This window comes from Cetorhinus maximus, unplaced genomic scaffold, assembly GCF_964194155.1.
Source record: "Cetorhinus maximus unplaced genomic scaffold, sCetMax3.hap1.1 HAP1_SCAFFOLD_350, whole genome shotgun sequence".
Classification (NCBI taxonomy): domain Eukaryota; kingdom Metazoa; phylum Chordata; class Chondrichthyes; order Lamniformes; family Cetorhinidae; genus Cetorhinus; species Cetorhinus maximus.
The window spans coordinates 272,833-417,011 of record NW_027596297.1 but is presented as its reverse complement, the minus strand read 5'-3'; the positions used below and the strand labels follow the sequence as shown (position 1 = coordinate 417,011).

General features: G+C 44.3%; 1 protein-coding gene and 1 long non-coding RNA gene across 3 annotated transcripts; both read right to left on the bottom strand.

Moving 5' to 3' along the window:
• Positions 1-36,376: 36,376 nt before the first annotated feature.
• On the bottom strand, positions 36,377-100,555 carry LOC144673355 (uncharacterized). Of its 2 annotated transcripts, none has more exons than XR_013574291.1 (3): positions 100,354-100,555; positions 66,351-66,466; positions 36,377-36,711 (listed from the first exon to the last, which is right to left on the bottom strand). It is a non-coding gene; the product is annotated as an uncharacterized LOC144673355 (long non-coding RNA). The 2 variants fall into 2 exon arrangements; XR_013574292.1 differs by lacking the exon at positions 100,354-100,555 and adding an exon at positions 69,731-69,856.
• Positions 100,556-115,002: 14,447 nt separating this feature from the next.
• Positions 115,003-118,567, bottom strand: LOC144673350 (E3 ubiquitin-protein ligase TRIM39-like). The gene is made up of 2 exons (XM_078535244.1): positions 118,546-118,567; positions 115,003-115,544 (listed from the first exon to the last, which is right to left on the bottom strand). Exons 1-2 carry the CDS (start codon positions 118,565-118,567, stop codon positions 115,003-115,005), a joined length of 564 nt encoding a protein of 187 aa, XP_078391370.1.
• Positions 118,568-144,179: the final 25,612 nt, after the last annotated feature.

The following is a 144,179-nucleotide window of genomic DNA, read 5'->3' as shown; positions in this document are numbered from 1 at the left end:
TGGAGTGTTAAAATGGCAAGCGACAGGGAGGTTTGGGTCTTTCTTGCGGACAGACCGCAGGTGTTCTGCAATGCGGTCGCCCAGTTTGCTTTTGGTCTCTCCAATGTAGAGGAGACCGCATTGGGAGCAACGAATGTAGTAGACTAAGTTAGGGGAAATGCAAGTGAAATGCTGCTTCACTTGAAAGGAGTGTTTGGGCCCTTGGACGGTGAGGAGAGAGGAAGTGAAGGGGCAGGTGTTGCATCTTCTGCGTGGGCATGGGGAGGTGCCATAGGTGGGGGTTGAGGAGTAGGGGGTGATGGAGGAGTGGACCAGGGTGTCCCGGAGGGAACGATCCCTACGGAATGCCGCCAGGAGGGGTGAAGGGAAGGTGTGTTTGGTCGTGGCATCATGCTGGAGTTGGCAGAAATGGCGGAGGATGATCCTTTGAATGCGGAGGCTGGTGAGGTGATAAGTGAGGACAAGGGGGACCCTATCATGTTTCTGGGAGGGAGGAGAAGGCGTGAGAGCGGATGCGCGGGAGATGGGCCGGACACGGTTGAGGGCCCTGTCAACGACCGTGAGTGGAAAACCTCGGTTAAGGAAGAAGGAGGACATGTCAGAGGAACTGTTTTTGAAGGTAGCGTCATCAGAACAAATGCGACGGAGGCGAAGGAACTGAGAGAATGGGATGGAGTCCCTACAGGAAGCGGGGTGTGAGGAGCTGTAGTCGAGGTGGCTGTGGGAGTCGGTAGGCTTGTAATGGATATTAGTGGACAGTCTATCATCAGAAATTGAGACAGACAGGTCAAGGAAGGGAAGGGAAGTGTCAGAGATGGACCATGTGAAAATGATGGAGGGGTGGAGATTGGAAGAAAAATTAATAAATTTTTCCAGGTCCCGACGAGAGCATGAATCAGCACCGAAGTAATCATCGATGTACCGGAGAAAGAGTTGTGGGAGGGGGCCGGAGTAGGACTGGAACAAGGAATGTTCCACATACCCCAGAAAGAGACAGGCATAGCTGGGGCCCATGCGGGTACCCATAGCCACACCTTTTATTTGGAGGAAGTGAGAGGAGTTAAAGGAGAAATTGTTCAGTGGAGAACAAGTTCAGCCAGACGGAGGAGGGTAGTGGTGGATGGGGATTGTTCGGGCCTCTGTTCAAGGAAGAAGCTAAGGGCCCTCAGACCATCCTGGTGGGGGATGGAGGTGTAGAGGGATTGGACATCCATGGTGAAGAGGAAGCGGTTGGGGCCAGGGAACTGGAAATTGTTGATATGACGTAAGGTGTCAGAGGAATCACGGATGTAGGTGGGAAGGGACTGGACAAGGGGAGAGAGAAGGGAGTGAAGATAACGAGAAATGAGTTACGTGGGGCAGGAACAGGCTGACACGACTGGTCTGCCGGGACAGTTCTGTTTGTGGATTTTGGGTAGGAGGTAGAAGCGGGCCGTCCGAGGTTGGGCGACTATCAGGTTGGAAGCTGTGGGAGGAAGATCTCCAGAGGAGATGAGGTCAGTGACAGTCCTGGAAACAATGGCTTGACGTTCAGTGGTGGGGTCATGGTCCAGGGAGAGGTAGGAGGAAGTGTGTGCGAGTTGACGCTCAGCCTCCGCGAGGTAGAGGTCTGTGCACCAGACAACAACAGCACCACCCTTGATGACAATGTTGGGGTTGGACCTGAGAGAACGGAGTGCAGTAAGTTCAGAGAGAGACAGATTAGAATGGGTGAGAGGAGCAGAGAAATTGAGACGGCTAATGTCACGCTGACAGTTCTCAATGAAAAGATCAAGAGAAGGTAAGAATCCAGAGGGAGGGGTCCAGGTGGAGGGAGAATATTGGAGGTGGGTAAAAGGATCCGTTGAACAGGGAGAGGACTCCTGCCCAAAGAAGTGAGCACAGAGACGAAGACGGCGGAAGAAGAGTTCAGCATCGTGCCGAGCCCGAAATTCATTGAGATGAGGGCGTAAGGGTATGAAACTAAGTCCTTTGCTGACGACTGAACGTTCAGCATCGGAGAGGGGAAGGTCAGCAGGTATAGTGAATACGCGGCTGCGGCTGGGATTAGAAGATGGGGTGGGGACGGAGGGACAAGCAGGGGTGGAGGGTCCCAGATGGGTGTTGGTGTCGATGAGTTGTTGGAGCTTGCGTTCCTTAGCACTTGAGAGAAAGAGAAAAAGTTTCCTGTTGAGGCGTAGGATGAGGCGAAGAATAAAATGAAACTGGGGGCACGCGCAGCTTTGAAAAAGGGTGCGGCGGTGCTGCTGGAGGGAGAGGTCGAGTGTGTTCATATGGCGGCGCATGGCACTGAGTGTGGATCTCAGAATGCGATGGGAACAGCACTCCGAGAAACATTTTATGTCCCGAAGATACCTGTAATCCTGGGTGGGTTCGAAACAAGAGGGATAGAATTTCAGTTGAAATCCACGTGGGGTAAGTCGGAGACAGAGGCAGTCACTGAGAATGGAAATATAGCTGTGAAAGCGGGTTTTAGTAAACACCTTGTCAAACACCAGGAAAGAAATGAAAAGCAATGAAGGTGAACAAGGCAGAAGAGACAGGCGGAAATCCTGTCGGAGAACAGAGCAATACTTCTTCAAGTAAGGCATTTCTTGAAGAGCAGTGGCAGTCAATTAAACACAGAGATAAAAACAAAAAACTTGTTATTATTCACCCTGTGGAAGCGCGGACGCCATGGTAACGGATTTGGTGAGTGAGCTGGAGAGTCGCTTCTTTCCCATGAACCTGCTGAGCAGCGAAGACTGGGGTAAGGAGGAGGCAGGGTCGGGGAAATGGAGGGGATGGGGGGGAGGGGGGAGCAGTGGGTGGGGAGGAGGGTGGGTTTAGGGGGTTTGGAGGGGGAGGGGGAAGACGGGCGAGGTGGAGGGGGGACGGCGGAGGGATGGGGGTGTGAGGGGGAGTAAGGAGTTTGTGATAGTCTATTACAACACCTTGAGCTTTGTAATGGATTTTTACAACGGGGAAAGCTCCTATATTGTATTTGCAATCACATGTTCTACTGACCCAGCGAGTGAGGCCTATAGTCCGAGCTTGTGGGGACATCATGTCTGCCAGCCAGATGGTACAGTTTTAATGTGTAATCCATCGAAAGGTAATATACAGAAGTACATTCCTGCCAAGTGTCAGTTTTTTGTAATGGGTGCAATAAATAGCACCAATTTTTAAATTAACAAACCATAGCCAAGTCTTCAACTGACTGGGCCCTATGGTCTGGAATGTTCTAACTACACCTCAGTTGATGCTGGTGTTTATGTTTCACTCGCATCTCCTCCCATCTTTTCTGATCTAAATCTCTCATTGGAAACATCTATTCCTTCTCCCTCATCTGCTTGTCTAGTTCCCTTTAAATACTGTTCACTCCCTGTGGTAGCGAGTTCCATATTCTCACCACTCTCTTGGTAAAGAAGATCCTTCTGAATTCCCTATTAGATTTCTTGGTGACTGTGTTATATGGATGGCCGCTCGTTATTCTCTTCCCCACAAGAGTCGGGGGGAGTGGTGGTGGTGGGTGCTAAAAGCTTGCATCATTTTCAAGATCTCTATTAGGTCCCACCTTGGCCTCCTTTTCCCAAGAGAAAAGAGACCCAGCCTATCAGCCCTTTCCTGATGTGTATATCCAGGTGTTTCTGCTTATCATCCTTGTAAATCTTCTCTGCACCCTCTCCAGTGCCTCTATATTCTTCCTATAATCTGTTTTATAATATATACTGTATGCGCTACTCAGTGTGGTCTAACCAAGGTTTGATACAGCTTTAGTGTAACTTCACAATTCTATTCCTCTAGAAATAAAACCTGGTGCTTGGTTTGCTTTTTAACAAGCTTGCTGACCTATGATGTAGCTTTTGGTGATTATTGTTGTACTCCAGGATCCTTTTGTTTCTCTACTCCACCGATACTTGCACCTTCCAAGGTGCCCTATTCTTCCTGCACAATGTACTGCCTCACATTTTCCTGTGTTCAACTTTATTTTCTGATTATTTACTCATGCAGCACGTTTATTAATGTTCTCTTGTAATTTAGTGCAGTTCTCCTCAGTATTGACTATTCCCCATTTCCACTAATTTGGTGTCATCTGCGGATTTAGAAATTGTGGATCTTTGATTCCAAATCGTTAATGTAAATTGTGAATTGTGTTGATCCTTGTGGAACACCACTTCCTACCTGTTGCCACACCTGAATAATTCCCCTTTACTCTCATTCTCTGCTTTCATTCTTGAAGCCAGCTGGTGATTCATTCTGCAACTTGTCCCTTGACTCCCCATTCTCTGTTATTAGCCAATTTGTGGCATCTTATCGAAGGTGTTCTTAAAATCCAGGTAAATTGCATCTGTACATTCCCATTGTCCCTGTTGCCCACTCAAAAAAATCAAGAAGGTTGGTCGAGCAAGATTTTCCTGTTTGAAATCCATTTCTAGGTTTTCTTCTATCCTCTTCTTTATTAAAGTCTTCATTATTTTTCCTACCACTGATGTTAAGCTGACTGGTTTATAATACCCTGGACAAGTTCTGTCCCCTTTCGGAAATGTAGGGATTACATTAATTATCCATTGTCTGGTGCTATATCTTTATCAAATGAGTTATTAAATGTGAGTAGTAATGCCTCAGCTATCTCTCCCCAAGCCTTTTCAAACATATGAATGTAACCCATCTGTATCAGGGATTTTATCCTGAGTTTGTTTACTTTACTCCACCATCCTCAATTTTTATTTTAAATGCAATTACCTCACTACTCATTTCCATTCAATGTCCTGTCTACCTGTTCTATCTCCCTCCTAGATACCAGATCCAAATAATTATTTCATAATTCTGCCATCTCTCTCTGCAGTGCCGCTGAATCTTGGCCTCGATTATGACTCTTGAGTCTCTGGTGTGGGCCTTGAACCCACAAACCATAAGATATGGGAGCAGAAATTAGGCCATTTGGCCCATCGTGTCTGCTCCGCCATTCAATCATGGCTGATAAGTTTCTCAACCCCATTCTCCCACCTTCTCCCCGTAACCTTTGATCCCCTTACCAATCAAGAACCTATCTATCTCGGTCTTAAATGCACTCAATGATCTGGTCTTCACAGCCTTCTGTGGCAACGAATTCCATAGATTCACCACTCTCTGACCAAAGAAGTTTCTTCTCATCTCTGTTCTAAAAGGCCTTCCCTTTACTCTGAGGCTGTGCCCTCGGGCCCTAGCCTCTCCTACGGAAGAAAACATCTTCCCCACATCCACTCTATCCAGGCCTTTCAGTATTCTGTAAATTTCAATCAGATCCCCCCTCGTCCTTCTAAACTCCATCGAGTATAGACCCAGAGTACTCAAACGTTCCTCATACGTTAAGTCTTTCATTCCTGGGATAATTCTCGTGAACCTCCTCTGGACCCTCTCCAGGGCCAGTACATCCTTCCCGAGATACGGGGCCCAAAATTGCTCTCAATATTCTAAATGTGGTCTGACCAGAGCCTTCTAAAGCCTCAGCAGCACATCCCTGCTTTTATATTCTAGTCCTCGTGAAATAAATGCCAACATTGCATTTGCCTTCCTAACTACTGACTCAACCTGCAAGTTCACCTTAAGAGAATCCTAGACTAGGACTCCCAAGTCCGTTTGCACTCCAGATTTCTGAATTCTCTCCCCATTGAGAAAATAGCCTATGCCTCTATTCTTCCTACCAAAGTGCATGACCTCACACTTCACCACGTTGTATTCCATCTGCCATTTCTTTGCCCATTCTCCTAACCTGTCTGAATCCTTCTGCAGCCTCCCTGACTCCTCAAAACCACCTGTCCCTCCACCTATCTTTGTATCATCTGCAAACTTAGCTAGAATGCCCACAGTTCCTTCATCTTGATCATTAATGTATAAAGTGAAAAGTTGTGGTCCCAACACTGACCCTTGTGGAACTCCACTAGTCACCGGCTGCCATCCTGAGAAGGAGCCCCTTATCCCCACTCTCTGCCTCCTGCCAGACAGTCAATCTTCTATTGATGCGAGTACCTTGCCTCTAACACCATGAGCTCTTATCTCACTGAGCAGCCTCCTGTGCGGCACCTTGTCAAAGGCCTTCTGGAAGTCCAAGTAGATAACATCCATTGGCTCTCCTTTGCCTAACCTGCTCGTTACCTCAAAGAATTCTAACAGATTTGTCAGGCATGACCTCCCCTTGATGAAACCATGCTGACTTTGCCCTATTTTACCTTGCACTTCCAATTATTCTGAAATCTCATCCTTAATAATGGATACTAAAATCTTACCAACGACCGAGGTCAGGCTAGTCGGCCTATAATTTCCCATCTTTTGCCTCACTCCCTTCTTAAGCAGGGGGGGTTACATTAGCGATTTTCCAGTCCTCTGGGACCCTCCCTGACTCCAGTGATTCCTGAAAGATCACCACTAACGCCTCCTATACCTCTTCAGCTATCTCCTTCAGAACTCTGGAGTGTAATCCATCTGGTTTAGGTGATTTACCCACCTTCAGAATTTCAGTTTTCCTAGCACCTTCTCCTTGGTAATGGCCACCATACTCACCTCTGCCCCCCCCGACTCTCTTGAATTTTGGGGATGTTACTCGTGTCTTCCTCCGTGAAGACTGACGCAAAGTACCTATTCAGTTCCTCCGCCATTTCTTTGTTCCCTATTATAACTTCTCCAGCGTCATTTTCCAGTGGCCCAATGTTCACTTTTGCCTCTCTCTTACCTTTTACATATCTGAAAAAACTCTTGCAATCTTCTTTTATATTACTGACAAGTTTACCCACATATTTAATCTTCTCCCTCCTTATTTCTTTTTTAGTTGTCCTCTGTTGGTCTTTGTAGGCTTCCCACTGCTCTTCACCGCATTGTATGCTTTCTCTTTAGCTTCTATGCTGTTCCTGACTTCCATTGTCAGCCATGGTTGCCTCGTCCTCCCTTTAGTATGCTTCTTATTCCTAGGGATGAATTTTTGCTGTGTCTCCCAAATTACTCCCAGAAACTCCTGCCATTGATGTTCCACTGTCTTTCCTGCTAGGCTCATCTCCCAGTCAATTTTGGTTAGCTCCTCCCTCATGCCAGTTATTCAACTGTAATACCGTTGCATCTGATTCCAGCTTTTTCCTCTCAAATTGCAAGGTAAATTCTATCATATTATGGTCACTTCCTCCTAAGGGTTCCTTCACCTTAAGCTCCCTTATCAAATCTGCCTCATTACACATCACTAAATCTAGAATTGCCTGTTCCCTAGTGGGCTCCACCACAAGCTGCTCCAAGAAGCCATCTCGTAGACATTCCACAAATTCCGTGTCTTGGGATCCACTACCAACCTGATTTTCCCAGTCTACCTGCATATTGAAATCCCCCATAATCATTGTAACCTTGCCTTTCTTACACGCCTTTTCTATCTCCTGGTGTATCTTGTGCCCCACATCCTGACTACTGTTCGGAGTCCTGTACATAACTCCCATTATGGTTTTTTAACCTTTGCGGTTCCTCAACTCTACCCACACAGATTCTACATCATCTGACCCTACGTCGTTTCTTGCTGTCGATTTAATTTCATTTCTTACTAACAAAGCAACCCCACCCCCTCTGCCAACCTGCCTATCTTTTCGATAGGATGTAAACCCTTGGATATTTAGCTCCCTGTTCTGATCCCCCTGCAGCCACATCTCCGCGATGCCCACCATATCATACCTGCCAATTTCAATCTGCGCCACAAGCTCATTTACCTTATTTTGTATACTGTGTGCATTCAGATACAACACCTTCAGTCCTGTATTTCCCGTTCTCCTTCTCATTGTCGTCCTTTATCTGATGTGCTTGAAGTTAGATTCATAGCCCTTTCCAAACAGTCTGTCCTATTTTGTGTTCTGGAGACTTTAATAGCCTCTCCTGGGCTCTCCTTCCTTTTCAGTTTTTTCATAATTTTCCATGAAGTTGAATCCACCCCCCCACATGCTAACCTGCTGCTTTGTTTCCCATTAGTCATACTTCTTGGAGTTTTACCCTCCCCCCCCCCCCCCCACTTTCTAGTTTAAAGTCCTGTTGACCACCCTATTTACCCTTTTCGCTAGAACATTTGTCCCAGATCGGTTCAGGTGGAGACCGTCCCAACGGTACAGATCCCTCCTGTTCCAATACTGATGCCAGTGCCCCGTGCAATGGAACCCCTCTTTCCCGCACCACTCCTTTAGCCGCGTGCTTACTTCCCTTATTCTCGCGTCCCTACGCCAATTTGCACGTGGCTCGGGTAGTAATCCGGAAGTTATAACCCATGAGGACCTGTTCTTTAATTTAGTTCCTAGTTCCTGATAATCCCCAAACTGGTCCTCTTTCCTTGTCCTACCTATGTTATTTGTCCCGACGTGGACCACAACAACTGGATCCTCTCCCTCCCTCTCCAATATCCTATCAAGCCGGTCGGAGATGTCCCTCACCCTGGCACCGGGCGGGCAACATACCATGCGGTACTCTCGACCCTGCTTACAAAGGATGCTATCAATTCCCCTACAACTACCACTTGTCTTTTTGCTCCCCCCTCTTGAATGGCCTCCTGTGCCACGGTGCCGTGGTCAGTTAGCTCATCCTCCCGACAGACCTGTTCCTCATCCACACAGGGAACATGTACCCTTTTTTTGAAAAATATACTTTATTCATAAAATATCTGGAAGAACATTCCAAAACATTTCAAAATCACCATCACAAAAGTACAATCAGATTCAACTTTTACACATGAATCATAGGTGCATCAATACAATCAATGAATATTACAATCCTTTCAATATGGTCAATGCAGACAATCAGACAATGGTATTGGAGTTTTCAATATACATCATGTTGCACTCTGAGGTGCTTCAATACAATTAGTATTCACTGCATACATTCATTTTGAGCTGTCTAGCCTGAGGGGCTCTCAACAGTTCCCAGCCCCTCGGTGCACTGTGACAGAAAGGTCTTAGACAGCGACCTTTCCCCATTGCGCCTTTGCGGCGCCTGCCCCAAGCTTTAGTGCGTCCCTCAGCACGTAGTCCTAGACCATGGAATGTGCCAGTCTGCAACACTCGGTCGGGACAACTCTTTGCGCTGGAAGACCAACAAGTTTTGGGCAGACCAAAAAGCGTCTTTCACTGAGTTGATGATCCTCCAGCTGCAGCTGATGTTTGTCTCGGTGTGGGTCCCTGGGAACAGCCCGTAGAGCCCAGAGTCCTGTGCACAGAACTGCTTGGGATGAACCTCGTCAGAAACCACTGCATCTCTCTCCAGACCTTCTTTGCAAAGGCACAATCCACAAGAAGGTGAACAACGGCCTCATCCCCACCACAGCCACCTCGAGGGCAACGTGCGGAGGGGGTGAGACTCCTGGCGTGTTGGAAGGATCTGACGGGGAGTGCCTTTCTCATCACCAGCCAAGCTACATCTTGGTGCTTGTTGGAAAGATCTGGTGATGAGGCATTCTGCAAATGACTTTGACAGTCTGCTCGGGGAACCATCCCACAGGGTCCACCCTCCTTTTCCCGCAGGGCCTCTAAGACGTTACGTGCCGACCACTGCCATAATGGACTTCTGGTCAAAGGTGTTTCTCTGCATAAGTTTTTCCAAGAGGGACAGGTGGTACGGCATGGTCCAACTACTTGGAGTGTTCCGCGGCAGCGTGGCCAGACCCATCCTTCGCAACACTGGGTTCAGGTAGAACCTCAGCACGTCGTTACACTTGGTGTTTGCATACCGAGTGTCTACGCGCAGCTTGATGCAGCCGCACACAAAGGTGGCCATCATTATGAGGGTGGTGTTGGGCACGTTTTTGCCCCATTTATCTAGAGGCTTGTACATCGCGTCCCTGCGAACACGATCCATTTTCGACCTCCAGACAATGCGGAAGATGGCTCAGGTGAACGCCATCACGCAGGACTCTGGAATGGGCCAGACCTGCGCCATGTACAGCAACAGCGAGAGTGCCTCACACCTGATGACCAGCTCTAGTTGGTTTTGTTTTTTGTAATTGTGATAATGCTGTCAGTTTGACTTGCTTAAAACTCCCACCATGTTGCAATAACCTAAATTCTTTCCACGATTATATAACACTGACAAACTAGACTTGGTTTATGCAGTCTGTAAATATTGTCCAGAATGTCACACTCAAGTGGGTGCTACAATACAATCAGAGGGACGGAAGCTCATGTGTTTATGGGATTTTATTTTACATTAAAATGGGAATGTGCTTTGAGACTGTTTAACATGTAAATGATGTGTCACTGCTGTGATTTGAGAGTTTGCTTTGAACGTGATGTGTGAACTGATCTGGTATATATGTCACTAACAGATAATGTTTAGCCACATGACAAGCAGTTGCTGCATTAGAATGTTAAAGGGAGTTATCATTAGACCAGTTATCATTTATCTCTTGGTTTTCTGGCCTGTTTCAACACTGTCCACATAAGTGAAATAGTCCTTAAATCACTAGTTGGTCATTAGCTGTTTTATTAAAAGCACCATTAAAACATTTTATTCATGTCTGTTTTATTTGCAAAAGGCCCCAGTGCCTGAATCCTTCTAGCCCCCATTCCAAATTCATCTGGATTATTTTAAGAGCCTCCGGCTGGCATAAATGAAGTGATAGTTGCCTGGAAATTGCACTGAAGTTTACTATGGCACGTCTGCCATTGCCAACTTGGGTAGTGTCCTGAGATAGGCATTGGGAATACCAGCCTGCTTCGGGTGGGAAGGAATGCAAGGTCATTAAATTAGAAGGCACAGAAAGTGGTCAATTGGACTTTTGTGTCTGCAGAGGTGCTTTGATAGAGCTTTGATATTGTCTTACACCCGCCACCACCACCCCCCTCCCACACACACCAGAGCCCTGCAATGTTCTCTTTTTAAGTGAAGTATTCATCCAATTCCATTTTGAAAGTTGTATTGAGTTTATTTCCACCACACTGGCAGGCAGCACATTCCAGATCATAGCTGCCTGTGTGATAACGAACCCTCTTAATCCCACTCTGCTGCTTTTTCCAACAACCTTATATCTGTATGGTCTGGTTGCTTATCCCTCTGTGACTGGAAACCGTTCCTGCTTAGAAGCAGGATCACTGTTTTCATGGTATGTCTCATTGACATGAACTTAGGTACATGGGACCTAATTTCAAAATTTGCAGATGACATAAAGCTTGGAAGTATTGTGAACGGTGAGGAGAATAGTGATGGACATCGAGACACATTGGTGGAATGGACAGATATATAGCAAGTCAAATTTAATGCAGGGAAATGGGAGGCGATACATTTTGGCAGGAAAATTGGAGAGGCAATATAAACAAAAGGGTACAATACGACAGTGCAAGAACAAAGGGACTTGGGGTTACATGTGCACTAACCGTTGAAGGTGGCAGGGCTTGTTAAGGAAACATACGGGATCTTAGTCATAAATAAAGGTACAAATGTAAGGAAGTTCTGGGGAATCTATATGAAACACCGCTTTGATTTCCAATAGTGTGCAGCATTCCTTACTCTGGTGCTACCTGTCTCTCATAATTATTTATATTCCTTGTTTATTTCATTTCTAATGTTGCTTTCTGTTCTCCATTCCCTTGTCAAGTTAGTTTAAACCCTCTGTTATAGTAAAACCAAATCACACCACAATGGTATTTGTTCTGTCCCTGTTCAGGTGCAACCCATCCAGCTTCAATAGGCCCCGCCTTCTCCAGAACTAGCCCTAGTGTCCAAAGAATCTAAAACCCTCCTTCCTGAACCATCTCTCTAGCCGTGCATTGATCTAACCTATCTTCCTATTTTTCATACTGACTAGCACGTGACACTGGGACTAATGTGGAGATTATAACCTTTGAGGTCCTGTTTGCTAATTTACTTTCTATTCCCCTAAAGTCTATTTGGAGGACCTACCTCATATGTATTTTCAGTTTTTATTATGCAGGAGAAAAATATCTGCCAGTGTTTTGGGACCAGATTGGAGATACAAGCACAAAGGTGTCAGGAATTGAAGTATTAAAGTGGGACCAATGCAAAACACTGGGAAAGTTGGAAATACTCATTAGTTGAGGTAGATGTCCTTTCACCAGGACTTAATGTGGGCACTGTTAATGTCCACGTGAAAGGGCTTAGGAACGTTTTTACGACGGTTGAGGTGTTATGTAAATATGGGTTGTTGTTGGTGTTGGGATTTAGTTGTTCATCTGAACTTAAAAAACCAAACAGTCATGCTGGGGAGAGGATGTTCATCAGCTGCACGAGGAAGGGAATGCACACAGTAATCTCACTTATTTATACACCAGTACAGTCACAATGCAGGGAGACTGTTCAGGTACTTCACATGTGGTCGGATTCATTCGGTTTTCCCAGCTGTTAACGTCCGAGTTAAGTTCAAATGATTTCGTGCACGTTCAGTACATTCTTACTGAAGAGGGACTATTTAATTGTCTGCCCTGGGAAGAAATTCACTCGTTCGCCCCATCAACTGACACACTCGTGAGTTTAATTGTGACTGCAGGGATTGGATTTTACTCTTATTGCCCCTGCGTTGGGGACTTTTAATTCTTCATAAATTCCCACTCCCCTTCTTTCCCCGGGGTAATGGAGGGTCCATGAACATGGATTGCTGTATAATTTGTTTCCTAATTTTATCCGGTTCCAACCTCTACACCATCACAGCAACTTAGCGAGATAACCGCTTGTCTGTCTCAACAGCATCCGGTGAGCAGCGGAGATCAGGAGCGATCGAACCGTCGGATGGACGGGGAGGGTCCGCAACAATTTCGGTGGCCGTAAATACAGTCTAACGACCTGCAGTCCCAGCATTTGCAACTGCGGCTCTTCCAGAAAGAGGCGCGGGTTAACTGTCGCCATCCTGGTAAAGGAGGAGAAGTGTTCAGTCCGCCCCCATCTCGGTGCAGGAACACTGAATGGGCTTCAGGTCCCAGTTCCCAACTGCTCTCGGAGCCAGGGGGAGAAGCTGATTGGCCCATTGGGATCACGTTTGAATGGCGGAGCATGATAGAGGGGCCGAGTGGCCTACTTCTGCTCCGGATTCGCATGTTCGTCCACTGAGGCGGGTCTACGAGTTTGACCTTCAGGGCGCAGCAGGCGCATGCGCGACTGTCCTGGGCCAAGAGGAGAGGATGTTGTGAATTTCTACCCTGGGCTGACAGTGATGGATTTTGGAAGCTCATTTTACAGAGGGTTAGAAGGGGAGGGATTTACACACAGCAGAAAGTGATGAATTCATTGATTTCATTCTCACTCTGCACACAGGGCCTGGAGAACTGAACCCAGCCAGAGTAGAGGGGTGAAGACAACTGGGACTGGTGGGAAGAAATGGTGGAAATGGTGCGATGGGTTTGGATTCAGCACAGGGCGGAGGGATAATGTGTGGGACGGTGATTTACAGCTTTAGGTGAACAAGAGAGGAAAATATGTTCCATAGGAACGAGAATTATCTGTTCTGAATTTCCACCCTGCACTGAGAGCTTTTGCAAACTCCTTTTACAGGGTATTCGAAGGGGCTGGGAAAAGCAGATAGAAAGCTCAAACCAAATATCATACCTAGATCTGACAAGTCGGTTGATTCAGCAAGGCCTAAATATTATTGATATTTGAAGGTTGAAGGAGAAGTGTTTGTTGTTTGTGAGGGAAAATATTTCACACTTTAGTCTGATTGACCCACATACACACAGGAATGAACATGTTTCACTGCACTGACTGTGGAAAGCACTTTCACTAGTTAACTACCTTGAAAAAACCAGCACACCTTTCACAGTGGGGAGAAACCATACGCGTGTTCTGAGTGGCCGAGGCTTTAACTGATCATCCAACCTGGAGAGACACAAGGACACCCACACCATGGAGAAACTGTGGAAATGTGGGGACTGTGGGAAGGTATTCAATTACCCAATGGAGCTGGAAACTCAACAACGCATTCACACTAAGGAGAGGCCTTCTCACTCTGCTCCAATTGCGGGAAGGGTTTTTAAAAAAGGCATGATGTGATGAGGCACCAACGCACTCGTACTGGGGAGAGGCCATTCATCTGCTGTGCATGTGGGAAGGGATTCATCCACCCTCACTGACCACCAACCTGTTCACCCTGATAAGAAACCTTTTAAATGTTCTGACTGTGAAAATAACTTTAAATGCAAAATGGAACTGCTGACAACCTACACACTCACACTAGAGAGAGGCCATTCACCTGCTCTCGGTGTAGGATGAGATTCACTTTTTCATCTAACCTGAAAAGGCACCACCTAGTTCACAAGTGACAGCAAGTTTCAGATTTGGCCGTTATTACTGCTGTTACTTACATCCAGGACTGGACCATGTCCATTCTGGTGAATGGAGTTTGTCTTGGCTGATGTTAATAACCATTGTAAATTGGACAATGGTTTGATATTCTGTGGAAATGCAAAAAACAAAAACAAAACAGCTTTCCTTCAAGTACAGTGTCTAGTCCTTGATATCTCAGTGATAGGACAAGGTGATTGAGAACTTATGAAGTACGTGGAATCCATCTTCAAATTCAGTTCCTGTATCAGAAACTGTATTAAAACAGGAACTGGAAGTAATATGTCGCCGGGAATGAGATAGAGTAGGAACTAGAGCGATGGCTACAAAAAAAAATCAGGACTGGGGATTAAAAACTGCAGGGTATAGTATATTTAGAAAAGATAGTGAATGGAAAAGAGGATGTGAAGTGGTTGTACTTACTCAATATAACAACATTATGTTGTTATATCATCCAGCAGTAAGATAGAAATAGAATAATGTGGATAGGGATAAAAGGTGATAAAGGATCAATCAAACTCATAGGTGTAGCCTACAGGCTAAATAATATGGAAGGGAGCTGGAGGATGTACCATGCAGACAAATTGGAGAATTCAGTAAAAAAATGAAAAATAACCATGGGGGCTTTCAACTACCCTGACATTAATTGGACAGAAGAGACAAGTAAAGGCCATAATGGTGTGGAGTTCCCACAATGTGCACAGGTGTCCTTTCTAATCCAATGTAAAACTCCCAACAAGGGACCATTCACTATTGGATCAAGGAATGGGGAATGAAACAGTGGGTAAGAGAAGTAAAATTCAGGGAACATCAAAGGAATAGTGACCATAACATAATGTACTTTAAGTTAATAATGGAGAGGGACAAAGCATAAGAACGTTTTGGGTAAAAAATTGAAGTAAGGCCAATCTTGAGGGCAACAGAAAATAAGTTTTGAAAAATAAAATGGACACCGACATTGGCTAAGAATGGTGTAGAACAACATTGGGAATCTGAAACTGGACGGACCACCTGACATCGACCTAGGCACCGGAAACGACAACAGCAATTGCAGCCCTGTTTACCCTGCGAAGTCTCCCTAACTAACATCTGGGGGCTAGTGCCAAATTTGGGAGAAGTGTCTCACAGGCTAGACAAGCAACAGCCTGACATAGTCTTCCTCACGGAATCATAACTTACAGATAAAGTACCAGACTCCACCATCATCAGCCCTGGGTATGTCCTGTCCCACTGGCAGGAGAGAGCCAGCAGAGGTGGTGGCACTGTGGCATAGAATCGGGAGGGTGTTGCCCTGGGAGTTCTCAACATTGACTCCGGACCCCTTGAAGTCTCATGCAATCAGGTCAAACATGGGCAAGGAAACCTCCTGCTGATTACCATGTACCACCCTCCCATAGATGATGAATCAGTTCTCCTCCATGTTGAACATCACTTGGAGGAAGCACTGAGGCTGGCAAGGCCGCAGAATGTACTCTGGGTAGGGGACTTTAATGTTCATCACCAAGAAAGGCTGAGTAGTACCACTACTGGCCGAGCTGGCTGAGTCCTAAATGACATAGCTTCTAGACTGGGTCTGCGGCAGGTGGTGAGGGAAGTAACAAGAGGGAAAAACATACTTCACCTCATCCTCACCAACCTGCCTGCCATGGGTGCATCTAACCATGACAATGTCGGTAGGAGTGGTCTCCGCACAGTCATTGTGGAGACGAAGTCCCGCCTTCACATTGACGATACCCTCCGTTGTGTTGTGTGGCACTACCACCGTGCTAAATGGGATAGTTTAGGCTGTAACTAGCAACACAAGACTGGGCATCCATGAAGAGCTGTGGGCCATCAGCAGCAGCAGAATTGGAAAACACAATCTGAAACCTCATGGCCTGGCAAACCCCCCATTCTACCATTACCTTCAAGCCAGGGGATCCACCCTGCTTCAATGAAGGGTGTAGAAGGGCATGCTGGGAGCAGCACCATACACACCTAAAAAAAAATGAGGTGTCAACCTGGTGAAACTTTAACACAGGACTACTTGCATGCCAAACAGCGTAAGCAGCAAGTGATAGACAGCTAAGCGACCCCACAACCAATGGATCAGGTCTAAGCTCTGCAGTCCCGCCATATCCAGTCATGAATGGTGGTGGACAATTAAACAACTTACCGGAGGAGGAGGCTCCACAAAAATCCCCATCCTCAATGATGGAGGATTCAGCACTTCAGTGTAAAAGATAAGGCTGAAGGATTTGCTCCAATCTTCAAGAAATGCCGAGTGGATGATCCATCTCGGCCTCCTCTGGAGATCGCCAGCATCACAGATGTCAATCTTGAGCCAATTCAATTCACTCCACGTGATATCAAGAAACGGCTGAAGGCACTGGATACTACAAAAACTGTGGGCCCTGACAATATTCCAGCAATAGTACTGAAGACTTGTGATCCAGAACTTGCCACACTCCTAGCCATGCTGATCCATGCCAAGTACAACACTGGCATTTATCTGGCTATGTGGAAAATTGCCCAGGTATGTTCTGTACACAGAAAGCAGGATAAATTCAATCCGGCCAATTATCGGCTCGTCAGTCTACTATTGATCATTAGTAAAATAATGGAGGAGGACATCAACAGTGCTATCAAGCGGCAATTGCTTGGCAATAACCTGCTCACTGATGCTCAGTCTGGGTTCTGGCAGGGCCACTCAGCTCCTGCCCTCATTACAGCCTTGGTTCAAAGATGGAAAAAAGAGCTGAAATCCCGAGGTCAGTTCAAGAGTGACTTCCCTTGATATCAAGGCTGCATTTGACCGAGTGTGGCATCAAGGAGCCCGAGCAAAACTGGAGTCAATGCAAATCCGGGGATAATGTCTCAGCTGGTGGCAGACATACCTAGCACAAAGGAAGATGGTTGTTTTTTTCATTCATTCGTGGGATGGGGGCGTCGCTGGCTAGACCAGTATTTATTACCCATCCCTAATTGCCCTTGTTCAGAGGGTATTTAAGAGCCAACCACACTGCTGTGGGTCTGGAGTCACATGTTGGCCAGAGCAGGCAAGGACAGCAGATTTCCTCCCTTTAAGGACATTAGTTTGGTTGCTTTACGCCAGTCATTTCATCCCTAGGACATCAGTGCAGGCGTTCCTCAGGGTAGTCTCCTAGGCCCAAGCGGCTTAAGGATGTGATTGCACTGGAGGGGGTAAAGAGGGAATTCACCAGGATGTTGCCTGGGATGAAACATTTAAGTTAGGAAGAGGAGTTGGATAGACTTGGGCAGTTTTCGTTGAAGCAGAGAAGACTGAAGGGCGACCTGATCGAGGTGTACAAGATTATGAGGGGAATGGACAGGGTGGATAGGGAGCAGCTGTTCCCCTTAGTTGAAGGAACAGTCACGAGGGGCCACAAGTCCAAGGTGAGGGGCAGGGACTTTAGGGGGGATGTGAGGAAAAACTTTTTTACCCAGAGGGTGGTGACGGTCTGGAATTCACTGCCTGGGGGGGTGTTGGAAGTGGGTTGCCTCACATCCATTAAAAAGCACATGGATAAGCACTTGGCACGTCATAACATTCAAGGCTATGGGCCAAGTGCTGGTAAATGGGATTAGGTAGGTAGGTGAGGTGTTTCTCACATGTTGGTGCAGACTCGATGGGCCGAAGGGCCTCTTGTGCACTGTGTGATTCTGTGATTCTATGATCCTGTGATCTTCAGCTGCTTCATCAATGACCTTCCTTCCATCATAAGGTCAGAAGTGGGAATGTTCCCTGAATATTGCACAATATTCAGCACAATTGGCCACTCCACAGATACTGAAGCAGTCCATGTCCAATTGCAGCAAGACCTGGACATCTAGGCTTAGGCTGACAAGTGGCAAGTAACACTCACACCACACAAGTGAGAGACAATGACCATCTCCAACACGAGAGAATCCAACCTTCAAGAGAATCGTCCTTTTAAGTTGAATGACATTACCATCACTGAAATCCCCACTATCAACATCCTGGGAGTTGCCATTGACCAGAAACTGAACTGGACTAGCCATATAAACACGCTGGCTACAAGAGCAGGCCAGGGTCTAGGAATCCTGCGAAGAGTAACTCACTTCCTGACTACCCAAAGCCTGTCCACCATCTACAAGGCTCAAATTAGGAGTGTGATGGAACACTCCCCACTTGCCTGGATGAGTTCAGCTCCCACAACACTGAAGAAGCTTGACACCATCCAGGACAAAGCAGGGCGTCACATCCACAAACATTCACTCCACCACCTACGCACAGTGACAGCAGCGTGTACCATCTACAAGATGCACTGCCAGAATTCACCAAGGCTCCTTCGTCAGCACCTTCCAAATCCAAAACTACTACGATCTAGAAGGACGGGGGCAGCAGATAGATGGGAAAACCACCACCTGGAAGTTCCCCTCCAAGTCATGCAACATCTAGACTAGAAAATATATCCCCGCCCCGCTCCTTCACTGTCACTGGCTCAAAATTCTGGAACTCCCTTCCTAACAGCACAGTGGGTGCATCTTTTTTTTATTCATTCATTCACGGGATGTGGGGTTCGCTGCCTCGGCCAGCATTTATTGCCCATCCCTAATTGCCCTTGAGAAGATGGTGGTGAGCTATTTCTTGATCCGCTGCAGTCCACGCAGTGTAGGTACACCCACAGTGCTTTTAGGGAGGGAGTTCCAGGATTTTGACCCAGAGACAGTGAAGGAAGAGCAACGTATTACCAAGTCAGAATGGCGAGCAACTTGGAGGAGAATGTCCAGGTAGGGGCGTTCTGGTCTATTGGCTGCCCTTGTCCTTCTAGATGGTAATGGTCTAAGTTGCTGTCTAAGGGTCTCTGGTGAATTCCTGCAGTGCATCTTGTAGATAGTACACACTGCTGCGGCTGCCCGTCTGTGGTGGAGAGAGTTAATGTTTGTGGATGTGGTGCCAACCAAGCGGGCTGCTTTGTCCTGGAGTGTGTCAAGCTTCTTGAGTGTTGTGGGAGCTGCACTCATCCAGGCAAGTGGGGATTGTTCCATTACACTCCGGACTTGAGCCTTGTGGATGGAGGACAAGCTTTGGGGAGTCAAGGGGTGAGTTACTTGTCGCAGGATTCCAAGCCTCTGATCTGCTCTTGTCGCCACAGTATTTATATGGCTAGTCCAGTTCAGTTTCTGGTCAATGATAACCCCCAGGATGTTAATAGTGGGGATTCAGTGATGGTAATCTGGTTGAACATCAGGGGGTGTTAGTTGGATTCTCTTTTATTGGAAATGATCTTTGCCTGGCACTTTTATGCACAAATGTTACTTGTTATTCGTCAGCCCAAGTCTGGATATTGTCCAGGTCTTGCTGCATTTGGGCATGGACTGATTAAATATCTGAGGAGTCACGAATGGTGCTCAACATTGTGCAATCAACAGCGAACATCCCCACTTCTGACCTTATGATGGAAGGAAGGTCATTGATGAAGCAGCTGAAGATGGTTGGGCCGAGGACACTACCCTGAGGAACTCCTGCAGGGATGTCCTGGAGCTGAGATGACTGACTTCCATCAGCCACAACTATCTTCCTTTGTGCTAGGTATGACTCCAACCAGCAGAAAACCGTGAATCCCATTGACTTCAGTTTTACGAGGGCTTCTTGATGCCGCACTCGGTCAAATGCTGCCGTGATGTCAAGGGCATTAACTCTCACCTCACCTACACCACATGGACTGCAGCAGTTCAAGAAGGCAGTTCACCACCACCCTCTCAAGATCATCTAGGGTGGGCAATAAATGCTGGCCCATTCAGCGAAGCCCACATCCCGTGAATGATTTTTTAAAAAACTTCCCACATCCCCCTTTGTCATTTTTAAAGACGGGCCATGTTAAGGGAGTAGCCCTGGTGTCTTAGGATCGATTAATAATTGAGTTACAAAGCAAACATATTCCTATCCTGCAGGCCTCTCAACCACTATTTGGCTGGCATTTTGCAGTATGAAGGAGTCGCACATACCTGTAAGGTGGAAGAGGCCGTGTCTCGCTGCCCTATTAAAGCTGCACAACTGTTAGACTCCACTGGCGTTTATGTGGATGGCTCCCGGTTTTATGAACAAGGACAGTATCAGATTGAAGGTGCATCATGGATTCCACAGGATGGCTGGAATACCGTTATTATATTCCCAGCACAACATGAAGCCCAGAGAAACGACCTTATTGCTGTGATCACAGCCCTTCAAACTATTATTGACATGATCACCATCTATTCCGACAGTTTCTTTGGAGGGGCGAGGGAGGGGGGGGGGGGGGGGGGGTGAGAGGGGAGCAGGGCATGGGAGGCTGATGGGGAAGGGCGGGGGGCGGGCTGATGGGGGAGGGTGGGGGGTCTGGTGGGGGAGGGCCTGGGTGGCTTAGATGAGGAGGGCGGGGAGGGGGGCGGCTGGTGGAGGAGGGGGCACTCGTAAAATCAGCTTAAGTCGGCAAGCACTTGACAAGCATCTAGTGGCTGAAGCAACGTTTGAAATAACAAAAAAGTATCAAGTTTAGCCTATGATTCTGAGATTTAATTTAAACCCCCTATTTTTTAAGTGTTGCTTCCATTGTCTTGTTGAATAACAGGGCTTGGCTGCAGAGGTGCTGATTCATCTCAAACACGGTCATCTAGCGCCACCTTCCGCCTGTGAAACAGCATTACAGGCAAAAAGGTCACCGGGTCTCTGAAGTTCACAGCTCTTTCCAACCAATAAGTTTCTCTCCACAATTGCGTTTCCATTTGTTTCTTCTGCCCTCCTACTTTATTCCCCCAGCCCCAATCTTGCTGATCTTTCAGTCCCAGTTCCCATGCAGGGTTCATACCTTGAATGTTAACCTGGATTCTCTCCCCAACCTGCATTCTCTCCCCACAAAGGAACACCTTGGTCACTTTCTATTCTAAAGATCACATCCGATGGAATGTTCTGTTCATTACCATCCCCTCGGCTTTGCTATCTTTCTTATACGCCCTTTTGAACTCGTTTCTATCAGGTTCTCTATTTAATTTCTTATTTCCCTCTGGTATTATTTCATTTGCCCGGCCTCGTTGTCTCTCTCTGTTACATCCCTCTGTTTTACGTGTTGTATCCTGCAGTATCTTCCACTCCCCTCTCCTTAAAGCCCACGCCTGGAGCTTATTTTAGCCATTGCCTTTTTAAGGACCCATTGAATTACAAATGTCCTTTCTTAATTCTCTTGAGGTAAGCACAGCCTAGTCCACTTCTAGGTCGCACTGGTTGAATACAGAACCAAAGTCTAGGAAAGAGATACTGCACAGGGAATTTGAGGAGCTATGCACCTAATGAAAAACCAACACGCCAAAGATAATAATTTCTGAATTATTACCTGAGCCACATGAAAATTAACATAGGGTAAATCAGATTAGATAGATGAAAGCGTGGCTCAAAGACTTGTGTGGGGGAAGAGGGTTCTGGTTCGTGGGGTACTGGCACCTATACTGGGTAATAGTGGGGGCTGTACCGCAGGTACGGACTTCACCTGAATTGTGCTGGGGCCAGTGTTCTAGCGAGTCACATAACTGGGGAAGTAGAAAGGGCTTTAACCTAAATCGTGGGGGAAGACACCATGTTGGGAAGACTGAGTAAATGACACTGCAATAGAGCAAGGTAGCAGTAAAGGTAATCATAATCAGAGCATGGCAGGAACAGACAGTGATTGCAAACCTAAGAGTGCACCAGAAAATCGGGCCAGAGTATACAAAAACAATAAATTAAAAAAATAAGTGCTCTGCATCTGAATACCTGTAGCATTCCAAATAAAACAGACGAATTGTCAGCTGACATAGAAATTCATTTGTTTGACCTGATAACCATTACAGAGACGTGGCTGCAAGGAAACCAAAGTTGGGACTTGAATATCCAAGGGTACGTGACGTTCAAGAAGGACATAAAGCTGAGAAAAGGTGTGGGGGTCACTCTGTTAATTAAATAGGACATTAGTACTGTAGTGAGAGATGACCTTATTTCTAAAGATCAAGATGTAGAATCAGTTTGGGTGGAACTAAGCGACAGCAAAGGGCTGACAACATTGTGGGAGCTGTTTATAGGCCATAAAATAGCAGTGGTAATTTAAATCACAGTATAAATCAGGAAATTAGAGGTACATGCAACAAGGCTAATACATTGATAATGGGGGATTTCAATATACATATAGACTAGGAAAACCTAATGTTGTGGAGGACAAATTCTTGGAATGTATGCAAGATAGTTTTCTGGAGCAATATGTTGAGGAAAGAACTGGAGAACGGGTTATTTTAGATCAAATATTGTGCAATGAAAAATGGCTAATTAATATTTTTTTAATAAAGGACGCTTTAGGAAAGAGTGACCATAACATGATAGTAATGTAGTTCACTCAGACTCTAGGGCCTTAAATCTAAGCAAAGAAATCTATGAAGGTATGAGGGGCAAATTATTTATGTTGGATTGGGAAACTACATTAAAAGGCACGATGTTGACAGGCAATGACTTACGTTTAAAGAGCTAATACATAGTTTACAACAAAAACACATTCCTTTAGTGCACAGAACCCAGCAAGGAAATTGGACCTACCGTGGCTAATTAAAAAAATCAGGGATCGAATTAGATCAAAAGGTATAAAGTGGCCAAAAATGAGGATTGGGAGCATTTTAGAATTCTGCAAAGGAGGACTAAGAAACAGATTAAGAAGGGGAAATTAGAATGAGAATAGACTAGCGGAAAACATAAAAATGGACAGTAAAAGCTTCAATAGGTATGTAAAAAGGAAAAGATTAGCAAAAGCAAATGTTGCTCCATTACAAGCGGAGTCATGAGAATTTATAGTGGCAAATAAGGAAATGGAAGAAAAGCTAAATACTTCATGTTTGTCTTTGTGGAGGAAAATACTAAAAACCTGCCAGAAATAAGGAGACTCAAGGGACTCGTGTAAAGGATGAACTGAAAGATATTAAGACATTAACAATAGTGAATAAATAGCATGAGAGAAATTAATTGGATGTAAAGTACATAAATCCCCTGGACCTGGCGATCCACATCCTGAAGTGTTGAAACAGGTGGCTGTAGAGATAATAGATGCATTCTAAATTCTATTGGCTCTGGGATGGTTCCTGCAGATTGGAAGGTGGCAAATGTAACCCCCATATTTAAGAAAGGAGGGATAAAGAAAACCGGGAACTACAGGCCTGTTAGCCTAACATCAGTTGTAAGCAAAATGCTACAATTTATAATAAAGGATGTGACAACGGAAGACTTAGGAAATAATGGTAGGTTTGGGCAGAATCAAGATGGATTTACGAAAGAGACAACGTGTTTAAGAAACCTGTTAGGATTTTTTGCAGATGTAACTTGCAGAATAGATAAGGGGAAGCCGGTGGGTTTGACACATTTGAATTTTCAGAAAGCTTTCAATATGGTCCTGCATCAGGGGTTAGTAAACAAAATTAGAGCATATGGGATTGGGACAGGGGTTCACAGGGCAGGGGAGGAGAGGAGGTGCTGGAGTATGTTGGATGGGATATGGTAATATGCTGGGATGGATTGAAAATTCTACTGGACAGAAATCAGAGAGTAGGAATTAATGGGTCATTTTCAGGTTGACAGGCTGTGACTAGTGAGGTGTCGCAAGAATCAGCACTTGGGCCCCAGCTATTCACAATCTGTATCAATAATTTGGATGTGGGGATTAAATGTGATGTTCCCAAGTTTAGAGATGGCACACAACTAAGTGTGATTTGTGAGGAGGATGCAAAGATGCTTCAAGGGGATTTGGAAAGATTAAGTGAGAGGGCAAAAATTTTGAAAATGGAATACAAGATGGAGGAACGTGAGGTCATTTATTTTGGTAGGGAAATAAAAATACAGAGTACTTCTTAAATGGTAAGAGACTGGGAAGTGTTGTAGTTCAAAGCGGGCTTTGGTGTCCTTGTTCATGGTTCACTGAAAGCTGACATGCAGGTAGAGCAAGGAAGGCAAATGGTATGTTGGCCTTTATTACAATAACATTTAAGTACAGGAGTAAATATGTCTTACTACAATTATATACAGCCTTGGTGAGAGAGCACCTGGAGTATTGTATGCAGTTTTAGTCTCCTTACCTAAGAAAGAATATGCTTGCCAGAGAGGGAGTGCAGCGTAGGTTCACCAGGCTGATTCCTGGGATGGCAGGATTGTCGTATGAAGAGAGATTGGATCGACTAGGTCTGTATGCACTGGAGTTTAGAAGAATGAGAGGAGATCTCATTAAAACATAAAGAATCCTATCAGGGATGGACAGACTGGATGCAGGGATGATGTTTCATCTGGCTGTGGGGTCTAGAATAAAGGGTCACAATCTCAGGATACAGGGCAGGTCATTTAGAACTGAGAGAAGGAGAAACTTCTTCAATCTGAGGGTGGTGAACCTCTGACAACCCCTGAAATTCTCTACCACAGAAGCTGTGGAGATCAAGTCACTGAATACATTTAAGAAGGAAAGAGATTTCTGGACTCCAAAGGCATCGAGGAGTACGGAGAGAGCCCGAGAGTGTGGTGTTGAGGTAGAGGATCAGCGGTGATCATATTGAATGGTGGAACAGGCTCGAAGGGCTGAATGGCCTACTCCTGCTCCTATCATCTATGTTTCTATATTTACTCTTGCTTCTGTTTCTTATGATCTAAGGTTATGTGACCTATCCAGAGGCCATATAGACTTACAATCCATTTTTATTCAATTAATCTTTAAAACAGTTTTCTAAAAATCGACAATATCTTAACTACACACAAATACACTTGTGTCTGATCCCCAATAATTGTTGATTTTCTTGAGAGTTTATTTCATTTTACAGGAGTTCCTGAAGCAGTTGCCTCAACTTTGTTCCACTCATCTCAGCTTGTCCAACCACATTCAAAGATTTGCATAAGTAGTAGGCGATTTATGAACGATTTTTCCTACCTTTCTTGCTTCTGACCTGTGAGCTGCATTTAATGCTCCCACGCCAACAAATTTGAGACAGGGATCATGTTAAATCCAGCGGGCGGTTTGCCCGCCGCCCAGCTGCCTGCTCCTTCTCCACCGCGTTGAACTCGCCGTTGCCCACCGGTTGGCCAACCAGGGCCATCAGTTAGGCAATTAATTAGCCGCCTGGGTCAATCGGAATCCGACCCACCCCAAGTTGTCCTCTCCCCCCAAACCAAATAGCTTTTCAAACCCGCGCCTTCTCCGCCTCATGTTGCCGACCCCCAAACACTTCCGATGGATCCATCGAAGCTCGGCTGCTCATTGCCTGAGTGCAATATGGCAGAAACCAGCCACCCGCTGGGGCTGCCGCTACATCGACAACTGCAGCCTAATAATTGTCGGCAACCCTCTGGCTGTCAAATGATCGCCGGGCCGCGGGACTTGGCCTTGGCGGGCTTCTCCACCACGAGTTTTTCGCGGGTTGGGGGTGGGGTTGGAGGAAGCACGCCCAGAGTAATTCAGCCTGGAATAGTGACAGACTTCAAGCATACATAGACAGACTGGTGGAATGGACGGGGAAAATGCAGATGAAATTTAAAGCTGAGGAATATGAAGTGATGCATTTTTAAGGAGGCAGTTCGATGAAAGCCAATACAAAATAAAGGATATCATTTTAAAGCCGACGCAGGAGCAGAGGGGCCTGGGGCAGATGTGCACCAAGCACTTATGGTGGCAGGGTAGGTAGAGAAAGCCGTTAATAACACGTGGGACCCTGGGCATTATAACTAGGGGAATAGAGCACAACAGCAAGAAAGTTGTAGCAAACTTTTACAAAATGTTGTTCGGTCCCATATCTCTGTTCATAGAGTCAGACTAACATGTACATTTTTGCACACATCTCAAATGCTCTGTAATATATACAAATTGCAAAACCATTGTGATAGCGCGAGAAAGTTTTCCTCATGGATTTGGCACGCCTGGCAAACGCAATGTGCCATGTCATAACATAAGAAAATAAGAACATCTGAACTAGGGGCAGGAGTAGATAATTCAGCCCCTTGAGCCTGCCCCGCCATTCAATACTATCATGTCTGATTTAATTTCGGCCTCAACTCCAGTTTTCCGCCCTCTTCCCATAAACTTTTAACCCATTACTAATTAAAAATCTGCTGATCTCCTCCATAAGCTTATTCAGCGTCCTGGCATCCACTGCACTCTGAGGTAGTGAATTCCAGAGATTCACGAACCTTTGAGAAAAGTAATTCCTCCTCACCTCGGATTTAAATCTACCACCCCTTAGCCTAAAACTGTGGTCTCTCGTTCTAGAATGCCCCACAAGGGGAAACATCCACTCCACGTCTACTTTGTCTATTCCCTTTAGCGTCTTATATGCCTCAATTACATCTCTCATCCTTCTTAACTCTAGCGATTATAGGCCTAAACTGCTCAAGCTCTCCTCATAATACAAGCCCCACATCTCTGGAATCAATCTAGCAAACCTTGTCTGAACCACCTCCAGTGCAACTACATCCTTCCTCAAGTAAGGGGGCCAAAACTGTACACAGTACTCCAGGTGTGGTCTCACCAATGCCTTGTACAACAACACGTTCCTCTTTGTATACTTCATCCCTTTCACAATAAATGCCAAAATTCCATTTGCCTTCCTTATTGCCTGCTCTACCTGCATACTAGCTTTCAATGATTCATGCACGAGGACAACCAGATCCCTCTGCACTGAAGCATTATGAAGTTTCTCTCCATTTGAATAATAAGTCACCTTTTTATTCTTCCGACCAAAGTGGATAACCTCACACTTATCCACGTTAAACTTCATCTGACAAATTTTTGCCCATCACCGTACTTGTTCATAATCATTTGTAAATTTCTTATTTCTTCACTGCAACTTACTTTCCCGCCTATTTTAGTTTCATCTGCAAATTTAGCTAGAGTACCTCCTATCCCTGTATCCAAGTAATTAAAATAGATTGTAAGTAGTTGGAGCCCAAGGGCCGAACCATGTGGCACCCCATAAGTTACAGCTTGCCATCCAGAAAAAGACCCATTTATCCCAACTCTATGATTTCTGTTGATTAGGCAATCCTTGATCCAAGCTAATATATTACTCCTAACTCCATGTGATCTTATCCCGTGTATTAATCTTTTGTGCAGCAACTTATCAAAGGCCTTCTGGAAGTCCAGGTACACTACATCTACATGATTGCCATTATCCACTTTGCTTGTCACATCTTCAAAGAACTCGGAAAATTTGTCAAACACGATTTACTCTTCATAAAACCATGTTGACCCTGATGGATTTGATTTTGACTTTCCAAATGCTCTATTGCTACTTCCTTAATAACGGATTCCAATAATCTCCCAACAACAGACGTTAAACTAACTGGTATATAGTTTCCTACTTTCTGCCCGCATCCTCACCCCACCACCCCCTCCTCTGTGTGCCCTCCCCCCCACCGCCCCCTGCTTTTTGAATAAGGGCGTTATATTAGCATTTTTCCAATCCACTGGAACATTTTCAGAATCCAGGGAATTTCGGAATATTATAGCCAATGCATCCACTATCTCCGCTGCCACTTCCTTTAACACCCTGGGATGTAGGCCATCAGGTCCTGGGGACTTGTCACCCTTTAATCCCAATAGTTTGCTCCGTACCTTTTCTCTGGTGATGGTGATTGTTCTAAGTTCCTCCTTCTCTATACCCTCTGCACTACCTGATGCTATTGGGATGGTACTCGTGTCATCCACTGTGAACACTGAGGCAAAATATTGATCAAGCGTCTCTGCCATTTCTGCGTTCCCCACTATTAACTCCCCAGTCTCTCCAAGGGACCACCATTCATTTTCGCTACTCTCTTTCCTTTTATATAATTGGAGAAACTTTTGCTATGAGCGTTTACATTTTGCGATAGTTTTCTTTCATAATTTACCTTTGCTTATTTTATTATTTTTTTAGTAACCCTTTGTTGATCTTTAAAAGTTTCCCAATCTTCCAGCCTGCCACTGACCTTTGCAATTTGGTATGCCTTAGTGTTTGCCTTTATATTATCTTTAACTTTCTTGCTTAGCCATGGATGCTTTTTCCCTCTTTTACCATCTTTCTTCCTGTTTGAAATATACTTTACTTTGGAGGAATTGAATATCTGCTTAAATATCTGCCACTGTTCATCAACTGTCCTATCTTGTAGTCTTCCTGCCCAGTCCACTTGGGCCAAATCGGCCCTCATGCCTATGTAGTTACATTTGTTTCACTCCAGAGCACTAGTGTGGGACTCATGTTTCTCGCTCTCAAACTGAACTTGAAAGTCTATCATGCTATTATCACTCTTCCCTAGAGGATCCTTTGCTATGAGATCATTAATTAATCCCATCTCCTTGCACAAAACCAAATCCAGAATAGCCTGCTCCCTGGCTGGTAGCACAACATATTGCTGCAAGAAACAATCTTTAGTACACTCTATGAACTCTCCCTCGAGTCTACCCTTGCCAATTTGATTAATCCAGTCTATATGCATATTAAAATCATCCATGATTATTGCCGTGCCTTTCTTACATGGTCCCAGTATTTCCTGGTTTATTCTGAGTCCTACTGCTGAACTTACTGTTTGGGGACCGATAGACTACTCCCACCAGGAACTTATTTCCCTTGCTTTTTCTTATTTCTACCCAGACTGACTCTACGTCTTGCTCTCCAGTGCCTATATCATTCCTTACTATAGCACTGATCTCTTCCTTTACTATCAAAGCTACGCCACCTCCTTTTCTTTCCTGCATATCCTTCCAAAACACTGAGTATCCTTGGATATTCAACTCCCAAACCTGTTCTCCCTGTAAACACGTCTCAGTAATCTCCATCAAATCATAACTCTTTATCTCTATTTGCGCCGTTAACTCATTAGTTTTATTCTGAATGTTACACACATTCAGGTACAAAGCCTTTAAGTTTGCCCTATTGTTAATTTTCCCCATTCTTACATGATTCTTTGCTTCAATATGGCGTTCACACTCTGTCCCTTCCTTTCACTTTTTTGCAACAATCAGCCTCGTCACTAACCTGCACTCTTACCCTCCCCTTAAACTTTGATTTTTTTTATATTTCCATGCGACTGAACCCTGCCCCCCACTATTTAGTTTAAAGCCCTATCTACAACCCTAGTTTTGCCATTCGCCAGGACACTGGTCCCAGCATGATTCAAGTGGAGCCCGTCTGAACTGAATAGCTCCCTCTTTCCCCAGTACTGGTGTCAATGTCCCCTGAATTCGAACCCATTTCTCCCACATCAATCTTTGAGCCATGCATTTACCTCTTGAATCTTACTATCCCGGTTCCAATATCCTCGTGGCACAGGAAATAATCCGGTGATTATTACCTTTTTGGTTCTGCTTCTTAAATTAGCCCCTAGCTGGTCGTATTCCCTCAGCAGGACCTCTTTCCTCGTCCTACCTATTTCGTCTGTACCTATGTGGACCTCGACAACTGGATAATTCACCTCCCACTCCAGGTTTCTCTGAGATATCCTTAACCCTGGCGCCAGGTAGGCAACACCACCTTTGGGACTCTCTATCCTATCTACAGAGAACAGTAGCTATTCCCCTGGCTATACCATCCCCAATTACAGCTACATTTCCCTTTTCTCTCCCCACTTGAATGGCTCCCTGCACCACGGTGCTAAAGTGAGTTTGCTCATCCTCCCTGCAGTCCCCGCTCTGGTCCACACAGGGAGCAAGAATCTTGAACCTGTTGGATAAAGGCAAGGGCTGAGGCTCCTGCAGTGCTACTTCATGGATCCCTCTACCTGCCTCACTCATAGTCACACCTTCCTGTCCCTGACCCCGACCGAATTTAAGGTAATTAACCTAAGGGGTGTGACTGCCTCCTGAAACACAGCGTCGAGGTAACTGCACCCCCCTCCCTGATGTGTCGCAGTGTCAAAAGCCCAGATCCGAGCTCATCAACTCTGAGCCGGAGTTCCTCAAGCAAACATTTGCTACAGTTGTGGTCACTAGGAACCACAATGGTGTCCACCAGCTGCTATATCATGCAGCTGCAACACATCGCCTGGCCTGCATCTCTATTTTATTTAATTACTTTTTAAATTTGTTTTTTTAATTTCCTACTGGTCTTTAGTTTATCAATCTTTAAAACATTTATCTCATTTACCTTTAAACTAAAAGCAAAATAGAATAAAGATTCAAAATACACTTTTTAAAATCAACTGGGAGGTGCTCTGTCGACTAAGTTGAAGCTCAAGTGTTAGGCTTCCGATCCTCGGCCCCAGTAGTCACCTTTCATCTGAAATCAACTTAGAATTGGCAGTTAGGTAAACTAGCAGTTACTTACCAACCAATGAAGTTAAGGTTTTCCTGTGATGTCACTCTTTTTTTTCACTCGGCGATGGTGACTGTAAAGGACATCTCCCCAGACTGCTTCACGGTGCCAAAGGCTGCAGAGGACACTCTCCCCAGACTGCTTCATGGCGACAGTGACTGCAGAGGACACTCTCCCAAAACTGTTTCATGGCGACGGTGACTGCAGAAGACATTCTTCTAAGGCTGCTTCACTTGGCAACGGTGACTGCGAAGACACTCTCCCCAGACTGCTTCATGACGACGGTGACTGCAGAGGACACTCTCCCAAAACTGTTTCATGGCGACAGTGACTGCAGAAGACACTCTTCCCAGTCTGCTTCACATGGCGACGGTGACTGCAGAAGACACTATTCCCAAGCTGCTTCCCGGCGATGGTGACTGCAGAAGACACTTTTCCCAGACGGCTTCACTTGGGGACTCTGACTGCGGGGGACACTCTCCCCAGGCTGCTTCCGGCGACGGTGACTGCAGAGGACACTCTTCCCAGATTTTAACGTTAAATAGCAAAAGTGGCAGTTAAGATATTGCCACCATGTAATCCCAGGAATTGTATACAAGTGCAAATATATTGTTTTATTTTTGTATGAACCGCGGAGTCTGCCTCGTAGGTGTTGGAACAGGAGCAAGGTGGGGGTAGTAGCAGAGGCAGGGCATTTATCTAATTAGATTAAAAGAACAGCAGAAATTAAAGAACAAAAAGCAGAGGCAGCTGCGTTGATTTGGAAACGTAGATTAGATGCCTAAATTAGAATGTGACGAGGATTAAGAGATGACGGGTGTCCTGGTTTAAAACAGAATGAAGAGGGCACCTCTCGTGAGACTCATTAGGCTAACAAGGAAAATTACTTCGGATTGTGTGGTCACAATTCTATGATTACAAGACGAATTCACTTCTAACTAGTCGATAGAACAAAGATCTGTTGCATAGAACTACAGGCGTTCCCTCCTCAGCCTTTCTGCCTCTAAACTCAGCTACAGAATTCCACAGCATTCTGTGTTTCCCAGGTGGAGAGTTTGTTCTTTTACTCCAAATGTGTTTACATTTCTGTCTGAAGGGACTTCGGGCCCCTGACACAAAATTTGGCAGTCTTATGAACAGTGGCTTTAAAAGGACATAGGCAGGCTGCTGGAATGATGCCATATGGCCGATGCAATTTAAAGTGGGGAAGTGTGAAGTGATACATTTTGGTAGGAAGATCGAAAGGAGGCAGTAAAAAATAACGGATACAGTTGTTAAGGGGGTTTCAGGAGCAAAGCAACCTGGGACAGATGTGCACAATGTGCTTAAGGTACGCCCGAAGCCCTTTCAGGCAGAAATGTAAACACATTTGTTTTCCAAAGACCGCGAACAAATGCGTCTTTAACAACGTCACTGCTCGGCTATCGGAATCTGCCTTTTGGGATTCCTTTGCTATCTTCTATGACTTTCCAATCAGCCGCCTTACACCTCAGCTACCTTTCACAGCCCTTATCCCATTTTCAGGCTTCTCCCAGTGTCTTCACTAGTATCTGTGTTTCCGTCTTTGTTCTATGCAACTGTATCCTATGCCCAGTTGCGTAGAGGGAGGGGGATGGGAGAGGAGACGAGTGGATGGGGAAGAGGGGGAGGAGGAAGAAGAAGGAGAATGGGGAGAAGGAGCGGCATGAAGGAGGAGCAAGGAGGGAAGAGGAGTATGGTGGGTAAGGAGGAGAGGAATAAGGAGGAGAGGGTGAAGCAAGGGAATAGGGACGGGGTGGTGGAGGTGGAGGTTGGAAGAGGAGGAGGTGGACGACGCGGAGGGGAATGAGGAGGCGGAAGATGGGCGGTTGGGCAGAAGATAGGATGAGGGTGAGGAGGATGAGAACGAACCATTGGGACCGGGAAGGGGATGGTGGTTAGCAGGGATGGGGAAAGGAGGGGGATGGGGTAGAGAGGGGATGGCGGATGCTTTTTGATTATGCTACAGAAAGGTTTGATGAGGCTGTCAGCAAAACGGAAACCTTTTGAATAAAAGGGGAAGTTGCAACATGGATATCAAATAGGTTGAATGACAGAAAACAGAACAATGGTAAACTGTTGTTTTTCAGGCCAGGGGAAGGTATCTAGTTGGATTCCCCAGGTGTCAGTGTCAGCACCACTGCTTTTCTTAATCTTTATTAATTACCCAGATTTGCGTGTACAGGGCACAATTTCAAAATCTGCAGATGACACAAGATTTGGATGTATTGGGGACAGTGACTTTAAGAGGGCATAGACAGGCTGCTGGAATGGTGCCATGTGGCTGATGAAATTTAAAGTGGGGAAGTGTGAAGTTGGTTGGAAGATCGAGGAGAGGCAATAAAAAATAACGGATACAGTTCTAAACCGGGGTTCATGAGCAAAGAAATCTGGGACAGATGTACACAATGTGCTTAGGGTGGCAGGATAACGATGGCAGCCGTTAATAACGCATATGCGATCCTAAGCTTTTTAAATAGGGAGCATAGAGTACTAAAGCAAGAAGTTATAACAAACTTCTGCAAAACGCTTATCGGCCTCAAATGGGGCATTGCCTCCAATTTTGGGCACTACACTTTAGAAAGGATGTGAACGTCTTCGAGAGGATACAGAAAAGATTTACCAGAATAGGTTACAGATTAGAGACTTCAGTTGCAGGAAGAAGCTGGGTCCACCCCATACACAGTGCAGTGACATGTGACATACATTCTCCACCCTGGTGCGGAGGTCTTCTTCTCGTTTCCTCCTTTAACTGGAAAATCCGCAATATGCCAGTTCAGAATACCAGACACGAATACAAGATAGTAAATATTATTCATATTCATTAGTTAAAAAACAACGAAAGGAGAGCATGCAATGTGCCTGACTCATGGCTTAAATTATAATTATCAAATAAACATAACTATTTTTGGCACAATTGGCACAGGAAAGGTTCATTAGATTGGTTCCTGGGATGAGGGGATCGAACTCTGATGAGTGGTTGAATAAATTTGGCCAAGGCTCTCTGGGGTTTGGAAGAATGAAAGGTTATCTCACTGAAACATGCAAGGTTCTAATGCAACTGATTTGGTCTTGACAGGGGAGCACTGAGAAGTTGTTTTCCCTGACAGGCTAACGTAGAACATGGGGGCACGTCTCAGGATAATGGTCCATCATTTAGGACCGAGATGAGGAGAAATTCCTACACGAGAGGTTTGTGAATCTTTGCAATTCGCTATCCCAGACGGTAGCGGATGTTTCACGATTGAATATGTTTCAGGCCGAAATAGATTTTCGGCCTCTTAAAGGGATGTGGAGAATGGGCGGGAAAGTGGACTTGAGGAAGAGGATCAGGAATGATCATATTGAACGGTGGAGCAGGTTCAAGGGACCATATCGTCTATTCTTGTTTTCTTATGATTCTATGGCCTACTCTCGTCAATTTATTCGTAAGAAACATTGACCTCAATTGTTCAGCCTGTCAGAGTGGCTCCTCCCTGCCTCAATGGAAAATTAATGAAGAAGGATATAGACAACCGATTTGGTCAAGTCACTTTACGTGGGAATATAGAAAGAAATTCCAACATGAAATCTGCACACTTCGACGAGAAAGGAATAAGCCATAGATCTGAAGCGTGTGAAACACGAAGAGGGTGTTTGGAAATAAAATATTTGGAAATAAAATTTAAAAACTCAGAAAGTAATGGTTGAATAATGTCAGGATTGTGTTTCTAAACTTTTCGGAGAAATAAGGGCCAGAACATCTCCATTTCTGAAATGTAAGTGGTTAACCAGCACAGTATATTCTCACCAAAATGATGGATTGTGGTGTCGAGCACTAAATGGATGGATGACTGCGTGTCGTTTATCACAGTGAGGCCGCAGACATTTTAAACCATGTTCCTCATTTCCATATAACGCAGGCAAGAAAGCAACGCTTCTAGGCATCTCCAATAAGTTGGCCAGATCAGACACAGAATCGGTGGAGAGTCAGAATCAATGATTGATCGACCACAGGAGGCATCATACTGCCCATCAAACTGACAGTTGGAATTGGCTTCGGAATCGGTCTCCTCTACATTGGAGAGGCCAAACGCAAACTGGGCGACCGTTTTGCGGAACACCTGCGGTCTGTCCGCAAGAAAGACCCAAACCTCCCTGTCGCTTGCCATTTTAACGCTCCACCCTGTTCTCTTGCCCACATGTCTGTCCTTGGCTTGCTGCATTGTTCCAGTGAATCCCAACGCAAACTGGAGGAACAGCACCTCATCTTCCGACTAGGCACTTTACAGCCTTCCGGGCTGAATATTGAATTCAACAACTTTAGATCTTAAACTCCCCCTCCCCACATCCCCACCCCGTTTCTTCCACCCCCCCCCAACCCTCCGCTTTTTTGTTTTCAATAATTTATATAGATTCTTCTTTCCCCACCTATTTCCATTATTTTTAAATCTAAACTAAAACCTTGTTAGTCTTTCCACCCCACCCCCACTAGAGCTGTACTTTGAATATCCTGTCTTCCATTCTTAATTAGCACTTTTCTCAGACAAATATCACCACCTTCAACACCTCTTTGACCCTTTTGTCTGTGACATCTGTTGATTATCTGCTCACCTCCACAATCACCACACCCTCAATGTCTCTCTCAGCACCCCACCTCCCCCCCCCACCCCCCCCCCCCCCCCCACCTTAAACCAGTTTATATTTCTCCCTTCTTCTAACTATGCTTCAGTTCTGCCGAAGGGCCATGAAGGCTCGAAACGTTAACTGATTTCTTCTCCGCCGATGCTGCCAGACCTGCTGAGTTTTTCCAGGTAATTCTGTTTTTGTGTTGGAATTGGCTTGTTGGGTCTGCTCTTTCGAGCCCGATCAAAACAATATAAAAACTTTCTCTTGTCTTCTGAGCAGAATCCAATGGATCTGTGAAGAACAGTTTATTTTGCCGCACAACTTGCCCGCACTCCGTTCATTTCTACCTAAAAATTGCAATTAGAGTCCTCTGTTGATTCAGGGACTCCAGTTTGAGATTGAGGTTTACACCTACCCACCTCAGCCTTGCCCAAACAAATGAGAATTCCTGTTATCCATCTCAGAAGCCCACCCAAGGCTTTGATGGCTGAAGCACAAGCATGAAATTCAGTGTTATTTCGTGGCGACTATCACATCGTATACACCAAGTGGGGCACTTAAAGGGGGTCCAACAGGCTAGGCACAGTTGCTGTAAGGAACCAGAATCTTGAGCAACATAAAAAAGCTTAGTTTATGTTCCTGGGCTTTACTCAAGCATCAGATTGCTTTGTTAACAAAAAACGAGGCCTACTTCTATTCCCTAGTTCAATAAAAGCGATTGGCAGCATTGATTCACCTGAAGCACAGTGATGTCCCACGCTGTGGAGCAACATTTCAGGCAGGAAGGTCACCAGGTTCCTACCGTTCACAGCTCATTCCACCCAGTAAGTTCCTCTCTACAATTGAGCTTCTATTTGTTTCTTCTCTCCCCCTCCTTCTTTCCCCCAGCCCTACAGAGATCCTCTCTGATCTTTCAGTTCACAGTTTCCAGACAGGGTTTATACCCAGAATGTTAACCTGGCTTCTCTCTCCACCTGCGACTGAGACGGACACCCATCAGTTTGCAGCTGGCAGGAGGCAGGGAGACGGTGCGACGTTATAGGATGGACCCGTTAGTGACCTTTAATCCCGCAGATTGTCAAAGGTACGGAGTTTTTCCCGACTGAAGATGGGAAAGATTCTCTCAGTGAAACTGTGTGTGAAAGTGTTGAGATGGGACATGTTGTTCGCATTGTCCACCCTCATAGTCCAGGTAAACTCCGATCTTCCAGGATTTGGCACTTGCAACGAGGGAGGTCCGTGAAGAGGAAAATCCTTTTCCAGGAATCAGCCCCACTGTCCAGTATCCGGTTTTCGGTGTCGGGCTGATTTCCCCTTTTCTCTCCAGCGATTGTCAGGCGACTCCCAGACCCCAATCAATCATGTTCCCCATTTTCACCTCCCAGTAATGTCTCCCTGATATGAATCCCTCTGATCCCAGTACAAAGTTCCAGTAATCAAACCTCTCCGGGGTGTCAGGGAGCCGCTGCCATTTGTCTCCGAGTCTCACCCTGGTCCGGTCCTCAGACAGGATGAGCCAGGGATTCGCTGTGTTCGGATCCAGAGTCAAAGAGGCCGGAGCTGGGGGAAAGTTAAAATAACAGAGTCAGTGATTATCTGTGTATTTTTGTGAACATATTCCCCGTTGAAGAGCGCATTCGAATTGTATTCCTGGAATCGGCTGCCATACGAGGGTTTAAGTCGCGGTACTGAGATAATATGAGAATCACTGGCAGCAGGTTGGGCTATCGCGGGGTTGGGACGGTAGAGTAGAGATTAGATCACTCAGCGGGCGGGGGTGGGGTCACGGGGATTGGGAGGAGAGAGGGGCTGGGATGGTGCGTGGAGACTTTGCACAGTGAGCCGAAATGTATGCAGGGGAAAGGAGAGTGCGTAAGGAGTGAGAGGGAGAGTAGCTGGCGAGAGTGGGAAAGAATGCTGCGTGTTGGAGTCAGAAGGAGAGGGTGGAGAGAATCGGGAGAGGGCTAGCGCAATGTAAAATGAGCCACTGATTTATTATCCATTTTGTGTTTCCAATCAGGCTAATTTCATCCTACAATCTTTCTCTGGAGGCCTGATCCTCAAACCACGAATCAGCGTTATCGCAGTGAAGAGAGGCGGAAGGCACCAATATAAAAAAGAGAAGGGCAGCATGGCAAAAAAAGAAGAAACAATGAGCGGTATTGCAGCGGAAAAGGAGAGAGATCAAAAAAGAAAACAAGGGAAACTAAATTTAAAAACTTCAGCAGAGGAAATGGGAAAGACAGGAAAAGCCATGACCCGGAGACAATGTCACAGACACTGTTAGCCTGATCACAACCAGCAGTTCGATTCCAGATTGAACAGAACAGCAAGGGTCTGGTTTAGTCTGAGACAGTAGACAAGGAGGGGTTGGAGATAATGGCGAAGGTACAGAAATGGAGATAATTTCCAAAGAGGAGTGCTGATAGGGCATCAACATTTAATTGTAAGGGCTTTCATAGCTGACAAAACACTGCTGGTTTAGGATTCAAGGGAGGTAGTGCAGCGGTAGAACTGGGTGTCATTGGTCTACGCCTGACAACTGACCCGAGGCCTGTGGATCAGTTTAACAAGTGGCAGCATGTGGATCATAAGAGAAGATCGTGAGAAGAGAAAGCATGGTTGGAAACAGACTGGCGTTTATCGAACGGGCAATGGTAGAAGCAAATAAAACCAGTCCCACTGAGTAGGATAATTGAGGAGAGACATTGGAGAAGTATGGTGGTGTTGACCGTATTAATATTTGTAGGGAGGATCAGGGAGATGAGGAGAGAGTATGTATTATTCTCGCCTAATGGAGCATGTCATCCGTGGCACTTATTAGGGCTATTTGGAATACTGTGTCCAGTTCTAGGTGCCATACTTGAGAAAGGATATGAAGGCATTGGACAGAGTACAGAGGAGATTCACAAGATTGATTCCAGGGATAAACAACTGTAGCTATGAGGATAGATTGGAGAGGTTGGATCTGTTTTCCTTGGGAAAATGAAGACTGACAGGAGACTTGATAGATGTGTTCAAGATCCCGAGGGGTTAGGACAGGGTAAACAGTGAGAAACTGTTCCCACTGAAGAGAGCATCAAGAATTCGAGGTCACAGATCCAAAATAATTGGCAAAAGGAGTAAAAGTGATGTGAGAAATTTTCTTTCTTCACCCAGAGTGTCGTTGGCGTCTGGAACGAACTTCCTGAGAGGATGGTGGAAGCAGGTTCAATCGAGGTATTCAAAAGAGATTGTTATCTGAAAAGAGTTTGGGAGATAAGGCAGGTGAGTGGGACTAGGTAGAATGCTCTTTCAGAGAGCCAGTGCAGACTCAATGGGCCGAGTGGCCTCCTTCTGCACTGGAAAGATACTGTGCTTCTGTGATTTTTGAGGCTGCTGCGGGGACGAAAATCTAACTGATGTGGTTCAAACAAGCAGTTTCTGGAAAATGGGCACAAACTTCAGAAGTGTTCGCCTGCGGAAGAAGAGTCGAAGGTAAATTGAAGGGGCAGCAGTTTAGTGGGAAGGGGGTATCAGTGGACTAGGTGGCGGGTCCAGTGGAAAATAAATTTCACTAAAAAAAGGAGCAAATACGGAGATCACACTTAAACCCCAAAGGCAACTGGAAATCAGCTCAGAAGAAGTTTAATTACTGCCTTGAACCCAATGTAGTAGCAGTATAAAGCTCAACGCCAGCAGCGCGGTGACGTGCCTTATAGAAATTCAGGTTGGAACAAGTTAGCTTAATCTAAAGAGATTAAGTGGAAGTGCAGAGTCACCGCAGCCAGGGAATAATAGAGCTAACATTAGAAATAGGAGGGGATGCAAAACCGCTGCAATCGTATTTGCCGATTGTTCTCTGATACGGACATTCTGCCCTCTTGAAAACAATGGAAATGAATATCGGGCGAAGCGTAGAACAGGATAGCATTGATTTACAATCTGTTTTCGATCCTGTCCGTGTCCTGTTTTTCCCCCAGTGTATTTCTCAGCAAAACAGCACAGTCCTAATGCCCGTAGAATCCAGAGTTTAGGAGATGTAATGGGAGCACGATTCCAACCCTTGAAAAGAGCAGTGGTAAAACGCAGGATAAAAAGCGTCAAAGATAGGCAATGAGCACTGCTCAAGTGGCTTTACCTTGTAGCGTACAGCTGTAAATTTAGCTAAACTCTACTCTATTAGGGGCAGGGACCTTAAACAATGTAGTAGAGGAGATTGGCGGTCCGTTGTGCTTTGACCGGCATCTTGACTTCTAAGTGATTATCAGGTATAGGCATTATATATGGAATAAAACAGCAGGGGATTGAAGATAAAAATAAAAATAAAAAATTGAACCGAATTTTATCCAGTCGGACTATTGATCTGCGATGAAGATCTGAATTGAAACAGTGAATTAAATAACTCAAATCAGATCAGAGGAAGTAGGTGAGAGACTTGGTCGAAGTGAGTGATGACCAATAGTTACTTGACGAGCAACACCATGAAATCATATTATCTGGTCATTATGAGACGATTGGTCCTGGGCGTTTGCTTTACACAAAATGTTGTTGCGTTTCCTACATTGAAACAGAATTTGAAAACAATCATTCTCCGTGAAGCGGTTTGACATGTCATGCCGTGAAAAGCGCTATGTTTTTGTTCTCTTTTCTAACAATTTGTCCAGGAGGTGCATGAATTGTCCTGCCTGCTGCTGGTCGCTCCTCGCATTTCCACACCCGCATTCCACTGCATTGACATCCCGCTTCACACGCCCCCTCCCTCTTCCCATCCCCACCAGCTCCACTGTAAAGAGCTTCTACTGACTTGCATCCAGGGACAAGTTGTCAGGTTTCCTGCCTCCCACCTCCCATCTCCCCCCTCATGGATCATCGAACACACTTGCACATTTCAAATCCGTGAACAACTCGTCACCAATATTTTACTGAAGCCCAACCCTGAAAATGGTTTGGGCCACTGATCATATTAACGGGACAAGCAGTGGGGGCACTGGCTCACTGCCTGCCCGACCAAATAAATTACTCCACCTCGTTCACTGCCGGCGGCCTTTCCACCCTCACTTTTCTAAGTTTGACATTATCGCTGCATTAACCCTTTTACATTTATCGATGGTTATTTTCTCTCTGTAATTTCGGATCTTAAATAATTCAACTGAAATCACCCAGGTTTCCTCTTAACTAACGCAAAGCCCACAGAGTTTAGCGATGGTTTAATCTGGACTCTGGGAATCGGTTTGCACCCTCCTCATTTGGATTTAGAAATCAGCAAAAAGAAATGTAAAAAAACTTACCGGTGTTTATAGAGTCTATCATTTCTCTCCACGCTCCACTGTAAAGGGCCTTTGAACTTTCCGATAGGCAGGGCAGCATCTGTTGCTGAGAGTAAGTGAGCCTCATCGCTAATCCTATCAATATTAAACAGCTGAAGTTAGAAAGTGACCATAATCATTTTCTGAGTTATATTATCCATCTGTACAAAACATGTCCTACTTTCTTTTCCGAAAAGTTTCACCCTGAAAGAAATCAAACACAAAGAGAGAAGAAGTTGCAGGGAGAATGAGTAAACTGACAACAAAACTTTAGCACAGAGGGGCATTCAAGTGGTGGAAGGAAACATGGATACAGTATTAGTAGGGGACAATGTATTTATGGGGATAGCTTTGTTTTGTGCAGCCGCGAGCGTGAGCTCCGAAGGTTATGTTATATTCCCGATACCAAGGTTAAGGACATTTCCTCGGAGCTGCAGAGATACTTAAAGTGAGCATTGAAATAGGATGTTAGTGCAAATGTATTCGTGGCTGGAGAGAAAGTGTAGGAGGGAGGGATTCAGATTCGTGGGGCATTGGTGCTGGTTCTGAAGGAGGTGGGATCTGTACAAACCAGATGGTTTGCACCTCAACGGGGCTGGGACCAATTTCCTTTCTGGGAGTTTTGCTGGTGCTGTTGGGGAGGGTTTACACTAGTTTGGCAGGGGCGTGGGAACCTGAGGGTAGACTCAGATGGGCAAAAATCAGAATTGGTAATGGAAGACAGAAAATCAGTGATTCTAGAAAACAGATGAAACAAGGGTATAAAATAAAATGAGAGAGTTTGGCAGTGCTCAGGGGTATATGCTTCAATGCAAAGAGAATAACAAATAAAGTAGATGAGCTGCGGGCATAGATAGAAATGTGGCAGTATGATATCACAGCTATTACATAACACAGCTTAAAAGGGCCAGGGATGGCAGCTCAACATTCCTGGTAACAGGGCTTTCAGACGAGGTAGAGAGGATGACAAAAAAAGGAAGGGGTGTGGCAATTTTGGTGGTAATGATCATGATTCAATTAGTTTTAACTGAATTATAGAAAAGAACAATGATAAAACTTGAGTTAAAGATCTTAAACTGGGGCAAGGGCAAACTTATTAAGCTGAGGGTCGATTTAGGAAAAGTGGACTGGAAACAGCTACTGAAGGTAAATCTGTGTCAGAGCAGCGGGAGGCATTCAAAGGGGAGATTCAACAGGTTCATAGTAAACTTGTTCCCACAAAGAAAAAACGTGGATGGCCTAATCTAGAGCCCACTGGATATCAAGAAGCTTACGGAGAAAGATAAGGCAGAAAAGGAAAGCTTATGTCAGACACCAAAACCTAATTGCCACAGAAAGCCGGGAGGATAGAAAGGGGAGTGGTGAAATAAAAAAGGAAATTAGGAAAGCTAACTGAGCATGAAAGAATATTAGCAAGCAAAATCAAGAATTCAAGGATGTTTTATTGATACATTAAAAGTAAGAGGACAGCTAAGGAAAGAGTAGAGCCCATATAAGATCAAAAAAGGTGACCTGTGTGTGGAGGCGGAGGATTTGGGTATGGTTCTCATTGAATACTTTGCGTTTGTCTTCTCAAAAGAGGGGATCAATGCAGACATTGTAGTTAAGGAGGAGGAGTGTGAAGTGTTGGATGTGATAAACATCGGGAGAGAGGAAGCATTAAGGAGATTATCATCCTTGAAAGTGGATAAATGACCAGAGCCGTTTGAAATTTTCCCCATGGCTGTTAATAAAAGCCAGGAAGGAAACTGTCGAAGGTCGGACCATCATTTTCTAATCCTCACTGGATACAGGTGTAGTGCCAGGAGATTGAGGTATATTAATCATGTAGCTTTGTTTAAAAAGGGAGCGATGGATAGACCGACTAATTCAATCCAGTCAGTCTGAGCTCGGCAGCGGGCAAATTCTTGGAATCAGTCCTGAGGGACAGAATAAACTGAATGGCGGAGCAGGCTCGAAGGGCTGAATGGCCTAATCATTGTCTTACTTTTTATGTATGCACGTAATGCGTAGTGATCTTATATGGACACATAGGATAACGAGGGGGCTCGACAGGGTCGATGCTGAGGGGATGTTCTCCTTCGTGGGGGAGTCTAGAACTATGGGACACAGGTTGAAAATAAGACGTCTCCCATTAAAGGCGGAGGTGAGGAGGAATTCCTTCTCAGGGAGGGTCATTGACACTTGGAATTAGTTTTCCCAGAGAGCCTTGAAGGCGGGGTCGTTGATTACATTAAAGGCCTGGGTGAGAACCATTTTTGATAGGCAAGGGAGTTAAGGGTTATGATGGACAGGTAGGAAAGTGGAGTTAAAGCATCAATTAGATCTGCCATGATATTATCGAATGGCGGAGCAGTTTCGAGGGGCCGAATGGCCTTTTCCTCCTCCAATGTCTTGCATTCTTAAAAGTGTGAAGTTAGACTACGCTAAAGGGATTTCCGTAGCAGAGAGACATGGAGATCATATACATAAATCCTTAAGGCAATCGGCAAAACTGAAGAATGAGGAAATTTCTTTTTTAACAATGACTGGAATGGAACGAGCAACAGGAAATAGTGCCTGCAGTAATTTTCTAAAGAGGATTGGATGTGCCTTTGATGAGGAAAAAATGTAAAAAATGTAAAACGTGATCTGAGTTCGGAGAGAAAATGAAACTTACGCAACAAGGAATACATTTACAAACGAAGCGTCAAAACATGACAACGCACGCCAGAGAGGTTACAAATATTCATGGGGTTTTGCAGACAGCGTGGAAGACGCTTAGTTCGGCAACAGCAGCAGTACCGCCCCGAATAGGCAAATAAATCGGTTTGCTTCTAATTTTCACCAAATGCTAGATTTATTTCTAAATTATCATCAGTTATTTTGTGACTGTGTCATTGAAATGACCCTCACCTTCAGAAATATCAACTCGTCTTTTTGCTCCATCTGTTTCTGAAAGTTTGAGAGCTTCTCCTCAATAGAATTTAAATTCTCTTGAATCTCTCGAAAGTTTTTCTCCATTGTTTCTAGAATCCTTTCCTCTTCTTTCCTGAGATCTCTGAGTAAACGCTGCTCTTTCTCAGTGAGAATCTGGTGCATTTCAGTGAACTCGGATGTGATGTGGGTCTGTAGACTGCTCGACTGTTCCTACCAAATGAAATGTGAAACATAATTAATGTCCCGCGATAAAGGGAACAAAACTAACCGAGATCCCAAAAAATCAGCACAGGGAGTCCTTAGCCTAACTTCGGAAATCTTCCGTTTCTGTTTCTGTTCCGTTTCTAGAACCGCCAATTTCTTCTGTGTGAGAGAATCTAAGGAAGATTTCAGCTGATCCTGGGGTTGGGAGAGAACATCACATAATCAAATGAAATGACAATGAAACTGAAATGATTTTTTTTCATAAAAATCAATTTTACGTTATTGATTTCGGCAGCTTCTTCAATGGGCAGGAAGCGGTGGCCTCTGTGTTCCCGTGAACCGACACAAATCACACAGATCAATTTGTTGTCAGTTTCACAAAACAGCTCCAGTTCTTCCTGATGTTCCTCACAGCGTAGTTTACTTTCCTTCTCTTTCGGATTCACTTTTAATTTTCGAGATTTGTCGTCCAGATTCGATAAGGCCCGATTTATCTTGACGTTTCTTTCCGGAAGTTCCTGTCCCCATTCGGGACAACAGTTTACTTTCCTTCTCGAAGACTGTTTGATATAAGGGCGGCAGAAGTTGTGTCCACAAGCTATTTTAACCGGATCCGTGAAGAACTTACCATAAACTGAACAAATTGCCTCCTCGGTCATACTCTGGACCTGCTCCCTGGAAGCCATTTTCACACTCAGCACTTCCAGATTCAAACCGGTTTTGGATTCTGCCAGCCGAACACCTTCAGTTCCGAGATAAAGTTCATTGCAATTCTCAGGGAATTCTTATAATTTTTTCAACAGGTACCGTTGACTTTACACTCGGAAATGAAAAGCAGCGCAGTCTGAAGATGAAACAAATTGTTAGAACATGGGATTGGCCCGCATGTGAGAGGGTGAAGATCCATGGAGGACTGACAGTAGGAGATGGGGAGAAGCAGAGGGGAGTTGGAGATGGGTGCGGACAGAGATTCCATTGCTCTTTAGTACAGCTGGAACTTACTGCTGACAACAAACACTAGTGAAACATGGCGTAAAGTCTAGACCCATAAATTTAATAGTGTTAATGATTACAGCACCTCACTCAAAAGTACCGTAAAGGTATTTCAAATGACAGGAGCAGAGAATATCTTTAGAGTTACTCGGCCTTTTGAGGTGTTATTTTACCTTCTGGGGAAAAGGAAAGACGTGCAATTATTATCAGGGAGGCGGTGTCGTATTGGTAAAGTCATTGGAGTAGTAACCTGTAACCTGCCACCTGCTGATAGAATCGCAGTGCTGCAGGAAAGAATTCCCCATTGAAAACGATCTGAGTGCCTTTGAAGGTTTACAGTCACAATGGACCAATTAGATCATATTATGTGCTGTTAGGTATTCGTATATTTGGATCGGATCAAATCCACATTTTCAAAATTGACTTAATTAAATCCCATGATTTTATTATATGTTTGAGAAAAAATAGTTCGAATTTTTCACATTAATATACACAATGATGTGACAAATGCATAATCATTAGGATTCTTTCATTTATGCATAAACTTTGATATATGCTGAATATTTAGCTGGTTCTGAATTGCATTACGAAATCAAACATGACTCACATTTGGGCCTTATTGCCCCAACAAAACGATTTCTGCAAAGTAATGATGGAGAACAAAAAATTGGAGAGCTCAGGAACTGATAAGATCACTCTCAGTTTTTGTACAAAAAATCTGCTTCAGCAAAGGCAACTCCAATTTGCTGCGCTCCTGGTTTGTTGTTCTTCTGTTGAGAATAGTGCAATGCGAAGTCTCTCTGAAATATATTGGATCTCAGTGATACCACACCTGAAGCACTGTGTAAAGCTTTGGTCCCTTTAATGAAAGAACATCAGTGCTGAATGAAAGAAAACCCCATTAAAAACGGTCCAAGAAGTGAGGACTGTCTTTAAAGTTCTCCGGCGCTATGGGCCGAATGGCCTCATTCTGAGCTATTTCATACTATAATTTTTGTGTATTCTTAATCTTAGATTGGATCAAATACAGTTTCTCCAAATTGACTTCATTCAATCCCATTGTTTGTTTATGTGTTCCTTGGCCACGATTAAGAACAATTAACGAGAAGATACCCGGTTAATATTCATAATTTGGTAGGAAGTATTAACAAGTCCAAGCGGCGGTCGGACGACTGTCTGCCCCGCTTCCGCGGGTATCTTTGGAGAGGGAGCAAGCGGTGTCCACTGCCAAACTTGAAACCTTCCATGATCGGTGGGCACCGTGGGGAACTGCCGTGCATCATTCGCTCCGAAAACGAAATTTCAATTTGAGATGTAAGTTTCCTTTGAGATTTTGTCTCTCGCTACAGTGCCCCTTTAAGGGGCTATCATTTTAATTTGAGTCATTTGTCAATTTGACGTTTTGTTTCTTGAAGTTGGTTGATGAGAAGAAACAAGTCCCCAAGATGGGAGACAAGGAAGCCTTAAAGAAACCGTCAGCAAAGGGCGGGAGAAACGGCGAAGTTCGAGGAAGGAGATTTATTCCATCTACACCTGCAAAGTGATGAAGCAGGTTCACCCCGACACCGGCATCGCCTCCAAGAACATGAGCATCATGAACTCGTTCGTGAACGATATTTTCGAGCGCATCGTGGGTGATGTTTCCCGTCTGGCCCTTTACAACAAGCGCAGGACCATCAGCTCCCGGGAGATGCAGACCGCCATACGCCTGCTGCTGCCCAGGGATCTGGCCAAGCACGCCATGTCGGAAGGGGCAAAGGCGGGGACCAAGTACACCAGCTCCAAGTACAACCCCACAATGGACTGAAAAACATTCAAAAAAGTGTACACTTTAGGATTTGCTGTTAATGTGCAAAAGTTGATGTATGTTGCATTATTTCGTTGGTTCTGAATTGCGCTATATGAAGCAAGTTGACATCAAAAATAGTTGCCACAACAGAATGATTTAAGGTCAGTAACAGTGGAGGACAAGTGATTGAATAACCAGAAAATAAACAAGTTTCCTGTTTTCTTACTGATCCGTGGGATGTGGGAGTCGCTGGCTAGGCCAGCATTTGTTACCCAACCCTAATTGCTCGTGAGAAGATGGTGGTGAACTGCGTTCTTGAACCGCTGGACGCCATGTGGTGGAGGTACACACCCAGTGCTGTTAGGGAAGGAGCCCCAGGATTTTGACCCAGCGACAGTGAAGGAATGGTGATATATTTCCAAGTCAGGTTGGTGAGTGGCTTGGAGGAGAACTTCCAGGTGATGCTTTCACATGTGTCTGCTGCCCTTCTCCTTCTAGATGGCAGAGGTCGTGGGCTTGGAAGGTGCTGCCTAAGGAGGCTTGCTTAGTTCCTGCAATGCATCTTGTACAAAAACAAAAAGCTACTGCGGATGCTGGAAATCCAAAACAAAAACAGAATTACCTGGAAAAACTCAGCAGGTCTGGCAGCATCGGTGGAGAAGAAAAGAGTTGACGTTTCGAGTCCAACATGACCCTTCAACAGAACTCCAACAGTTCTGTTGAAGGGTCATGTTGGACTCGAAACGGCAACTCTTTTCTTCTCCACCGATGCTGCCAGACCTGCTGAGTTTTTCCAGGTAATTCTGTTTTTGTTATGCATCTTGTACATGTCGACGTACACACTGCTGCAACAGTGCGTCGGTGGCAGAGGGAGTGAATGTTTGTGGATGGTGTGTTAATCAAGCAGCCTGCTTTACCCTGAATGGTGTCAATCTTCTTAAGTGTTTTTGGAGCTGTACTCATCCAGGTAAATGGGGAGTTTTCCATTACATTCCTGACTTATGCCTTGTAGATGGTGGACAGGCTTTAGGGAGTCGGAAGGTGAGCTACTTGCCGCAGGATTCATAGTTTTGGACCTGCTCTTGTAGCCACAGTATTTATATGGCTAGTCCAGGTCAGTTTCTGGTCAATGGTAGCCCCCAGGATGTTGATAATGGAATTCAGCAATGAAAATGCCATTTAATGTTAACGGGCGATGGATAGATTCTCTCCTGTTGGAGCTAGGCATTGCCTGACACTTGTGTTGTGCAAATGTTACTTGCTACTTGTCCGCCCAAGCCTGGATATTGCCCAGATCTTTCTGCATGTGGACACGGACTACTTCAGTATGTAAAGAGTCACGAATGGCTGAACATTGTGTAATCAGCAAACACCCCAACTCCTGACCGTATGATGGATGGAAGGTCATTGATGAAGCAGCTGAAGATGGTTGGGCCTAGGACACTACCCTGAGGAACTCCTTCAGTGATGTCCTGGAGCTGAGATGACTGGCCTCCAACACCCGCAACCATCCTTCTTTGTATTGGGTATGACTCTAACTGCTGGGGAGTTTCCCCCTGATTCCGATTAACTCCAATTTTGCCAGGGCTCCTTGATGCCACACTTGCTCAAATGCTGCTTTGATGGCAAAGGGCAGTCACACTCACCTCACCTCTGGAGTTTAGCTCTTCTTTCTATGTTGGAACAAAGGCTGCAATGAAGTCAGCAGCTAAGTGACCTTGGTAGAACTCAAACTGAGTGTCAGTGAGCAGGTTATTGCTAACCAAGTGCCGCTTGATAGCACTGTTGGTGACCCCTTCCATTACTTTACTGATAATCGAGAGGAGATTGATGTGGTGGTAATTGGCTGGGTTGGGTTTGTCCTGCTTTTCATGTGCAGGACATGCCTGGGCAATTTTCCACATTGCTGTGTAGATGGCAGTGATGTAGCTATACTGGAACAGCTTGGCTAGGGGTGTGGCAAGTCCTAGAGCGCAAGTATTCAGTGTTATTGCTGGAATATTGTCAGAACCCATAGCCTTTGCAGTATCCAGTGCCTTCAGCAGTTTCTTGATATCATGTGGAGTGAATAGGATTAACTGAAGACATGCATCTGCGATGCTGGGGGTCTCTGGAGGAGGCCAAGAAGGTTCATACAATTGAAACTTCTCGCTGAAGATTGTAGCAAATGCTTCAGCCTTATCTTTTACAATGATGTGCTGGGCTCACCCATCTTTGAGGATGGGAATAGTAATGGAACCTCCTCCTCCAGTGAGTTGTTTAATTGTCCACCTCCATTCACGACTGGGTGTGCAGGACTGCAGAGCTTGTTGTGGAATCGCTTAGTTCTCTCTATTGCTTGCTGCTTGTGATGTTTGGCACACAAGTAGTCCTGTGTTGCATCTTCACCAGGTTCATACCTCATTTTTAGATATGCCCGGAGCTGCTCTTGGCATACCCTCCTGCAGTCTTCATTGAACCAAGGTTGATTCCTTGGCTTGATGGTAATGGTAGAGTGGAGGATGCCGAGCCATGAGGTTACAGATTGTGTTCGAGTACAATTCCGCTGCTGCTGATGACCCACAGCGCCTCGTGGATGTCCAGTCTTGAGTTGCGAGATCTGTTCGAAATCTATCCCATTTAGCATGGTGGTAGTGCCAAGCAACACGATGGAGGGTATCCTCAATGTGAAGGCGGAATTTCTCTCTGCAAGGATTCAGCAGTGGTTACTCCTACTGATACTGTCAGGGACAGATGGGCGACAGCTAGATAGGTGAGTATGAGATCAAATATGTTTTCCCTCTTGTTGGCTCCCTCACCATCTGCGACAGACCCAGTCTAGCATCCATGTCCTTTATGATTCGGCCAGCTGCATCAGTAGTGGGACCTCCGAGCCACTCCTGGTGATTAACATTGAAGTCCCCCATTCAGAGCACGATCTATGCCCTTGCCACCCTCAGTGCTTATTCCAAGTGGTGTTCAACATGAATCAATGCGCCTTCATGAGCTGGGACGGTACGTGGTAATCAGCAGGGAGTTTCCTTGCCCATATTTGACCTGATGCCATGAGACTTCACGGGATCCAGAGTCGATGTTGAGGGCAATTCCCTGCCTGCTGTATACCACTGTGTCACCATCTCTCCTGGGACTGCCTTGACTGTGGGATAGCACATATCCAGGGGTTATGATGCTGCCATCTGCGACATGGTAAGGTATGATATCGTGAGTATGACTATGTCAGAACAGTGCCCTGAAGTTTGGCACTAGCCCTCCATGTTATTAAAGAGGACTTTGCATGGTCGACATAGCTGATTGTGCCGCTGTCGTTTCCGGTCCCAGCTGGCCCATCCAGTTTCATTCCATTTTAAAAAAAGAAAAGAGGTAGTTTCATAAAACTGATTGTCTTTCTGGGGCATTTGCTGTGGGTCTGGAATTACATGTAGCCATTTGTCTGCCAGACCAGGTAAGGTGAACGACCAAAGAAGAAAATATAGAAAATAGGAGCAGGAGTAGGCCATTCGACCCTTCGAGCCTACTCCACCATTCATTATGATCACGGCTGATCATCCAACTCAATGGCCTGCTCCTGCTTTCCCCCCATATCCTTTGATCTCCTTCGCCCAAAGAGCTACATCTAAATCCTTCTTTAAAACATAAAATGTTTTGGCCTCAACTTCTTTCTGCGGTCACGAATTCCACAGGCTCACCACTCTCTGGGTGAAGAAAATCCTCCTCATCTCAGTCCTAAATGGTCCACCCCGTATCCTCAGACTGTGAACCCTGGCTCTGGACTCCCCCTCCATCGGGAACATCCTTCCTGAATCCACCCTATCCAGTCCTGTTAGAATTATATAGGTTTGTATGAGATCCCCTCATTCTTCTGAACTCCAGCGAATGTAATCCGAATTGACTCAACCTCTCCTCATTTGTCAATCCCACCATCCCAGGAATCAGTCTGGTAAATCTTCGCTGCACACCCTCTATAGCAAGTACATCCTTCCTCAGAAAATGAAAATAAAACTACAAACAATATTCCAGGTGTGGTCTCACCAAGGTCCTGTATAATTGCAGCAAGACATCCCTGCTCCTGTACACGAATCCTCTCGCTATGAAGGCCAACATACCATTTGCCTTCTTTACCGGCTGCTGCACCTGCATGCTTACGTTCAGCCGACACCCATGTCTCGTTGCACATTCCCCTCTCTCAATTTATAGCCAATCAGAAAATAATCTGCCTTCCTGTTTTTGCTAATAAAGTGGATAACCTCACATTTATCCATATTTTACTGCATTTGCCATGCATTTTCTCACTCACTCAGCTTGTCCAAATCACACTGAAGCATCTCTGCATCCTCCTCACAGCTCACCCTCCCACCCAGCTTTGTGTCATCTGCAAATTTGGAGATATTACACTTAGTTCCCTCATCTAAATCATTAAAATATATTGTGAATAGCTGGGGCCCCTGCACCGATCCCTGCGATACGCCACTAGTCACAACCTGCTATTTGGAAAAAGACCCATTTATTCCTACCCTTTGTTTTCTGTCTGCCAAACAGTTCTCTATCCATCTCAATACACTACCTCCAATCCCATGTGCTTTAATTTTAAATGCTAATCTCTTATTTGGGGCTTTGTCGAAAGCCTTCTGAATGTCCAAATAAACCACATCCACTGGCTCCCCCTCATCAACTCTACCAGTTTCATCCTCGAAAAATGACAGTAGATTTGTCAAGCATGATTTCCCTTTCGTAAATCCATGCTGACTCTGTCTGATTCTGCCACTGTTTTCCAAGTTCTCAGCTATTAAATATTTTATAATGGACTCTAGAATTTTCCCGATTACCGACGTCAGGCTGACTGGTCTATAATTCCCTGTTTTCTCTCTGCCTCCCTTTTTAAATAGTGGGGTTACATCAGTACCCTTCAATCTGTAAAAATTGCTCCAGAGCCTACAGAATCTCGGAGGGTTACCACCAATGCATCCATTATTTCGAGGGCTACTTCCTTAAACACTCTGGGGTGTACATTATCAGGCCCTGGGGATTTATCAGCCTTCAATCCCATCAATTTCCCCAACACAATTTCCCTACTAATAATGATCTCCTTCAGTTCCTCCCTCTCAGTAAATCCGGTGTTCCCCAACATTTCAGGTACGTTATTTGTGTCCTCCTTTATGAAGGCAGAACCAAAGTCTGTATTTAGTTGGTCAGCCATTTCATTGTTCCCCAATATAAATTCCCCTGTTTCTGACTGTAACGGACCTACATTTGTCTTCATTAATCTTTTTCTCTCCACATACCTATTGCAACGTTTACAGTCAGTTTTTATGTTCCCCGCAAGCTTACTTTCACACTCCATTTTCCACTTCTTAATCAATCTCTTGGTCCTCCTTTGCTGAATTCGAAAGTGTTCCCAATCTTCAGGTCTGTTGTTTTTTCTGGCCAATTTGTATGCCTCTTCCTGGGATCTGATACTATCTTTAATTTCCCTTGTAAGCCATGGTTTGGACACCTTTCCTGTTTTACTTTTGCACCAGACAGGAATAAACAATTGTTACAGTTCACCCATGAGCTCTTTGAATGTTTGTGTTTGCCTATCCACCGTCATCCCTTTATGTAACGTTTCGCAGATCATCATTGCCAACTCGTGCCTCATATCATTGTAATTTCCCTTATTAGGATTCAGGCCCCTAGTCTCAGAATCAACCACGCCACTCTCCATCTTGATGAAGAATTCTACCATATTCTGGTCGCTCATCCACAATGGGCCTAGCAGAACTAGATTGCCAATTATTCCTTTCGCATTACAAAATACCCAGTCAAGGATGACCTGTTCTCCAGTTGGTTCCTCAATGTATCGGTCCAGAACACCATCCCATATACACTCCAGGATTTACTCCTCTACGGGATTGTTACTAATTTGATTTGTCCAAACAATATGCAGGTTAAGGTCAGCCATAATTACAGATGTTCCTTCAGTGAACGCATCTCTAATTTCCTGTTTACTGCCATTCCCAACATCACATTACAGTTTGGGGGTCTAGATACAACACCTACTAAAGTTTTTTGCCCCTTAGTGTTTCTCAGCTCTACCCATACAGATTCCACATCATCGGAGCTAATATCTTTCCTCACTATTGTGTTAATTTCCTCTTTAACCAGCAATACAACTCCACCACCCTTTACATTTTGTCTGTCCTTCCGAAATACTGAAAACCCTTGGATGTTCAGATCCCATCCCTGGTCACCCTGCAGCCATGCCTCCGTAATACCGAATATATCATACCTGTTAACATCTATTTGTGCAGTTAATTGATCCACTTTATTGTGAAAACCCCTCGTGTTAAGGCACAAGGCTTTAAGGCTTGTCTTTTTAACATTATTTGTCCCGTTCCCATTATTTTTCACTGAGGACCTGTTTGATTCTTCCCCTTGATTTGTCTGCCTTTCACTTTTCTTATTCCCGTTTCTGTCTTTTGTTCTAGTCCTTGATTCCCCTTCCTCTGACTCCTTTCATAGGTCCCCATCCCCCTGCCATATTATTTTAACTTCCCCCCCCACCCCACCCCCACCATTCTAGCAAATATTGCCTCTAGAACATCAGTCCTGGTCTTGCCCACGTATAAGCCATCCAATTTGTACTGGTCCCACCTCCCCAGAACCAGTCCCAATGTCCCAGGAATCTGAAACCCTCACCCTCACACCATCTGTTCAGCCACATATTCATCCAACGGATCCTACTATTTTACTCTGACTAGCACGTGCCACTGGTAGTAATCCTGTGATCACGACCTTTGAGGTCTTACTATTCAATTTACTTCCTAACTGCCTATATTCTGCTTTTAGGACCTCATCCCTTTTTTACCTACGTCATTTGTACACGACCACTGGCTGTTCACTCTCCGCGTTCAGAATGTCCTATAGCCGCTCTGAGACATCCTTGAGCCTAGCACCAGCGAGGCAAGAAACATCTTGGCGTCGTGTTTCCATCCACAGAAACGCCTATCTATTCCCCTTGCAATTGAATACCATATAACTATTGCATTCCCATACCTTTTCCTCCTCCCCTGTGCAACAGAGCGAATCGTGATGCTACAAATTTGGCTGTTGCTGCTTTTCACAGAGCTGCCATTCTCCTCAGCAGTACCCAAAGCAGTATATCTGTTTTGCAGGCGAATAGCCAAATGAGAGTCCTGCACTGCCTGCCTAGTCCTCTTGTTCTGCCTGGTGGTCACCCATTCGCTTCCTGCCTGTGGACTCTTAGCCTGTGGTGTGACCACCTCGCTATACGTGCTATCTCCGATACCCTCTGCTTCACAGATGCTCCGCAGTGCCCCCAGCCACCGTTCCAGCTGCGAATCCCAGGCTTCTAGGAGCTGCAACTGGAGGCACTTCCCGCACACATGCTCGACCTGGGCACAGGAAATGTTCCCGGCTTCCACATGGAGCAAGAGGGGCACTCCATGGCTTTCAGCTCTCCTTTAAATTAAATTAAATCTTTGGAAGATAATTAATATCAAATAATATGAATTACTTTAGGGCCCTTCTTCGCTGCTCCTCGTTGTTACAAAATATAGCTCTTACAAACGATAAACCACAAAATAGGATCTTATAAAAAAATCAGCGAAATATATATAAAATATATGCTTGCCTGACCATACTCATGGCAATCAAAGGATCACCTCGTTCCCTCCTCACGAAACTGAACTCCCTCAATCACCAAACTCCAACTTAAGCACTCTACAGCAGCACAAAGCAGCACTCCCGTGCAGACCACCAATTGGTCAACGACCACTGATGAACCCACTGGGTCTGAACACTGAATATTTCAATTAACAGCATGAATTTATTAAGCTCAATTAGCATACACAAACTTGATTGTTAAGAATGGTCCGTGATCTCCAAAGCCACTGGGGCATCGTCTTCTTGGTTATGTTCTGTTGACCATAGTCATTCTTTGCGTGTTTTTTCCTTCTTGCATTCTGTTAACAGCAGCCTTGTCTACTCTAGATCTATACTGATGATGTATTGGAGTATTTTTTACCTGCATAGAGAGACCCCTGTCATGCCACGTTAGGTTATATTTGCCTTGGAGCTGGAGTTACTTCATAATATTTTCATAATCATGGATAGAGGAGCGGTTAGATAACAGGAAGCAGAGAGTAGGGGCAAATGGCTCTTTTTGGGTTGGCAAGATGTGACCAGTGGTGCGCCACAGGGATCAGTGCTAGGGCCTCAACTATTTGCAATTTATAACAATGACTTGGATGAAATTACCGAATATATGGTTACTAAATTAGCTGATGACAGAAGGATAGGTAGGAAAGTAAGTTGTGAAAATGACATAAGGAGTCTTCAAAGGGACACAGATTTGGTTAAGTGAGGCGGGAAGATTTGTCAGATGGGGGTAAATGTAGGAAAGTGTGAACTTTCTCAAATTGGTAGCAAGAATACAAAAGCTGTATATTTTTCGAATGGAGGGAGGTTGCAGAACTCTGAGGCATAGAGGGATCTTGTTGTCCTGATGCATGAAACAGGAAAAGCTAGTACAAAGGTACAGCAAATGGTTAGGAAGGCAAATGGAATGTTGTGGTTTATTGCAAGGGGAATGGAATATAAAAGCAGGGATGTGTTGCTACTAGGATATGAAAGGAAATAGTTGCGGAGATAGTAGGTGCACTGGTAGTAATGTTTCTAGAGTCATTAGATTCTGGAAAAGTCCCAGAGGATTGGAAACTGCCAATGTAACACCCTTATTCAGAAAGGGAGGGAAACAAAAACAGGTAACTATAGACCAGTTAGCTTAACATCTGTTATTGGGAAAATGTTGGCATCTATTATAAAGGATGTAATAGTAGAGCATTTAGAAATACATAATCTAATCAAGCAGAATCAGCATGGCTTCATGAAGGGGAAATCATGCCTGACAAGTTTATTAGAATTATTTGAAGAGGCAACAAGCAGGATATATAAAGAGGAACCAATAGATGTAAAATATTTGGATTTCTAAAAGGTGTTCGATAAGGTATTGCACATAAGGCTACTTAATAAGATAGGAGACCGTGGTGTTGGGGTAGTATATTAGCATGGATCGAGGACTAGCTAAGTAATAGGAGACAGAGAGTTGGCATACAGGGGGCATTTTCAGGATGGCAACCTGTAACAAGTGGAGTGCCACAGGGATCAATGCTGAGGCCACAATTATTTACAATATATATTAATGGCTTAGATGAGGGAAGTGAATGTACTATCTCCAACTTTGCGGATGGCACAAAAATACACAGGAAGGCAAGTTGTGTGGATGACACAAAGAGTCTACTGTGAGTTATGTGAGTGGGTAAAGACGTGGCAGATTGAATAAAATGTGGGAAAGTGTGAGGGTCTGCACTTTGGCATGAAGAATAGAGGAGCTGAATATTATTTAAACAAAGAAAGACTGAAGAAAGCTGCAGCACAGAGGAATTTGGGGGTCTTCGTGCATGAATTCCAAAAAGCTAGCGTACAATTTCAGCAGGCAATAGGTAAGGCAAATTGAATGTTGGCCTTTATTTCGAAGGGAATGCGTTATAAAAATAGGGAAGTCCTGCTAAAACTATACAAGGCACTAGTTAGACCACACACGGAACACTGTGAACAGTTTCGGTCCCCTTAACCAAGGAAATGTATCCTGGCGTTGCAGGCAGTCCAGGGAAGTTTCATTAGCTTGATCCCGGTGATGGAGGGATTTTCTTATGAGGAGAGGTTGAGTAGGTTAGGCTGGTACTCATTGGAGTTTAGGAGAATGAGAAGCAACCTTATTGAAACATATAAGATTCTTAGGGGGCTTGACAGGGGAGATACTGAGAGGTTGTTTCCACTTGTGGCAGAGTCCAGACCAGAGGGCATAAACTCAGAGTAAGCTGTCGCCCATTTAAGGCAGAGAAGAGGAGGAATTTCTTCTCTCAGAGGGTAGTCAATGTGTGGAATTCTTTACTGCAGAGGGCTATAGAGGCTGGGCCGTTATATTCAAGGCTGAGATAGGAAGATTTTTAATCAGTATGGGAATCAAGGGTTATGGGGAAAAGGCAGGAAAGTGGAGTTGAGGATTATCAGATCAGCCATGATCTCATTGAATGGCAGAGCAGACTCGATGGATATTCTACTCCTACGTCTTATGGTCTTATGGTGGGACCACATCTAGAGTACAGAGTGCAGCTTTGGTTTTCTTATTTAAGAAATGATGTAAATACATTAGAAGCAGTTCAGAGAATGTTCACATTGATTCCTGGAATGGCGGAGGTCGGAGAGTGAGCTGAGTTAGCATACCAAGAACAAGTTTGACAGGCTGGACCTGTATTCATTTGAATTTAGAAAATTGAGACCTGATTTTATTGAAACTGTTGTGGTCACTTTGACAAACGGGTCACAGGAGTCTCAGGTACAGGTCACGATCGTTTATTTGAGCAATTGCAAGGAGAACACCATCTCAATGCAGCTTGAGACAGTACTCTGCTAAACTACTACATATTTATACATTACTGAACACCTACAAGAACAGTTTCCAGATTCCGATCTTGTCAACATATAGATTTATATTAAACAGACATCTCTCTAGTAACAAAGGTACCAAAGCACCGGCATCATCTGTCCCTACTTTCACCCCCGGCGGAGACCTTCCCTCCTAACTTATCTAGGATCATCTGTTCTTTCCCAATCTGCTATAAACAGACCCAACCTTAGTTGTTTTTCAACCTAAGGGTCCGGTCTGACCCCTAAGACACCCAATCTATTATACTTGCAGTCCTCTCTGTTCGGCCTGGCCTTGCTGATGGTCACAGGCTCACAGGGTGTGCAAGGTTCTGATTCCTCTCTATCCAGCCTGGCCTTTAACTATACTTGCAGAGACTGGATGCTTGATTATTTTAATTAGTCCATTCCCTTTCAATAAGTTCTTAATGTACCCCTATATTCCCCCCTAACAGTCCTCCCTTTTGGGCCTTGGCCTAGCCCAATGTACCCAACTACCATTGTACTGTCCATCCCTTTACGCAACACCGCCCATTGATGCTGGTCAGTCATCCAGCTTTGGGTTGTAAAGGGTACCGTCAGACGATCTGTTTCATCTGGAGCTTCAATTCATGCCTCTGTCTTACTAGATTTCTTCTCCACCTACTGAAATTTCCCCAGTGCCACCTCTTTTGCGACCTTCGGGTCCAATGAATATCAACGGAATCACAGCCAGGGCATGGGAGATAATCCGAGTCAACGGGTGTATCTGTACATTTGTGCCTCCAATCCACCACCACCATATGGAGGAATCTATTTGCTCCATATCCTCTGTTAAGGCTCTAACCTATTGCTGCAATGTACAGTAGGTTCTGTATGTCTGCTGAGCCTGTCTCCGAATCATGGTTAGGTGCTCTGGTCATCAGGGAATTTCATTGGAGGAATGGTTCAAATACTATGTAAGGTTACCTTTAAGGTTTTCCACGACCTGAATAGTAGTTGTTCCTCTCTTGTATATTTCAACCAGTTCCACCTTCCCCACACCTGCCGGCACTTGTGGGTGTAGGCACACCGAATAATTGTGGATGGGACATATCCGGTTACTCCTGTACTGGATTCTTTCCTGCCACGTGGTGATACAATATCTCCAATTCCCTGTATATGCAACATGGGCCAGTTCTTTTGCAGCCCATCTAGTTTCCATTGTACAATTTGTTGCTGCTTTAAATCCACACTTCGCTTTCTCCGTCTCTTATATTGGGTGTGCACATACTACTGCGGTGGCCTCTATACTACGCTATTCTAATGTAGTGCTAACTATATTCCCTTTCATGTCCACTGCATATGGCGGAATATCATAGTACTTAATATAGTAATCTCTCCGTATAACCCCAATATTTTCCACTCTATATAATGTCCTGCCGGGTGTTGACATAGGTATGAAAGGTACTACTAATACAAAGCCGATTTGCATATTCACTATACATTCAACATTCATTCTATATACACTTGTTAAACCGCTGAGCTAGCAACCGGTCAAGTTATGATCCTTATGCCATGAAAGATTAAATGAATATTCATTAGTTATCCATAAATAAACAACCCATTCATTAATCTGTCTTAAATTCTCTCGGGCTTGCTCCAGTGCCCAGAATCCATATGTGTTGCAAACATCATTTCTGTTCGCTTTGTCTGAAATATTTTACCCTATGTTAATCAGTTTGTTGATAGGTCCTGCATAACTTTCCAGCATGGTAGCCAGGTTTTGGGTTAACTGTATCATGTCCTGGTCTGTGTTTAATTGGGTGTTATGAATTCCCTGTCTCCACTCTAAGATGACCTCAGACAAAGTGATGGACAAGGCGAGTAGGAGGTGGTGCGGCATGTTGGGTACCTGTCCTTTCGTCATTGATCAGAGCTATTTGAATAGGTGATTGACATGGGTTACAACCCAGCCTATAAATATAATATATTAACGGTTCTTGGAGGTCTGTAGCTCTTTACTGTGGGCATGTGAAGAAGTGGTGTTCGTTTGCACGGCCGAGTATCTGAGAGATTGTGTGGAAGGCGAAGCTTTGATGCATGTGATGATCCAGGGAACAGAAAGGGAGTTCAAAGACCTGGAGGTGGAACCTTGTGGAAGTCATCCGAGAGAAAGTGACATTTGGAAAAAACATTCCAAAATGGGTCCTTTGAGGGTGGAGATTGGAAAACCCCTTGTGAAAGATGGAGTGTGAGATTCATGGGGTGTGAGCTTCCCTGGCTGGGCCAGCATTAATTGCCCATCCGTAGTTGCCCTTGAGAAGGTGTGGTGAGCTGTCTTCTTGAACCGCTGCAGTGCTGTTCGGGAGGGAGTTCTCGGGTTTTGACACAGCGACACTGAAGGAACGGCGATATATTTCCAAGTCAGGATGGCGAGTGGCTTGGTGGGGGACTTCTAGGTGGTGGTCTTGCCACATATCTGCTGCCTTTGTTCTTCTAGATGGTAGCGGTCATGGATTTGGAATGTGCTGTTGAAGGAGCCTTGGTGAATTCCAGCAGTGCATCTTGTAGATGGTACACACTGCTGCTACTGTGCATCGGTGGTGGAGGAGTGAATGTTTGTGGATGTGATGCAAATCAAGCGGCTGGCTTTGTCCTGAATGGTCAAGCTTCTTGAATGGGAGCTACACGCATCCACGCAAGTGGGGAGTATTCCATCATACTACTGACTTGTGCCTTGTAGATGGTGGACAGGCTTTGGAGAGTCAGCGGGTGGGTTACTCGTCGCACTTTTCCTAGCCTCTGACCTGCTCTTGTAGCCACAGTCCAGTTCAGTTTCTGGTTAATGGTAACCCCCAGGATGTTGATAATGGGGGATTCAGTGATGGTAATCCCATTGAACATCAAGGGGTAATGGTTGGATTCTCTCTTGTTGGAGATGGTTATAGCCTGACACTTGTGTGATGTGAGTGTTACTTGCCACTTGTCATCCCCAGTCTGGATACTGCCCAGGTCTTGTTGCATTTGGACATGGACTGCTTCAGTGTCTAAGGAGTCACGAATGGTGCTGAACATTGTGCAATGATCAGTGAACGTCCCCTCTTCTGACCACCTTATGATGGAAGAAAGGTCATTGATGAAGCAGCAGAAGATGATTGGGCTGAGGAGACGACCCTGAAGAACTCCTGCAGTAATGTCCTGGAGCTGAGATGACTGACCTCCAACAATCACAACCATCTTCCATTGTGCTAGGTATGAATCTAACCACTGTGGATTTTTCCCCCAGATTCCCATTGACTCCAGTTTTGTTAGACTCCTTGATGACACACTCGGTCAAATGCAGCCTTGATTTTAAGGCAGTCACTCTCGCTTCATACATTGTGTACACCTTCAATGCCGATATGACCAACGGCCAAAATGCAGTGAGACTGGTTGATGAGAGATCCATAGCATCTGTTTGGAGTGGCATCTGTCACTTGGTTTCAGAGTGTGGTGTGCCTGACCACAGGTCACCTATTAGTTTACATGAACTGTGTACTTAATGCGAACATGGGAGTATAAGATAGCTTTTGAAACTTGTGTTATCCTTACAAATCTGTATGTATAGCTGCGGGTGAAGGAGCATTGTAATATAGTTAATCTTTTCTTGTTTGATAAATGTTTTATTCTTTTGTTAAAAGCTCATCAGCTGACTCCTCTGACTTTCTTCAGCAGCCACCCTCCACGTTTCTAAACACAAAATAAAGTTAGGATCTATAAAGCCGAGTTCCACCCTGTGACCTGGCTTTTGCAAGTAACATGAGCCGGGGTCATAACAATGGGGAGTCGTCCGGGATTATTAACATAAAATGGATCTCTTGTGCGATTAAAAATCCATGAATTTGATGGGATCTGTGAAGCCTTAAAAAGCATTACGTGGAGGTACTGAGGCACTGGACTAGGGCTTGGAATTTCTGCAATGTATGTTATATGGGTTAGAATTCGAAATGTCTAGCAGTGATGCAGCTGAGTTTTTGAAACAGCCTGGGTTAAATTATGATTCCTTAAGGATGTTAACCGTGACTCAATTGGTGAATTGGCACACAAGTTACAGAAAGGAGTTAGAGCGAAAGCTAAGAAAGTAGAGCTGCGAAATATATTGGCCAAAAAGCATAAAATGGAAGTGAAAGAACCAGGAGAAGCTGTCGAACAAGAAGGAGATCAGCTTACATGGGCACAATTTAAGTTAGAACAGAAGAAGTTGGAACTAGAGTTTTGGGCGAAAGAAAGGGAGAATGAGGGAATATTTCAAAGGGAGCAAGAGAAAGGCGGGAGCGAAAGAAGGCAAGAGAATGAGAGGTAAGGAAGAGAAGAAGAGAATACCACATTTGACTGCTGGAACGAAAACAAAATGCTGGCCTTTACTCTATGGAGAATATTAATGGGATAGAGCTACTGTCAAACCAGAGCCCAGTGGGCAGATGTTTAAATTTCTGCAAGTCCGCCCAAACTTTGTGCAAATGGGTGTAGAGGCATTCATTATTTGCTTTGAAAAGGTGGCTGAGCAACTGAAGTGGCTAAAAGACACTGGAAATTGCTCTTAGAGTAGGTTGGTAGGTAGAACTCATGAGGTATATGCATCGCTGTCAGAGGAGGTATCTGTGCATTATGATGCAGGAAAAAACTATTCTTAATGCACATTAATTTATCCTTGAGGCATACAGGCAGAAAGTTCGGAATATGAGGAAACAGCCTAGGCAGATCTATGTTTAGAGGGTAACAGAAAGTAATTTTGGCCTTTGGGTATTGGCATTGAAGGTGCAGGCGATGTAGGCGAAGCTCTTAGGGAAATAATTCTCCTAGAAGAATATAAGAATTCACTTCCTCCTGTACTTAAAACCCACGTTGAAGGCCAGAGTGTTAAAACAGAGGCAGCAAAAATGGCTGACGAATAGAGCTGGTCCATAAATCAAAACAGTTTTACCGTCATCCCAATAAAGCTGAGAAGGATAGAAGAAGGGAAGGTGAACGAAACGTAAGTAGCCAGGGAAGAGAAGGGACAGCTGGGAATTACCAGGAAATTCCCCTTCAGACCAGAAAGGACGGTGCTGAGGATGGAAGTGTCATTCGAAGGCCTAAGTGTTTTCGTTGTAAGGAGCTGGGTCACATTTGGGCAGATTACTGGAAACTAAATATTAGACTTATTGCATTATTAGGAACGCCTAAGGAATGATCGTGAATGTTACATCAGAAAATGAAATGGTTGTTAAGACTGTAGCAATAGTACAGGTGAAACATGTTCCCTCAGAACACACAGGAAAGGGGGATACGGTTCAGGATAGTCCAGGTAATTCTTCTTTGATTACTGGTGAAGGAAGTCAGGCTATGAAAGGTTCTGGATGTTTTGTTTTGAAGGGAGGAGTGGGTTCCTTTCTTGTTCAATTAAATAAGTGAACAAATTAAAATCTTGAGAGATACTGGGGAAGGCGAATCATCGATGGTGGCTGATAACACAATATATGTTCCAGGCAGTTTTATGAAGGAGCAAGTATTAATAACAGGTATTAATGGAAGTTATGAACCTGCTTCTTTCTGTAGTCAACTTACAAATGTGAATGGAATTGTTGCAGTGGGAATTATTCCTAAACCACCTGTTGAATGGGTAGATTTTGTCCCGAGTAATTATTTGGCTAGCAGAGACAGTAATGTGGCAACAACTGCATTGCAGAACGCGGTTCATGCTGATGTTGACAAACTTCAGAAAACTGCTGTAGCCAAAAGTGAAACACTTATAGCCATTCACAAACATTTGAAGGAAAACCTGATTAAAGTAGAAAATCAACTTTCACGTACGAAAGAGTTTGTTAATGAACAACAAGAATTGGTGAGAACAATTGAGAATCTGTCACAGAGAGTAGAACACTAGACTGAGGACTTAAAATGTCTAAATGGGAAACTTGGAGAAGCAAACTTAACACAGGTCGATCTTGAGTCAAAACATGGTGAACTTCAAGCATCAGTGGTCGCTATGAAATATCATGAACACGAAAAGGAATAATTGGTTGAATGCAGAATGAAAAGCCAAAGCTAATGAACTGTTAGAATTTCGCCAGGGAATAAGTAATGACAATCTTGAATTTCGAAGCAAACTGGAGAAAATGAGTGAGATGTGTTGCATGGAGTGTCGCAGTTTTGAAATTGTTCCTATGATTAAAAATTCCTTGATAAAGTGTGGCCCTGTTGAGCAAAGAACTGATCCAAGTAACATTACTGATGCATCAACCTCAGTAATGGGCAGTACAGAAACAACTGAAGTGCTTTCAGAATTAGAATTTAAGAATTGTCAACAAAAATGACTGAAGTCGCAAAACGGTCTGGATAGGCCAATGACAAGAGACACTGATTTGCAAGTGCTTGGCAGTGTTAATACACAAGATACAGCAGCTGGAATCCAGACAAGTGGACAATTTGCTAAAAAGCATTCAAAATCTGTAGAGGAGCGACATGATAAAGTTTGTGGATTATGTAAAAGAGTTGAAGCGTTGGAACGAACTATGGAACTAGAAAGGGAGAAAATAATCGACGCAGCTCAAAGAGAAATGGAAAAGGCCTATTAGAAATGGGGTGGGAAGAAACAACAAGATTAGAAAAAGTTCAAAGATTCAACCAAGCAGGAGTACGAAACCCTTTTTTGTGAACATAAGAAACATCTCAACAACATACTTGAAAAGACTAAAAGAGATGTGGATCACAGCAGAAATGAAATGTTAATGCAGATAAATGTCATTTTGACTTTGCTAAATCGAAATGAGGATTTGCCACGTTTGAGTTTGGAAATTGAGCTTGAGGATGGAATTATACTTTCAGCTAATGAAAAGGATGATTGGCCATGGACTTAAATTAAACAACCTTTTCTGAATTAAAGACTGTGAATAAGAGGAAAAAGACACACATGGGTGGAGTTATGATAATGCTATGATGCCCAAATTCTGCTAATCTTGCTACATTTATGAATTTTATTTTGCCTAAATCTTTGTAACTGTACATTATAATATATTGTCGTGAAATGAGATGAAAGTTTTATTTTTTTAGCCTGTCATAAGTTAATATTTAAAATGGTTATGATGTTAATTTTGTGTCAAGCAGATTTAAGGCCATTGTAAAGAAACCTTTACTGTTGTGAAACCTTCTTTCTTTTGGTGCGAAAAGAGTGTTAGGAACTAGAGGTAATTTAAGTAAGTTATATTTGTATTTGTGGGTGTTAGGGATTAGTCGTAGCTTTAAATTTTAGTTTTAATTGTGTTTTTGTATTGGTGGGTTCACTTTAAAAGATGCCTGTATTCTAATGCGGTACCATGGCTCTTGAAGAGAAGTTAAAATAAACGCAAGGTAGAAATCTGGGTTGTTGCTTAGCAACAGGAAGCCCAATTAGCGAGACAGAGGGAAACAGTTGGTGATTATGCTCTGAGGTGGAGGGAACAGTTTAGATCTCTCCCTAGCTGGACATACTAGCAGGTCGCTGAGGAATATAAGTCTTAGAATTTTAGGTGAGCTGTTCTGAAGATAAAGTAACAGTGAAAGTGGAGTGAGTCCTGGATCTCAAGCAAGATACGAAGTTGTCAGCAGGCAGGGAGCAGCACACAGCAGGCCCTAAAGGAAAAAGAGAAAGGCCCCAATGAGACCTTCAAGTTCAGCCAAACGGCAAGGTCAAGAATCTCGAACAGGATCCTATTCAGTGGAAGTGAAAGTAAGGAGCAAAGAGGATGGCTCCAAACTTAAAGGGAGAAAGCTGCAGGGCGCAGACTTAAAGCAAAATAAGCTTGCAAGAAGCCTGAAGATCCAAGAAGACAGCAACTATGGGCATGTGAAACAGTAGTGTTTTATTGGTACAACTGAGTATCTGAGAGAGAGAGCATGGCAGGCGAAGCTTGAATGCATGTGGTGATCAAGGGGAAGGGAACATCAGAAGGAGAGTTCAAATATCTGGAGGTGTACCCTTGTGGAAGGCATCCGAGAGAAACCATCATTTTGCAGAACATTCCAAAGTGAGTTCATCGAGAATAGAAATTGGAAACCCCCGTGTGAAAAATCGAGTTCAGTGAGACTCTTTGGCTCACGATGTGACAAGTGTCTGGGGAGGAGTTAATGAGAGGTCCATAGCATCTGCTGGGGGTGGCATCTGTCACTTGATTTCAGAGTGTGGTGATAGATACATGGACTGCATACTTAGTGGGAGCATGTGAGTATAAGATAGCTTTTGTAATTTGTGTTATACTTATGAATCTGTATATGTCGGTAAAGGTATAGTTGTGGGTCAAGGAGTATTGCAATATAATTAATCTTTTCTTGTTCAATATATGTTTTATACTTTTATTAAACATTCATCAGCTGACTTCTGTGACTCTGTTCAGTAGTTGCCCTCCACTTTTCTAAGCAAAATGTAAATGTCAGGAACTACAAAGCCAGGGTCAACTCTGGGATCTGGCTTGCCCAGTAGTAACGTCATCTGGGATCATAACACAAACAACTACATAATCCGGTGGTAGTAACACTTTGATCTAAAATGCCTACATCTTTTTATTTATTCCTTCTGACTGAAATGGTGTTTGTTATAATGAAGCCATGATTTATACGCTGTCAGCAGCAATACGCCATGTGCTCCCGCCCCCACCTCCCCCCACCCACATCATGTTGTCCGAGGAAGCTGTTTCCTTTTTTTGTTGTGTCAAGAAGGACTTCGTGTCATGCAAAATAGGAATCTTCCTGAACAACTTCATCTGAATCGAGGATCGGAACATAAACATTGATTTCAATGGCATATTCGTTACAGCGATTTGAAGGTGAAGTGTCATGACTCTTAAACTTATACAATTGATGAGTTCTGATCGTGTATACAAGTTTCTATTCCGAATGAAAAAAAAGTAACTCCGTGGACATAAGGGGCGCTATCTGCCTTCCCATTCCAGTAGGAAGTACATCCGCCTACTTCTTGCCTTTCGATACCTTCAAAATCCAGGCTGGTGTCAAGCAAGGCTGCGTGATAGACCCCGTGCTATTTGCAATCTACCTGACAATGCTTATTTGTTTCATCAAAAATCAACGGCCTTCTGGCGTGAGTATTAAATACTGTTTCGATGGAAAACGCATCAACCTCAGTTGCCTCAGTGTCAAAATTAAACTCACCATAGACATTCATGACCTACAGCATGCGGATGACTGGAGTATCGTTGCCCATTCAGCACTAGATTTGCAATCCACTCTTGATCCCTGCAATTCTACATGCAAGAGACTTGGCTTGTCCTTGAATTACAAAACAAAGCTCATATCTGGACCCAGACCTGATCAGTCAAATATTCCACCTCCCATATAGTGAAAAGAGAGACACTGGAACTTGTTGAGCACTTCCCATACCTTGGCAGCCACCCCCACCAAAAAAACACCATTCACGAGTAGTTCCAACACCGAATCAGCTGCGCCAGCTCAGTCTCCCCCAAACTATGACAGCGAGTGTTTGAACAAAAAGACCTCTGTAGGTCAACAAAAGCCCTAATGTACAGATCAGTTGCCATCACTATGCTCACGTATTGCTTTCCACCACCGAGTATAAACCAACTGGTCCGTAATTGCTGGAATTATATTTTCTCCCTTTTTGAACAAATGTGTAACATGCGCAATTCTGCAGTCCTCTGGAACAATCCTGGAATATAAGGGTTGAAACATTGTGGCCAGTGTTTCTGCAAACTTCTGCCTTAATTCCCTAAGCGTCATTGGATGCAGCACAAAGAAACGGACCTGATGACTTTTCATATCAATGTGATTTCATAAGTTGTATTTCCCTTTAATACCAATGTCATAAATGTGGTTTGATCGGACACAAGTGTGAAACATTATACAACGCAGAAGGAGGCCATTCGCCCAAAATGTCTGTGGACCTTCAAAAGCAGTCACCATTCTTGGACCCTTTTAATGGGGAATTCTTTCCTGCAGCACAGATTCTGTCAGCAGGTGGCAATGGTGCACTTTGTAACAACGAAAGACTTGCGCTCAGAGTCTCAACCCATCCCAGAAACTTCCTGTACCCGCAATGAATTAGTCACCAGTCCAGGAGCCTCCGTTATGGAGGAAAATGCAGCAGAAGTTTATAGCTATCACGATCCAACATAGACAGGAATTAAATAAATGTTTAGTTAATCTCTCTTTGGTGCTGGTTGAGGGAAGAATGTTGTCCAGGACATCGGGAGAACTCCCCTGTTCCTTTATACCGTGGGATCTGAAACACCCACTTGAAGCTGACGCGGCTTGGAGCGATTGGGCTTGTCGCAGGAAGATTGGAACAGGATTCAGCCCCTCGAGTCTTTTCCACCAGTCAGCTAGATAGTGGCTGGTTTGCAACTCAACTCTATTTACCCACCTGAGCTCCGTGACCCCGAACCATCGAAAGTTCCAATTTTCCCAGTATCCACAGATTGTCGGGGAAGAGAATTCACCATTTCCCCTACACATTCTAATGGAAATGTATTTCGTGATTTCGTTGCTGAATGATCAAAAAGAGCTTTTTAGAAGTTCCACCATGCTGATAATGGGTAAGAGTGTGTTCAGAGTAGAATTCCTTCCGGTGGGGAGGACCGCCGCTGCTGACAGAAACTTCCCAGGTTTTCTTTCTGTTGAAATGAAAGTAAGGAAATTCCGCTGGGCTGTGTAAGGGGTGAAGCATCCACCAGCACCAGATTTTCCTTTCTGTGCTCCACAAAGGTGCTGCTTAACGCCCAGACAGCAACAATAAAAATATGCCCCAGTGGTGCACATTGTAAAAGATATGGAACAATTTCCACAACAGAATCACATCCAATATTTCTGCAATAAAACAAGTCATTTATTTCAAACCAACATTGGCCCCTCCTCTCCTCTTCCCCCATTCCCTCTCTTTTTCAGGCAAAACCAATATCTGTTTGTCTCTCAGTCCCGTGAAGGGTTCTTCCCAACAGTGTGTTTTTCCTCTGCTGTGTCGACTACAGCGTCGTTCTTGTAGGTCGAAGCACAAGCGCTTCATTCGATAGAATTCAGTTTCTGGGTCTGCACCTTGCTGTTTCGTCGGTAGTATTGTAATCGACAAGAGTAAAAACTGTAGAAAAGTGCGATGGAACGTCGATCTCCAAGCATCTCCGTCTCCTCCCTCCATTTCCCATCCTCTCTCTGTTTCCCCCCTCTCTCTCCCCTGCCAACACTCGCTGAATGTTTTTCAGTCCGTTGTGAGGGTTTACTTGGAGCTGGTGTGCTTGGTCACCGCCTTTGTCCCTTCCGACACGGCGTGCTTGGCCAGTTCTTCGGGCAGCAACGGGCGCACCGCGATCTGAATCTCCCCGGAGCTGATGGACCTGTGCTTATTGTAATGGGCCAGTTGGGAAGCCTCACCCACGATGCGCTCGAAAATATCGTTCATAAACGAGTTCCTGATGCTCATGGCCTTGGAGGAGATGCCGGTGTCGGCGTGAGCCTGCTTCATCACTTTGCAGATGGAGATGGAATAAATCTCCTTCCTCGAACCTCGCCGTTTCTGCTGCCCTTTGCTGGCGGTTTCTTTAAGGCTTCCTTGGCTCCCTTCTTGGGGACTTCTTTCTTCTCATCAACCGTCTTCAGTTCCAGTCACACTGAGCTTGTCACCGACAAGATTCAATTACCTATTGCGCACCACCGGCCGTGCGCCCCGTCAACTAACCATGTTTATCCTTTATACTGTGAGAGGTTTTAGATTCACGTGTGAAAGACGTGTGAAACAGGATAGAGATTAGTTTATAACATGAAGTTATTGAGCATTGCAACCAACTTCACCAGGAAATAACAGAACTGATATGTTAACGCAGCAACATCGAAACTGAAAACGGTTTGAATCAGGAAGTACTGAATGAGGACATGGCTTCCAGAGAAGGCCCAGAGTTTGACCGAGGAGACAATTTGTCCCATTTGTCCTGATCTCTTCACTGATCCGGTAACACAGGATTGTGCACACAACTTCTGCTGCTCTTGTATCACCCAGTGTTGGGAAAAGAAGGAGATAAACTCCTGCCCGGAATGTAGACAGGAGTTTCCGGAAAGAAACCTCAGGTTAAATCGGCTATTAGCGAATCTGGCCAAGAAAGATCGAAAATTAAAGCGGAAGCATCCCTCCACTTAAGTGCGAATCCCCGGATGATCGGGGTTTACCTGGACTATGAACGTTGCAGGTCTCATTTTACAGAATGCCCCCTCCCCACACTTTGATCCACACTTTCACTGAGAGTCTCTTTCCCATTTCAGTCCAGCATCGAATGAGGGCAGGGAGGGGGAGAGAAGAAACAAATTGAAGCTCAATAGTGGAGTTAAACTTATCGAGGTAGAATGAGCTGTGAACTGCAGGAACCCGGTGACCTTCCTGCCTGTAATGTTGCTCCACAGAAGTGCTATTGCTGTGCTTGAGGTGAATCAGTGCAGGCGTACTGTCAATGCTTGTGGTAAACTACACAATTGAAACTGCATTTTATTTAAATCCATGCACTTCAGTTCTTTATTAGATCCTGGGAGCAGAAAGCAAAACTGTTTTTTTTTTAATCCTTGTTCCACACTTTAGCTCGTTACAAAACCCGTCCCGAATTTTATTGACCCCGATTATAAAATCGCTGTCGGGTGAAAACGAGGGGTGGTCACATGGAAATGGCACTAATTTTACACTGGCAATTTGTCCATCCCCACCTTGATCATGGTCCTGAGGTGGGCAGCTGGAATACCCTCCTGCTTCAGATGGGAAGGTTCATAGAACCATAAAACACATAAGGAGGACATTCGGCCCTTCCTGCTTATGCCAGCTCTTTGAAAGTACTGCCCAGCTGGTTCCATTCCCCCAACCGTTCCCCACGGCCCTGCAATAATGTAGCCCTTCAAATATTAATTCAATTCCCTTGTGAAAGTTAATATTGAAATTACTTACCCCACCCTTCAGGCAGTGTTTTCCAAATAATAACTTGCTGCGTAAAACACCGCCCTCCTATGTCGTCTGGCACTTTTGCTCGTACGAAAACTCATCACTGCACCTCCACTGTCACTCTGTTTCAGATAGTATGTCTCAGCATCAATCCAGCCCAGAGTTCCCTGGTCTGTATTCTCATTTGGCGCACCAAGCACAGCTCAGCAATTCTGTCACCACCTTCTGATTTCGGCACTGACACTACAGACACATGAAACAGAGGCATTTATTTCTCTGTGCAGGGTGATAGGGTATCTGAGAGTCCGCCAATATTTTCATTATATTTGCTTATTAGGTAAGTGCTTAATTAAAAAATGCATCTGTTAAGATAGAGCGACCATGTAATCCGAGGCACATCTATACACATTTAGACGCTTTTGCCTGCTATCTCCGTATGTGGTTAAGTGCCATGTTTTGCTTTATCATGCGAAGCGCAGTAGGACACTTTATTACATTAAACACGCTGTACAAATATAAGTTGTTGCTTTTTTGATCTACCATTGTACTTTTCTAATTTTGTATTCACCTAAGAGACCATTATGCCATGCAGGAACGTATAACTATAGCAACGTGGGGCTAGGAAGAGAAGCAGCACAATTAAAGGAGAGGTAATGGATAATGTTACTAATTGAATTAAATGGTAGACCACAACTAGTTCTGGTTACCAGGTTTAAGAAAGTACATGAGGGTCCTTTAAGGGTGCAAAGGACATTTACAGCAATGGTTCCAGGGATGAGCGATTTTATCTACAAGGTTGTTTTCCCTGTAGCAAAGGAGACTGAGGGGAGATGTTAAAAATGTGTACAAGATTATGAGCGTATGAGATCAGAAAGGGAAAGCAAAGTTGTTTCCATTAGTTGATGGTCCAAGGAGTAGGTGACAATGATTTCAATATCGGTCAAGCGGTACAAGGCAGACGTGAAGAAGAACTTTTTTTATACAGCAAGTGAAAATGACCAGCAACTTTCTGCTTATGAGAGTGGTAGAAATGAGAATAAAGAATTTTAAAATGAAATTGAATGAACTCTTGAGAGAAATAAACTTTCCTCAAACGGAGAAGCTTAAATCTCATATGCCTAAAAGGGCTACAGTGATAGTGTAGGAGAGTGGAACTGAAATATATTCCTATAGGTTGCCTACCTGAACTCAATGGGCCGAATAGCCTCCTCCTTTTTCGTAATATGGAGGGGCGGGGGAAGAGAAGGGAGGGGGTGTGGGAGGAGAGGGTGTTGGTGGCGAGGTGGGGGAGTAGGAAGGGGAGGGCGCGGTGAGAAAGTGGGGAGGGCGGGAAAGGGAAGGGTGAGCGCGGAAGTGGAGAGATGGGCTAGGGGTGGGTTTGGGGAAGGTAGGAGGCGTGTGGGGGTGAGGATGAGGAGGAGGCGGTGTGGAGAGGAGATGGAGGCATCGGATGAGGGGCACTGGGGGGAGAAGGAAGAGGAGGAGGAAGAAGAAGGGGTGAGCCAGTGGAGGCAGTGAGGAGGAGGAGGAAGAGGGCGTCAGGGGAGGGGGTGGGGTTGGTGAGGTGGGCATGATGGGATGGGGGTTGATGTGAACGAAGATGGCTGGGAACGAGTTAGGTTGGAGGATAATGTGGAGGATGGTGCGCTGAGGATGAGATGTAGGAGGGGTGCTGGGGCCCGAGGTGATGTAGAGGAGAGGGAATGGTGGACTGAGTTGGAGGCGGGGAGATGTTGGGTGAGTTGGAAGAGGAGGGATGAATGGGGATGGAGTTGAAGGAGGGGTTGACAACAAGGTTAGTTGGAAGTAAGGCAGATGTGGAATAAGGTGAAATGGGTGATGTGGAAGTCGGCTTACGGGGTGGCTGAGTTGGAGCTGGGGTGAGGAGGAGTTTGTGAGGAAGAGGAGAGGGGTGGCAGCGGTGCAGATCTGAAGGATGGAAAGGGGGTTAAGGAGAGGGTGTGGATGTAAGGAGGAGAGGCGAGGGAGTAAGGAGCAGATGGAAGGAGGAGAGGACAAGATGGGTGGTCTAAGATGGAGGGAGTTAAGGAGGAGGGTTCGTAAAGGACGTGCAATGTAAGGAGGAGGAATGGTAAGAGGACGGGGGTAAAGGGGATTGGTGGTAGGTCGATGGGAGATAAGGATGAAGTGGGACAGGGATGAAGTGTGGACGTGGAAGGGGCTGAGGAGGACGGGATTAGGGGAATGGGTTAAGGAGGAGGGGAATTGGGGGATGTGGACAATGGGGTGTGGGAAGGGAGCCTTGTTTGGAGGTGGGGAATGGGGCGAGGTGGATGGGGTTACATGGATGTGAAGAGGAGGGATGGTGAGGTAAGTGGGAGTGCGATAAGGATAAGAGGACTAGGGAATTAAGGATGAGAGTGAGATGGTGTAACGACGATGGGGTGGTATAAGAGGCACATGGCAGCATGATATTATTGCTATAACGAAACCTGGCGTAAACAGGGTCAATAATGGCAAGTGGACATCCCATATTTGGTTTTCAGGCAGGATAGAGAGGGGGATAAAAAATGGGGATGAAGCATTATTGGCTAAAGATCAACTACAGCTGTGAGGAGGGGTGTTTTAATAAATGAACCATCGAATGAGCCAATATGAGTTGATCTCAGGAATAAACAGGGACAATGATACTACAGGGAGTGTGCCATAGACCCCAAAACAGTGAGAGGGAGACAGGAGAGCAAATATGTTGGCAAATTTCTGAGTGCAAAAGTAACAATGGAACCCTAGCTGGGAACCTCAAATGCCCTAAAATCAACTGGGATACGAAGAATGTAATAGGCGCAGAGGGCACAAAATTCTTGAACTGCATTTCAAAGGACATTTTTCGCCAGCACATAACAAGCCCAAAGCGAGGGGCTTTAATTCTAGGTGCAGTATTAGGAAACGAAACTGGGCAAGTGGATCAAGCAGCAGTGGGTGACCATTTTGGAGATAGGGGCCATAATCCAGTTAGATTTACTGAAATTAAGGAAAAGCATGAAGATAGAGCAGGAATAAAAATTCTAAACTGGGGGGGAGGCAAATTTTAAGAAACTGAGAGGTGATCTGGTGAAAATGGACAGGTTACAACTACTTGAATGATAAATGGTGTTAAATCAGCAGGAGTTATTCAAAAGCGAGGTTCTATGGGCACAGTGTAGACACGTCCCCAGAAGAATCACAGAATCACACAGTGCAGAAGAGGCACTTCGGCCCATCGAGTCTGCAGCAACACGTGAGAAACACCTGACCTACCGACCTAATCCCATTTACCTGCACTTCGCCCATAGCCTTGAATGTTATGACCTGCCAGCTGCTCATCCAGGTACTTTTTAAAGGATGTGAGGCAATCCATCTCTACCACCCTCCCAGGCAGCGCATTCCAGACCGTCACCACCCTCTGGATAAAAAATCCAGGTGTCCTCACATCCCCCCTAAACCTCCTGCCCCTCACCTTGAACTTGTGTCCCCTCATGACTGACCCTTCAACTAAGGGGAACAACTGCTCCCTAACCACCCTGTCCATGCCCCTCAAAATCTTGTACATCTCGATCAGGTCGCCACTCAGTCTTCTCTGCTCCAACAAAAACAACCCAAGTCTATCCAACCTCTCTTCATAGCTTAAATGTTTCATCCCAGGCAACATCTTGGTGAGTCTCCTCTTCACCCCCTCCAGTACAATCACATCCTTCCTATAATGTGGCGACCAGAACTGTAGACAGTGCTCCAGCCGTGGCCTCACCAAGTTTCTATACAACTCCAACATGACTTCCCTACTTTTGTAATCTAGGTCTCGGTTGAAAAAGGCAAGTGTTCCATATGCCTTTTTCAACACCCCACTAACATGCCCCTCCCCCTTCAGAGATCTATGGACACACACACCAAGTCCCGTTTGTTTCTCAGAACTTCCTAGTGTTGTGCCGTTCATTGCATGCTTCCTTGTCAAATTACTCCTTCCAAAGTGTATCACCTCAAACTTTTCAGGGTTAAATTCCATCTGCCACTTATCTGCCCGTTTGACCATCCCGTCTATATCTTCTTGTAGCCCAAGACAATCAACCTGACTGTTAACCACCCGACCAATCCTTGTGCCATCCGCAAACTTACTAATCCTACACCCCACATAGTCACCTATGTCGTTTATAAAAATGACAAATAGTAGGTGACCCAGCCCAGATCCCTGTGGTATGACACTGGACACTGGCTCCCAGTCACTAAAGCAGCCTTCTGTCATCACCCTCTGTCTCCTATAGCTAAGCCAATTTTGAATCCACCTTATCAAATTACCCTGTATCCCATGTGCATTTGCCTTCTTTATAAGCCTCCCATGTGGGACCTTCTCAAAGGCTTTGCTGAAATCCTTATAAACTACATCAACTACATTACCCTCATCCACACACCTGGTCACCTCCTCGAAAAAATCAATCAAATTTGTTAGGCATGACCTCCCTCTGACAAAGCCATGCTGAATATCCCTGATGAAACGTTGCCTCGCCAAGTGGAGTTAGGTCCTCTCCTTCAGAAGTTTCTCCAATAGTTTCCCTACCACTGACGTGAGACTCACTAGTCAGCAGTTCCTGGCTTATCTGTACAACCCTTCTTAATTAGCAGAACTACATTAGCTGTTCTCTAGTCCTCTTGCACCTCCCCCGTGGCGAATGAGGAATTAAAAATTCGGTTCAGAGCCCCTGCGATTTCCTCACTTGCCTCCCTCAGCAGTCTGTGACACAAATCATTCGGACATGGAGATTTGCCCACTTTTAAGCCTGCAACACCTCCAATACCTTGTCACTCCCTGCATCAATTTGCGCAAGGACCTCGCAGTCTCTCTCCCCGAGTTCCATACCTTCATACTCATTCTCTTGGGTGAAGACCGATGTGAAGTATTCCTTCAACACTCGACCGATTGTTGCTTGCCCCCTTGGTCCCTAATGGACCCTACTCTTTCCCTGGTTATCCTCTTCCCATTGATATAATTATAGAATATCTTGGGATTTTCCCTACTTTTACCAGCCAGAGCTTTCTCATATCCCCTCTTTGCTCTCCTAATTGCTTTTTTAAGCTCCAACCTGCACTTTCTGTACACCACTAATGACTCCGCTGTCTTGCTTCCCTTGTACCTGCTAAAAGCCTCTCTTTCATTCTCATCGTATCCTGAATATCTTTGGTCATCCATGGTTCTCTGGGCTCGTTACTCCTTCCTATCACCCTAGAGGGAACATGTTGAGCCTGTATCCTCCCCATTTCCTTTTTGAACGTCCCCCATTGCTCTTCTGTAGATTTCCCCAGAATTAGCTGTTCCCAGGCTACCTCGGCCAGATTCTGCCTTATTTTACAACGATCCACTCTCCCCAATCCAAAACATTGTTTTTTGTAACATGTCGTTTTTTTTGTCCATAACATGCTTGAATTGTACCATGTTGTGGTCGCTATCACTGAAAGGCTCCCCCACCACCATCTCAGTGACCTGTCTGGCTTCATTCCCCAGAATTAGGTCCAGCATCGCGCCATCTCTTGTTAGACGCTTTACATATTGACCTAAAAAGTTGTCCTGGGCACATTTCAAGCAATCCACTCCATCCAAGCCCTTAACACTATGTCTATCCCAATTGAAGTTGGGAAAGTTGAAATCACCTAATATAATTAACCTATTGCTATTTTTTTTTACACACCTCTGCAAATTGTGCACATATTTGCTCCGCAATTTCCTGCTGATAACCTGGGGGTCTAAAATAAACATGTATCAATGTTGCTGCCCCTTTTTTATTCCTAAGCTCTACCCACAAAGCTTCATTCAATGCCAAGATATCATCTCTCCTTACTGCAGTAACGGACTCCTTAGCAAATAATGCAAATCCTCCTCCTCTTTTACCCCCTCCCCTGTCTCACCTGAAGATTCGATATCCCAGAATGTTGAGCTGCCAATCCTGCTCCTCCCTCAACCACGTCTCTGTGATAGCTATTATATCACAATTCCACGTGTCAATCCTCACCCTTAGCTCATCCATTTTTCCTACAATACTCCTGGCATTAACATATAGGCCATCCAGCCTTGCCTTAATCCCTTGAAACTTAATGCAGCTGTAATCCCTCTGACTTGATTGTTTTACTGTATTATGATATGTCCCAATTCTGCTAACATTCTGTGCCCCCTCCCCCTGGTGAATTAGTTTAAACTCCTATCAACAGCACTAGCAAACCCACCCGCTGGAATTTTAGCGCCGCCCTGGTTCAGATATAAATCGCCCCACTTTTGCAGGTCCCGCCTTCCCCAGAAACGGTCCCAGTGGTCCAGTAATCTAAAACCCTCCCTCCTGCACCAACTCTTAAGCCGCATATTCATCTGCGCTATTCTCCTATTTCTGTGCTCGCTAACATGTGTCACTGGGAGTAATCCAGAGATTACAAACCGCGAGGTCCTGCTCTTTAGCCAACTGCCTAACTCCCTGAATTCTTGATGCAAGACCTCATCCCTCTTTCCACCTATGTCACTGGTACCAACATGCACCATGGCTTCTGCCTTATCACCCTCCCCTTTCAGGATGCCCTGCAGCCATTCAGTGACAGCTCGGACCCTGGCATCAGGGAGGCAACACACCATCCTGGAGTCATGTTGATGGCCACAGTAGCGCCTATCTGTTCCCCTGAATGTAGAATCCCCTCTTACTATTGCTCTTCCTCTCTTCCTCCCCTCCTTTATAGACAGGCTCTTTGTGGTGCCAGAAGTTTGGCTCTGTCCGCACTCCCTGGAGGAACCAGCGACCTCGTCAGCCTCCAAAATAGAATACCGATTTGCAAGCGGGACCCCAGGGGACTCCTGAACTCCCTGCCTGTTTCTCTTGGACTGCCTGGTGGGCACCCCTTCGCTTCCTTCCTCAAGTCCCTTCAGCTGCGGTGTGATCATCTCTCTAAACATGCTACCCATGATGCTCTCAGCTCTGAAACCCGAGCTTCCAGGAGCTGCAGCTGGACACATTTCCTGCACACATGCTGGTTCAACGCACTGGAACTTTACCCAGCATGCCACATGGAGCATGAGGAGCACACCATGGCTTTGAGCTCTTCTTCCATGACTTATCCCTTTAAATTAAAGCTTTTAAATCAATTACTCTAGGGCCCTTCTTTCCTGATCCTCGTTCCTACAGAATATACAAACTATAAACCATGAAAAAGACCTTAAACTATAAGCAATAGAAGTAGTAAACACTTATCTGACCTTACCCCCTACTTACCAGTCATTTCTCTCCCTTGCGGCCTCTACTGCTGCTGCAGGGCAAGACCACGCTCTGAAGATTTAAGAAGTTGGATAGCAAAGAGAAAGTGCAAAGAGCACCTCTTCCCCTCTGCACCGAATTCGCACTGTGCACCAAATTGCCAATACACACACTCACTCAGGCTGTGTCTTACTCAGGATGTGGTATTTCCCCTGCTCGTGTGCAAGCTCACTGATCATGAAAAAGCGTGGTACTGCCAAATCTAGAGACCCCTGGCTGTATAGAAGTATACAAGTTAAATTTACAAAGAAGGCTTATGGCAATCATGAAAACGTAATACTGCAGAAAGCCTAGAGGAGTATAGAATGTAGAGGGGTGAATTAAAAATGGTCATTAGGAAAGCAAAGAGCGGATATGAAAAAATATTGGCAGGTAAAATCAAAGGAAACCCAAAAATGTTTTACCAGTACATTTAGAGCAAGAGAATAGCAAAGGATAAGGTCGGGCCGATCAGAGATCTTCATGGGAACTTGTGCTCTGATGCTGAAGAAGTGGGCAGGATTCTCAATGAGTGCTTTGTCCCGCTCTTCACTAAGAGAGGGATGAAGCAGATATTCTAGTTAAAGAGGAGGAATGTGAAATAGTAGATTTAATTAATACGTTAAGAATAGTGAGAGAGGAAGTACAGGAGGGACTGACATCCTTGAAGGTGGATAAATCACCAGGGCTGGAGGAATTGTATCCCAGGCTGTTAAAAGAAGACAGGGAGGTAATAATGGATGCCCTGTGGATCATTTTCCAATCCTCGCTAGATACAGGCGAGGCACCAGAGGATTAGAGTTCTGCGAAAGTTGTGCCATTATTTTTAAAGCGTGCGAGTGATAGACCAAATACTTTTAGGCGGGCCAGTCTAACTTCTGTGGTGGGAAAATTATTGGAATCAATTCTGAGAGACAGGATAAACTGCCACTGAGAAAGGAACGGGTTAATCAAGGATAGTCGGCCTTGTTTTGTTAGGGGAAAACTTACTAATTTAATCGATTTTTTTGAGGAAGCAACAAGGAGGACTGATGAAGATAGTGCAGCGGATGTTGTCTACATGGATTTTAGTAAGGCATTTCACAAGATCCCACATGGCAGACTGGTTAGAAAAAGAAAAGCCCTTGGGATACAGGGAGATGTGGCGAGTTGGATTCAAAATTGGCTCAATGACAGGAAACAAAAGTTAATAGTTGATGGGTGTTTTCAGTATGGAAAATTGTTTCTAGTGGGGTTCCACTGAGCTCAGCATTGGGGTCTGTGCTGTATGTCGTATATGTTAATAATTTGGACTTAAATGTGGGTGGCATGATTGAGAAATTTGCATGTGACACAAAAATTGACCACGTAGTTGATAATGAATAGGACAGCTGTTGTTTCCAGAATTACATCAATGATTTGGTTGAGTGTGTGGAAAAGTGGGGCGGATGGAATTTAATCCCGAGAATTGTGAGGTAATGCATTTGGTGGCGGGGTGGGGTTTGGCGGAGGGGGGGGGGGGGTGGCAAAGAAACCTGGAGAATACACAATAAATGGGAAAGTATTGGGAGAGGTAGAGAAAGTGAGGAACGTTGGTGTGCATGTCCACAGGTCCCTGAAGGAGGAAGGATAGTTGCAAAATGTGTTAAAGAAAGCATATGGAATGCTTACCATTATTGGCAAGGCATACAGTACAAAGGCAGGGATGTAATAATGGAACTGTATAAGACACTGGTTAGGCCACAGCTGGAATTTTGTGTACAATTCTGGTCGCCACGTTCCAAGAAGCACATAATTGCTCTGGAGAGAGTACAGAGAAGATGTACAAGAACGTTGCCAGGACTTGAAAATTGTAGCTATGAGGAAAGATTGGATAGGCTAGGGATATTTTCCATGGAACAGAGGCGACTGAAGGGTGACCTAATTGAGGTGCCCAAGATTATGAGGGGCCTAGATAGAGTAGACAGGGATGCCCTTTTTCTCCTAGCAGAGTGGTCAATTACCAGGAGGCACAGGTTTAATGTGATTGGTAGAGGATTAGAGGTGGCATGACGAAACATTTCTTCATCCAGGGCGTGGTAGATGTTTGGAATTCACTGTCTCGTTTGGTGATGGAGGCAGAAACCCTCATTAAAAAGGCGCCTGGATCTGCACCTAAATTGCTGCAACCTGCAAGGCTCCAGTCTAGGTGCTGGAAGTTGTGATTAAAATGGGCAACTAGTTTTTTTTTTCTTTTTCGGCCAGCACAAATACGATGGGCTGAATTGCCACCCCCCCCCCCCCCCCCCCGACCCCCCCACCCCCGCCCCAACCGCCCTTTCTGTAGTGTAACTTTTCTGTAGTTGTATGGTTCTAGGTTAGGGGGCTGAGGAAGATGTTTTACGTGAGGAGAAGGTTTTTGGGTGTGAGGAGGATGTGGTGATGAGGAGAATTTAGGATGGGGCTTGAGGAGAAGGGGAGATTGGTTAGTTGAGGAGTAGCAGGATGGGGGTTGCTTGGAGGAGGGCGATTGGGGATGTGTGGTGGAGCAGAAATGGGCATGTTGTGGAGAGGGTGAGGACAGGGAATGGGGGTTGAGGAGGGGCAGGTGTGGGTGTTGCTGTGGTGCTGAGGAACTGGGTTGGAAAGTGAGGAAGAGGATGGGGTGTGTGTTAAGAGGGGGCGACAGCGTGTGCAAGACAGGTATGAGGGTATGGATGATGGGGTGTGAGAAAGGGTGTGGGTTTTGGAGGAGGCGATAGGGGTTGAGGAGTATGGCGTTTGGGGATGTTGCAGAGGGGAGGGTGTGGTGTGTGGAGCGGGGTGCGTGGTGGGGAGGCAAGGATGATTTTTGATTTTAAATCAATCATGGGGTGTGGGCGTCTCTGGTTAAGCCTGCATTTATTGCCAATCCCTAATTTTCCTTGTTCGGAGAGCACTGAAGAGTCAACCACATTGCTGTGGGCCGGGTGTCACATAAGGCCAGGCCAGGTCAGGGCGGCAGAATCCTTCCCTTAAGGGCATTAGTGAAACAGCCGTGTTTTTGCAACAATCGGCAATGGTTTCATGGTCATCTTTAGACTTATTTTTCCAGATTTTTATTGAATTCACAGAGGAAGTGGATGCCAGAGATTATGAACTTTATAAAACTATGAGATGTCTAGATAGAGTGGAAAGGAAGACTCTAGCCTCTTGGCAGTTGGGCCTTTAAATTGTTGCATTGATTTCGGGCAAGAGGTAGAGGTTGAGATGGGCATTGATGGCAATTTTTTCACATAAGGGGTGAAGGTGGGGACCTGGGGATCAGTGCCCCCAAATGCTGCTAAACACAGAAAACTTCACAGCATGTTTTTAAAAGGTAATTGGATAGGCATTTGAAATGTCCACTGCAAATACCAAGTTATGAAAAGTAAGATTAGACTGGATGCCTCCTTGCCAGCTGGCACAGAAATGATGGGCCGAAAGCGCTCCTTCCATGCTGTAAATATCTATGATTCTACAAACTTAAAAACACCTAATATCTTTTTTGAAATACATTCCTTCCAGTTTTCCTAATTTTAGAAAACCCTTAACCATCTTGTCAGTAAGAACATAAGAAAGGGGAGCAGGAGTAAGTCATTCGGCCTTTAGAGCCCGCTCTGCCATTCAATGAGATCTTCGCTGATCTTCTACTTCAACACAATTTACATATAAACAAACGAAATAGGTGCAGAAGTAGGCCATTCGGCCCCTCGAGCCTACCCCACCATTCAATAAGATCGTGATTGATCTGTTTCTGTCTCGAATCTCACATTTTCATCTACCCGGATAACCTTTCATTACCTTGCCTAATAAGAATCTATCTCCCTCTGTCTTAAAATTATTCAATGACCTCGTTTGCGCTGCCTTCTGAAGCAGAGAGCTCCAAAGTCGCACAACCATCTGGGAGGAAATATTCTCCAAATCTCTGTCCTAAAAGGGCGAGCACTAATTTTAAAACAGTGTCCCCCAGTTCTGGACACATCCACAAGAGGAAACATCCTTTCCATGTCCACCATGTCAAGACCATTCAGGATCTTATGTACTTCAATTAAGTCACCCCTCAATCTTTAAAACTCCAGTGGAAATAAGCCCAGCCTTTCCAACCTATCCTCATAAGACAACTTGCTTATTCCAGGCGCTATCCCCGTATCCCTTGCTGTTTTTAATATCTAGAAATCTATCAATATCAGTCTTGAACATACTCAATGACTGAGCCTCTGTAGCCCTCTGGGGCGGAGAATTCCAAAGATTCACCACCCACTGAGTGAAGAAATTCCTCCTCAATGCAAAATGGTCTGTCCCTTATTCTGTCCCCCGGTCCTAGAACCCCAAACCAGCGGAAGCATCCTCCTTGCATCTACCCTGTCGAAACCCGCAAGAATTTTGTACTCTTGAATGAGATCACCTCTCCTTCAAAAAGCTGGAGAATAAAGGCCCCGTCTATTTAATCCTTCAATTCCCCCATCCCAGGAATTAGTTTGGTGAACCTTCGTTTTATTTTCTCCATGACAACAATGTCTCTCCTTAGGTAAGGAGACCAAAACTGCACACAGTTCTCCAGGTGTGTTCTCAGCAAGGTTCTGTCTATATAATTGCAGTAAGACAGCTTAACAACTCTACTCTAATCCTCATGCAATAGATGCCAACATACCATTTCCCTTCGTAATTCCTTGAAGTAACTGCATGTTAGCTTTCAGTGACTTATGAAAAAGGACACCCAAGTCCATTTGAAGTTGAACACTTCCCAGCCTCTCACCATTTAAGAAACACTCTGTATTTCTATTTCTCCCACCAAAGTGGATATCCTCACATTTCTCCACGTTGACTTCAATCTGCCAATTTTTTGCCTCCACTTAGCCTCTCCAAATCCCCTTGAAGCGCCGTGGCACCCTGCTCACAATTCATACTTCCACTTAGTTTTGTGGCATCTTCAATCTTAGCAAAATTACACTTAATCCCTACATCCAAGTCATTGATATAGATTGTCAGTAACTGGGGCCCAAGCACTGATCCTTGTGGTAACCATTACTCACAGCCTGCCAATCTGAAAATGACTGATTTATTCCTACTGACTAGTTTCAGCCTGGTAACCAGTTCTCAGTCCAACCCAGTGTATTCCCAGCCCCCAATCCCATGTGCTCTAATTGTGTTTACTAATCTCTTCCGTGGGACCTTATCAAAAGCTTTCTGAAAATTTAATTATACCACTTGCACAGGTTCCTCCTTATCTATTCTGCTAGTTCCATCCTCAAAAAAAACTCCAACAGGATTATTAAACATGATTCCCCTTCCATAAATCCTTATTGACTCTACCCAAGCCTACAATTATTTTCTAACTGTTTTGTTATCACATCCTTTGTAACAGATTCTATGATTTTCCCTACGACAGGTGTTAGGCTAATGGGTCTCAAGTTCCATGTTTTCTTTATTCCCCCTTTCTTAAATAGTGGGGCTACATTTGCTGTTTCCAATCTACAGTAACAATTACAGAGTCTGTAGAATTTTGAAAGATGACCACCAATGCACCTACTTTCTCTGCAGCCACCTCTTTCAACATTCTGGGATGTGGAAAATCTAGTTCGGGGGATTTATCTACTTTGTCCCATTAATTTCTCTACTTATTTTTGCTAATTTACTAACCTTGCAGTTCCTCATTACCCTCGCCCTTTGATTCCCCATTGTTTCAAGGTTTTTCATTTAGTATTTTTCTTAGTCAAGACAGACACGAAGTATTTGTCTAGTTCCTCTGCCATTTCGTTTTTTCTACATTATAAATACTCATACTCCGTTTGTAATCGACCCGCATTTGTTTTTAGTGATCTTATCACTTTGTGTGAACCTAAGGAACCTTTTACAATTCATTTTTTTATGATTCTTGTTAATTTGCACTCATATTCTACTTTTACTCTCTTAATACTTTTCTTGGCCCTCCTTTGCATAATTCAAAAATGCTTCCAATTATCAGGCTCACCATTTTTTGGCAACTTTACACGTCTCTTCCTTTTATCTAATATAGCCCTTGATTTCTTTATGTATTAGTTCTTTAAATGTTCGCCATTGCCTGGTGACAGTATCTTTTAACGTAGTTTCCTAATCCACCATAGCAAATTTTCCCCTCATTACTTCATAGTTTCCTTTGCTTAGATTTAACACCCTAGTTTGTGATTCAACCACACCACTTAAAAACTTTTTGTAAAATTATATTTTATTATAGTCATTCTTTCCCAAAGGCTCCTTTATAATAAACGTATTCATTAACAGTTTTTCATTTCAAAATACTAGACCTAAAATACCTTGTTCCTAGTTGGTTCTGCAACGTACTGCTCTAGAAAGCTGTCTTGCATGCATTCGAATTTGTCATCCACAACATATGTTTACCCAGTATATACGTAGACCTAAATCCCCCCTGATTACTGCTTTACCCTTGTTCCACGCAACTCTATGATTTACATTATCAACGCTGTTTGGTATTCTATAAACAACTCCCAACAATGCTTTTTGCCCCTTACTCTCTCTTAGCTCCACCCAAACTGATTCCATGTCTTGACCTTTAGAGCTAAGGTTATCTCTCACCACAATACTAATGCCATCTTCAATTAACAGAGCTACCCCACCACTTTTACCCAGCTTCCTATCCTTCCTGAATGTCACATATCCCTGAATATTCAGGTCGCACAGAAATGAGGGTCAGAGAATGGCAGGAAGGAACAGAGAAAAAAAAAACCTAAGAATACATCAATAGTCAAGACTTGATGTTACAAAGGTAGCAAAAAGGTAAAACTGAAGGCTCTCTATCTGAATGCATGTAACACCCATAACGAGGTAAATTAATTGATGGCCCACATTGAAGTAAATGTATATGATCTGATATCAATTATGGAGAAGTGGCTGCAGGGCAACAAAAATTGGGTCCTTAATATTGAAGGGTACAGGACATTCAATAAGAATAGGAAGCTAGGTAAAGGTGGAGAGATAGCACTGTTAATTAAAGAGGGCATTGGTGCAATAGTTAGAGATGATCTTGTTTCAGGAGGTCAGGATCTAGAATCGGTTTGGGTGGTGATGAGGAATAGTAGGGAGACAATCTGTTTAGCAGGAGTGGCCTACACGCCCCCTAACAGTAGCCACAGTGTAGGTCAAAGTATTGAAGAGAAAATATTGTATGCTTGTGATAAAGGGACGGATATAATCATGGGTGATGTTAATGTACACATAAACTGGAAAAATTGGAAAAATCAGATTGGCAGTAGGAGCCTGGAAGAGGGGTTCTTGGAATTATTTCGAGACAGTCTATTAGAGCAGCCTGTTCTGGAATCAACCAGAGAGCAGGTAATATTAGGCTTGCTACTGTGTAACGTGACATGATTAGTTAATGACCTCAGAGTAAAGACACGCCAGCGACCACAATATGATTGAATTTTACATCCAATTTGAAAGGGAGAAGAGCGGGTCTAAGACTAGTATCTTCAACTTAAATAACGCCAACTATGTGGGGATGAAAGCTGAGCTTGCTGAAGTGAACTTGGATACTAGGCTAGAGGACAGATCAATGGAGAAGCAGTGGCAGGCCTTTAAGGGGATATATCAGAGTATTCAGAATAAGTACATTCCTACTATAAAAAAACATTCTAAGGGGAAGACTCATCATCTGTGGTTAACTAAAGATGTAAGGAAAGCATCAAACTTACGGAAAAAGCACATAACTCCGCCAAATGAGTCGCAGGGCAGATGGTTGGACAGAATATATAGAGCAGAGGATGACTAAAAGGTTGATCAGGAGAAAGAAATTAGATTATGAGAGGAAGCTAGCTAGAAATGTAAAAATGGATAGCAAGAGTTTCTACAGGTATTTAAAAATTCAAAGAGTAGGAAAGTGAATGTTGATCCTCTAGAGAGTAACAGTGGGAAGCTAATAGTAGATGATAAGGAAATGGCAGAAGAAATAAACAAATATTTTGCTTCTGTGTTCATTATAGAGGATACAAAAAAACTTTCCAGTAATAGCTGCAAATCAGGAGGCGAATTGAAAAAAGGAATTTGGTGAAGTTGAAATCACTAGGGAAACTAGGGAAATAGTACTGAGAAAATTGATGGAGCTGCAGGCTGGCAAGTCTCCGGGTCCTGATGCACTACATCCTTGGGTCTTAAAAGAGGTGGCTAATGAGATGGTTGATGCGCTGGTGTTAATTTTCCAAAATTTGCTGGATTCTGGAAATGTTCCATCAGATTGGAAAGTAGCAAATATAACCTGTCTATTCAAGAAGGGATGGGGGGTGGGGGTTGGGAGGCAGAAACCAGGAAACTATAGGCCATTTAGCTTGACACCTGTCATGGGGAAGTTATTAGAATCAATCATTAAGGAGGTTTTAACTGGTCACTTGAAAGAGATCAAGGCAATAGGGAAGAGTCAGCATGGCTTTGTGAAAGGAAAATCATGTTTAACCAATTTATTGGAGTTTTTTGAAGGAGTAACATGCACAGTGGATAAAGGAAAGCTTTCAGACGTACTGTACTTGGATTTCCAGAAGGCATTTAATAAGGTGCTACATCAAAGATTATTGCGGAAAATAAAAGCCCATGGATAGTAGATTGGCTGGCTGGCAGAAATCAGAGGTTATGCATAAATGGGTATTTTTTTGATTGGCAGGATGTGATGATTGGAGTCCCACTAGGGTCTGTGCTGGTGCCTCAAATGTTTACGATTTACATCAATGACTTAGATCAGTGGAGTGAAGACATGCTAGCTTAATTTGCAGATGACACAAAGATGGGCAGGAAAGTATGCTGTTGAAAGGATATGAGGAGGTTGCAGATGGATATAGTTATGGTTGAGTGATTGACACACATCCGGCAAATCAGTGGGAAAATGTGAAGTTGTTCACTTCAGCAGGAAGAACAAAAAAACAGAGTATTAATTAAGTGGAGAACAGCTGCATAATTCTGAGGTGCAAAGGGATCTAGGTGTTCAAGTACATGAGTCACAAAAGTTAGTATGAGGGCACAGCAAGAAATTAAGGAGGCTAATGGAATGCTATCCTTTATTACGAGAGGGATTGAACATAAAAATAAGAATGCTATGCTTCAGTTATACAGGGCATTGGTGAGACCACACATCAAATCCTGTGTGCAGAAGGATGCCAATGCATTGGAGGTGGTTCAAAGGCGGTTTAAGAGATTGATACCTGGAATGAGGGGGCTGTCTTATGAGGGAAGGTTGGATAGGCTGGGCTTGCTTCCACTGGAGATTAGAAGAGTGAGGGGTGATTTGATTGAAGTATACAAGACCCTGAAGAGCCATAACAAGGCGAACATCGAAAATATGTTTACTCCTGTGGGTGAGCCCACTACTAGGGGGTACTGTTTTAAAACTACGGATCGCCCTTTTAGGACAGAGATGAGGAGAAAATTTTTCTCTCAGAGGGTTTTGCGGCTTTGGAATTCTCTGCCTCAGAAGGTGGTGGAGGCAGGCTCATTGAATATTTTTAAGGCAGAGATAGATAAATTCTTGTTAGGCAAGAGGATAAAAGGTTTTCGAGGTGAGATGGGAATGTGAAAATCGAAACACAATCAGAACAGCCATGATCTTATTGAACGGTGGAGGGGCTACTCCTGTTCCTAATTAATATGTTCTTAGGTTCTTATTAAACATAATGGTCGCGGTGCTTTGTTTCCTTCCTTAACAAACTGTATTTTCCTTCACAGGAATTGCAGAACCTCAACGACTCTGAATTTTCTAAATTGTGCAATATCTTGGACAAATAACAGTGCAACTTGACAAAGCACTAAATGACGAAAAGGATGGCATTTTCTTCAGGATTGAGACAAATTGGTAAGAAATGCTAAACAATTCATGATAACATTTTCTTGTTCCATATAAATCATCTAAATTTGAATATAGAAAGCACAATTTCAAAGTTTGCGGATGACACAAAACCTGGCAATGAACTAAGTAGTTTATTCGTTGTGCAGAAGTTGAGAAGCGTTGAAAGTTTAAAAATGCTATTGAAGCTTTTTGTCTTGCACCGATTAGGACAGACGCAAAAATACCAAATTTCAAAAGGAACAACAATTTATACTACAAGGGAAACGGGTGAAGATTGGTTGACAAGTGGACACTTGCCAAAAATTAAATGTCCCTTTTTCTTACAGTTTAAATTCTTCCTTGTGGGGAGGCGGTGGCGTAGTGATATTGCCGCTGGACTAGTAATGCTCTGGGGACACGGGTTCAAATCCAACCATGGCAGGTGGTGAAATTTGAATCCAATAAAAATCTGAAATTAAAAGCCCAATAATGACCATGAAACCATTTTTGTTTTGTGGGGGGTGGGGTCAAATCTTGCTCACGAATATCATTTAGGGAAGGAAAAACATATGACTCCAGGCCCAGATCAATGTGGTTGACTCTTACGTGTCTTATGAAATGGCCTAGCAAGCGTTCAGTTGTTTCAGTCCACTAAAAAGCTTAAAAGGGATGGACCACCCAGCATCGACCTAGTCACCGGAAATGACAACGGCAAACTCAGCTAAGTCCAGCCTCCAAAGTCCTCCTTACTATCATCTGGAGTCTAGTGCCAAAATTGGCAGAGCTGTCTCTCAGTCCAGTCAAGCAACTGCTAGACATCGTCATTCTCACAGAAACTTATCTTACAGGCAATATCCCACACACCGCCATCATCCATCCCTGGGTATGTCCTGTCCCACTGGAAGGACAGATACGGCACAGTGGTACACAGTTGGGAGGAAGTTTCACTGGGAGTCATGGACATTCTCTCCGGGCCCTATGAAGTCCCATGTCATCATGTCAAACATGGGCTAGGAAACATCCTGTTGATTACTACGTACCGCCCACCCCTCAGTTGATGAATCGTGTTGAACATCATTTGGAGGAAGCACTGAGGGTGGCAAGAGCGCAGAATGTACCCCAAGTGGGGACTTCAATGCCCATCACCATGAGTGGCTCGGTAGCATCACCGGTGGTTGAGTCATAAAGGATGTATTTGCTAGACTGGGTTTGTGGCAGGTGGGGAAGTCACCAAGAAGAGGGAAAAACATACTTGATCACATCCTTACCAATGCCACAGATGCATTTGTCCATGACAGTATCAGTGGGTGCGACCACCGCACATGCTCCACTGTGTTGTGTGGCACTATTATCGTGTAAATGGGATAGATTTTGAGCAGATCTAACAAATCAAGCAGCAGCAGAATTGTATTCGAACACAATCCATAACCTCATGGCCTGGCACATTCCCACTCTACAATTACAGTCAAGACAAAGGGTCAACGCTGGTTCAGTGAAGGGTGCAGGATGGCATGCCAGGAGCAGCATCAGGCAAACTTTAAAATGAGGTGGAAACCTTTTGAAGCTGCAACGCAGGAGGACTTTCATGCTAGACAGTATTATCAGCACATGATAGACAGAACTAAGCGATTACACAACCAACGGATCAGATCAAAGCTCTGCAGTCAAGCCATATGCAGTCGTGAATGGTGGTCGACAATTAAACAGCTCACTGGAGGAGGACACACAAATATCCTTATCCTCAATGATGAGGGAGCCCAACACACCAGTGCAAAACATAAGGCTGAAGCATTTGCTACAATCTTCAGCCAGCAGTGCAGAGTGAATGATCCACTTCAGTCTCCTCCGGAGGCCCCCAGCATCACAGATGTCAGTCTTCAGGCAATTCAATTCATTCCACGTGAAGGCACTGGATACTGCAAGGCTATGAGTCCTGACAACATTCCGTGATGAGACAGTATGAGACAGCGTCATCCCAGGGCACCGTGGTGAAGAGTGTCTAACATTGCTGGAGCGGACTTCCACGCAGAATTTGTCTAAATCCAAAAAAAGTGATTTCCATTGACTGCAATGCTGTTGCAACATAACAAACTTGGAGTTGCAACAGCATATTTCCAAACACATAGACAACTCTCGGGATCCTTTTAACCATGCCTGTATTAGTGGTGAGCAACGAACTGAGTTGGTCAAAGTTGATGCGTATAAAATTATATTTGTGATTAACCATGGGAGAGGACACGCTATCTTCACTGGCCACTCTGTCTACCGAGAAAGATGTGACTAAAAGTTTCCAAATATTTTAATTTATTGTCGTTATTTATTAGTTCATTGTTTAATTTAAGGTTAAGTTCATGTATCACTTAGATGCAATGCTATTTTTATGATTGCTTATTATTTAAATTGTAAAATAACCTTTGGCGTTGCCGTTTTATTTCTGAAACATTCGTTAAATACTACTACATACTGACACCCAAAGGGCGTCAAAATACAAATTCGGTTAGGCCCCCTTTTTCCATAAGGAACACAGCAAAAGGAGGAGGCAATTTAGTCCCTCTATCCTGTTCAGTAATTTAATGGCTTATCTATGACCGAACTCGAGACTCTGCCTGGTTCCATATCCCTCAATAATTTTGATTGACAAGAATGTATCTATCTATCTCGGACTTAAAATGTAAAATTGATCGAGCTACAATTGAAATTTGGTAATAGAATGGGAAACATCTACCACATTTTTTATTCTAATTTCCCTCCTGAAAGGTTTGTATCTTATTTCCAGAAATATGCTCCTAAACCCAGATTGCCCAACCAGCACAAGCAGTTTCTATTTATCGACTCTACACATTCAGCTTAATATTTTGAAAGCTTTGACCAAATAACCGCTTACCATTCTAAATTCTCATTTGGTATAAAATTAATTCAATTTCTCAACAGCACAAAGTTGGATTTCATCTCCTGCATTCTGGTTCAATATTCCAGCTTTCCAGATTTTATTATCACCATCACACCTGACAAGGCCAACCCGGTGCTTCAAAAAGGCTGGAACAGTAGAAATACCATGGGATGCACATTCACAAATCTTTGAATGTGGTAGGGCAAATTGGTAATGTAGTCAAGCAAGCATATAATATACTTGGCTTTGTCAATGAGGATATTGAAAACAAAAAAACGAGGAAATCATGCTAAATCTTTACGAATGACGGATGGTCCTCAGCCAGAATATTGTGTACAAATCTGGAAACCACATTGGAGATGGTCCAAAGAATGTTACCCGGATAAGACCAGGAATGGATGAGGTCAGTTGTGTGAAGCTGGGCTTGTTCTGCTTGGAGTAGACAAAGTTAAGGGTAGACATAATCGAGATATTCAAATTTCTGAGGTGTTTTGAACAAGCAAATAAGGGGGGACGAGTCCTTCTGACGATTTAGTCGGTAACAAGAGATCATAGATTTGAAATAATTGGCAAAAGAGCTAGAAAGAAAATGTGGAAAAAGCTTTGTGAAAAAAAAAATGCTGTTAAAAACTGGAACATCCTAACTGGACGCGGATTCAAAAATAACTGTCAAAAGACAATTAGAGTGTCCTTGAATTTTCAGGATTCTGGGGAGAAAGCCGGAGTGTGTGAATAATTTAGCCAGATCTTTCAAAGAGCCGACACAGACATGAAGGGTCTGAATGGCATCGTTCTGTGCTGGAAGATTCCGTGATTCTGAGCTCACACCAGATATAGAGATTGAATTTAATGCGCATTGCGCCTTCAACTTGCTCATTGCGCGGCGGCTACTTGAGTCTCTTAATCCATTGTTGCAGGCACTCATCATTTTTCAATTCCAGATTATATGAGACTGCCTCCAAAAGCTTCCCTTGACATTCATTCTTGATGTCATAAACCACATATGCCATCAAGTCTTTCGTGGCTTCACTAACGCAATGGGTCACGAAGCAGCCATGTATCATATTATCAAACTAGATTCAGAGCCACTTTGGTATGCAGTTGGCTGTTAGAAATGAATATTAACATAATCCTGCCTGCTTTCCCATTCTCTTCTCATCCCATCTGGGAAGTAAATTTCCCAGCTTCATATCCTGATCGGACGGTGTATAGTTAATAGTGTAACTGCGCACTACCCATCCAGACACCATCATGTCCATCCTGTACGCTAATGTTCCCAATAAGTGATTGCAAATACAGAGAGAGAGAAAAAAACAACTATTAACAGGAGACGCGAACCTGGAACTCTCCTTCAAAAAACTGGTCACTAGTATAAATCAATTTAAAGTTTTCAGGACTGAGGGATGAAAGCTTCTTGTTGATTGGGCACATTAATGGATAGAGAATAAAGGTGGGTAAATGCAGTTGAGGTACAGAGCCACTCATGATCTAACAGAATGGTGGAACAGGCTCGAAGGATTGAATGTTCGCCTCCTGTTCCGATGCACCATCACCTGCAGAAAACCTTGTTTAAAATATTTGTACAATGTTGTAGTTCCAGAGTCATACAGCCTTACGTGAAAGAATTAGTTATGCTCAATGCATTTAGCATTTCCATCTCTACAGACTAGTGTAGATATGACTACCTTTGTTCCTTCGTTTATCCTTGTAATGTTACCTAGCCCTTATATATCATCCGCCTGCTCTGTAGATTTAATTAATCATTCAGTGTCATGTGGGATCACATTTCCTCTTGGCCTTCTCTTAATTGTCGGCTGAAAATGTTTCTTGCATCGACTTCCACGCTACTAAGCAGTTCCATTGCTTTTATTTGGTCATCGCTCCTTTCTTGTCACAAGAACAGCATCAGAATGGTTATGTTGCTGGACTAGTAATCTGGAGACCTGAAATAATGACTTGGCGACATGAGTTCAAATCCTGTGACGGTATCTGCGGAATTTTATTTCAATTAACTAAAAAGAAATCTGAAATGGACAACTAGAATCAGCAATGGTGATCATGAGACAATTGAATTGTTGTAAACAGTCATCTGGTTCTCTAATGCCATTTAGGGAAGGACATCTACCGTACTTACCTGGGCTGCTCCGTATGTGACTTCAGAGCCACAGTATTGTGAATTACTTTGAACTGTCTTCCAATGGGCTAACAAGCCATTCAATTGTATTCAAGAATGTGGCTCATTACCACCTTCCCAAATGTAATTAGGGACGGACAATAAATGCTGGCCTTGTCAGCAACATTCACAACGCGTGAATGGCTTACCTTTTTAAAAAATGAAACCTGCCATTATTTTTGCAGCAGATTGGCCGGCCGATATTCCTATTTGCAATTTTCCTAACATTTGTTTTATTATGGCAGGAAATATTGTGAAGAAAATTGCTCTGATTTTCTAGGCCAGACTTGCATGGGAAGTTTCAGAGTCCTTGCATCATTTCTTAAATTGCCATTCAGTCGTTTCTGCTACACTAGTGTCCTTTGTCATTTATTTTCAATGTGAACCTATCCACCTCTAGGTAACTCCCTTTTCATTAGTCCCACTCTCATCACTACCAACCTTCCTGCAGCCAGAATCTCCCTGCACCTTACCAACTGCATCTTTGTCCTAAACATAGTCTCTCACTTCCTAACAACTTCTTCCTTCATGATTTGGTCACCTGCATTAGGAGTTGCTGCTTGATTCAACTGAATGGTCGTAAAGGTTGCCGAAGCTGCATAGCCCATTACTATTCCTCTAGATTCATATTATCGTCCCTTTCTCTGTGTTTTTAGAAATGTTTTCCTTTCGTCACTGCATCTTCAATTAACTGACTATTTGGTTTCCTCCAGCACTTATTTCTGTTTCTTGTTGACTTTGTATCTGTTTATAAAAATCCCTGTCACAAGCTGGCCAATCACTCACCCTCAATATTGAACGCCAGAACGTTGACTGCACTAACCTTTAAATCAGTTAGTCCAATACAATTGGCTCGCCTTTGCTAAATAGCTTTACAATTCTTTCCTTCCGACAGTATACATCAATTCCTCTTCAAGGTCCAAACCTCTCCTTCAGCTTTTTGGCAGCTGAGATCAGCCAATTGCTCAACATGTTTATGATTCATTCTCGTGCTCTTTCACATTGCAAAGTTGCACCTTGTCGACTGTGCACTGCCATCGGTCTGCTGTTAACGTGTTTACAGTTACGTTTTGTCAATTTCAGGAGAGTATGCCCGAGGAGCGAGGTACGACCAGTTCTCCAAAAATAACTGAGCAACAATATGAAGTGGCATATTGAAGTGTGTTCTATTTTATGCTGTCAAATGTTTGGTATTCACGTAATTAATGAAGAAGACTCCCAACCAAATATAAAACAAGGCCTCTTGGGCTAGTTAAAGGATCCACTCAGTAAAAAGAGTGGAGGCATGTAATAGATATTTTCGAGGCTGGTCCAGAGGTCTTTTTTTTTGTTCTCTTATTTACCATGCAAAATCCTCAATAAGTGTGCACACCTTCTGAATGCCAGGTAAAATTATAAATATTATTCATACTGACTTCAAATCTTAAAAAATGAAGGCTTGACATGTAATATATCTGTTTCATGATTTAGAATGCAAATAGTAACGGAATATTGAAGAAAAATCTATTTCAGAAGCAATTCATCTTTCGATACAACAAAGGTTCACTAGATTGGTTCCTGGGATGAAAGATTGTCCTATGATTGGCGGGTTATAATTTCTGGTGTTCAGAAGAATAGACGTGATTTCAAAGGAACGTACAAGGTTATGAAGGGCCTCGACAGGACTGACACTGCAAGGTTGTTTCCCCAGACTGCAGAATCTAAAACACTAGGGCACAGCCTCAGGATAAGGGGCTGAACACTTAGGACTGAGATGAGGAGAAGTTTCTTTGGAATTCTCTTCCCCCGAAGGCTGTGGATGCTCCATTGCTGAAATTATTTCAGGCTGAGATAGACTGTATTTTGAAAACCTCTCAGCATGTTGAGGAATATGGGAGAGGATGGGAAGGTGAAGATGAGACAGAGGACCAGGGATGGTCAAATTACAGAGCAGGCTGGTGCAGCCTTATGATCTACTCCCACTTATAGTTCTTGTGTTCTCATGATTCGATATAATCAATTCATTAATAAGGAACACTGATCTCAATCATTAACCCTGTCACAATGGGTCCTTTAATGGCTTAAAACTGGATAATTAATATACAAGGATATTCACAACTGATTTGGTCAAATCACTTTTGAATGTTCATTTGGAAGAAACTTTCAACATGAAATGTTCACACTTCCATGAGAAAACCAGAAAGGCTCGAATGGTTTGGAACACAAGGAAAGTTGATGATATTTGGAAATATAATGAAGTGAAACAGAAAGTAATGGTTCAGAGATGGCAGGAATGTGTTTTTAACGTTATTATCACCTACTGGCGAGACAGTTCCTCTGGATAGTGTCCTCGGCCCAACCATCTTCAGCTGCTGCATCAATGGCCTCCCTTCCATCATAAGTTCAGAAGTGGGGATGATCGCTGATGCTTGCACATTGTTCAGCACCATTTGGAACTCTTCAGATACTGAAGCAGTCCATGTCCAAATGCAGCAAGGCCTGGGCAATATCCAGGCTTGGGCTGACAAGTAGCAAGTAACATTCACGACACACAAGTGTCAGACAATGATCATCTCCCACAAGAGAGAATCCAATCATCACCCGTTGACAGTTAATGACATTACAATCACTAAACCCCCATTATCAACAACCTGAAGATTACCATTGACCAGAAACTGAACCGAACAAGCTAATAAATAGTTTGGCTACAGGGGAAGTTCAAAGGCTGGGAATTCTACAGCGAGTAACTCACCTCCTGACTCCCCACAGCCTGGCCACCATCGATAAGGCACAATTCGAGTGTGATGGAATACTCTCCATTTGCCCGGATGAGTGAAGCTCCAAAAACACCCCAGAAGCTTGACACCGTCCAGGACAAAGCAGGCCGCTTGATTGGCTTGCCATCCACCACCTTCAATGTTTACTCCCTCCAACATGGATGCACAGGGGCTGCATCCATACACATATGCACCATCTACAAGGTGCACTGCCGCAACTCGCCAAGCGTCCTTTGACAGTACCTTCCAAACCCGCGATCTCTGCCACCTAGAAGGACAAGGGCAGTAGGTGCATGGGAACACCAGCAACCTCCAAGTTTACCTCACAGCCACTCACCATCTGACTTGGAACTTTATCGCCGTTCCTTCACTGTCACTGGGTCAAATCTCTGGAACTCCCTCCCTAACAGTCATGTGGATATGCCTAGGCCACATCGACTGCACAGGTTTAAGGAGGCGGCTCACCAGCACCTTCTCAAGGGCAATCAGGAATGGACATTAAATGCTGGCCTGGCCAGCAAGGCCCACAGCCCGTGAAAGAAGAACAAAAAATACTTTCTCCATTAATGGGTTACATATTAGCTGGGAACCTGGCGTAATGCACTGCTGTTGTGTCAATTAGTTAGTGGGGTAGTAATTTTTGAGAATTTGGTGTATTGCTTGCATGTTAGGTCATGTTAAGGCTATTTTGAAGGAAAAGTCTTAAAACGTGGAATCTTGTCCTGCGATTCTTTCTGTTGGTCGTTGGGAATTTTTCTCTTGCTTTTTTTTAATAAGTGATTGATTTTTACGAGATCAAAGCAGAAGCAAACAGAGTCTGGAGCAAGTTGCAATAAAATATTCATCTTATGCTTCTGGAATGTAATTAAACAATGAGTTGTTCCTCTTAAAGAAAATGCGGTTTCCATTCGATAGTTGAAAGCAGCGCTTGGCAGCAGAAGGGTTGCACTGATTCATCTCAAACATGGTGATCTGGCGCCACCTGCTGCCTGTGGAGCAACATTACAGGTTCCTGCAGTTCCCAGCTCATTCTACCCAGGAAGTTCCTCTCTACAATTGAGCTTCAATTTGTTTCTTTTCTCCCCCAGCCCTACTGAGGTCCTTGCTGATCTTTAAGTTTCCAGTTCCGATACAGGGTTTGTACCCGGAATATTAACCTGGTTTCCCTCTCCACCTGTGCCTGAGACAAAGGAACATCGGAACAGGGGTAGGCTATTCAGTCCATCGAGCCTAATGCTGATCATCCGCTTCAATGACTTTTACCCACAGTATCCCAATATCCCTATTCGCTATTGGCATTTAGAAATCTCACAATCTCTGCATTGAACAAACTAAATGCCTGAGACAGAAACAGAAAATGCTAGAAAAGCCCAGCAGTTCTAACAGCATCTATGGAGAAAAAAAAAATCCAGGATATCAGTGTCTGAGTTCCTCAGAATAGGAAGGCCAAAACCAAGGATGTATCTGGCCCAGATGAATTATAATGAAATATTGGTAGGCAAATATGTAACTGAGCAATGAGCTGCCTTTAAAGAAGAATCAGTTCGGGTCTAGCCAAAGTATATTCCCACGAGGGAGGAAGATAGGGCAAAGAAACTCAGATCTCCTTGGACGATGAAAGAGATAGAGATAAGTATGACACGGAAACAGTCTGCTTATGACAGATGTAATGTGGATAATGCAATTGAGAACCAGGCTGAATATGGAAAGTTCAGAGGGGAATTAAAAAACAAATAAGAGAAGCAAAGAGAGAGTGTGAGAACAGTCTGGCAGCCAATAGAAAACTGAATCCAAAAGTCTACTATATGCATGTGAATAGGAGGATTGCGGTTCATTACGGACCATAAGAGGGATCTGCACATGGGGTCAGGAGCCATTGCTGAGGTGTGACATGAATATTTTGCATTTGCCTTTACCATGGGGTAAGGTGCTACACAAGTCACAGTAAAAAGGAAGTAGTTCAGGCAATTGAAGTATTTAAAATTGATAAGTAGAAGGTGTTTGATAAGTGGCCTGTACTTAAAGTTGATAAGATAACAGAATCAGATCCATTAAAATACACTGAGGAAGTAAAAGTGGAAATTGTGGAGGCACTGACAATAATTTTTTAATCTTTGATAAACTTGCGGGTGGTGCCAGATGACTGGAGAATTGCATTCTCATTCATAAAAGGGTGTAGAATTAAGCCTAGCAACTACAGGCCAGTCAGTTTAATCTAGCTTGAAGAGAATCTTTCAGAAACGATAATTCAGGACAAACCTAAGTTTCCATCTGATGTGATGCATCAAGTGTGTTGACGTAGTGGGTGGAAGTACATTAATTGCAAAAAAGAGACCTGACTGTGGAAATCACTCCCTGTCAGTACATAGCCTCTCCATCACCAAACCCTGTGCAGTGCCTCACTGTGGTGACATACACAAACTGAGCGCCCCACGGTCCCAGGTTAAACTAGAGGGCACTCGGAGGAGGCCTGGCCCCCAGAAACACAGCATGCGGGTCCACCAGCGAGTGATTAGGCCCTGGTTCCCATGAACCAGAACTCAGGGTAAATAGCTTCATCATTTTCTGTGTGTCCTGGCAAAGAAGAAGACTAAGGACATAACCCCGACATAAAACCCAGAGTGGAGTCTCAAACGTCATCATCTACCAGGCAGGTTTCCGACAAGTCCTGCAGCTGAGCTTGTAGCAAATAGTAACTGGCTGCATCCTTTCCTCTGGCATTACCCGCAAGTTTATGGAAGATTAAAAAATTATGGTCAGTGCCTCCACAATTTCCACTTTTACTTCCTCAGTGTATTTTAATGCATCTGATCCTGTTCTGTTGTCTTATCAACTATAAGTACCGGCAGCTTATCAAACACCTTCTACTTATCAATTTTAAACTCTTCAAGTGTCTAAACTTCCTCCCCTTTTACTATGACTTGTGTAGCACCTTACTCCATGGTTTAGGCAGATGCAAAGTATTTATGTCGTACCTCAGCAATGTCTCCTAACCCCATGTGTAGATCCCTCTTATGGTCCGTAATCAGCGACAATCCTCCTTTTGTCATCATTTTACTATTCACATGCATATCGTGCACTTTTGGATTCCGTTTTCTGTTGGCTGTCAGACTGTTCTCATACTCTCTTTGCTTCTCTTATTTGTTCCTTAATTCCCCTCTGAACTTTTTCTCTGAACTGGTTCTCAATTGCATTATCCACATTACATCTGTCATAAGCAGACTGTTTCCGTGTCATCCTTACCTCTAGCAATGCTAACAATGCCAGCGAGGGGATGGGGGTGAGGTGCGTGGGGGGTGGTAGTTGTTATGGGGTCTTGATGCTTGGGGAATTCAGGGTCTCCATGCTATACGACCAAGCCTGTGCCTGGAGTGGACACTCCAGCTTCGTGGATTATGTTGGCACAACATGGGAAGAAGCAGTTACGGTTTACAAATTCTCTCTCAATTAGCGTGGGGAATTAGCACCAGGGGGTATGTTTGATGGTCGTGGAGGTGGGCGTTGGAGCATCATGTCTCATTTGTTAACTACAGCCAGGTCCAAGCTGGCCTCAGTCAATTAGGTGTCGTCCTTCCACGGCCTGCCTGCATCAATGGGTGTTTGGAGCTTAGAGAGTTATCTCTCAACATGCGGGTCGATAATCTATACACCGGGCAAAGCAAGTTCAAATAATACACCAGTTTATTTACCTTGCAAGGTGGAACATAAGGACCATGCATCCTGGCCTTACCTACGACTTTCTGCAGATTTATTTTTCATGCAAGACAACTGTCAGCGACGTAGAACTTACAAGGCTCGATGTAGACATACCTGCACTGCAAGAAACTGGGTTTGCTGAAAGTGTACCCCTTAAAAAGAAACACTACACGTTCTTCTGGCAGGAGAAATCTCAAGAGGCATCGCGTGAGCATGGAGTCAATCTTGCAGTAAAAATAACAGGCTTCTTGTGGTGATTGAACTACAGCCCCCACCTCCCCCACCCCATCACCACCACCCCCGCCACTTCCCCGCCCACAGAAGGCTCAGAGAGACTTCGTGCTCCTTGTTTGTCAACACGTGTGGACCCAGTTAGCCACATGTGCATCTATGCGTTAACATTCACCTCCACCCCAGATGTCAAGGATCAGGCCAGAGCACTTGACGTTGCTATCAACATAATACCCAGCACCGAGGGATTATTCTTTCTCGGGGTCTTCAATACAGGGGTGGGTGCCGACTGCACAACTTGGACGTTGTGCACAGGGCACCAAGGAACCGGCAAGATGAATGAAAATGGAGAGAAGTTTCTGGCGCCATGGACTCGTTGTGATGAACAGTTCCTTGCAAACCGAGCCATGCCACAAGGTGTCCTGGAGACATGCGAGTTCATGCCACTGGCGCCAGCTAGGCCTTGTCATCACCAGTAATACCATCCTCAACAGTGTCCACATGACCCACAGCTATCACAGCGCTGACTGTGGCACTGACCACTCCCTGTTCTGTAGCAAGAGCAGGCTTCAGCTAAGGAAACGAAACCACTCCGAGAAGAAAGATCATTCTCGGATAAACACTTACCCTACCACTGACCCAGGAATGACCCAGGCGTTTCTCAACATCCTCAATCGGGATCTTTCAGACAACAACACTCAAGGCCAGAGTGTGGAGTCAGAGTGGGATCATCTGTGCAACGCCATCTAACATTGAGTCGATCACTGCAACCAAGAGGAGAGCCCTCATGAGCCAGCAGAAACTCTCCAGCAAATAACAGCTATATACACTCAGGACTGCCAGAACCGAGTCTCAGCAGACTCCTCAGTAATGCACCAATCGATATTCATTGAAACTCTGCAAAAGGATACAATCTGCTGATGTATTCCAGGATGCTACAGGGATGTATGACGGAATTAAGAAAGCAACGAGCCCAGCAGCAAACAAGGCAGCTCACTTGAAGACAAAGATAGGGATGATCATCACTGAACCTAGCAATTAGATAGAAGGCTGGTGGACAACGATCTCAAATTCCACGAAATGGGGATCATTGTCACTAAAGAAGCTCTCGGTGCCATTCCAGACGTTCCAATCATGAGGGAGCCAGATAGTGAGCCCAATGTAATGGAACTCAAGAAAGCCATTAACTGTCTGGCCAGTGGCAAAGCTGCTAATTGTTGGCATTCCACCCGAAAATATCAAAAGCAGAAAACGAGCACTGCTGGAGCATTTCCATGAACGTTTGTGTCTTGTTGGAAGGACCGATCTGTGCCTCAAGACAAACGTGATGGAAACATGGTTACCTTGTAGAAAAGAAATGGAGATGGCAGTGAGTGCAACAGTTATCGAGGCATCTACTTGCTTAGTATTATGGGGAAGATCTTTGCTCTGACCAGATTGCAGACCTTGGCAACACGCATCTATCCTGAGTGTCAGTGCGATTTAAGAGCTGACAGATCGATAGTCGACATGGTTTTCTTACTTCAGAGTTGGAGGGAAAGTGCCAAGATTAGCACAGAGCACTCGACATTGCCTCCGTAGACCTCCCCAAGGCCTTCGATTTAGTCAACAGGGATGGACTCTACAAACCGCTGAGGAAAATAGTCTGCCCTCCTGGACCCCAGGGCACCATCCTTTTTTACACGAGAACATGCATAGTTCCGTCAATTGCAACGTAGGAACATCAAGTGCTTTCAAGGTCAGCAGTCGAGTAAAGCAGGGAAATGCTCTGGCGCCAATTCTCTTTGGCATATTTTTTCCTATGTTGCTATTGTACGCTTTTGGCAAGTCGAATGAGGGTGCCTACCTGCATGCAGAACTGACGGCAAACTGTTCAATTTGGTAAGGCTGTGCATCAAAACCAACGTACGCGAAGCCTTAGTCTGTGACTTGCTGTTTGCTGCTAAAGCTGTGCTGGCAGCCTATATTGAAGCTCACTTGCAGCAGCTTGTAGATCCCTGACCTGAAAGGTGTTTGGACTGGAAATCAGCGTCAGGTTTGGTCTTCAAAGATACGGTCCAGGGTGCAGAGACTACACCTTCCGTTAAGATAAACAACCTCCATTGCCTGGGTCATGTGACTGCCACATTCCCAAAGACATGCTCAGTTGCAACCTCGAATTGGCATCAGGCCAACAGGAAGCAAACGTCTGCGATATAAGGATGTCTGCGAATTTTATTTTTAATTTATTAATGTATCCATAGGATGTGGGCATCGCTGGCTAGGCCAGAATGCATTGCCCATCCCTAATTATCAATGAGAAGCTCGAGGTGAGCTGCCTTCTGGAACCGCTGCAGTCCATGTGATGGAGGGAGTTCCAGGATTTCGGCCCAGCGGCAGTGAAGGAACGGGAATATATTTCCAAGTCAGAATGGTGAGTGACTTGGAGCGGAACTTCCAGGCGGTAGTGTTTCCATCTACCTGCTGTCCTTGTCCTTCTAGGTGGTTGTGGTCATGTGTTTGTTAGTTGCTGTCCAAGGAACCTTGGTGAATTCCTGCAGTGCATCTTGTAGATGGTACACACTGCTACCACTGCGTGGATGTGGTGACAATCAAGCGGGCTGCTTTGTCTGGATGGTGTTAAGCTTCTTGAGTGTTGTCGGAGCTGCACTCATCCAGGCAAGAGGGGAGTATTCCATCACACCCCTGACTTGTTCCTTGTCGATGTTGGACAAGATTTGGGGAGTCAGGAGGTGGGTTAATCGTCGCAGGATTCCTAGCCTCCGACCTGCACTTGTAGCCACAGTAATCCAGCTGATCCTGTTCAGTTTATGGCCAATGGTAACCCCCAGGATGTTGCTGGTGGGGGATTCGGTGATGGTAATGCCATTGAACATTTGGGACGATGGTTAGGTTCTCTCTTGTTGGAGATGGTCATTGCCTGACACTTGTGTGGCATGAATGTTTCTTGCCACTTGTCAGCCAAAGCCTGGGTATTGTCCAGGTCTTGCTGCATTTGGACATGGACTGCCTGAATATCTGAGGAACCACGAATGGTGTTGAACATTATGCAATCATCGGCGAACATCTCCGCTTCTGACCTTATGATGGAAGGAAGGTCATTGATGAAGCAACTGAAGATGGTTGGGCCCAAGACACTAACCTGAGGAACTCAGTAATGTCCTGGAGCTTAGATGACTGACCTCAACCACAACCACCTTCCTTCATGCTAGGTATGAATCCAACCAGCAGAGATTTCCCCCTGATTTCCATTGACTCGTTTTGCTAAGGCTCCTTGATGTCACACTCGGTCAAATGTGGCCTTGATGTCAAGGGCAGTCTCTGTCAACTCACTTCGAGAATTTAGCTCTTTTGTCCATTTTTGAACCAAGGCTGTAATGAGGTCAGGAGCGGAGTGACCCTGGTGGAATCCAAGCTTGGTGTTAGTGAGCAGGCTATTGCTAAGCAAATGCTGTTTGATAGCACTGTTGATGACCTATTCCATTAACTTACATATGATCGATGTAGACTTATGGGGCGGTAATTGGCCGGGTTAGGTTTGTCCTGCTTTTTGTGTACAGTACATACCTTGGCAATTTTCCACATAGCAGGGTAGATGCCAGTATTGTAGTAGTACTGGAACAGCTTGGGTAGGGGCAAGTTCTGGAGCTTAGGTCTTCACTACTATTACTGGAACATTGTCAGGGCCCATAGCCTTTGCAGAATCCTGTACCTTCAGTCGTTTCTTGATTTCACTTGGAGAGAATTGCTTTGGCTGAACCTTGGCATCTCTGATGCTGGGGACCTCCAGAAGAAGCCGAGATGGATAAGCCACTGAGTACTTCTGGTGGAAGATTGTAGCAAATGCGTCAGCCTTATCTTTTGCATTGATGAGCTGGGCTCCTCCATCATTGAGGATGGGGATATTTATGGAGCCGCCCCCTCCAGTGAGTTGTTTAATTGTCCACCACCATTCACGACTGGATGTGGCAGGGCTGCAGGGCTTAGATCAGATCCGTTGGTTGTGGGATCCCTTCGCTCTGTCTATCACTTGTTGCTTATGCTGTTTGGCATGCAAGTCGTCCTGTGTTGTAGATTCACCAGGTTGACACCTCATTTTTACCAGTATCTGAAGAGTCACGAATGGCACTGGACATCGTGCAGTTGTCAGCGAATATCACCTCATGTCTGGTGCTGCTCCTGGCATGCCCTTCTGCGTTCATCTCCTGGCTTAATGGCAGTGGTAGATTTGGGGATATGCTGGGCCATGAGGTTACAGGTTGTGTCCCAGTACAACTCAGCTGCTGCTGATGGCCCACAGAACCTCATGGATGCCCAATCTTCATTTGCTAGATCGGTTCAACATCTGTTATATTTAGCACGATGATAGTGCCACACAACACGATGGAGGGTATCCTCAATGTGAAGGCAGGGCTTTGTCTCCAGAATGACTGTGCGGTGGTCACTCCTACGATGCTGTCATAGACAGATTCATCTACGGCAGGCAGGCTTGTGAGGGAGAGCCCACGTATGTTTTTCTCTCTTTTTGATTCCCCCTCTCTACTTGCCGCAGACCTAGCCTAGCAGCTATGTCATTTACTCGGCCAGCTCAGTCGGTAGTGATGGTACTGAGCCATCCTTGGTCATGGACATTGAGGTCCCCCACCCAGAGTGCATTCTGCGCCCTTGCTACCCTTTGTCCAACTAGTGTTTAGCATGGAGGAGCACTGATTCATCAGCTGAGGGAGGACAGCAGGAGGTGTCTTTGCACATGTTCGAACTGATGCCATGAGGCTTCGTAGGGTCCGGAGTCGATGTTCAGGGCTCCCAGGCCAACGCAATTCCTGCTATATATCACTGTGCCGCTACCTCTGCTAGGTCAATCCTGCCGGTGGAACAGGACATACCCAGGAATGGTGATGAAGGTGGTATCTGGGGCATTTTCTGTAAGATATGATTAGGTGCGGATGAACATGTCAGGTTTCACTAGTGTATGAAACTAGTAAGGAGGACTTTGCAGGGTCAACAGGGCTGAGATTTGCGTTGTCGTTTCCCGTGACCCGTCCGGTTTCGTTTGTTGAGGCTTTGTATCAGTTTGATACAACTGAGTGACTTGCTAGGCTATTTTAGAGTCTGTTGTTGTTGGTGGGGTGGGGTTCTCCTGAGAACACTAGTGAAGCAGATGGGTTTCTACAACAATCGACAACGGTTTCATGGTCATCATTAGACTTTTAATTCCAGAGGCTTTTTATTACTGGGATTCGAGCCCGGGCGACAATACCACTATGCCATCGCAGTGTACAAGAGCAAGGGGGCTATGTTGAACTTGTATAAGACACTAGTTCGGCCTCAGCTGGAGTATTACATCCAATTCTGAGCGCTGCATTTTAGGTAGGAAATGAAGGCATTGGAGGGAATCACAGAGTGCAGAAGAGGCCTTTCGGCCCATCGAGTCTGCACCGACACGTGAGAAACACCTGAGCTACCTACCTAATCCCATTTACCTGCACTTGGCCCATAGCCTTGAATGTTATGACGTGCCAAGTGCTCATCCAGGTACTTTTTAAAGGATGTGAGGCAACCCGCCTCCACCACCCTCCCAGGCAGCGCATTCCAGACCCTTTGGATAAAAAACGTTTTTCCTCACAACTACCCTAAACCTCCTGCCCCTCATCTTGAACATATGTCCCCTCGTGACTCACCCTTCAATTAAGGGGAACAGCTGCTCTCTATGCACCCTGTCCATGCCCCTCATAATCTTGTACATCTCGATCAGGTCGCCACTCAGTCTTCTCTGCTCCAACGAAAACAACCCAAGTCTGTCCAACCTCTCTTCATAACTTAAATGGCAACATCCTGGTGAATTTCCTCTGCACCCCCTCCAGGGCAATCACATCCTTCCTATAATGTGGCCACCTGAACTGCCCACAGTGCTCCAGCTGTGGTCTCACCAATGTTCTATACATCTCCAACATGACCTCCCTATTTTTGTAATCTGTGCCTCGATTGATAAAGGCAAGTGTCCCATATGCCTTTTTCACCACCCCACTAACATACCCCTCCGCCTCCAGAGATCTATGGACACACACGCCAAGGTCCCTTTTTTCCTCAGAGCTTCCTAGTGTCATACCGTTCATTGAATGCAGAAACTTTTCACGGGAATGATTTCAGGGACATGGAACTTCAGTTATTAAAATAGATTAGAGAAATTCCGGCTGTTTTCCTCAGAGAAAAGGAGGATGCGATGACATTTGATAGAAGTATTCAAAATCACGAGCGCTTTAGACAGAGTAGATAGCGAGAAACTGCTCCCACAAGTGGAAGGATCGAGAAAGAGAGGGCACAGGTTTAAAGTAATTAATAAAGAAGCAAAAGCGACATAAGGAAAATATTTTCTTTCACACAGCGAGTGCTTAAGTTTTGCGATGTGCTGCCTGAGTATGGTGGAGGCAAGTAAAATTGAAGCGATCAAACGGGAATTTGACTCTTATCTACAAAGGACCGATGTCCAGGGCTACGGGGAGAAATGCGGGAGAATGGCATTAAGTAAGTTGCTCACTGGGAGAGCCGATGCAGACATGATGGGCCGAATGGCCTCTTTCTGCGCTGTAATAATTAAGTGATTCTGTGATTCTGATCAAATCAGCACACGCCGTCCCTTTTCCAGAAGTGATTTCCCCTCATGTTGACTAAAGTGTCTAATTTCATAGAACAAATTAATTCCCTCCAATGCTCTCACATGCTCCCCATTATCTGCATGTCTTTCACAAATTAGGTTGATCATGAAAATGTTACACAGAGCTCCAGACGAGACAAATCCAAACTTCTCTAGAAATTCCCTTTCTTGTCCTGAGATCCGTCTCTGTTTCTCTGGTTATACAGATCCCTTCACTGCTTTGACATACAGAGCTAACATCAACCGCTTAATCAGAGGAGCCCACAAAAAGCAAAATATGGGAATGGAGAGATCCCGGGATTAAAAACCGGGCAATGTGAGCATTTAATCTGGGGCCTTGGAGCCCCTTTAGACCCTTAACAATCTCATTTATAATCAGGGAAACGCAGAGTTTTACCGGGGTTAATGACGCCATTCATTTCTCTCCACGCTGTGCACTGTAAAGGGCCTGTGAATTTTCCAATAGACAGAGCAGCATCGGACACTGAGAGTGACTGACAGTATTCTCCGATCCTGAAAGCATTAAACGGTTGATGTTATAAATTAATCTTTGTTGGAATATGTTAGAATTGTTTTAAATGTTTAAGATATTCGTTCGACTGTTGTGATCGAGCAAATGTAGAAAGTGAAATGCTAATGTTGTTTCTATAACTGAGAGAAGCATAACTTGGAAATGCAAAGGGCAGAGATTGGAAAAGCCAATGTCAAGGAAAAGGTTCATAGCGTGATAATAGACTAGTTTCCAAAACACCACTTAGCACAGGAAAAGATATTTTTAGTTGTATTAGAAACAAAGTTTGCAGAACAAAAATAAAGGTTGATAACATCTAAAAAGTTTTACATCCAACTATGTAATATGTGGGCCCCGCAACCCTCCGAGACACCTGCGCTGCTCTACTTCTCGCCCTTGAATATCCCTGATTTTAGTCGCTCCACTACTGATGGCTGGCCCATCAACTGGGCCTAAGCTCTAGAATTCCACCATCACCTCCCCCCCACCCCGAACCCCGACCCACTCACTAACCCTCCCCTCCGCTCTATCTCTCGTTCCTCCTTTGAGACCTACCTCCGTTATCTGTGTTAATATCTGCTTATGTGGTTCGGTGTCAATTTTGCTTTATAACGATCTTGTGAAATGCCTTGGGATTTTCTAATATGTTAAACATGCTTTGTAAGTAGAACTTATTGCTGTTGTGGTTGTCCAGGTTGCAAGATTGTATTATAGTGTAAACACAAACACGCTCCTCCTTTATGGTATGACTTTTCCAGTTCCACATGCTCCATGGAGGCACATGGACGCCCCACTCCTGGAAACATGGGTCGTGTCTCAGGGTCAGCCGGAAGGCCACAGCCAGGAAAGCAGCCTACAGCCTGCAAGTGATCACTGCGGGACTCCGTGCCCACTTGCCACTTAATACACGGTTATATAAAATCTACTACCGTTTGGAAACTGCAATAAAGAATGTTATAACAATAACTCGTGCGTAAAATATGATCAGTTATTGTTGCCCGACGTACGGTCCTTTAACGCTGCTATGGTAACCTGGAAAGAAATCCATAACAAGAATTTTCTAAGCTGTTTTACCAATATGTACAGAGTTTCAGTAAAGCACGACCTACCTTCACTTCTGACAAGCTTCCTCCTGAAATAAATGAAGTAAGAACAAACAGGAGGACAGTAACAAATTTCAGGAGGAAATAGGCTCGTGAAATGCGCAAAGGGGCTGACAGGGATTCATCAGGAAAGAGTAAAAGCGGTGCATTTTTGAAAAAAATATTCGTTGATGCAACACAAACTGCACATCAATTCAGTCCACTTCCTAAGCACAGTGATCGCCACACCCACCTCACTAGACACACGCACACCGCCAAAATATGGAACAGGAATTGGATTACAATGAGAGTTCGAAGAGAAAATTATAGTTGGACAAGGCGGAAATAATGACAACCCAAGTCTCCAAATCACGTCATCACATTGCCTAGAGGTTCCAAGCATCGCCAATCGGGATTCTGCTGACAGGGTTCGAATCGATTACTTCGGTGGCAACAGAAGAATCGCCCTGAATAGAAAAACAATCCGTTTTAATCCGTTTCTAATTAGAGAGTAAATGCTGCTTTCATTTCCTAGTTACGATCTGATATTTTGTGACCGTGTGATGTTTCACTGAACTGACCCGCAATCTATTCCCTCACCTTCAGAAATGTCAACTGGTATTTTTGCTCCATCTGTTTCAGCAACAGTAAACGTTGCCCTTTCTCAGTAAGAATCTGGTGCATTTTAGTGAACTCGGATGTGATGTGGGTCTTGTGCAAAGAGTTGTCCCCGACCGAGTGTTGCAGACTGGCCTATTCCAAGGTCCAGGACTACGTGCTGAGGGACGCACTAAAGCACGGGGCAGCCTCCAAGGAGCAATGGGGAAAGGTCGATGTCTAAGACATAGTGCACCGAGGGGCTGGGAACTATACAGGCCCCTCGGACTGTATGACTCACAATTAATGTATGTAGTGAATACAAAATGTATTATAATTTTATTGAAGCACCTCAGAGTGCAACATGATTATGTCGATAACTCCAATACCATTGCACTGTCTGACTGTACGCAATGACCATATTGCAATGACCGCAACATTCATTGATTGTATTGAAGCACCTCGTGATCCGTATAAAAGTTGAATACGATTGCACTTTTCCTGATGGTAATTTAGAAATGTTTTGTAACGTTCTTTCAGATATTTTATGATTAAAATATATTTTTCCAAAAACAACATGAGTGACATCACCTCACGAAAGAGCAGCAGAGAGATCAGAACCAGCGCGAGTGAGGGGAAGCTTCAAAAATTGAAGTCAGCACAAAAATGAGAGCTGATTGGTGAGTAGTGGGTGAGTGTTTCTCTCCAGATTTTTTCTCCAGTTTTTCTCCTGGATGCATGTGTCCAGTGGGGTTCCACAGAGATCGGTGCTGGATCTCTTGCTGTTTGTGGTATATATAAACAATTTAGACTTGAATGTAGGAGAGTTGATCAGCAAGTTCGCGAATGACACGAAAATTGGTGAGGTGGTAAAAAGTGAGGAGGATAGCCTTAGATTACAGGAGCATATAAATGGGCTGTCAGATGGGCTGATCAGTGGCAAATGGAATTTAATCCGGATAAATGTGAGGTGATGCATCTGGGCAGGACAAACAAGGCACGGGAATACACGATGAATGGCAGGACCCTGGGAAGTACTGAGGATCAGAGGGACTTTGGTGTGCATATCCACTGGTCCCTTAAGGTAGCGGGACAGGTGGATAAGGTGGTTAAGAAGGCACATGGGATACTTGCCTTTATTAGCTGAGGCATAGAATATAAGAGCAGGGAGGTTATGCTGAACTGTATAAAACGCTGGTTAGGCCACAGCTGGAGTATTGCATGCAGTTCTGGAATCCACATTATAGGAAGGATGTGATTGCACTGGAGAGAGTTCAGAGGAGATTTACCAGGATGTTGCCTGGGCTGGAGACTTTTGGTTCTGAGGAGAGATTGGACAGGCTGGGGTTATTTTCCTTGGAGCAGAGGAGATTGAGGGGGGGGTATGATTGAAGTGTATCAAATTATCAGGGGCATAGAGAGAGTAGACAGGAAGGAACTTTTCCACTTAGTGTTGTGGGGGGCGGGGGGGGGGGTGGTGGGGTGGGATCAATAACCAGGGGGCATCGATTTAGAGATTTAGAGGGTATGTGAATAAGATTTTTTTCACCCTGAGGGTGGTGGGAATCTGGAACACACTGCCTGAAATTATGATAGAGACAGAAACCCTCATAACATTTAAGAAGTACTTGGATGTGCACTTGCGATGCCATGGCATGCAGGGCTATGGGCCTCATGCTGGAAAATGAGATTAGAACAGTTAGGTACTTGTTTGACTGGCACAGACTCTATCGGCTGAAGGGCCTTTTTCAGTGCTGTAGACCCCTATGACTCTATGACTCTATGGATCCCTGTTTAACTCAATCTTACCTCGCTATTATTTGAGCGGCCCAATTACAGAAGATATGATGCACCCATCAGTCTGCCGAAGACAGGTCAGAGTCTCAGGATCTCCGACTCCCCGCGCTGAGATTTCTATCAGCTCGGAAACATTACAATGTTCAGCCTGGCTAAAAGAAGTAAATAGCGGTGGCCTTGGTGCTCAGTGATACTGTCTTTGTTCTACCTACCTATGCTTCTACCAAGATGTTTATATTAAATTCTCACACAGCACCCAGCTGCTTTTGCATCCTGCTATTCACATGCACTAAAAGAAAAGAACTGGCCATTCAAAACATTTAAATTAATTTTACTTAATTAGCATGAAAAAAATGATGTACGGACATCACAGGGTTCTGGCAGATATGAAAACACAGACCTCAAAATTCCCTAAAAAGACATTCAGTTTCTGAAAGCTTCTTTGGTTCCGAAAATAAACTTAATTTGCACAACCATATAGAAAAGAAGCTGCAAATACATCATGTGCTTAATAAAGACATCTTGGAATTCAAGCCTCTATATCAGTGCATCAATACTCTCTCTACCTCCACCACTCCAACCACATTTTCACCACCCACTGTATAAAGAAAATACTCCTAATCTTGGGGGGACAGATGATCGCCGAAACATTCAGGAATCAGTTGATGTTGTTTTGCCTGGGCGAAGGCGCCATGGTAATGATCCATTGAGCACAGAACCCTGCATTCTGGAGTTGTCTGGGAGGACCCGGCTTCAACATAAAATCCACTGCATCATCTCTCCAAGCTTCCTGTGCAAAAATCATTCATGAAAGGATATTTACACATGGAGACAGAGGAAATAGCTGAGGTTTAAAATAAAAAAATGTATCCTTCTTTACCAAAGAAGAAGATGTTAAACAGGCCACGGTGAAAGAGGAGGTAATTAATACACTATAAGAGTTAAAAATTGATAAGGAGGAAGCAAAGGATTGGATGTCAGGTAGCGGCTGCCGTTTCTCTCCAAGCCTCATGATGGTTCCGTGTTCAGATAGGATGAGTCAGGTTTTCCCCACTGCAAAGAATCTCTCTGTGCGGGGCAGGGAGGGTGGAGTGGGGGTGGGGGGAGGGCAGGAGGTGGGTGAGATGCAGGCTTATGGGAAAAGAACGGAAAGCAGGAGTAATTGGGTAGCACTCTAAAAAAAGCTGACACTGACAGGAGGGGCCGCACCCTTCCACGCTGTAAAACTCGCGGATTTTGGACCTGACTATGAATTATGTTAACCCAGTTGTCGTCGTTTATAGATCTTTAGAATCAATGTCGTGGGGATGTCGATCCCAGAAAGCACCGGCTCCTAATTTCATGAAGGCTGGATTCAGTCACATTGGAAATGATTGGAAATATTACCTGATGTCTATTTGGGGTAGGCGTGATCTGAGTGTCCGAATTAATGACAAGTGCAGATCAATGTGATGAACCTTGCAGTGTTTCAATGGAAGATTTGGCAATGATAATGTCCGCCTCGACTATTCACTGGCCTACTAGATTGGGGTTAGACTGCACAAGACTTTGATGCAGGATCCAAAGGCAGCAAACTACACTGAGTTGACCCTGTGAACAACATTCCTCGGTTGTTAATATTCAATGACTGTTCTGTATTTTGATCTGATTTATGTATTGATAATTGACAATCATTTGCTTTGACACATTAAAAAGTGGTTATCAGTAAGTTGACACATTTGACGCCACCCAGTGATAAAGATAATTTCGCGCAGGTAAAGACTCTGGGGGCTCAGCACTCGGCAGTTGGTCAGACTCTGACTGTGTTTCCTTCCCGCTGGACGGTACACAAAGTGGCGCTGAGGAGTGGCGGCATTTAACTTGCGGCATTAGATGGCAAATCTGAGAGCCAGTCCTGCAGACTGCCCCAGAGAACAATTTCAATTCCCAGACTTAATGTTCAGATTGAAGAGAACTATATATTTCATGATGTTAAAATAGTGAAATACCAATTCAATTGTTCCACACAATGTTTTTAACTTCAAGGTAGTGATAACATTTGAACCCGTGCAGATCGGTAGTAACACGGGGTGAAATTTGTCTTGGCAGTTAGCCAGAAGCAGGCATTTGCACATCAGCCTCCCATTTCATCGGCTGTTGATTTACCATCAGCCTTTTGACTTCACTGTTCAAGGTAAACTTTAAACCCATTTAGCCTTTGCAACTTTATCGTGACGAGTCACTTTGACTTTTATTCACTTCCAGCCTTACTTGAGCATCCTTGTGGTTCCAAATCACTGATTTCATTCACCACCATTGGCCACATCTCCCACGCTCTCCCATAAGCAGGCAACACCCCATCACATCGCAGCCTTTCCATGTGAAATGATACCTCTCCGTCCTCATAGTCCAGGTACACACCCATCGTTCGCAGTTTCACACTCATGGTGAGATGGGTGGAAGATAAAGTGTATGGATTTCCAAGAAATGTTAAATTCCTTATATTCATTTCCATTCCCCCGCCACGCCATCTGATATGATATGAATACTGATCCAAACTATCGAGCCGGTACTTCAGACCATTTCCCGTCAATGGATTCTCGAACCATTCACACATTTCAAATCACCTTAATTCTCACCCGCACATCCCAATAGTTTCTTCCTGATGCTGTGAATCCCTCAGATCTCAGCGCCAATAGTCAAATGTTAAACCATTCAGTTAACCTCCGCAGAGAAGTTGAAGGGGAGGTTTAATAGAGAAATTCAAAACCATGAAAGGTTTTGTTAGAGTAAATGGGGTGAAACCGTTTCCACTGGCAGAGGGTTCAGCAACCAGAGCATACAGGTGTAAGGTAGTTGGAAATGGGACAAAGATAAAAGGAAAATACTGCGGATGCTGGAAATCTGAAACAAAAACAGAAGTTGCTGGAAAATCTCAGCAGGTCTGACAGCATCTGTGGAGAGAAAGACAGAGTTAACGTTTCGAGTCCTTATGACTCTTCATCAGAACCAGAGAAAACTAGATATGTGGTGAAATATAAGCTGGTTGAGGGGGGTGACTGATGGAGCTGGATATAGGGCCAGTGATAGGTGGAGGCAAAGGAGAGATTGCCAAAGATGTCTTAAACAAAGGGACAAATGGTTGTTGACGGTAGTGATATTAGCTAAAGGATGTGCCAATGGTGACATTAAGGGTCGAAAGCAGAATGAGCAAGTGACAAATGGCCACAGTAGGGTTGGGTTGGGGGGAAGGGACAGAAATAGGTTAAAAGGTGGAGATTAAACAATGGATGGAAATACATTTTTTAAATAGGTATTTATATATAACTAGGAAAAAGGGGACCAAGAAGGGGGTGAGGATGGAGGAGAGAGTTCATGACCTGAAGTTGTTGAACTCAATAATAAGTGCGGAAGGCTGTAAAGTGCCTAATCGGAAGATGAGGTGCTGTTCCTCCAGTTTGCGTTGAGCTTCATTGGAACATTGCAGCAGGCCAAGGACGGACATGTGGGCATGAGAGCAGGGTGGTGTGTTGAAATGGAAAGCGACAGCGGGGTCCTGCTCATGTTAGCGGACAGACTGAAGGTGTTCTGCAAAGCGGTCACCCAGTCTGCGTTTGGTCTCTCCAATGTAGAGGAAACCACATTGGGAGTTCTGATGAAGAGTCCTATGGACTCGAAACGTTAACCCTGTCTTCCTCTCCACAGATGCTGTCAGATCTGCTGAGGTTTTCCAGCAACTTGTGTTTTTGTTTTGAAAATGCAACTAGGCTGAGAGAAAGAGGGTTTTTCAGAGTCAGATGTGATCTGGAATGCATTGCCTACCTGTGTGGTAGAAGCAACATTTAACAGCAACTTTCAAAAGGGAATTGGGTGAAAACTTCAAAATAAAACACAAAAGAAAATACAGAGCTGTGGGGGAAAGGCACTGAACGAGGACCAGTTGAATAGCTCTATTAGGGTGCCTCTACAGGCACAAAGAGCCGATTGACCATCTTCTGTGCCTTTTCATTTTATGATTTTTCGTTGCTACCCACCCAAAGCAGGATGGCATCTCCACTGCCCATCTCAGAACACAACCCAAGGTGGCAATTGCTGACGTCCCAGACAAACTTCAGTCCCATTTCCAGGCAACTATCACTCCATTTACTCCAGCCGAAGGCTTCTAAAATCACCCAGCTGAATTTGGAATGGGCGCTGTAAGGATTCAGACTGTTTTAGTATAAATAAAACAAACAGCATATTTAGTTTCTAATGTAACAGCAAATTACTGCAGATGCTGGAAATCTGAAATAAAATCAGAAAATGCTGGAAAAACTAAGCAGGACTGGCCACATCTGTGGAGAAAGAAACAAAGTTAACATTTCGAGTCCGAATGACTTCTTTAGAACTAAAGAGAGGTAGAAATGTGATGTGTCTTTTCTGCTTCTTGGATTCAATTATGAGCTGAGTCATTCTTTGAGAAAACTTTCTATTCCAACGGTTCTCAGGTTTTTTTTGTTGAAGATCCACTTTACAAATAAATTATCAATCATGGAGCCAAATGTAAGTTATAATGTATAACACTCTATAAAAGCCATAAAGTAACATCCAAAGAGTATTTTAATAATGCTTTTAATAAAACAAGAAATTACATAGTCGTGATTTAAGGACTATTTCACTGACGTAGACAGTGATGAGACAGACCAGACAAACCAAAGAGAAATGATAACTGTGACTCCACGAACATTCCAGCGCTGCAACTGAACTGCTTTTCACGTGGTTAAAATTACCTGTTAAAAGCATAGATACAGTCCACACATCACGTTCAATACAGACAGACTGTCAAATCAGTACTCACAGCAGTCTCACATCATTTGCATGTTTAAAGAGTCTCTAGGCAGGTTCCTATTTTACTATAAAAGTAACCTGCTAGAAACACATGGGGTTCCTTCCCTCTTATTTTATTAGAGTACCAATTTGAGTGTGACATTCTGGGCAATATTTACAGACCTGTACAAACCCAGTCCAGGTTCTCAATGCTATTTAAACATACAAGCAAGTTACATTATTGAAACATGGTGAGAGATTGAAGTAAATCACACTGACAGTTTTATCGCGATTACAAGAAACAAACCAACTAGAGATTAATATAAACAGAAAATGATGGAAATACTCAGCAGGCCAGGCAGCATGATAACGGCACTTGCTCACTGCCTGAGCCCAAACTGAGGACAGCCGAGAATCTCAGCAGCAGCTGGTCTCCCGCCTCCCCTCCCCTCCCCTCCCCTCCGACCGAAAGGAAATGTCAGACTCACCGCTGAAAACCATGACAGCCGAAATATCAATCAAGTGAAGAAGGGAGAGAATTCGGGAGGTTTGGGGGTGGAAATCTTGACAGCTGCTCATGCAGGAATAACTCTAACTCCTGGGAATTTATACAAAGCGGGGAGCTTGTTATTTTGATTCGGTTCACTTCATAATTTTCCTTTTTATCTCTTCCCAACCTCTGGAGAAATTATTTCCTGGACCCCCTGGAAAAACACCCCGGACCCCAGTTTGCAAATCACTGATCTGATTCATCTCAAACACGCTGATGTCCCACCACCTTCCGCCTGTGGAGCAACATTACAGGCAGGAAGATCACCGGGTTCCTGCAGTTCACAGCTCATTCTACTCAGTAAGTTCCTGTCTACAATTGAGCTTCTATTTGTTTCTTCTCTCCCCCTCCTTCTTTCCCCCAGCCCTACAGAGGTCCTTGCTGATCTTGCAGTTCCCAGTTCCCATACAGGGTTTATATCCACAATGTTAACCTGGCTTAACCGACACCCATCAATTTACAGCTGGCAGGAGGCAGGGAGACGGTGTGAAATTATGGGATGGATCTGTTCGTGGCCTTTAATCCCGCAGATTTCTCAGCGGTGCCGAGTTTACCCCGTCATCATTTGATCCCGAAAAGAAAAATGGGAAGATTATTTCAGTGAAAGTGTGGGTGAAAGTGTGGAGATGGGACATGTTGTCCGCATTGTAAAATGACACCTGTACACCCTCATAGTCCAGGAAAACCCCGATCTCCTGGGGTTTAAAACTCGGGGTGAGCCGGGTCCATGAGGGGGAGGTGGCGGCAAAATAACCACTTCCAGGATTCAGCTCCACAATCCAGAACCCGGTCTCTGGTTTTGGTTCGATTCCTCCTTTCCTGTTCACAGACTGTCGGATCACTCCCACAATCCATTCAGTCTTCTCCCCCACCTCCACCTCCCAGTAATGTCTCCCTGATGTGAATCTCTTTGATCCCAGGACACAGGCCCAGGGGTCAAATCTCTCCGAGGTGTCAGGGAGCGGCTGCCGTTTGTCTCCGAGTCTCACACTGGTCCGGTCCTCAGACAAGATGAGCCAGGGATTCGTCGTGTTCAGATCCAGAGTCAGAGAGGCTGGAGCTGGGGAAAAGTTAAAATAACACAGTCAGTGATTTGGAGAGAGGGGATCAATCGCAATGGAGAGACAGGTGAGGTAGAGCATAACGAGGGAGAAAGATCAGGAATAGAGGGAGGAGGGTGATGGATAGGGGAGGAGGTGAAAGATGCAAAGGTAAATAGAGAGGGAAGTGAAGAGACGACAGCAAGCAGGAGTGCAGAGAGAGTGTGACAGAGGGTGCATTTGGTGGGCTTGGAGTGGCAGAGCGGGAGCAGGAGATGGAGAGGAAGAGTTAACAGAGAGAGCAAGAATGTAAAATAAAACTGGAGGAGAGAACAGTCAGGGAAGAGGGAAGAGAATGAGAGAGGACAGAGTGCAGGAAGGTGGGAGCGAGAGAATGGGAGGGAGTGGGCGGAGGAAGGAAGAATGGAATGAAGGGTGTGGGGAGAGTGAGAAAACGGGAGGGTGTGAGAGCGCGGGTGCAGTGAGAGAGACAGAGAGAGGATGCGTGTGGAGGAGAGCATGGGAGGGAGGGGAAAGTGGGATGAGGGGGGAGGAGAGTGGGATGGAAGGGTACAGAGTGTGGATGGCTCTTCTTCCTGTTCTCCCTTCCACAATGTCTCTCCCCGTGCATTCATGCTCTCTCCCCTCCCCCCTTGGTCTATCAAGGCTCCCGATGCCAAATGCTCTCCCTGCCCTTCCCATTTTCTCTCTCACCTTCCCCTCCCACGCAGTGGTCCAGCAAACCCTCCCCCGCCAGCTTCTTCACTCACCACCCTTTCCCGTGCTCTTTCTCTCCTCCACTGACTGCACTCTCTTTCCCCTTCCCTTGCTACTCTCTCACCCCTCCCCACACAACTCTCACTCTCTCCTCTACCTCTAGCAATCTCTCCTACCCCTCCATCTCCTACTCACTCTTCTGTACTCCTCATGCGCTCTCCACTCCTAGTGCTCACGCTTTCTGCCTCTCCCTCTACTCTTTCCACCCCTTCTGCAGTGTCTTACCCTCCCACTCTCCACATTATGCTCCAGCTCTTTATTTCATCTCCCCTTCTGCTTTCCTCCATTCCCCCGTTCTTTCCCTGCTCTCTTTCCTCTCCAGTCACTTACATTCTTCTCTCCCCAGCCACTCTCCATCTGACCCTTTCTCCTTCACTCATTCTTGCCCCTCCACGCTCACCCTCATGGCCACCCAGCCCCCTATTCTCCCTCTATCACCTCCCTCCTCTCCCCTTCCACACACATGCTCTGCACTTCCTCTCTTTCCCTACCCGCTATTCCCTCCTCTGCCCGCCCCTCCAGCTTGCAAATGCCCACATCACCTCTTTCCCTTCTCCATTCTGCTCCCCCCGCCTCTCCATTCCGCTCTCTCACATGCCCACATGCTCCTGCTTACCCTCTCTCCACCCCTCCTGCTCTTACTATCTCCTTACATCCCTGCTGTCTTCTCTCCCTTCCCCCTTCTGGTCTCTTTCTCTTCCCTCCCCTACTGCTCTCTTTCTGCCCCCTCCTCCCCGTTCCTCTCCCCATCACTTCCTACGCTCTTTCTATACCCTCACCCTCCTGCTCTCACTCCACCCCCTCCGGCTCTTTCTCTCTCTCCCTTCCGACTCCCACTCTCTTGCTCTGCACCTGCTTTTTCTCTCCTCCCATTCTGCTCTCTCTCCTCATTGCTCTCACACCCTGACCTTCCTCTCCAACACTCTGAAACATGCACAAACATGTGATGTTGACTGAGTGATAAACATTGGCCAAGGTACTGGGATAAGCAGCGCCCCCCCCCCCCGATGCCACCACCCCCCCCCCCCGCCACCCGCCCCAACATCCTCTCCCCACCACCACTCCTGTAAATTGATGCGCCTCCTAACTCCTCAACCAAGGAGTCTGTGGAGCTCCTGTCTCCCACCACCTTCCTCATGAACGACCGATCAAATTCGCATGCCAGAAACCCACAGATAACTGACCAGCAATATTGTACTGAAGTTCCTCAGAAAGGATTGGATCTCTGACTAAATTCTTAGGTCAAGCAGTTGTCACTAAAAAATCAACTTCTCTCAATCTAAACTGCTTTTCACAGCCCTGCACGACCACCCCCACCACATCCCTCACCACCCCCAGTCTCCCGCTTCTAAGTCTGACAACATCCCTACTTTGCATTGGACTTGGTAACTGTGGTAAACCTATGAATGTTCATCTTCTCTGTTCCGTTTAGAATCTCGAACACTCCAATAAGATCCTCACACTCCCTCCCTTATGCAGTGCAGAGTCAAAGTTTGTTATTTTATTATTATTTGTTGGAATGTGTGCGTCGATCTCAAGGCCAGCAACAATGTTGCCCATCCCTAATTGCCCTTGAACCAGGCCATTTCAGAGGGCAGGTAAGAGTCAACCACATTGCTGAGGTCAGGGGTAGGCCAGATTTCCAGAGTAGTAAACCAGATGGCCTTTTACAAAATGTTCTGATAGTTTCATGGTTACCTTTACGGAGGCTAAATTTCATATATGATTTTTTTATTAATTGAATTTAAATTCCACCAGCTGCTGTGGTGTGATTTGAACCGTGCACGAGAACATTAGCCTGGGTGTCTGGATTACTAGTCCAGTGTCATTTCCAATACATCACCTGCATGTCACTGACTCCTCTTCAGACAATCTTGATTAAGGTGTCTATTTTGATCCATCAAATTAGTTGCCTTTTAACATAGTCTCTCTAATGATATCACATACATAAAATATTTACCAAAACTCCAAAAGGAGCAAGACCAGTCTCTTCTACGGATTAGCTACAGCATACTGAAATTCTTGAACTATTCCTTTGGGTATGCTGATCCACTTAATTCTTTGACACACTGTACTGATGGCTTCAACCACTTCCCAGGGGTATGAAGAGGAAAACAAAATTTGAAAACAGAGGTCCTCTGGAGAATTCACAACTGGCAATGAGTATTTAGTCTGGGGCCTTGGGTCTCCTTTAATCCCTTCACAGCTGGATTGAAAATCAGGAAATTTATATAGGAGTTTTACCGGTGTTAATGGCGGTTTTCATTTCTCTCCACGCTGTGTACTCTAAAGGTCCATTGAACTTTCCGATAGACAGGGCGGCATCTGTTACTGAGAGTGTGTGACTCTTATCACTAATCCTGTAAATATTAAACAGTTAATGTTATAAATTCGCCTTTGTTGGAATATTTAAGAAATTATTTAACTGATCAAGCCATCCTAACACCCCTACCTTTCGGCATTTTTCATGATAGGGCCAATGTAGTACAGAGTGAAACGTTAATATTGTTTCTATAACAGAGCAAAACATAACTTAGAAATGCAAAGGTAGAGATGGAAACACCCATGTCAAGAAAATAAAAAACATGCCCTGAAGACAGGTTAGTTATCGGGATACCACAAATTACAGGGGAAGATAACATTTAGCTTACACACTTGATGTTTTATATTTAAAAATCATTAAGAACAAAAACAAAGGCTGAAAGTATTAGAAGCAGTGTGACGTTAAAAATAAGTCTGCAGCTTATTTTCCAGTTTATGCAATACGTGAGCCCAACAAACCTCCATAACACCTGCCCTTCTCTACTTCTGGCCCCTCCAACATCTCAGATGTTGAATGTTGCTGAATATAGAGACATTTTGCTGAAGCTTTTTGCCTTGCACTCATCCGGATAAATGGAAGAATGCCAAATTTCAAACGATCGCAACAATTTATACATTGGGAGGGAAGGTTGCTGATTGTTTGGCAAATCGACTCTGTTTGGCCGATGTGTTGCCATGGAGAAAGCACGGAGGAACTATAACCTCCCCAAGCTCCCAGCTATTTCAAAAAAGGCACAAGGCTTGAACGTATCTCTGATTTTAGTCACTCCCCCATTGTTGGCCAAGCTTTCAGCTGCTGGGGCCCTAATCTTTGGAATTTCCTCCCCCTACACCTCTCTACCTCTCCTTTAAAATGCTCTCTAAAATCTACATGCGTCATCTGTTTTAATGTGGCATCGCTTCAATGCTTTTTTTCTTTATATCACTTCTGTGAAGAACCTTGGAAGTTTCTAATATGTTGAAGGTGCTATATAAATACAAGTTATTGCTGCTGTTGTTACAGAGCAAGCTTGTATGATCGTACAAAAATAGTACCCGTTACCACTTTATGGTATGTCTTTCTCAGGTTAGTCAGGAGCTGCAGGTAAAAGGGTGACCGACTCCATTGAAACTTGGGGCTTGTGGATGAGGAGAAATGTCTTCACTCAAAGGGCTGTGAATCTTTGGAATACCCTACCCCAGAGAGCCATTGATGCTTCATCACTGATAATATTTAAGGGTGAGTGAGACTGATCTTTGTTCACCCAGGGAATCAAGGGATATGGGAAGTGCACGGAAAACTGCAGTTGAGACAGAAGATCAAACAGCATGTAGTGAATGGCTGAATGGGATTGAGGGGCCGAATGATCTGCTATTACTCCTTTTTGATGTTCTTATTTGTGGTTCTCTCAGGATAAGTCAGAATCCCTCAGCCAGGCACGCAGCCTTTAGACTGCAAGTAAATCTCTCCGGGCCTGGGGACTAGGTTGTACTTTTTACATGCAACCTTGACATTTAATGCAATATTGTCGAAGAGTAATATAAATGTGAAATGGTAGTGGAAGGCAGAAATCCAGTGAGTGAGCCTGGGAGTCAGAGGCAACAAAAGATCGAAAAGAGAAAAAAGAGAGTGTGGCTGTGGCCAGGGGTATATACTTCAATGCAAGGAGTATAGCAAATAAAGCAGACAAGCGGAGGGCACAACTAGAAGCATGGCAGTATTATATCATAGCTATTCCAAAAACATGGTTTAAAGAGGGCCAGGGATGGCAGCTCAACATTCCTGATAACAGGGCTTTCAGAAGCGATAGAGAGGATGATGAAAAGGGAAGGGGTGCGGCAATTTTGGCTAGAGAAGCAATTTGGGTATGAGGAGGGATGATACGTTGAATGATCATCTATTGAGGCCATATGATTGAGCTTAGGAACAAAAAAAGGGGCAGTCACGCTACTCGGAATGTAGACCCTCAAACAGTCAGAGGGAGGTAGAAAAACAATTATGTAGGCAAATCTCTGTGAAGTGCCAAGAAAAAGGCAGTAATAGTAGGGGATTTTAACTACTCCAATATAACTGTGATCGTTTTAATGTGAAAGGAATGGAGGGAACAGAATTCTAAGGGTACATTGAGAAAAACTTTTGTGGCCGGTATGTAGCCAGTCCAACAAGGGTGCGGTTCTGGCATTAGTTTTAGGAAATGAAGCTGGGGTGGAAGGAGCGACAGTGAGAGAGAATTTTTGTGATGCTGTTCATAATTCAGCTAGTTTCAACAAAATTATAGAAAAGGATAAAAATGGAATGGGAGCTAAAATTCTAAATTGGGGCAAGGCCAATTTCAGTATGCTGAGGTGTAATTCAGCAAAATGGACTGGAAACAGCGACTTGAAGGTAAACCAGTGTGTTATGACTGGGATAGGAGGATTACGCAGTTGATCTAGCCCCACTACTCCCCAGGTCATACCAATAGTTTCAAAGATCAAATTGCTCACCAATGTTTACCTTCACGACTGGTACTCAAATTAAAAGAGAACCCAGACTTCTTTCAATAAATAACAAACTTATTGGTTTATTATGAAACCATTCTTGTGGAATAGAAGGGCAAAGCTTATCAACATACGGTATGGAATATTAATTTGTATTAATTTCTCTTTCAAGATACCCTAAGTCTCTCTCTCTCTCTCACACACACACACATACACACACACAGAAGCACACACACACACGAATGAAAATACTGTAGAAATGACAGAATTCGGCCAAAGATTAAAATTCAATGTTCAAAGGCAAAGGATAAAGATGGAACTCTTGGAATCGTGCTTGGGTTATACGGTTGATTTCTCAGCACTGATGCATGAATCAATCAATGACTCTGGCAGGAAAGTGGTAAATGAATTCAACACAAAGAAGTATGAAGTGATGCACTTGGAGAAATCAAACAAGAGTTACGCAACAAATGGGAGTATAATGAAAGGTGTGAAGGAAGTGAGGGACCTTGGAGTGAATGTCCACAGATTGCTGAAAGTAGCAGCAGGTCAATAAGGTAGTTAAGAAGGCACATAGAATCCTTTCTTATGAGCCAACCATAGAATATAAGAGTTGGAACGTTATGCTTGAACTATATAAAATATTAGTTAAGCCACAACTGTATAAAACACTAATTAAGCCACAACTTAAGTACTGTATGCAGTTCTGGTCATCTCATTACAGAAGGGATGTAATTACATTAGAGAGGATACAGAGGAAATTTACAAGGATGTTGCCAGGACTAAAAAAGTGCATCTTTGAGGAAAGGTTGCATAGTCTGGGTTTGTTCTCCTTAGAACAGAGGCGGCTTAGGCGAGATTTGATTGAGATGTAAGAAAATCGTGAGGGGCCTAAATAGAGTAGATAGGAAGGGCCTATTTATCTTAGCAGAGATGTCGGTGACCAGGGGCCAAAGATTTAAAATGATTGGTAGAAAGATTAGAGGGCAGATGAGGAAATACATTTTCACCCAGGGGGTTGTGGGGGCCGGGAACTCACTGCCTGAAAGGGCAGTAGAGGCGGAAACACGTAACTCATTTAAAAGCTGTCTGGATATGCACCCAAAGTGACGTAGCCTGCAGGGCTCCGGACGAAATGCGGGAAAGTAGGATTAGGCTGGGTGGCTCGTTTTTCGGCCGGCACAGACTCGATCAGCCAAGTGGCCTCTCTCGGTGCCGTAAAACTTCAATTATTCCAAAAAATCTAATACTATTAAACCACTGCAATTAAAGTTGTTACTGTAAAAAAACTTGTGCGTGAGCTATATTGCAGATTTGTCATTGACTAACAACCCTTTAATGGCGTCTAATTTTAACACTGTGTAAGTGAATAGGTTTTGTGCGATTGAAAATCGGGTCCAACCCTGTGATGGTAACCGGGAAAAAAATCCGCCAACAACCATAACATTTTACCAACTGTGCGGAGTTTCAGAAAAGCGCAATTCCTACCTTCTCTTCGAACAAGTTTCCTCCTGAAATAAGTAAAACACGCAAAGTGAGGATGAAATACAAAATCATAGGGTAAGAGGCCATTTGTCCCGCCGTGTCCGTGTTCGCTCTCCGCAACAAGAAGTCAACTAGCCCCACTGCCCTACTTTTTTTCCCAGGAGGATACAGACGGGCTGGTTAAGTAACCAGACACAGAGCAGATGAGACTTAACACGTTAAGTGCAAAGAGATGCAGTTTGATGGGCGAATAAGGAAATGCAATATAAACTAAGTGGTGGAGTTTTATAGACAGTGCGGGGATAGACTATGGAGACGAAATGCACAAATGTTCAGGATGATTGAAAAAAATGGAGAATGTTCTATCACCAATGACGTTTGATGATCTGGAATGTGCTGACATGCCGGAGAAAGCAGGGCTTTGTGTATATATATATATATATAAATTGTCCCCACCCATAAGACCATCAGACTATAAGACATAGGAGCAAAAGTAGGCCATTCGGTCCATCGAGCCTGCCCCGCCATGCAATGAGATCATGGCTAATCTGATAACCCACTTCCCTGTCTTTTCCTCTAACCCTTGATTCCTTTACTGATTAAAAATCTGTCCATCTCAGCCTTGAATGTACTTAACGACCCAACTTCCACAACCCTCTGCCGTGAAGAATTCCACAGGTCCACTTCCCTCTAAGAGAAAAAAATCCTCCTCATCTCTGTCTTAAATGGGCGGCCCCTTACGCTAACCTTATGCCCTCTGGTCCTAGAATGTTCTATAAGGGGAAACAACCTCTCAGCATCTACCCTGTCAAGCCCCCTAAGAATCCTATATGTATCAATTAGGTCGCCTCTTATTCTTCTAAATTCCAATGAGTAGAGGCCCAGCCTACTCCACCGAGTGAAACGTTCACCTCTATCGGGGGAAAGAGCAGGGTAGGACGAATTTGATAACTTTTCCACTAAATCAGCACAGGCAAGATAAGCCGACTTGAAACCCTGTGGATTGCTGATAGGATTATGTTTTTAAGTCTAAACTTTGTGTCACACACTGGATCTCAAAGCCAGTTCCTGTCACAAACACAGTGATTCTCAAGCATCACTATACCACACACTCGTCTGGAGCTGGAAGTGGATTGTAACAGGAGTTCAAGCAGAACATTAATCAGGGGCAACACGGAAATAGTGGGAAACAAAATTTAAAAATCGCGACAACTCATTCCCAGGAGTTTGCAGGTTTTCCAGGGATTCTGCAGACAGTGTGGGAATAGTTCGGCGACAACAGCAGAACCGACCTGAATAGACATTAATTCAGTTCAGGTCCATAGCTTTTTTTCAGTACATACTACATTTATTTCACTCTTATCCGCAGACTTTATCTGACTGTGTGAAGTTGCACTGACTGAACCGACCCTCAATCTGTTCCCTCACCTTCAGAAATATCAGCTCGTCTTTTTGCTCCATCTGTTTCTGCAAATTTGAGAGCTTCTCCTCAATCGAAATTAAATTCTTCTGAATCTCTCGAAAGTTTTTCTCCATTGATTCTAGAATCCTCTCCTCTTCTTCCCTGAGATCTCTGAGTAAACGCTGCTCTTTCTCAGTGAGAACCTGGTGCATTTTAGTGAACTCGGATGTTATGCGGGTCTGCAGACTGCTCGATTGTTTCTAACAAATGAAATGTGAAACATAATTAATGCCCCGCGATAGAGGGAACTAGACTAAGCGAGATGCCGGAAAATCAGCACAGGGACCTTACCCTAACTTCCGAAATCTTCCGCTTCTGTTTCAGTTCCGTTTCTAGAATCTCTGATTTCTTCCGTGTGACAGAAAATAAGGACAATTTCAGTCGATCCAGAGATTTAGGGAGAAAATACCAGAATTAAATAGTGAAACCGTAAGAATCTCGCAAAATAATCAGCATGTAAAATATTTTCCCTCTTACCTTGTAGATTTCAACAGCTTCATCGATCGGCAGGAAGCGGTGCTCTCTGTGTTCCCGCGAATCTCCACAAATCAGACAGATCCATTTCTTGTTAGTTTCATAAAACAGCTTCAGTTCTTCCTGATGTTCCTCACAGTGAAGTTTACTTTCCTTCTTTATCGGATTCAGCTTTAATTTTCGAGCTTTCTCGGCCAGATTCGCTAAGGCCCGATTTACCCTGAGGTTTATTTCCGGAAACTCCTCTCTACATTCCGGGCAGGAGTTTATCTCCTTCTTTTCCCAACACTGGGTGATGCAGGAGCGGCAGAAGTTGTGTCCATAATCTATTATTACCGGATAGGTGAAGAAATCAAGACAAATGGGACAATTTAAAACCTCTGAAATTCTCTCCCTCCTCTCTGGAATCCATGTTCACACTCGGCAGTTGCTGATTCAAACCGATTTCATTTTCGATCTTATTCAGGTGCTGCACACCTTCAGTTCATGGATCCGCCGACGAAGGTCACTACAACACTCAGGGAATTATTAGTATATACTAGTCTGTGCCCGGTCGGCATTCACATTGACAAACAAGACACAGGGCGGTATGAAAGATACACGGGTGTGGAGTATGGAAAAGAATGGCCGAACGCTGTCAGAGAGGGTAAAGTTTCATGGAGCGTTGGTAATGGGAGAAGGGAGAGAAGGGGCAGGGAGGAGGCGGAAATCGGCAGGTCGATATTTCATTGCACTTGCTTCAGGGGAACTCGCTGTCGAGTACAAACACGGCGTCAGGTCCAGAAACATAAACTGAATTCTGTTAATGATTGCAGCCTCTCACCTTAAAGCAGAAAGAGCCAGAAATGTCAATGAGTTATTTTCGATAACAGGTGACGAGATAATTAGGTCAAGTTCGACTGGGCTAAGTGGGGAGGTAGTGATATTATCTCTGGGCTGGTATTCCAGAGACCCAGGGTGTTGCGCCGGCGGTAGCGTTCGAATCCCACCACGGTAGAAGATGACATTTGCATTCAAAGAAAAAAATCTGGAATAAAATGAATGACCATGAAACCACTGCCTAAAAACCCATCTGGTTACCTAATCCATTTAGAGAAGGAAATCCGGCCTACGTGTGACTCCAGCTCCACAGCAATGTGGTTGGCTTTTAAATGCCCACTGAACAAGGGCAATTAGGAATGGACAATAAATGCTTGCCCAGCCAGCGATGCCCACATCCCATGAATAAAGGTTAAAAAATGCTGCTGGAAGGAAAATGAAGACTAGTTATATAGTACCATTCATGATGCCGAGTCATCCAGAAGCGCTTTAGAACGCGCGAAATACTTTTGAAATATAGTCACCCAATCCCTGGAAGGAACCTCGCTTGATAGCTGCGAATTTACAATGTTTGTTTAGAAACATGGAGGGCGGCTTCTGAACAGAGTCACAGAGTCTGCTCACAAAATTTTAACATAAGAATAAAACATTTATTAAACAAGCACAGGTTACTATATTGCACTACTCCTTGAGCCACAGTCATACCTTTCACACATACACAGAGTTTTAACTTTGGTACAAGTTACAAAATCCATCTGATACTCTAATGTTCACAGTAAGTTTACAATCCATGTAAATCAATAGGTGACTAATGGTCAGGCACACCACACTCTGAAGCTAAGTGACAGATGCCACCCAAAGGAGATTCTATTGATCTCACATCAATTCCCCGCAGATACTGGTCACACTGTGAGCCAACAGGTCTCACTGAAACTCTGTCTATCACATGAGGTTTTGCAATCTCTACACTCGAAGAACTCACCTTGGAATCTTCTTTCAAATGATAATTTCTCTGACACATCTTCAACAAGGATCCACACCCCAGGGTTTCAATCTCTCCTTTCAATGTTCCTCTCCCTTTGATCACAATGTGCATTAAAGCTTTGCCTTCCACACATTCTCCCAGATACTCCACCATGCAAAAAGAACACCACTGCTTCACAGGCTCTTAGTAAGGAGTCACCTCCCTTTGGCTGTGTCCTCGGATCTTCTGGCTTCAAGCTTTAAGTCTGCTTCCTGCAGCTCTGTCTCTTTAATTTGGAGCCGTTTTTATGCGCCTTACTTTAACTAAGCTGAAAAGGACCTTTTTCAGACCCCTCTTCTTTTTCTTTGACGAGAAAGCCTTCTTGGCCCACTCCCTGATTTTTCAACATTTCTTTTTTGTTCTGAGGTCTTTCTGTCTTCACCTTGTGGTATTCACAAACCAACTGAACTTAAACTGCTTTCTGTTTCTCCCAGTCTCTCTGTGGGCCTTCTGTTGCAAGGCAACAGCACAAATTTTCTACTATGTTTTAACTTTCCTAATCCAATTCAAGGGTCGTAAAATCTCATTAAAATGCAGGAATAGAAACAAAGCTCTGGCCCTGCTGGCTCCACTCTTAAATGAAATTAGGCCGAGGTTTCACCTTTTATCCCACAAAGAAAAAATAAATAAACTTAAAGCTAGAGCTTACTCCTAACACATACAAATAGCCACATAATTTACTAAAATCTATCTTTAGTTCCTAACATCACTGTTGCAATGTATATCAGCCAATTTGAGCTCAGCAAGCTCTCACAAACAGCAATGAAATAAAGAAGCAGAACATCAATTTTTTTCTGTACTGATCAAGGAATTAATATGAGCCATGGCATCGGGAGAATTCTGAAATACAAAATACAAAATACTTGAAATACTCAGCAAATCAGGCAACATTTGTGGAGAGGAACAGAATAATGTTTCAGGTCCATGGTGACCCTTCATCGGGAATGAAAAAAGATAGAATGGTAAAATAAAAGTAAAATACTGTAGATGCTCAAAGTAAAAACAGAAAATACTGCAAATACTCAGCACATCATGGTGAGTTAATGTTTCAGTCGAATATGATTCTTCTTCTGAAAATGTTAACTCTTTCCCTCTCCACAAGTGCTGCTGAATATACAGAGCATTTTGCACACTTTCTACTTTTATTAAAATTAAAAATGTAATAAGTTTAAGTAAGTGCAAGTTCTAGGGGGGATCAAAGAGTTTTGCGATGGGGTCAAAGATTGGAGAGATTAAGTGACAAAAGGTTTTGTGGTAATGGGTAAAGAAGCAAAAGATGTGTTCAAATTGGACGTGGATGTTGGGATAGCAGCAATCTGCAAATTAAATAGATAATTAAAGTTATGAAATGGAGGCAGAGGTTATGATCTAAAATTGTTTCACTCAGTGTTGCAGTAGAGTGTGTAGTCAAAAGATGAGGTGTTGTTACTCGAGCAAGTGTTAAACTTCATTGGAACACTGTAGCTAGCCAAGGGCAGAACGGCCAGACAGGGCGCAAGGTGGAGAAATAAAATGACAAGCAAAAGGAAGCTCAGAGTCATTCTTGCGGACTGAATGGAATTCTTCCGCAAATCATTTGGCTTTGTAGAATGTAGAGGATGATGCATCGTGAGCAGGAAACACAGCATACTAAATTGAAAAAGTACAAGCAAATCATTGCTTCAGTGGAAGGAATATTTGTGGCTTTTGATCGTGAGAATCAATGAGGTAAAGGAGCACGTGAAGCATTTCCTGTGCTTGAATAGAAAGGTCCTTCAAGAAATGGAGGGTGTGTTGTTGGTGACAGAGAAGGAAACCAGGGTATTGCAGAGCGAACAGTCCCTTTGGAATGCTGAAAGACGAGGTCAGGTGATGGTGTCATGTTGGAGATGGTTGAAATGACGAAAGTTGATCTGTTGAATGTGTAGGCTGGTGGGGTGGAAGATGAGGACTCAATCATTGTTGGGAGAGAGAGAGAAAGGGTTTAGAAGAGAAGCGCTGGAAATAGATCAGACCAGGTGGAGGGACCTAACAATCACAGTGGGAGGGAATTCTCAGTTGTTATTGGAAGTGCTATTATGCAGAGTTGCATTGCCTGAACAGGTGTAATGGAGAAACTGGGAAAATGGAGCAGAGTACTAACAGGAAGTGAGATCTGAGAGAATTGTAGTCAAGTTAGTTGTGGGAGTCAGTGGGTTTATCATGAATATTGTTGACAGCATGTCCCCAGAAATGGAGACAGGAAAGTCAAGGAAGGGAAGGGAGGAGATGGACCAGGTGATGGTGAGAAATGGGTGGAAATTCAAATCAAAGCCAATTACATTTTCTGGTTCAGGGCAAGATCAGGGAGCAGCGCTGATAAATTAGTCAATATACCAAAAAAAAAAGGATTGAGTGAAGGGACATGTGTAGGATTGGAACGAGGAGTGTTGGACATACCCCACAAAAAGTCAGTCATATCTGGGACACATGGAAACACCTTTTATTAGCATGAAATGATTGGAGTTGAAGCAATATTTGCTCAATGTGATAGCTTCAGCCAAGTGGAGGAGGGCAGTTGCGGATGCGGATTGCTTAGGCCCCCGTTCCAGGAACAAGTGGATGTATGAAGTACATTTTCTGCTTTTGACATTGTGATTATATCAGTTTATTGTTTTAATAACTTATCAATGCATAAAAACATTCAAGCAAATAACTGTGTACTGGTGTGAGATGAAGAGAAGGGTAAAGAAAATTACTACAACCATCCAGGTGGGGAACGGACATGTAGACGGATTGGACATTCATGGTCGAAGAAAGAGTTGGTTGGGCTCAGGAAACTGGAAACTGCTGAAGTGATCTAAGGAAAATGGAAGAGTCACAATGTAAGTAATATGAAACAGGGAAGGGGGAGAAAGAATCGATTCAAAATAGGAAGAAATATGTTCAGTGTGGCAGGAACAGACTGAAACAATAGATTAAGCAGGGCAATCCTGTTCTGGATTTTGAAGGTAGAGGTGGGCTATTCCGTCTTGGGGCACTATGAGTTTGGAGATGTGCAGGGAAGATCTCCTGAGGAGATGAGGTCAGTGACATTCTAACTACATTGGTTTGATGCTTGGTAGTGGAATCATGGCCCAAGGAGGTAGGAAGAAGTGCCACAAAGTTGTCATTTTACTTCTGTTGGTAGAGGCCAGTATGTCAGACAACATCTGCATCACACTTGTCAACAGGTTTAATGACCATGTTATGAACGGATTTGACAGAAGGGAGTGCTGCAATTTCAGAGGGAGATACGTTGAGTGAGAGGAACAGATAAATTGAAACAGCTGATCTCACGTCAGCAGTTGTCAATGAAAAGATCTAGAAAAGATAAGAGGCCAGTGAGAGGTGTCCAAGTGGAGGGAGAACATTGGATGGGTAGAAGGGTCCGCTGTCTGGCAGGAACTCTCCTGACAAAATAAGTGAGCAAGGAAGCAGAGACAATTGAAGAAAAGCTTAATGTGTTGCTGAGTTCGAAATTAATAGAGTTGAGAATGTACAGATGTGACACTGAGGCCTTTGACAGATCGTTCAGTGTCAGAGAGGGTAAGGTCAGATTGTATTGTGAATCCCTGGTAAGTGGTGAGAGTCAAAGTGGAAGTAATGTCAGAGGGAAGGGAAGTGAAGGAATAATCCGGAGGATGTGTGGATCCATAAGGTGGAGAACGTTATGATCCTTCACACCTGAATGGAATATTTTTAAAAAACATGTTCAACGTCTGAATGAGGCAAGGATAAAATGAAACAGTGGAGTTGGACACCTTTGAGTTAGAATGAGCCAGTGCATCTTCATAGAAACATTGAGAGTGTGCACATGGTGACACATGACATTGAGACACATGACATGATCTTATGATGTGGGGAGAACATCAGTTCGAGGAAGTCTGAATGTCTGAGAGATATCCATAATGCTAGATAGATCCCAAACACAGAGGATGGAATCTCAATTTGAATCCACATGGTGTAGATGGAGCCAGAGACAGTTGCTAAGGAAAGAGCTCGAGAAACAGGTTTTTGTTAACACATGATGAAATAATACCTCCAGCATTTTCTGTTTGTATCTCAGACCTGCAGCATCTGTGGTATTTGCTTTTGTGCCGGGAATAATTCCCCTGCTCATATTCGAATAATACTATGGTTTATTTTTTATGTCCACTGGAGGGCGTAGAATGCGCATCGAATTATCAGCTCATCCAAATACAGATCTTCTGGGGAGGGAAAAGTTCACATTCTCCTATGTTTGTAATATAGCACTCCCTCAGTAGTGCACAGGAAAGTCTTGCCTGCATTATGAGTTCAGGATTCTGAGATGACCTTATGACTCAGGTCCAAGCATTGCCACTGAAATACAATTAACGCCTGCCACGACTCCAGAGTCAGTTGACAACCTGAGGTTTTAATGTTTGGTAACAGAGGAAGTCTGGAGAGATGATGGTGTGGATTGTCTGCTGTTTTCAGTCCTTGCAAACAACTACAGAACTTAGGCCTCTATTCAAGGGATCCCTCCGAGGCACCCGAGGCCAGAATTTTTGTTTAAAAATGAAGGAAGAACTCTGAGTGTACGAATAGTTGCTTGGTAGTGTAGAATTGGATTATTGCTGCAAAAAGAGACATGCTGTCGATTCTTTCTGCCTTGAACTCAACAGGACAGAATTTCAAGAATACTAAATTTCAAACGGAACAACAATTTATACTGCATGGCAAAAAGGGACTGATAGGTAAGCAAGTGGGCACTCATCGGTCGAGACATTGCCATGGTGAATGTGCGAGGCAACAGTTCTGTCCAAACCTTTTTTGAAATTCAAACCAGGCAAGTCAACTGAGATTGATTGAGGCATTGTCATGGGAAATACCCCCAGGGACTTCTTGCTCACCGAAAAAGAACTTTTGTTCAGTTGAAAAAGGTGCAATGTTTGGACATGTTCTTTTTGTTTACAGAGGGCAGAGCCCTGTATGTGATTTTATGTCGCTTCTGGCAAGCGTAAGTGAGTCCCATTACAAGCCTGACTGTTATTCTTGAATTGGTTGTTCATGTAATATTGTAGTGTAATTGAGTTTGTTCAGTAAGTGCTGCCCAATCGTGGAATCACATCTGATGTTAGGCGCTATGGTCTGAGTTTAGAAAGTACGGGCTGTTTGAGTACGGTCCGTACTCAGGGTGAGGGCAGAGTGGGTGAGGTGGTGGCATAGTGTTAATGTCAACAAACTAGTAATCCAGAGGTCCAGGCTACTGCTGTGGGGATACAGGTTCCAATCCCAGCAAGGCAGCTGGTGGAATTTAAATTCAGTTAATAAATCTGGTATCAAAAAGCTAACCTCAGTAATAGTGACCATTAAACCATTGTCGATTGTCAAAAAGATCCACCTGGTTCACTAATACCTTTACAGAAGGAAATCTGTCGTTTGCTGGCTGCATATCCACAGCAACATGGTTGACTCGTAATACCTTCTGAAATGGCCTAGTTATCCACTCAGTCCCATTGCAAAGTCTAGAAAAAGGAATGAAACCAGACAGACCACCTGGCAGCAACCTGGGCACCGGAAAAGACAATGACAAAATCAGCCCTGTGAACCTGCAAAGTCCTCCTCACTAACATCTAGGGGCTTGTGGCAAAATTGGATGAACTGCCCTGCAGATAGAGTCATAGAGGTATACAGCACAAGAACAGGCCCTTCAGCCCATTGTGTCCATGCTGGCCATCAAGGATCGATCTATTCTAATCCCATTTTCCAGCGCTTGGCCCTGTATGCTATGGCGTTTCAAATGATCGTCTAATTACTGCTTAAATGTTGTGAGGATTCCAGCCTCCACTACCTTCTCAGGCATTGTGTTCTAGATTTCAAAAACCCTCTGTATGAAAATGTTTTTCCTCAAATCCCCTCTAAACCTCCTGCGCCTTAACATAATTCTATGACTCCTGACAATTGACACCTCTGTTAAGGGAAAGAGTTTCTTATCTACCTTATCTATGCCCATCATAATTTTGCACACCTCTATCAGGTCCCCCCTCAGCCTTCTCTGCTCTAAGGAAGCGAACCCTAGCCTATCCAGTCCCACTTCGTAGCTGAACCTCTCCAGCCCAGGCAACATCCTGGTGAATCTCCTCCGCACCCTCTCCAGTGCAATCATATCCTTCCTATAGTGTGGCGACCAGAACTGCACACAGTGCTCCGCCTGTGTCCTGACTAGCGTTTTATACAGCTCCAACATAACCTCCCTGCTCTTATATTCTATGCCTCGGCTAATAAAGGCAACTATACCATATCCCATCTTAAGCACCTTATCTGCATGTGCTGCTGCCTTCAGGGATCAATGGACATGTACACCAAGGTCCCTCTGACCCTCTGTACTTCCTAGGTTCCTACCATTCATTGTGTATTCCCTTGCCATGTTAGTCCTCCCAAAATGCATCACCTCACAATTCTCAGGATTAAACTCCATTTACCACTGCTCTGCCCATCTTACCAGCCCATCTATATCGCGCTGTGATCTAAAGCTTTCCTCCTCACTGTTTATGACACCACCAATTTTCATGTCATCTGCAAACTTGCTTATCATACCTCCTATATTCACATCTAAATCGTTAATGTACACTAGAAACAGCACGGGTCCCACCACCGATCCCTGCAGTACATCACAAGCTTCCAATCACAAAAAAAACACCTTTGACCATCACCCTCTGCCTCCTGCCATTAAGCCAATTTTGGTTCCAATTTGCCAAATTGCCCTGGAACCCATGGGCATTTACCTTCTTGACAATTCTCCCATGCTGGATCTTGTCAAAAGCCTTACTGAATTCGATGTAGACTATATCAACTGCCCTCATCTACACAACTAGTCACCTCCTCTAAAAAATCAATCAAATTTGTTAGGCATGGTATTACCCTGACAAAGCCAAGCTGACTATCACTGATTAATCCCTGCCTCTCGAAGTGGAGCTTAATCTTGTTCCTCAAAATTGTTTCCAATAGTTTCCCTAACACTGATGTTAGACTTACTGGCTGTTGGTAAAGTGGAGTTATTTTTAAAAATCCCAGAAGGAAACTTTAAACAATGGTCATAACCAATAATTTTAAGTGTTATGTTTGAGAAGCGACTCTAAACTCAGGAATCAGACCACTAGTTCTCGAGGTTTTACATTAAACTACTTGAAACATTTTATTAATTTACGCAGGTTAAACTATATGTACGCATGGCTACAAATTACTACTATCATATATTTTTAACAAATTCCCAAACTAATCTCCATTAAGGCAATAGCAATTCATAGACTTAACCAAACACCAGGCAAAGCATTTTTAATTTACGAATTCAAAATGAGGTTCTTTTCACGTGAAGCCAGTTGGAGGCTTGCAGCTGCCTTTTGATCTTACATTGCCTCTGCCCGCACACAAAACTTCACCTTTAAACAATGAAACCTCTTTCATAATACCAATTTTATTAGTAATATAAACACATTGCTTCGTAGCTGCACGAAAGGCATCAATTTTCACCCCACTTCTTGAATGCTCTATTGAAAACATGCAACTGCATGCTATCTGTCTTACATCTCAAAACTAGTACATATCAAAGCACCCAGACTAGCTGGCTTTAATGCAATTAAGACGTACCCGCAAACTAAACCTCTTTTTTAAAAGAAAAATATCTTCCCAAATTTTATGTACATTAATAGATTCATGATACCTGGTTTATCCCTACTACCTTTGTTGAATAAAGTTATCACATTCGCTGACTTGCAGCCCTCTGGCACCTCTCCTGCGGCCAGAGAGGGTTTGAAAATTAGTGTTCGAGCCCTTGCAATCTTCTCCCTTGCCGCACATAGCAGCCTGGGATACATCTCAACTGGGCCTGGGGATTTATCCACTTTTAAGCCCACTAAAACCGTTAATACCTCCTCTCTTTCAATGTTAATTTGTACAAGTACACAGTCCCCCTCCCCGATTTCTACACCTACATCGTCCTTCTCCATAATGAACACAGATGGAAAGTAATCATTTAAAACCTTTAATGTTGAGTCCTCCGGCTCCACGCACAGAGTGCCACTTTGGTCCCTAATGGGCCCTACTCTTTCCCTGGTTATCCTCTTGCCGTTAATATATTTATAAAGTGCCTTGGGATTTCCCCTTGCCTTGCCTGCGAGTGTTTCTTCGTGTCCCCTCTTCGCTCTCCTAATTACTTATTTAAGTATCCCTCTACACTCCTCTGGGGCTTCTGCTGTTTTAAGCCCTCTGTATCTGCCATAAGCCTCCTTTATTTTTCCTTATCCAATCCCTTATATCCCTTGACATCCAGGATTCCCGAGACTTGTTGGTCCTACCCTTCATCTTCACGAGAACATGTTGGCCCTGAACTCTCACTATTTCCTTTTTGAATGACTCCCACTTTGTAACAAGTAGACTTTGCAACATGGAGCTCCTCCGACTCACTTTGGCCGGGTCATGTCTTATTACATTTAAATAGGCCTTCCCTCAATTCAGGACCTCTATTTCCGGCCCATATTTTCCCTTTGCCATAACTACCTTAAATCTTACAGAGTTATGGTCACTATCCCCGAAATGCTCCCCCACTGACACTTCTATCACTTGCCCGGCTTCTTTCCTCGCCCTTCTCTAGTAGGACTTTCTATGTGCTGGCTCAGAAAGCTCTCCTGGATACACTTTAAAAATTCTGCCCCCTCTAAACCTTTCACTCTAGCACTATCCGAGTTAATATGGTTGAAGTCCCCTACCCTTAATACCCTATTATCTTTTGCTTCTCTGAGATTTGCCTACATATCTGCTTCTCTATCTCCCCTGACTATTTGGAGGCCTCCCAGCAAAGTGATTGCCCTCTTTTTGTTTTTACGTTCTCCCCATTTGCCCTCATTTGAGGAACCTTCTAAGATGCCATCCCTCCTCATTGCAGCAATAGGCTTCTTGACCAATAGTGCAATGCTCCCTCCTCTTTCCATCCCCCTTGTCACGTCTGAAGATTCTAAACCCTGGAATATTGAGTTACCAGTCCTGCCCTCCCCTCAACCATGCCTCTGTGATAGCAACAATATCATATTCCTATGTGTTAATCAACGTCCTCAATTCATATGCCTTGTAAGGATACTTTGGTTAAAATAGAGGCAATCCAGCCTTGCATTATTCCCTTGCCTTAACAGGTCTATATTTGCTCTTCCTTCCAGACTGACTTCGTTTCTTTTCCAAATTTGGCTTTGCATCATCCCCTCCTGTGCCTCCACTATGTATCCCATCCCCCTGCCAAATTAGTTTAAACACCCCTCCCCCCAAAACAGCACTTGCACTTCGTTAAAAAAATGCTTCGAGATTTCACCCCTGAATGACCTCGCTCTTATTTTAAAGATAATGACAGAACTCTCCCCATGCTGATGACAGGCGAGAGTATTTTCCAAAATTGAGTAGAATTCCGTCCGGCGGGAAGGATTATCGCCAATGACAGGAACTGCCCAGATTTTCCTCCCCTTGAAATGAATATAAGGAAATTCCGCTGGGCTGCGTAAGGGGTGTCGGGGCCCATACATGAGGTTTACCTTCCTATGCAGCTTCTTTCCAGGCGATGCTTAACATCCAGACAGTAACAATAAAAATAGACACGGATGTTCCTGATTGTGGAACATGTGGAACATTTTTCACAATAGAAACACAGAATATCTCTGCAATAAAACAAGTTATTTATTTCAAATCAACATTGGCCTCTTCTCTTCCCTTCCCCCTTTGCTCTGTATTTTTACAACCTTAATAAAATGTCTGTTTATGTCTCAGTTCCGAGACGGGATTCTTTCGAGCAGGAAGTGGTAGCATCTAAGGATCGACCACAGGAGACTCAGATATAGTTTAACGATTGGTTTATTCAAGCAAACGCAGGGAGAAACTGTCTTAGTCTGCCTAACGCAGAATTCTACTGATTACAAGAAAGCCAACATTTTTATACCCTATTGGTCACGTAGACAGTACATTATTTGAATTCCAATCTTTGTCAATACATAATCACATAATAAGCAGGTGTTGCCCTGTCCCATGTACATGTTTTCCCTTATTCAAGTAAAGCTCCCCTTATCTTGTCCTAGCCTGACTCGTCCTGGTACCAGCTGTTCTCATCCTTTTCTGTTTATCTTCAACTCCGTTCTGTCTCCCAAACCGTTAATATGTTATGACTCCCAAGGTATGTCTGGAGAACTCTGCTGACACGGACCTTTATGGCCAACAAGGTTTGCCTGGAAAATTCTGCTAACCCTTAATTTTACTAAGAACACAGAAATAGAAACCTTATATAGAAATTTTTACTTAACTCTAACATTTTTATTTTTCTGCATTTATGTTGGACTGTGGATTTAAAACTACAATGGCTGCAGTTTGAAAGATATGTCTACTGGAACAGGGTGAGAAATATATTCAAATGTTGCTATCCTGGAACAGAGTGCGCCATGAAAGACTGTTTGGTGCAGGAAAGGAGTCCCGGACTTACGTCTCACCATAATATTTTAATTGGCTCCTGAAGAGGTGACCAGGTTTTGTGTGGTAGCCATGCAACAGAAAATTAGCCTGGAAATACAAAACACCTAAAACTTCTTTCTCTTTGTGTGTAAGATTCCATTAATTCTACAAGAATAGCTGGCTGGATTTTTACTCATATCTCTGTAACCTGCTCTCTCTAAAAAAAAACCTGTAAAGAGGTAAAAGGGAAAATCATCATTAAAAACATGAAAAAGCAAGTTCTCAACCAATGAACGAATGACTGAAAGTGCTGGAAGGCGACCTCATGTCATCAACAGAGAACTGAGGGGAATTTGGAAGAGATCAATTAAAATCAGTGCGTGGAATCCTGTACTCCGGATTGGTGCTATTGAACTGTTTTATCCCACCCTTAAAATCCAGGTTTTGTCTGTCTTTTATATCTTGTTGTGTGTATGTGGGATTTCAGAAGGGGTAGAGTTTAAGTTATAGAGTTAGAAGTTAACAGTTCATATTTCTTTCTTTTACCACTTGTTAAAGTCAATTTGTTTAACAAACAGTTATTTACTTATTAAGTTTACTAACCCGGTGCTCGTATTCTGTTAACCAAAATTAAACAGGTAGGTAGAATTGGGGAAATTTGGTGCTTTGATCAAGCTTTTCACATTTGTCGTGGCCCAGGGCGCAGTGGGGCTTGATTATACAGCGCACTATCCCCAGTGAGTTGTGACACGGGTCACACCCTGTGTTTTCTCCCTTCTGGATTGGCAGGAATGATCTCCCTGTAGGAGGACACAGTTCAATACTAATCCCAATCGGAATGTGATTTAATCCCCTCCCGTTTTCCACTGGTCTGTCCCATAGTCCTGTTCAGACACTCTGTGATGTGCAGCCTCTTTTTCAGGCACTCGTTGTGGGTGGAGCACTGCCTGAGATGTGAATCCACAGGTCCCAAACCCCCAGACACAGCGTTTGAATATCTCGAGATTTTTTTCTAGTTCCGGAAATGAACTTTATCTGCTCAAACTTACATTAAAAAGTCTTGCATTTATATACTACTTCATGCCACTTTATAGACAAAGAAGTAACTTTGAAGCGTGGTCATTGTTGTAGGAAACACGGCAACTAATTTTGTGCAAAGCAAACTCACACACAAATTACAATGTGACAATCGCCATTGTCACTGTTCAAATGAACATACGAACTAGGAGTCAATGACAGTCCATGGAGTTCTGAGGGAGTGCCACACTGTCAGAGGTGTCGTCTTTTGGATGAGATGGTAAACTGAGGCTACATGTGCTTGCTCTGGTGGGTGGCAAAGGTCACATAGCACCTTTTCAAAGAAGAGCAGCTAGCTATCCCCAGGTCATAGTTTGTATGTTCGTTTGACCAATGACAACACTGAATGTCTGACCATTATCACATTGTTATTTTTGCGAGTTGCTTTGTATAAAATTAGTTGTTTCCTGCCTTTCAAAAATGACCGTGCTTCAAAGATGCTATAAAGCAGCTTGAAGGGCTATATAAATGCATGTCCTTTTAAATGTCAGTTTGAGCAGATAAAGCTCAATTCAGGAGCAGCGCCCTCCATTTGTCAGATATTAACCCATTCATTTAACATACCTATGGTCTCTTGTAGTGCCCTTATGTCCTCTTCACAAATGAATTTCCGACCTAATTTTGTATCATCAGCAAATTTAGCAACTTTACTTTTGAGTTCTTCATCCAAGTCATTTATATAAATTGTAAAAAGTTGAGGTGATGCTGATTGAGGGATAAATTTTGGCCAGGACACCGGGGATAACTCATTGCTCTTCTTTGAAATGGTGCCAGTGAACCTTCTCATTAACAAGAGCAGGCACATGCAACCCCAGTTTATCATCTCATCTGAAAGACGTTATCGCTGACAATGTGGCACTCCATCAGTGCTGCACGGAGTGTCAGCTTTGATTTTAGGGCTCAGGTTTTGGAGGGGGACTTGAACCCAAAACCTTGCGACTGAGCTGCCCTTCGAGACTGCTTTGTCATTCAATACAGATCATGGCTGATCTGACCGTAACATCCAGGCGACCCCCGGAAATATTTCACCCCCTCCTTTATCAATAATCTATCCATCTCTGCCTCAAAAACATTCAAAGGCTCTGCTTCCACTGCTTTTTGAGGACGGGAGTTACAAAGACTCACTACCCTCTGTGAAAAAAAAATCTTCTCATCTGTCTGAAATGGGCGGCTCCTTATTTTTAAACAGACACCCCTCATTCCAGATCCTCCCACAATCGGAACCATCATATCCACATCCGTCCTATCAAGACCACTCAGGATCTTTCAATCAAGTCGCCTCTTAATCTTCTAAACTCCAGCGGACATAAACCTAGTCTGTCCAATCTTTCCTCATAAAATATCTTGCCTATTCCTGGTATTAGTCTAGTAAGCCTTCTCTGAATTGCTTCTAATGCATTTACATTCTTCCTTAAATAAGGAGACCAATATGTACACAGTATTCCAGATGTGGTCTCACCAGTGTCCGGTTAAAGTTATAGATTTTCATTTATCCATGTTTTCATGACGCCATCGCAGTCATTGCGCGTGTGCACGGTTTCCACCTGTGTCAAAAGGGTTTCAATCAGTTGCAGGCGTCACAGCGAACCTTTCAAAGACAGTCATCGGTTTATTTTTTTATTGGGGTATTGTTTCCTGCAGCACTGAGGTTCTGTCAGCAGTGGTGTGCTTTGTAACAATGAAAGACTTGCGTTCAGACAGGGTCTCAACCCATCCCAGAAACTTACCACCCGCAATGAATTTCCGCAAGTGCAGTAGCCATTTTACATGCAGCAAGATCCACAGAGAGAATGTAAAACTAATAAACTGCTAAATTCTCTTTGGCGTTCTTTTGAGGACAGAAGGATAACTCCCCTGCTTCTCTTTCCTGTCGCCTCCGAAACATAGCTTGAAGCAGATAAGACCTTGGTTTAACATCTCACCTGAAAGGCAACACTTATGCCGATAAACAGAGCGAGCTCGGTGTGGTATTTTGGAAGCGGAGCATTTAGCCTCTCGATCTTTGCGACCATTCAAATAAAGCATGTCTGATCCATACACAATTATAATACTTTGGATGCTGAAAAGGTTGGGGACATTAGCGAGACTAAATGCTCTCCGCCCGATATTCACTTTCATTGACTTCAATGTTACAGAATATCCGCCCTGTCATATAACAGTCGGCAAATGTGATTCCACGACTTTACGACCCCACGGATTTCCAATATCACCCCGAGTGTTGATTTGCTGCCGTGACTCTGCTCTTCCACACAATCGCTTCAAGTTTAAGGTCACTTGTTATAAATTCATGGGCAGAACAATATTTCACTGCACAGCTGGTCTCTGAGCTTTATTCTGCTACTTTGCCGTGTCCTGGTCAGAAATTGGCTTTCGCCTAAGCTGAATTCCAGCTGTGCTGTTGTCACCGTATTTGCTGCAGCTTTTTACTGAGATTGGATCTCAGGATCTTCCTCCGAGCTCCAATGACCCCATTCCCATTGAACTGCTGCCAGCGAACGCATTTGCCTGTCTTCCATGTTAGCTCACATTGGTGGTGGCTTGTAGTATTGTCACTGGGCTAGTAACCTAGAGACAGTGCTCCGCATACACGGGCTCGAATCGTACCAGAGCAGATAGTGGAACTGGAATTCAATAGAACTCTGGAATTAAAAAGTCTAATGAAACTATTGCTAATTAACGTAGAAAACCATCTGGTTTCTCTACTGGTTTGGCCTACATATGACTCCAGATCCACAGCAATGTGGTTCACTCTGAAATGGCATAGCAGGTCACTCAATTGTATCCAACTGATAAAAAGTCAATAACAAGGAATGAAAAGGCATGGTAATAGGCACCAGAAACGACAATGGCAAATGGGGTGAAAGCCTATCGGGGGTAGGCAGGATTGTGAGATTAAGGTTACAATCAGATCAGCCACAAGGCTTAGTGGGCCGAATGGTCTACTCCTGCTTCTAATTCGTATCTAAGCCCAACCCTGTCGACCATTAAAATCTTCCTTGTTAACATCTAGGGGCCTGTGTCAAAATTGGGAGAGCTGCAACACAGACTAGTCAAGCAACAGCCTGAAATAGTCATCGGAATCATACCTTGCCTTCCCCATCCCTGGGTATGTCCTATCCCATCGGCAGGACAGACCCAGCAGAGGTGGCGGTGCATTGGTATAGAGTCTGGAGGGAGTTGCCCGGAAAGTCGTCAACATTTATTCCGACCCCCATGAAGTCTAATGCCAACAGGTCAAAGGTGGTCAAGGAAGCCGCCTGCTGATTATCACGTGTCACAAACCCCAACCTCAGCTGATGAATCAGCACTTGGAGGAACCACTGATAAGGGTGTAAAATGTACTTTGGATTGGGGACTTCAATGTCCATCACCAAGAGTGGCTCAGTAGAACCACCACAGTCCGAGCTGGCCGAGTCCTCAAGGACTTCCCTGCTAGAATGGGTCTGCGGCAGGTGGTGAGGGAACCAACAAGAGGGACAATCATAATTGACCTAATACTCCCAAACCTGCTTGCTACAGATGCATCTGTCCATCACAGTATTGGTAGGAATCGTCACTGCACAGTCGTTGGAGATGAAGTAACACCTTCGCACTGAGGATATCCTCCATTGTGATATGTGGCACTACCACTGTGCTAAATGTGTTAGATTTCGAACAGGTCTAACAACTCAAGACTGGGCAACCATGAGGCATTGTGAGCAATCAGCAGCAGCAGAATGGTACTCAACCATGATCTCTAACCTCATGGACCGACATATTCCCCATTCTGCCACCAACGCCAAGATAGGGGATAACACTGGTTCAATGAAGAATGCAGGAGATCATGCCAGGAGCAGCACCAGGCACACCTGAAAATGAGGTGCCAACCTACTTAAGCTACTACAGAGGACTAAACATCATAAGTAGCAAAAGAAGTAAGTCACTCCACGACCAATGGATCAGATTTAAGCTCTGCAGTCCTGCCACATTCAATCGTGACTGGTGGTGGACAATTAGATAGTTCACTGGAGGAGGAGGCTCCACAAATATCCCTATCCTCAATGATGGGGGAGTGCAGTTCATCAGGGAAAAATATAAGGCTGAAGTATTCGCAGTAATCTTCAGCCAGAAGCACCAAGAGGATGATCCATCTCGGCCTCTGCCAGAGACCCCCAGCATCACAGGTGCCAGTCTTCAGCCAATTCGATTCACTCCACGTGATATCAAGGAACGGCTGAAGGCGCTGGATAGTACAAAGGCTATGGGCCCTTACAATGTTCCGACTATGGTGCTGAAGGCTTGTGGTCCAGAACTTGCCCCGCCCCTAGCCAAGCGGTTCCAGTACAGCTACAACACTGGCATCTACCCGACAATATGGGAAATTGCCCTGGTATGTCCTGCACACAAAAAGCAGGACAAATCCATCCTGGTCAATTTTCGCCTCATCAGTCTACTCACGGCCATCAGTAAAGTGATGGAAAATGGTCACCAACAGTGCAATCAAGCAGCACTTACTCAGCAATAGCCTGTTCACTGATGCCAAGTTTGATTCTGCCAGGGTCACTCAGCTCCTGACCTCATTACAGCCTTGGTTCAAACATGGACAACAAGCTGAACACCAGAAGTGAGGTGAGAATAACTGCCCTTGACATCAAGGCAGCATTTGACCAAGTGTGGCATCAAGGGACCCTAGCAAAACCGAAGTCAATGGAAACACTCCCAGCTGGTTGGAGTCATGCCTAGAACAATGAAAGATGGTTATGGTTGTTGGAGGTCAGACATCCCAGTTCCGGGGAAGCACTGCAAGAGTTCCTCAGGGTAGTGCCCTAGGCCCAACCATTTCAGCTGCTTGATCAATGACCTTCCTTCCATCAAGAGGTCAGAAGTGAGGATGTTCACTGATGATTACACAATGTTCAACACCATTCGTGACTCCTCAGGTACTGAAGCAGTCCATGTCCAAATGAAGCAAGACCTGGATAATGTCCAGGTCTGGGCTGATAAGTGTTAAGTAACATTCACGCCACACAATTACCAAGCAATGACCATCTCCAACAATAGAGAATCTAACCAACACCCCTTGACTTTCAATGACATTGCTATTTCTGAATCCCCCAACATCAACGTCCTGGGGGGTTACCATTGACCAGGAAGTGAAATGAACCAGCCATATAAATGCTGTGGCTGCAACAGCAGTCAGATGCTATGAATCCTCTGGTGAGTAACTCACCTCCTGACTCCCCAGAGCCTGTCTACCGTCTTAAAAGGCACAAGTCAGGGGTGTGATGGAATACTCTCCACTTACCTGGATGAATGCAGCTCGAACAACGCTCAAGTAGCTTGACAACACCCAGGGCAAAGCAGTGCCCTTGATTGGCACCACATGCACAAGCATTCACTCCTCCACCAGCAACGCACAGCAGCAGCAGTGTGTACCATCTACAAGATGCACTGCAGAAACTTACCAAGGCTCTTTTGGCAGCACTTTCTTAACACATGACCATGAAGAAGGACAAGGGCAGCAGATACATGGGAACACCACCACTTGGAAGTTCCCCTCCAAGCCACTTACCAGCCTGATTTGGAAACATGTCGCCGTTCCTGTCGCTCCATAAGAATCCGAGAACACCCTGCCTATCAGCACTGCACTACTAAACCATATGGACTGCAGCGGTTCAAGACGGCAGTTCACCGCCATCTTCTCAAGGGCAACTAGGGAGGGGCAATAAATACAGGTGTAGCCAACGACACCCAGTTCCCATAAATTAATTTTTAAAAATCTCTAGGGTCTCCTCTGAACGCCATTCACCATGGACACTGTCGATTTTCTGTGAAGAATCACTAATTCTTCAATCACAAAGTGTTTATACTCCACAGTTTCAGCTCAGTCTTTGCCTCATTCAGCACTTGAACAAAAACTTATTTTTGTTATCTTCTGTTCGGGTGTGAAGGATTGCAACCTTCTCCTACATAAGGATACCAAGACCCTCTGGATCCTACCTTCACTTCGCTTCCCTTCAACACTTTCTCACCTTCAGATTTCACCATTTACCATGTATTCACGATGCACTCTGGCCTTCCCCTCCCTGACACCGAATGATCTGCCCTCAGCAAAAGCCTCAGCTTCATCCCATCACACCTGCACCCCAATGAATTTGATCTTGGAAACGCTTTGAGATCTTCTTCCGTCATCTCCACTCTGTGCTCATTCTTTTGCTAGGAGACTTCCTGCCACTCAGTGGAACATGTTACCCGCTTCTAATGTTCTCCTTCCACATAGACACCTCCGTCTGGCCTCTGACGCGCTGTATATTTTTCATTGGCATGGAACGT

What these genes read in the sequence shown, in the direction of transcription:
- LOC144673350 (XM_078535244.1), bottom strand. Translation starts at nt 118,567, where the DNA reads ATGAAAACCGCCATTAACACCG. An exon ending in GAAAACCGCCATTAACACCG is followed by an intron (nt 115,545 to 118,545) that starts GTAAAACTCCTA and finishes ACTTTTCCCCAG; the next exon opens with CTCCAGCCTCTCTGACTCTG.